The sequence below is a fragment of the Apodemus sylvaticus genome, chromosome X (assembly GCF_947179515.1).
Source record: "Apodemus sylvaticus chromosome X, mApoSyl1.1, whole genome shotgun sequence".
Taxonomy (NCBI): Eukaryota; Metazoa; Chordata; class Mammalia; order Rodentia; family Muridae; genus Apodemus; species Apodemus sylvaticus.
Window position 1 is genome coordinate 21,499,715 of NC_067495.1, and position 144,179 is coordinate 21,643,893.

Below are 144,179 nucleotides of genomic sequence, written 5' to 3' on the forward strand. Positions count from 1 at the left end.
ATGTCCAATTCGGCCCTTTCTTGTTTGATTTATTCTGTAAGGACCATTTTCAAGATAACATTTTCTAAAAGTTATAAACCACTGCATTTCAGCAACTTTGGAAAGGGAACTTCCCAAAGGGCTTTTGGGTAGGAGAACAAAAAGAATTTGCATGTCCTTTACCCAGAGCCAGAATGGATTTTTCTGGACTGTTTTTCCATGTGAAATCTTAGTGGGAGGATGGATCCTTACAATGCTCATACTTTTGTTGTTGGCATGGCCATTGGTTATAATGTGGAGGAAATAAAGAATGTATAATTGTGCATTCAGTTAAGTCTGAAGACTCCTTTACCCAGCAGTATTGTGTATGTTTGTGTGCATGTGTCTTTTAGTTCAACATGGAAAGTCCCACTTGACTGCAAGAAAGGCAGGCCTTAATTTCCCTATGCTTCCCTAGTTTTGTGGCAAAGCTGCAAAATTAAGAGCTTTTTTGTGCACATATGCTTGCACACAGACACACAGATACACACACACACACACACACACATACACCAGCTCTTATGACTCCATTCTTAGGATTTTAGGGAGAATCAGTGATCAGCAGATGGCTAGCACAAATGATGTGAAGCAAAAGGACTAATCGGGTAATAATGTAGGGTCTTGGGTATCCCAGTGCTGCTTCTTCCTCTATGACTCAGCTCCTTTTAAAGAGCTCCTTTTAAATGAGTCCCATTTCACTTGCTTACGGCAGTGTTCTATAGATGATAGTAGATGGGTTTGTGAATGAAACTTCATCAGAGAGAATTTCCAATTATTCTTCCATGCTACCTCACTCTCCTTTCTCCTCTGTTAATGTAGAGATGAAATGAAGAATACCTATAGATACTGTTAGGAGAACAATGGCTTACTTACTAAATAGTGCATATTTACTAAATGCTTAGAGAAGAACAACCTCTCTGGAACTGTCAGGCTCCCTTGATGAAGTGGCCAGGACAGGTTCTCATGTGAGTGATAGACTGAGGGCAGATTTACACACCATATGGTAAGCAAAATAGGGCCCAAAAGACCATGACAAAGCTATGGTTTTAGAAAAGTCTATCCCAATCCCCTGGGCAGCTTGTGAATGTGTACAGTACTGGAGTTGTTTCCACCAAGGCATGGTAGCTGGGCTGATATTCTACATAATCAGTTCTGGGGGTGTGTATAGCATAAAAGCTTCTCAAATTGTCTCTAGAGTTTGGCTATTTAAGTTTTATGTGATGCCATGAGAAAAGAAGTGGCATGTCTGAAAGGTTTATGAATGTGTAATGACCAGAAAGTAATTCAAAGTCAAAGCTGAATGTGGTGGCACATGCCTGTAATCTTAACACTTTAGAGGTTTAAGCAAGAGGATCAGGAGTTGAAGGCCAACCTCAGCTATATAGTGAGCTCCAGGCCAGCTTGGGCTACATAACACCCTCTCTCAAAACAACAACCTCATGTGACTTCACAGCAACCTTAGTTCTCAACTCAATATAGCCATGTCATTGTTTTATATATATATATATATATATATATATATATATATATATATATATATATACAGAGAGAGAGAGAGAGAGAGAGAGAGAGAGAGAGAGAGAGAGAGAAAGAGAGAGAGAGAGTCTCTGTGTAATAGCCCTGACTTGTCTTGGAACTTGCTCTGTACACCAGTCTGGCTTTGAACTCACAGAGATTCACCTGCCTCTGCCTCCTGAGTGCTAGGAATAAAGGCATGTACCACTACCACCCAGCAGTGCATGCATACTTTGTATTGCAGATTCTGTCACACCATGCAACACCAGCAGACACTGTCTGAATCATTGGACTCAGATTCAAGATTATTGAACGTTACAATCTTTTTACTGTACACAATTTTTCCTGTTATTGTCGAAACATCATAGTTTAATTAAGGAAAACAATGACAATATTTTCTTACCATTATTCCTCAGCATGAAAGTACACAACTAGTATCTTCTTGGTTATATTGTTCTGAGTTTCAAAAATTGCTATATTTGTGTTGGTGAATTGATACCATAGGGGAAACACAAGGAGAAGACCTAGAGAAGGAGGTAGTAGGACATAGGTGTTATAAAGAGGGAAAGGGGAAAATGGAAGAGAGATTTAACTGGGATGGTGAAAAGGTTGATACAGAGGGAGACGAAGGAGAGAGAGATGAAGAATACTAAGGATGTTTGGAAATGCCACAAAGAAACATAATTTTATTAGGTTACTTAAAAACATATATAACATGGGTGCATATGTGTTTATAGTGTGATATTATGCCACATAGGACAATCATGTTCTTCCCAGGAACCATAAGCTATCTAATAATTGCCTCAGTATGTGAGGCAAGGAAAATTTACTTTTGAGTTGTTGGCAAAGGAGGTCCAAGTGATTGCCCATAACATTATCGGTTATTGCCGTTGCCCTTGCTCGCCTCCCAGAACATGAAGGTAAGGACCTGTTTTTGAATATACTGTACACTTGAAACACAGGACTTGGGGAATCAAGCTAGATCTGATCTCAAGTCTCCTCAGTGAAGATTAGCTCTTATTGGAAGGAAGTTTCCAAGGGAGAAAGTAATCCATAGTCTCTCTAGATGTAGATGCAAGCCTTCAAACCACAAGGATCAGGCTGAAAAAAATATCTTCAATGGTGAAATAGTGGCACTTATATCTTAGGGATAAACAACCAGATATCTAATTAGACTTAAGAACCACTCAGTACCATGGACTCTTGCCTTGTTTTATAAACCTAGTCAAATGTCCATGGCTAGAGAGGTAATAGAACCTATTGGAGAAACTAAGGCTATAATTTTCTTAAATCAGTGTAGCTTCTAACTGTATTCTAAAACAATTTTTGTTATACCTACACATAAGTGTATCTCTCTCTCCTCATCAAAGATGCTTCTTTTTTTGTAGCAGAAAGAGACTACTGTAGAGATCCACAAGTCATCAAATGTAGGTCATAAGTAATCATAGAACACAACCTCCATCTTTAAGGCTCAGAGAACACTGTGGGAGAGGAGGCAGAAAGTTCGTAAAAAGTCAGAGGACCAGAACGTCTCATGAGAGATAATGTCTTCTAGATATGACAGGTATGCTGTACCTGTGAAATCTCAACAATATGGTTGTCTAAACAACACCTGCAAAATAACAACAGTTAACATACCAATGGCGATGGGGGAGATTTCACAAAATTCTACCCCTAGATGAAGAGCCTCACAGTCAGTGACTTCTAAGAAAAAATCAGTTTTTCCCAGGGACAAGACCCAGCATTATCCAATCCCAATTGGTCAGCCCTAAAACCTTGTACATCCAAAGAACACTACATGGACTCAGTAGTAGTAGTAGTAGTAGTAGTAGTAGTAGTAGTAGTAGTAGTATGTGTGTGTGTGTGTGTGTGTGTGTGTGTGTGTATCTGTGTCAGTTAAAATAATTAAGGAAAAAGAGGTCAGAAATCTGAGAGGGAAGAGTTAGGGGGGAGGATGTGGAAATGATATAAAAACAATATATTCATTTCAATTTCTAAAATGGGCATAAATATAGTTTCCAGTTACAATAGTTACAATTATGCCGGTCAGTGGTGGCGCATGCCTTTAATCCCAGCACTTGGGAGGCAGAGGCAGGCAGATTTCTGAGTGTGAGGCCAGCCTGGTCTACAGAGTGAGTTTCAGGACAGCCAGGGCTACACAGAGAAACCCTGTCTCAAAAACAAACAAACAAACAAAAAACAAAAAAACAAACAACCCCCCCCCAAACATTCACAATTATAAAATCAAAATACTGATCAATTCTAGAAAAAACTGAAGATGATCTGTGAACTACAGAATCAAATATCCAGCCAAGGCTTAATTATTTATGTAATTAAACAAAGGATATCCACCTCATTGGTGTGTAAATTTGCTTTCATCTTTATTAAGTTTGAAAAATTGTATGTTTATCAAAGTATTATCTTATGATTTATTAGCAGTAAATGTTTGATTTGTTTACCTATTACCCAGAGTTATATAACATTTTTCATGTGAAAAGGGGTCACAAGTAAAAAAAGTTTAAGGAGCTGTGCTCCAGAGAAGGAACTTGCCTCATCAAGGCATTCTGCATAGTACCTTGTAGCATGTGCTACACTATCAATAAGGATTTGGTGACAGCAGTTCATGGATCAAATGGCAAGGACTCAAAACTCAGGGATTAAGAAGACCGTGACTCAATTTCCCCATTTAGTATATCTTTACTCCCAGACCCACAACCCCCCACTCAAGGTTTCAAGTTGTGGCTGGCTTCCAGGATTCATTAGCAAGACAAATAACCACTCCAATTTTCTATTTCTTTGTTTGATCCCCAAGAGATAAGGATGGAGCACAGACCCTAGGTTGTACTGTGCAGGATTTCCCCCATTCCCCAGTGCAGTGTCTGGCCATGTGTCTTGTCTGGTCAGTAGAGAAGGTAGAGAGTCCCTCACCACAGTAAGGGCCAATCAGTCCTGGCTCCTTTTTCTAATTGGACGCAGTCTAATCTCCCACCTTATTCTTTATCTGGTTCTTTCTTGCTTGTATGACCTTCTCTGCCTTTTCCCATTTTCTACAGGTTGATTTCACCCCCTCTCTCTATATATATCTATACATTTCTATTCAGATTTGTATGGCTCTAAAATGACAATATGCCTGGGAGGGTGGAAATGAAGCTTGCCAGAACAGCTGGACTTGATGATAAACTGCCTTCAGGATCCGCAGAAAGGGAGAGGAAAAGAAGGCAATGGCAGTCTAGTGGTCATGAGTGGTAGCAATTGGAAACAAAAATGTCAGAGTGGGGGCACACAACATATAGGACATTCTGTAACACATGAGTCATCACAAAGGAGATGTCTCCATGTCTGCAACTGATCCTTCCCCACAACTTAAATCCTTGACTCGATGGTATTTTACATAAAGTTTAGTAATATTTGCCTAGAACCTGCATGCTCCTCACTTCTAAGATACTTACATTAAATTCTGTGTAAATAGTTGTTTTTAAAACTTGTTTAGGGAATAATGGCAAAAAAAAAAAATTCTGTATATACTCAGTACAAATGTAACCACACTGCATACCAGCAACAAAAGAACATTTTTCTTCTTTCTTTTGTTAGTCAAATCCACAATTTGAGGCCCTCAGGTATGGAGGGAAGCCTGAATTTGTTTTTACAGTCCTCCACTCCTTTCCTTGGACACCTAATAATAATTCACTAAGCACTAAAATGATGGAGCTAGTGAAATCTCCAACAGAATTGTCTGGTAGAGACTAATAAATACTTGAAGAGCAAAGAAAATTCTGTGTTTTAGGGGTAGACGGGAAAGAAAGACCTTTCTTGTACACCTTTGTTGGCACTCTCTGAATCTTCACATTCTTTTTAGATACAATTCTCCCCGTTGTACAATAGTCCGATTTTACGAGAAAATTGGAAGGTTATTAAAAAACAGAAAAAAAAAACCACCCAAGGAATGAAAACTACTGTGAACATTTTTGAGTTGCCGGACGCGGGGAGCACGTTTTCCCCAAGCGATTTCCCCTGCGCAGTGAATTTCAACAGCTGGTTAAGAGTTAGTCATAAATACTTTTACGTTATTGTGCTTAAAAACCATGGCATATACTCATGTTTTATGTTCCAGTGGGCCAGTGGGTTCTAGCCTTTGGGTCTATAGCTGGGAATTTAGAGCAAGACCCAGATTTAACTCTGGGGTCTTTGTTTCTCCGTTGAGCAGAACAAAAATTACCAGTTAGATTTCAATGTGACCTGGCTTCCTAGCCAGCACTAGCTTTCTAGGGTCTCCGCTCAAACTGTGGGGTCAAAGACACTGAATAAAGAGCACAGAGAGGGTTCTGGAATCCAATGTAAGGACTCTATAGAGATCTCTTGAAGATCTCCTGGCTAGGTTGTGAGTTTGCCTCCAGCCTAGATGTCCTCTCCTAGTTGTGTCCCCTGTTTCAATCCAGGAGACGGTGGGCGTTCCTCTGCAGGCTCCTGTGGCTTCGCCTACTTTGCAGTGGCTTGAGCTTTGAGTAGTCAACAGACCAAAGGCTCAGCCTCCACCCCCAGGTGCGCAGAGGGGAGGACCCCAGGCGTCTAGGGTCTGAGGGCGGGTGAAGAGCGGTGACTGCCCTCTCCAGGAGTCAGTCCTGAGCAGGCTGCGTCCGGGTGCAGCACCGTCCTCCAGGCTCTCCTTTCTCTCAGAGGTGGCCCGGGGGCGGACTGACGTGGCGGCGCCCGTCCAGGCCGCGCGGTGCGGATTCCCGAAGCTGGGGGAGGTGGCGTGAAGAGGGAGGGTAAGAAGGAGGAGCGAGAGGAGCCAAAGAAGGCAGGCAGAGGCGGAGCCGCCAGAGAGGACGGAGGGCGGGCAGAATTGCTGAACAGAGGTGGGGCTCCAGAGGGAAATGGAGGAGGAGCTGCGAGGGCAATGGAGAGAAGGGAGAGGCGGAGTAAGGGGCGGGAGAGGAGGAGGAAGCCTAGGCCCGGAGCAGAGGTGGAGCCTTGGAGGAAGATGGAATGAGGAGCAGCAAGAAGGGGCGTGGCGAGCCTGGAGGGGGCGGGGCCTCGGAACACCCCGCCCTCCCGACCGGGCTGTGTGGAGCGAAGATGGCCGGACCGGCCTCTGGAGCGGTGGAGCCGCCGATAGAGGTGGCTGTAGCTCTGGCTTGGAGACCGTGACTTCGCGCGTGGCAGCTTCCTGGGCCATCCCAGCGCAGCGGACAGCGCAGCTAGCGGCTCACGAAGCCTGTCGGGCGCCGGTGCGCGGGCGCCCAGCAGAGGATGCGCCGGGTGCGGCGGGCGGCTCCCCGCAGCCGCCCCCGCGCCCCGGGCGCCCGGCCTTAGTGCTGGCGGAGGAGGCGGCGCGCGCGGGGCGGCCGGGCGGCGGCGGGGCCCGAGCCGTCATGCCTTGGTTGAGCGGCGGCCGGCGGCGACGGCGGGGTCAGTCGCGGGAGGCCCAGCTGGAGCCACCGCCTCCTGCTCAGCCCCAGCGGGAGCCGCCAGCGCCCTCCATCGCCGTCCCGGCACCCTCGGTGCCCTCGGTGCTGCCTCAGCCACGGGCCCGTGAGAGCTCCGAGCTGCCGCTGCCCGCAGGCTGGGAAGAGGCGCGCGACTACGATGGCCGTGTCTTCTACATCGACCACAACACTCGTCAGACGTCGTGGATTGATCCCCGTGACCGGTAAGTGGGCCATCAGGGACAGCGTAACTGAACGAAAGTGCCACCACAGAGGATGGGAGGGCGATATGTCCAGCCCCAGCGTGGAAGAGCCAGGAGTGCTCTAGGTGTCCCTATCCCCGGGCCCCCGGATCAGGATAGGTGCTGAGATGGGGATCCGGGCGCTTTTATTCCCCGGAATGGAGCTTTTCTGTAGTTCCTCAGTACTGCTTGTGGTTTTTGTGGTGTTGTGATTCCAACCTTTGGGCCCAGGGAGAGGATGGAGCACAGGAGGGCCCTAGGTTTGGGAGAAGTTCCTGTATCCCTGGTGTGGAGATGAGGATTTATGCGTCTCCACCGCACATCCCCTATTCCCAGTACTTTGGCTGAGGACGGGAGGCGACCGCTTTAGAGTCTTTAGAAAGATAAACTCCTATCTTCTCCCGGCCCCGTGTCGCGGGGCGGACACCGAATTGATTCCCTCACGTCACCCGCTGTCCAGGGCCTGGGAGCTGGGCCCCTGGAATTTCCTTTCTGGAGTCTGACGGATGGCCCTCTTTTCCTTTTTCTGTGGTGGCCTCGCCCATCTATACCAGAGGCCTTTAAGCGGCCCACCACCCCAGCTTTGGCGGGACAGGGATTCCCAGCCCCTGGCAGATGTGAGATGCTCTGTCACCTTGGATCACAAATCTGTGCGCCAGTTTTGAGAATAAGAGGATGAGTCCCCAGCCTGGAGGGTTCTGTCTGGTTTTCATCCAAAACCTGGTGCCAGACGGGCATTAAAAGTACTCCCAACCCTTCTGGAGTTAGGAGAGGCTGTTCCTAAACTTTTTTGGTGCTCTAGTGCTTTTAAAATCAAGTGAGCTAAAATTCTTTTTGAAATAGCCTTGCGTATTGTGGCCAGAATGGGATATGATTAGTCCCATATGCTTTTGGAATAAGTGGAAAACAAGAGTTGAATTTAAGTTTCCTTTTTGTGCACGATAGGCACAGGGCACGAAGTTGTCCAGTTTATGTAAATAAATCTGATCAAGTAAAAACAGATTCTTCTAAAAGCACTACCAGATTTCATTTAATTAATGTCATGTAATAAAGATTCTCCTGCTCCACTGAGTCAGCTACTTTTGGAGAGGTGTGTGTGTGTGTGTGTGTGTGTGTGGGCGCGGGCGCGCGCTCTAGCGCACACACGTGTACACATGTGTATTAATGGGAATCCTGTTGAAACCCAGTGTTTCCACTGGTTATCTGATATCTTGTCCTCTCTGGAGCAAGTTCTCTCCACCCTGTCCTGAATGCCAAAAAGGAAATACTGTAGGCTTCCTAGTGATTTCAAGACTTGAAAAGGCCCGTGTGGTGACATTGTGCCTGCTTCCTCCCACCTACACAGGAAAGGCAGCTTGCATGGCACTGTTGTTTGAAAATAAACTTTTGAGGAGGGAAACTGCTAACTTTTTTGAAGATTTCTATGGGTTTGGATAGGGTAACACAAATCTAAACAATCATGGTTCCTGAACATTCTCTCTAACCTTTGCAGACCTCTGGATACAGACAAAAACCTTCGTAAATCCAATCTCAGCTTTATGGGTTCAAAAGTACTTATTTTGAAAATCAGGTGACGTATAACTGTAACCAAGTGTGAGAGGTCCATCTGTTTGATAAAACCTTGGATGGATGCTGAAATTGGTGGAACGGCTCAAAACGGTGATGCTGGAAACATGATGCTCTTATGTTGTTTTATGGCTATTAAAATCCTAAACAAATAGAAAAATGAACAAATTAAAACAGAGTTTAAAGCAGGGCATTGCAGCACATGTCTAAAATCCCTTGGGAGGCTGAGACAGGAAGATCAAGAGTTCCAGGCAAATCTGTGCTGCACTGCAAGACTTGGTCTAAAAAAAAGGTATTTTGCTTAGGAAAGGTAAAACTACTCTATACAGCTAATAAAACAGTTGTGGTTATCCTGCAAAAGAGATTTACAATAAAATGCATAAATGTAAATATTTTATTTTAATGGTATAGCCAGCAACATAAGTGCATAGATTCTACAGGAATCATCTTCTAGGATCTTCATTCACCTCTGTAGATTTTGTTTTCCACAAATCTGTTTTGCTCCTGAATAACATTTTTTACTTATTTTAGGTATAAGTTAGGTTGCAGGTTTTTAAAAACACCCGTTCTAAGTGCTAAGTGTTGATTGAATGAACAAAAGTGGATATTTTACATTTTTTGTTTGTAAAGTAAAAACACGTGTGTACTTTCTGAGACATTGTTTTTATAGTGAGTGAAAATTCAGCTGGGGACAGCTTGAACTTCAGCTCCCATAATACCTTGCACGAAATATGTATGGAATGTTCAGCAAGCCACAAACATTTCAGTGGAGCCTGCTGAAGGGTGTGCTAGTCATTCTTCCTCTTTGAAAACACAAGGTTGCCAATTTTTATAGGTGACTAGGAATTCTCTAAGGTTGTAATTAACTTTTATTATATGAACAAAACTGCATATCAGAGCATTATGTTTTATCCATGTATATCTGACAGGTTTTGAAGCTTGCTTCATTCAGAGGACTGGATAATGGTGTTCAAGAAATGTTTATGATATAGCTTCCAAACAGAGAAATGATAGGAGAGGCAAATAAAATAGAAGTATGAAAGAATAAATGAATGTGCTAGTTTAGATGGAAATTGTTGACTTTGGACATTATTTCATATGTAATTATTAAAATTGTTAATAGCATGAAGTCTACTGCTATAAAAAAATAACAGAGTTCCAGAGGATATAAGCAAAATCTCTTCTAGAATGTAAAAATAATTCTCTTCAGTATTATTTTAATAACATTAGATATTTCCAGTTCAGCATATTGGTGATTTATTAGACCTCTAAGTTTTAAAGTAGAAATGAAGAGCATGTGATTATAAGGAACCATCTTTACAGATAAGGCTACACATGTCCATGAAAAAACAGTCTGTATTTTATTGACAGAACTTTTTAGCTCGACTGTGAACCACCCTTTGGTTTAAATTTGTTATTTTTATAGATAGATAACTGTGCATTTCCATAGTTAGGTTAATGTATCTATAAATGCTGTTGGGAAAGAATTTTTCCATTTTCATGGCATGAAGTTAACTTGAGTATGTCATGTGGGATTTATGTTCTACATATATTATTTTAGTGTACAGTGACTACCTGATAGAAAGTTATTTGTTATAGAAAATGAATACAAATCTTTTAAAATTTATTTTTACCCATTTATTTATTTATTTATTCACTTATTTGATTTATATCCTGATCACAGCTGCCATGATTACACATCTTTTTTTTTTTAAAGATTTATTTATTTATATGTAAGTACACTGTAGCGGTCTTAAGAGGGCATCAGATCTTGTTATAGATGGTTGTGAGCCACCATGTGGTTGCTGGGAATTGAACTCAGGACCTTTGGAATAGCAGTCAGTGCTCTTAAACGCTGAGCCATCTCTCCAAATCCTCTTCCCCCCATTACAAATCTTACACTTGGAAAATATAGGACAAATTTTTTTGCTTGTTTTTTTAAAAATAATGTAGTGCCTTTAACAGTTTGTGTGTGTGTGCGTTTCCTGCATCATTCACTTGAATTACACTGTTCAAGGATCCACTCATTGAAACTGGACATTTTGTTTCTTGTAGCCTAGTGGCATTATACAGTACTGGGAATGAGGAACAAGCAGTGGGCAAAATCACATTTAAGAGCCACAAAATAGTGGTTAAAGGTGCCTGATGCCAAGCCTGATGACCTCAGCTCCCTGATTAGGACTCATGTAGAAGGAGAGGACAGACTCCCAAAAGTTGTCCTCTGACCTCCACATGCATCCTCTGGCACATTCCCTTCTCCAAATTAAAAATAAACCACTGTGAAATCATATTTGAGATCAGAGCTGAGTGTAAATAATTCTGGAGTGCTATGATTATGTCATGGCATCAGAGCTGAGGACCATTTCTTCACTAGATGGGATTTGACCTGGTACCACATGTAAGAATTCTATGATATATTAAAAGTTCTCTGAGCAGGCTTTTTCTTCACCACCTCCTCCTCTTCCTCCTCCTTCTCTTCTCTTCTTTGTACAGGAAAAGAACACATACATTTATTATATCCCCAAGACATGGAAGTATTTGACTCCAAGCTTTTGCCTTAAGGAGAAAACATTCCTTGGCTCTGGTATTTGCAAAGTTGGAGCCTTCTATAACAGAGCCAGATAACACTGCTACCTTCTTGGAACCACTATTCAGTATTAATTAATAGGAGCTTGACTATATTTACCTCACAGAGTCTATTTCTGGGTTATGTGAACTGTCTAAGTTGAGCTTTCTGATAAACAACTTAATGATTTTTCCATTTTTCATTCTTTAAGATTATAGATAGTGTTGTATGAACATGGGGGAGTTTTTGGCTTTAAAAGCCATCAGGGGTCAGGCCTTGGAAAGAATCTTCCTTTTGTATCCATTTCGATGTCAGCTACCACTGTTCAATCTAATATCTTTTCTTCTTCCCTTCTCTTTTTTTTCTCCAAGAAAAGTAAATGGAAAAGTCATTGATTTCCAAAAATAGCTCTCGGATGTTTAGAAATCTCCAAGTTTCCTTCTCTTTCCTTTCACTCTGATTTGGGAAGTGGAAATAATATGTATCACAATCTCTGGCAAGTTCACTTCAGGAAATTGTGGGTCAAGTGACATGACAGGGTCACCTGGTAAGCCTGAGGTACGCCTTTTGGCTTCTTGCCCAGGGCCTTCTGCTGTTGTCTGCCTTTCCAATAAGTTCAATAAAATTAATCTGATGGAATAAAAGTAAAGTTAAATCCTATAAAGCTCAATTGTCTCCATTTAAAGCTGATAAAACAAAGAAATATTTATGAAGAGTGTTGACCTTATGCTGGGATTGTACGTGGAGACCGGTTTTTGTTGTTGATGTTTTGTTTTTTAAATAGGAAATAGTAAACATACTGGGTTTTTTTGTTGTTGTTGTTTTGTTTTGTTTTTTGTTTTTTGTTTTTTGTTTTTTTTGGATTTAGTTTTATCGAGACAGGGTTTCTCTGTATAGCCCTGGCTATCCTGGAACTCACTCTGTAGACCAGGCTGGCCTCGAACTCAGAAATCCACCTGCCTCTGCCTCCCAGAGTGCTGGGATTACAGGCGTGCGCCACCACCGCCCGGCTTATACTGTTTTTCTTTTTTAAAGGTGATTAAGGTCATGGGGCATGCCATGATTAGGTGAAAATAACTTCCAAGGAAAGGAGGAAAAGTTCTCTTTTTGTTTAGCATACACTATTTATTTATTTAATATATTTTCTTAAGAATTCCATACATGTATATCCTGTATTTTAGTCTGCTCTGTCCCTCCCTGTTGCTTCCATTCTAATTCCTCCTCTATTTATTCTCATCACTTTTCCCTTCCAGTTTCATCTGTTCTCTTTTTAAAAACTTATTGAGTTCACTTAGTGCTGCCTCTATGTGCATGGGTATAGGATCACCATCTATTGGGGTGTGGGTAGTCTTTCAGGAATTTTTATCCCTGAAGAAAATCCCTCAACTGCCAACAGGAGTGAGATTTCATGAGGCCCTACTTTATCCATGCCACAATTTTATGTCTGCTTTTTCATGTTCAGCACTTAAGCATGCAGTCACAGCTGCTGTGAGTTCAGATGTGCAATGGCCCTTTGGCCCTAGCATGTCTAGAAGTTTCTTATTCTCTATACCTTAATCAGTTGTGAGTTTCTGTATTAATTGCTATCTGCTACAACAGCCACTGTCTCTGAGAAGGGATGAGAGATCTCATGATTTATAGATATATAGATTAGAGCTTAGGGGACAATTTAATGCTATGTCAATTTAGTATTAGGTTCCCCCGTAGGGGCTGTGATCTAGTAAATCATAGTATTTTTTGGCTTAGTTAACACTACTAGGTATTACTTCTAGCTTATAGAATTGGCTCTAAACCCAATCAGAATGTGGTTGGCTACTCCCATGGCATACCAGTGGGCATGCCTTGCAGGGTTTACAGTTGAAGCCAGGAAACTAATAAGGGGTCATAGGAGGGATTTCAAGGTAAGGGGATTGAACACAGATGGTATGACCATAGAAAGAAAAATATGAAACAAGAATGATTAAATGGTGTGGGGAATAGTAGAGCAGGATTAAAAAAAGGGAGTATGGGAAGGGATAATTTAACACTGAAGACCTTCGAAACCTACTATTGTAGAAACTTCTTGAAACATTTACATATACATATATAAAAAAGTTTCCTTATATTGGAGTTGGAGCTAGCAAGGCCTCTTTTGACACTATAAATCAGTAAACAAAAAAAATCTAGTGCCAGGTAGGGTCACTTTTTTTTTTTAGTTGTTGGCCAGTGGGTTTCCATCCATGCCCCACCCGAAAGTTGAAGACTGATGCCATTGTTCTTGGTTATTCTTAAGAACTTCATGATGAGACCATATTAATGATGTATTTGGGTCACATGACATAGAGAAATCAAACTGGTACTGACCTCTATTTCCACTACCAAAGGGAGAGAAGTATTCATCAGTTTTATTCTGCTAGGAGCGCTCTCTTGAACATGGAGTCGTTTTTTACCTTTCTCCATCAGTGTCTTGGGATAAGATACTCAAATGCTTATAGAACTGAGTAAGATAAAGGGGTGCATTAAAAAAATGATAGAGGTGAGGAAATGCTGAGTGTGTTCCAAACAAGTGAGAGAATCAATTGAATGGCTCCAAGGTTGTATGTAAAGGCCTTAAGGCTTGGACCAGACCATTCCTAGCTGAGATTGCCACAGTCTTGGGGCCAGAAAAGCTAGGAACATCTTGTTCAAACTCCTCTCTCACACTTTAGAGCCCAGCCAAGTGGTGTGTTCTATCCATAGTTAGAAGGGCATGGGCTCTCCTGACCCTTGATCCATTGCTTTTTCTAGCATGCAACTTAACCACCCAGTCCACACCCATTTTAAGTATCCTACCGCTGCTCATTCCGTTGTTCATTTGTTCCACGGGGCATATTGCACAGCTTCTTTTGTCTTTGGCAATTTTCCCCCAAGGTTCAGGACTCTAATTGCTGCACTCATGTCTTCTTTTTCAGTAAGACCTCATCATGTGGGAAGGTTTCTCTCCGCTGGGATTCCATGCCTTTTTTCCCCACTGCTGGAGACAGATCTCAGAGGCTTGTTAGTGTCAGGCAAGCACCTATGATTGAGTCAAACCCTACCCCCTGGCTCTGTGGATATGATAGACATATGTTAAGTATGTATCATGTGCTAAACATTTGCGTATATGCTTTCATCAGAAGCCCATAATAGCTGGAGGAGGTATATATGAACACATGATTAAACTGAGGCAAATGGGAGGCTGACTCAGAGACCTCTTTCCCACATCCAGTGAAGAACAGGATACTTGACCCTGTTGGCGACATTTTATGCCCTTTGTACTATGCTAGGCCCACTGGTTGTTTTATCTTGCATTCATTGTTGTTTGATGTTGATTCCCCTCTGAGGAACGATGACCCCTTAAAGGCAGATATATTAATGTCTTATTCTCTGTTAATAAGTTACCTTCCATTGCAAGATAAACTTTGCAGATACAATTATGTTAAGAATCCTGTGATAGGGAGATGATCCTGCCTTATCTGGGTGGGCCCAGTATCACTATGGGACTTACTGGAGGGAGCAGGAAGATGAGGATAAGAGAGAAGTAAAGATATGACAGTGAAAGCACATGGCCACTAACCAAGAAATGCAGACTGCCTTTAGAAACTGGAAAAGGCAAACAGAGGATGCTTTCCTGGAGCCTTCAGAAAGGACTTCAGCCCTATAGCTACCTTGACTTCTAGCACAGTGAAACTGGTACTACCAAATCTGTGAAATGTAATTTACTTGTTTTAGTTGAAGCCCCTTGATGTTTTGTTGATCATCACAACATCAGTAGATGTAACTACTGTATTCTCATGCTTTGTGTCTCCAGGAGAATGGTAGTACCTGATCAACTTGCTGTTTTTGAAAGCAGTCTCTCATTTGTCATGTGCCAGTGAAGAAGCATTTTCTACAAGGTCTGCTCTAGGATCTACCTTTCTTATAGCTTGAGTGTGGAGTCTTAGGTTGAGATTTACATATACTATACCCTGTCCTCTGTGCTGGGCTCTTCAAATATGGGTGGTGGGCAGGTTGGCTGACAATATTGGAAGATAAGAGAGTATTAGAGGTTTTCTCAGGTGATGATGGGCCTTTACTACAGAGATCTGGATTCTAGGTCTAGAAAAGGCAAAGTTCCTGTTGGAGAATTTGGGAAGAAAACAAAAAGTGCAAAGGGTTTTGATAATGCTTAAGATATGGCCAGTGACATGATCAGGGACCTCAAACTTCTTGCTACAATCTTCAGAGGAGCTGAGGTACTCTAGACTAACATGAAGGACTTCTTTTAGCTATTCTTGGAAGCCTTCAGTCTTACCATTTTGTGTATTCAATAATATAGTTACAAGAGAGAAACCTTTTGGGTCAGTTAAATGATTTTACAGCTGATGGTAGATTCCTCAAAGGTGTCCAGACCATAAAAGTGTTACTAGACAAAGGTTTATCTGCTATAGTAGTCTTGATATTTGGGGACAGAAAGTTGTTTGTTTGGAGTTTATAGTATAGGATAGGTAGCATTATCCCAGGCATCTATTTATTAGATCTAGATACTGGAAATGATTCCTTCTCAAAGTCAAGTTTTGGTGATTAGAACTTTTTTCAGACATTATCACATGCTTTTGGCAGAAAGGCAATATTTCTTGGTTACCATGCTTTGATGACAGACTGCATTTTTATTTCAGAAGATTGATAGCTCCTGTGATACTATATGTAAGCAGGTAAGACCATTGAGGATTGACTTGTTTCTATATTTCCATGAAGAACAGAAGTCATACATAAGCATCTGAAAATCCTTGAAATAGCACTCCAAACTTTGGGAATATATATTAGATGTATGTTGCTCTATTATGAGGGTAATGTCAACTTATAGGTATTTATGGTATATCTTTATATACAGTGGCACAGAGGAAAATGAATGTATTTATACTTTGTAGCAACCTAGAGCTGAGATGGCTCCCTATGTTGAATGTGACTGTCCATATATGTACACTTATGCATGGTATCGACTGCCTACAGTGCTACAAGCCATTGAGTCCCCACTTCAGTGCACAGAAAAGCAGCGAGAGGGTTGCTTTTGCCTTTGCTCAGGTATTGAAAAAATGCAGAACAAGCACACACATCTCAAAAGGCTGCCTATGGGCTATGGGATTCCCACTGTTTTTCATCTGGAAAATTCTCTTATTTTTTTAAATGGAAGGGGCTCAGGGCAAGAGTGGGAAGAGGATGAGAGGAATGTTGATGCAGAGAACGAAGAGTGCAGCCAGGTTGTCTGTGCCACCCCCAGATGGCTAGCAATGCAGTGTTGGTGGGTGGGCCGGACAGGACATCCTGAGCAGTTCCTAAGTATCAGCCTCATTCTTACCAGGTGAGAGAACTTCTACCTGGATCTTGCTTGACTGTGCATGTAACCTCATGGCTATTTCGACCTTCCAAAAATCTGTGTCTCAGGATGTGAAATTGGCACCATTTGTCTTTTTAAATAATTAGTCCGTCTATTGCTTAGGTTTGAACCTTTGAGATTTAATTCACATACTATAAAATAACTCATTTTAAAGGGGTATGACTTAATGGCTTTAGTCTATTGATGAAGTTGTCAGCCAGGAATTCTTTTTACCCTTCCGCAAAGAAACCATATGTTCATTAGCCGCCATTTCCTGTCTCCCCCAAAGCCAATCAAACACTAATCAGTTTTCCATGCGTATCATCTCATCTTAGGTTGTCCCTGGATAATTTATTATAATACTCCTATGGATATTTTTCAAAATGAAAAGTTAGGAATAGGAAATTGAAGATTGAAGTAACTAAGCAAAAAATATGTTATTGTTGTTTTTAATCTCCTTTTTTTTTTAACTCATTCGTATCTTATTCTGCTTTGTCTACCTAGTACCTGACATATAGTAGCATTCCTCCATAAATATCGAATGTAATCATGCTTATGGGGACAAGTTTTACTGATTTGTAATGGTCATTTTACATTTCTATATTTCATCTAGTTTTTCTTACGTGTTCTAGAGTACTTCAGAACAATACCTTCTTACAAAGATGTCAGTGCCTCGATTTTGTTAGACAGGCCTCTTTTTATCTTGACCCAGGATGAAATCCATCTTCAGCTCTTGATAAAATCCTAGTTGCTCTTAGATACTAGATCTCAAATGGGGAAGGCTCTTGTTTTCTACAGGACATCTAACAGTATTTGGAGACATTTTGCTACAACAGGGGAATGGCACATAGTAGGTGGAAGCAAAGAGAGTGCTAGATAGCCTACAATGTATATGATAGTCCTCATAACAAAAGTTGCCTAGCCCTAAATATTAATATTGCCTGAGAGTGAACTCTGCCAAACATTTAGCATAGAAGTTTATAATTGACTGACACATGATTTCATGATCCAGATTTTTCCAGTTGATCTGGGATATGAAATATGGAGGCAGGAATACTTGAAGAGAAGTCCTTCACCCCCATAAGGTGACATGGAGCTAAATAATGTCCTGTGGGGCTAAACAGCTCTTCTTCTGACATTGCATTAGGAAGTAGCTGGTTGTGAAGTTGAAGTTGGGAAAACCAAAAGAGTGTTTATTACCTTGCTAAGGTGTATCGATAAAAGAATTATGTCTCTGGGTTATCTACCCTCAGTACCTTTTCTCATGCAAAATTAGAAATGTCTCCTTAACTTTAAGTCAGTTAAAGTCTGTTTTTTTTTTTAAAGCCTACCAGCCCACAAAGGTATAGTCATTTATATTTTCTACAGAATGTATCCTGTAGTTTGACTTGTTTGTTTGTTTGTTTTTTTAAAGAGAGGGTTTCTTTGTGTAGTTTTGGCTGTCCTGGAACTATACCGTGACTGTAAACCAAGCTGGGCTTGAAACTCACAGAGATTCACCTGCCTCTGCCTCCCTAGTGCTGGGATTAAAGTTGTATATAACCACAGCCCTGAATCTTCAAGGAATTTTTATTGGGTCTATAGTCTGTCATGAAGTATATATACCGACACTTGTTTCCCTTATTTTTAAGCATTTTGATTGCTTGTGATATTTATGATGGAGTACTCTAATTGTAATGCTTATATGTACAACTCTTTTCTTCCCTTTTTCCTTTTATTTTTGTTCTGTTTTTGTTTCATGCTTGCCTTAGAAGGGTAATGTTGTTTCTAAATGTAGGGCCAACAGTGCTTTTTGGGTTATTTGTTTTGACACACTTTTGCTTTGGAATGCTTTAGAGTTATAGAAGAGTTATAAAATTTGGGTAGCTCCCCAATTTTTAATTTCTAATATCACAGTAGATGAAACTGTGATGAGATGACAATCTTGATCCAGATGATAGGCAAACTCTAGATATTTAGATTTCACACAGTGTTTCTACCAGTTTCCCTTTTCTGTACTAATGATCTGTCTGTATCTTTCCCTCTCCCTCCTTTCACTCCCTCCCTCTGTCTCTGCCTCTCTCTGTCTCTGTCTCTGTATCTGTCCCCCCACCTCTCTCACCAAACAGTCTTGCTTTGAGCCTTCATGGATTTTGGAATGGAGCTTGGGAAATCATATGTAAGGGAGTAACAATGTTCAGATAAGGGTGACAGCATGTGGAAAGCTTGTATATACTTTTAGGAAGATCACAGAATTCTACAAGCCCAAATCTACTCTGTTGCTGAATGAGTGTATGTTCCTGTACTTAACCATAATCAGCCTAGATATATCACAAAATATTAATTCTACAGTGATTCACTGAAAACTTTTTATGATTTTCTAACACAGCTTCAAACAGTGGGGCACAATCCCAACTACAGCATAGTTTTCACATCAACAGGGAAAATATTGGGCTAACTCAGAAATGTAAAGCTTAGTGAAAGAAAGTGAGGCAAAGACAACAGTTTGTATAATGTGATTACTATTGTATCGGAAAATAGACATTTGTAGAGGTGGAAAATGGATTAATGATATCTGCATCTAGAAGTGAGAAGATACGGTGTTGGCAAAAAAGACAAGAGGTATTTTATTGGATAATATTCTAAGACTGAAATGTATGTTGTACAACTCAGTAAATTTACTAAAATCATAGAATTGTACATATGAAATAGGAAGAGTTTAAGCCGGGTGGTGGTGGCACATGCCTTTTAATCCTAGCACTTGGGAGGCAGAGGCAGGCAGATTTCTAAGTTTGAGGCCAGCCTGGTCTACAGAGTAAGTTCCAGTATAGCCAGGGCTACACAGAGAAACCCCGTTTCAAAAACCAAACAAACAAACAAAAAAGAAATGGGAAGAGTTTATTGTATGATCTAGTTTTTGCAAGCAATGTTTTTTTTTGTTTTTTTTTTGTTTGTTTTTTGTTTTGCTTTGTTTTGTTTTTTGAGACATGGTTTCTCTGTAAAGCTCTGGCTGTCCTGGAACTCACTTGTAGACCAGGCTGGCCTTGAACTCAGAAATCTGCCTGCCCCAGAGTTCTAGGATTACAGGCATGTAATACCACCTCTCAGCAGCAATGGTTTTTTAAGAGTTATTTATTATGTGTTTGAGTACACTGTAGCTGTCCTCAGACACACCAGAAGAGGGCATCAGAGCCCATTACAGATGACTGAGTCACCATGTGGTTGCTGGGATTTGAACTCAGGACCTCTGGAAGAGCAGTCAATACTCTGAACCATCTCTCCAGCCCCTATAAGCAATTTTTAAGGGGAAATAATTTTAAAATTCAGATAGTCACCTTGACTTTGTAGTTGCAGAGATCAGACTATGTAGATTAGATTTTGCAACCTCTTACCATGCAAAAGGATTTTGGGGCTGCTTAAAATGTCCATATAATTGTCAGGGCAAGGTGCCAAGAAGCCACATGTTAATATTGCTTGGGAACTTTGCCAACTGTAAGAGGAGAACAATACTATGCAGCAGCCTGGTAATCATTACTGCCGCAGCTAACTTCATTCAGAGCCATTGATCTTGTAGGATGACTCACTCATATTTCTGTTTGTTTAAGGAAAATTGAAGTAGTATCTGGTTACATGACAGGATTGGGATTATTCAAAAGGATAATTGTGTGAATAGGGGACCAAGTTGGTATTTGGGCCATCTTTAAATACCAACATTCTCCTCACACCCCCTACATTTTGGTGATAAACCTTTGAAAATTGTATTAAACACTTTTTGTCTTTTTAAATTAGCATTTGAATGGATGGCCAGAAACAGGATAGACAGGAACCTTTACATTATAACACTAACCATGTGGGCTGATTGCAAACATGGGACAGCTTTTCCATGTTCCTGGCTCTATAATTTGCTGTGGGCTTTCTGATACCCTGTTTTCTCTTCTATAAAATGTAGTCGAAATATTTGCTTTCTAGGTACTTTAGAGGATTCAGCAAGTTGGTATAGACACTTAGGTCAGGTACTACATTTTACTGATCCTGTGGTTACTTGGTTACTTTTTATTTCTGACTGTGGGGGGTGTGTGTGTGTGTGTGTGTGTGCTCTTATGGATGTATAGGTGTAGATGTATTCTTGTGCAAGTCAGAGAACAAACTCAGGGTTCTATTCCTCAGATACCATCAGCACTGTTTGTGTGTATTTTAAGATAAATTCTCTCGCTGGCCAAATACTCACCAAGTAGACTAGGCTGGATGAAATCTAGATTTCAAATTTCTAGATTTCTAGACTAGGCTAGTCCCAGAAATCTGTCTTTCTGATTACATGTGCAAATCACCATATCCGGCTTTTTTGTAGATTCTAGGGATTAAAGTCAGCTTATCTTGTGTGCAAAGTAAGCATTTTAGTAGGTTATGATCCCAGACATTTTTTTTAAGAATTAGATTTTATGCAAGGTCAGGATCTTCAGCTACATCTTCTTGTAGCTCACAGAATATTTCATTAGGTTTGACCGGGTTAGAGAGAGGCAGTGGAAAACAATGAAGAGTTAACTTCACTGTGATCTTAGATATTTTTCTAGCAGCATGTGGCCCAAGTTGTAAAAAAAAAATATCTTTACCCTTAGGTTCACAGATTCCATTGAAAGTGGTGGTTCTCAGCCAGGGATAATTTTTGCCTTCCAGGGGACATTTGGCAATGGCTGAAAACATTTTTGGCTGTTGTAGCAGGGTGGTGGGTGGGAGTAGTGTGGGTTAAAGGTCATGTAGTGGGTTGGGAGCCAGTGACATTGCTCAGTATCCTACCAAGCCCAAGATGGCCTTTCATGACAAAGAATGAGCCATCTCTAGTGCCTACAAAGTGGAGACCAAGTGGTCCTACTTTATACATATGGAACTTATAACAGTGCTTGCAAAGAACAGCAGTGAATATATAATTATCTTCTAAGGTGAACATTCTGCCTGATGGGGTTTTGCAGGGATTGTAAAAGGTATAGGGAGCCATTTTATGGCAAATATCAGTAAACACCTCTCCAGATTCAGGCAGTGGCATTTGAGCTAATTCTTGCAGAAGGTCCGATGGAACCATGACATCTTGCTAAAGAGCCTTTTAGGGAGAAAGATCCACCACAGAGGCTGAAGTGAGGAACAAGAGGCTAGTTGGAAGGTGCTGTTTGTAAGTGAAGCATCTATTGACATGGACTGTGGATCTGGTTCTAAATAGGCTAGGAAGTCATTCTACTTGAAAGAGTAACCATTTTACTTGAGGTTTTCTAACTGCTTAGAAGACTAGGGTAATAGAAGCTCAGACAAGAGAACTAGTTCGGAGATGTTTTTTCTTAGAATCAGACGGTAATGGATGACGACAAAAAGGAAGTGGCAGTGCTCCCAGACATAGATATATGTAGTTTCTTAAGTCCCTGGATATTGTGCTTTGGTCATGTGTATAATTTACCCTTCTTGAGACCCTCTCTCAGATCCCATGTCAGCTTGGACAATATCAGATCCTGTCAAAATGAACGTCATTCATAGTGGTTTGATTGACCCAGAGGAACTAGCTTTTTCTCTATCCTATTCTCAGCTCTCCTGCTGGGCCTACAGGAAATTTTGTGTGACAGAAAATGTAGGGCCATGAACATGTTATGTTCTTACTATTTCACTACATGCATAGTTGTATATTTAAAGATGGTATCTACAGAAGGGACCCAAACACTTTATGAATGTCTGTATGTTGTAAGTAATGGTGCTTAGAAAGTTTTATTATTATTTAAAATTGGTGATTACTTGCTAATGGGTAGAATGATTAAGAATCTGAAACAATGGGGCTTTAGACTCTGGTGACCACTTCCACAGAATTTTCTACATTGTTTATCTCCACAAGTACACTGTCTTTTTTCAAGAGCACTATGGTCTTGTTTTACTTGCTATACATATACTTATTCAAAAGGCATTCGAGATAAATCATTCTGCGATTGACCTGATCCAGGTTAACCTAAGATTGTCATCCTGTTAATCTCAGTATTAAAAGCCAAGACACCAGAAACCAGCCATCCCTTCTCTCCAGCCCATATCATAAACCTCCAAAATGTCACCATGTACATGGCATATTGACAAAAATGTCAAGGATTACCAAGAATAGCTTCTTGCATTCATATGCAGTTACAAGAGAAGGACAGAGTAGCTTTTGAATTTCAAGTGCCCCTGCAGTGGCCTTAACCAACAATTCTTGTTTGAACAACTTTCAAAGCTCAGCTCTACCATGGGGCTTTAGAAATATGCCATACCTTGAATATTAAAATACGAACACACACACTTCTTATGCTTCCAGAGTTACTAATGGAATTATTTTTGTTGTTCCATTTATCATCCAGTTCCCCCTTTAAAATAAAGATGGCTATAATGTTTTACATAAACTGGTGATTGATTTTTTTTTCCTGATTCATTGTCAGAGTCTCAGCTCTCAAACTTGTGCCAGCTCAGTCAATATTTGATGGAACTCAAAGTCTGCATTTCGTTCAGATGTGGTCATTTTCTCTTGTCACTTAGAGACACATAGTGCTTCTTTCTCGTCTTTTTAGGAATGGTTACTGGCCACTCACTGTTTGCAGTAAACTACGTTTTATTTCAGGAACCAACATCCATATCTGTTTCATTTTAGAGTTCTAAAACCATGTAAATTAACCCAAACAGGTGGTAGGACGCAGGAGTTAAGCTGTTTTTTACTTCTACCTTCATGCCTCATGAGAACAGTGGGGGAAAATCCTTGGCAAGCCTATAGCTTGGATATTTAGGTCTTCTGTCAATGGTGAGATATTCACTGATCACTTTACAGAAGAAAGAAATGTGTCTCTGTGCCTTTTATGTCTTTTCTGTGGTTGTTTTAGGTCTTACTGGTGTTTGGTTGATTGTGCTTTCCACCCTGAGTTAATGAAGGGGCTCCAGCATAATCCAAACTACTAAAATAAGTGGAAATCGGGACATTTTCCATGAAGCAAACCTATGACATAATGGCACTTCAAGCATATGAGTTACTGACACTGGTTTTGCTGAAGTGGTTTGCCAGCAATATTTACAAAGGTGGGAGGTGTGTGTGTGTGTGTGTGTGTGTGTGTGTGTGTGTGTGTGTGTGTTTGAGAGAGAGAGCAGATCTACATGAAAATTAAATTATTCTATTAATGAATGTGTTTTAAGTGAAAATAATGTCCTTCAATTCTTTCTCTCACACTAGTTGCTTAAAAATACAGATGAAAATAATACAGAAGTGTAACATTTAGTTTTCTGACTTGCTGTCATTACCTGCAAAGTTTATACTTGTAAAGTCTACTGTTAAGTTATAATTTTTTATGGTATTTTAGTAAGTTTTCAGTTTTGTGTTAGGCCACATTTATAGCTGTCTTTAGCTGCATGTGGCCAGTGGGCTGTGGGTTGGACATACCTGGTATTAGACCATGATTCTTTTTTAAAAAATATTTATTTATTATTGATTATATGTAAGTACATTGTAACTGTCTTCACTCCAGAAGAGGGCATCAGATATTGTTACAGATGGTTGTGAGCCACCTTGGAGTTGCTGGGATTTGAACTCAGGACCTTCGGAAAAGCAGTCGGTACTCTTAACCACTGAACCAACTCTCCAGCCCCCTAGACCATGATTCTTTTAGTAATTAGGTCTTATATTTACTGCAGTGATAGACCAATTCTTCAGAAGCAAGGAAAAGAAGGTGCTTGAGAAAGGTGTTGTTTGTAGCTCAGTCAATAAAAAGACAAATGAATAAATTTAGTAAACCTTCATTGTAACTACTCCAGGGAAATTATTTAATTAAGCAGCATTACATTGATTTAACACCTGATTTCTGAAATAACAGCAACAATTACTCACAGTGATGTCAGTTACAATGTGATAGGGTTGAAGCCCATTTTTATGGTGGGTCTTGCACCCCATAATTCCTGTGAGAATCACAAACTCTGTCAATCCGCCAGCAGTCCTGTGGGCCTTCCTATCCAGTGATCTCTCTAACCACTGGTATTTGAGAAAGCTCCTAGTTGCATCCATCCATCCATCCATCCATCCATCCATCCATCCACCCAGCCACCCACCCACCCATCCATCCACCCACCCATCTATCTATCATTTTTCTCTATTGAGATGGTTATGGTTGCAACTGAAGCTTCACCTACCCATTTCATCCCGCATAGTTCTGCAGAGTCCATTACTGTTTGCCTTTCTTTAGAACTTGTAACATTCAAGCTGGTTGTTGACAAGGGTTCTCTAAGTCATCTGTAATTCACTTTGTTTTTCTGTAAGGTTATATGAACATCAGACATCCTCAACCTGCTACTTTCAAATACTAACTTGCTGCAAGTACAGTTAGCCTGGGGGCGGTTATAATAATTATATATTTGTACTTAAACACACATACGCATAACACACACAATAACACACACACACACACACACACACACACACACGGCTCCCTTTTCCAGATCAATAGGTTCTAGGATGCCCCGATACTCATTACTCCTCCTCCCAAATAAAAATTATTATTTTTATTAATAAATTATAAATAAAAATTATTCAGGCTAAAAATTAAAATAAAAATTAAATAAAACTCATCACTAACGTTTTAAACTGTATAATTCAGTAGCATCCAGTATATTCACAGTATTGTGCAACTATTACCTTTAACTTGTTCTAAGACATTTTCACCAGCCTCAAAGAAAACCCTGTACCTATAAAGTAGTTACTCTTTATTCCTCCTCTCCTTCACCCCTAGTCAACTAGTAATCTATTTCATGTCTTTATGAACTGGACTATTCTGCACTTCTCATGTGAATAGAACAGAGTATGCATCCTTTTACATCACTACTTTTACTTTAGCATAATGATTTCAGGATTCATCTGTATTGTAGCCTGTGTCAATACTTTTGCTTTTATAGCTGAATAATATTCCATTCTATGGATAGGTTATGTTTTATTTATCCTTTCTTCTATTGATGGCCACTGGAGTTGTTTCCACTTTCTAAAAAGTGCTGTCATGAACATGCATGTTTGTAAATGTTTGGGGCAGGGAACACTTGACCTTAGCAACTGTAAATGATGGCACTTGTAAAGGAAGAACAATTGCAGAGCAATTATAAATGCCATTGTATTATTTCTTTGGAGCAGAGGTGTGAAATGAAGATCAGGACATGAGTTTAATGTTCTGCTGACCACAAAAATATTTATATTAATGTTGAACAAGTTTCCTGCTCTCAGCTTCCTTTATTCTGTCTGAGCCCCACCCACAGGGTGAGTGTGTAGAGTGTTTTGGGTTGTAGGGATTTATTATTTGTTTGCTCCCAGGTAGAGCTGAATTCCTTGAGGTTAACTCCTGGCACTGAAGATGTCAAATAGCTTTTCTTCAGTGAATAGTTAAGCAAATGCATAGCACTTTGTAGTATTCATGGAGCTTTCCCTAGGGTGTGGTCCTCTAGTGCTCTCATCCTTAGCCAAGGTGACATGCCTGAGGCTTATGGGCATCATTTATCCCAAACTTCCTGCACGCCTCACCTGGCAAGTGCTCTTGGTACGTGCCATCTGGCTGCCCAGGTTGTTCCCTAGGAAGGATTTCCCATCTCTCTGCTCAGCTTGCAGGGGTCATTGCACACTAAGGTGCCCACCTGGGTTGGCTCACAGTTGGCCAGATGTAATATGTTACAGAATGGTGGGGGCTGTGCTGAGAGGGAAGGGATGGTTCCAGTCAGAATGAGGAACTTTTTGTCTTTGTGAACTGTTATCCATGTGTACCAGCTCTTATTTTTTGTTTGTTTTTAGGATTTTATTCCAGATTTCAAAATGCAATCTTCTGAGTTTAACTGCTGACAGCCCACTGTAGCAATGGCAGGCTATCCCCAGGGCATGCATACCCCACTTGCCCTCAGATATGAAAAAAGGGTGGCCATGTTGGATTCTAGGTGAACTTTTTAAACAAATGGTTTCTTTTGTTTTCCTCTGCACATTACCACCAATAGTTACACATGATTTTGGGGGGTCTTTTCTTGATCCCCATTCCTGAAACAATTAACCAAAAGGTGATCATATATAAAGCAATTTCTCCCTAACCATCTCATGAAAGTACTCTTACATTATTATGGTGTGTTGTTAAATGTCATTTAAAAGTTACTGAGCTGGGGCTATAGCTCAGTAGGCAGAATACTTGCTTAGCCTGGCAGCACAGCATAAAGCTAGATGTGTGTTAATCCCAATACTAGGGAAATGGAGGCAGGAAGATCAGAAGATCAAGGATATCTTCAACTTGATAGTGTGTTTGAGACCAGCCTGGACTACTTGAGACTCTGTCTCAACAACGGCAACAAAAACAACATCCCAGTTAAGTTTTACAGGATTTCTATTTTGATTATTCTCCATCCATAGCAAACCCCACATGGTGCAAGTATTGAATGAATAACTTTTTTTAAAGATGATATTTTTAAAGATCATCTAGCCTCAGCTTTTGGGGTGCTGGGATTACAGTTGTGTATCACCAAGCCCAGCCAATGAATGATATTTTCAGTATGCATAATTTGTTGAATGATAACCTTAGCATGGGACATTTGGCGTCATTATTTGTTCTTGTAGTTTTAAATAGAATTTTGGTGTACCCTTTCTAAAACACACATGTATACATTACAGTTTTTTTATTTTGTTTTGATTTGATTTGGGGTTTGTTTGAGACTAGGTCTCTCTGTGTAGCCCTGCTATGTTGGAACTTGCTCTGTAAACCAAGCTGGCCTTGAATTGACAGAGATTCTCCTGCCTCTGCCTTCCTAGTACTGAGATTAATGGTTTGCATCTTACCAGCTGGTACATAATTTTTCTTTCTTGTTTAAAAAAGATATATTTATTTTATGTATTACATACAGTCTTCAGACACACCAGAAAAGGTCATCAGATCCCATTACAGATGGTTGTGAGCCACCATGTGGTTGCTCGGAATTGAACTCAGGACCTCTGGAAGAGCAGCCAGTACTCTTAACTGCAGAGCCATCTCTCCAGCACCCAACATATTTTAAAACTTATACATATTTTATTTATTTTTATATATGGTACTATAGGCATCTGGGGCCATAATATTCTTTGAAATGGGAATACTGTATGTATTAGGGTATGTTTAGCATCCTTCCTGGTGGGTCTCCACTGTCAAAATACCAGGGACACTGCCCAATTTGTTTTGTTTGTTTGTTTGTTTCCAAGACAGGGTTTTTCTATGTAGCCTGACTGCCTCTATAAACCAGGATGACCTTGATTTCAGAGATTTGCTTGCCTCTGCCTTCTGAATGCTGGGATTAAAGGCATGTGCTACTACTTTTTGGCTCAATCTATTCTTATGATAACTGAAAATAAGTCTCCAGATTTTGTCAAGTGTCCTTTGAATAGAATTGTGGCCCCTGATTAATGATCACTGTAGTAGTGTAATTAGTGAACTAAAAGGTATCAAAAAATGTTTGTTAACATTTGAGACCTTGCCGGGCAGTGGTGGTACATGCCTTTAATCCCAGCACTTGGGAGGCATACACAGGTGGATTTCTGAGTTTGAGGCCAGCCTACTCTACAGAGTGAGTTCCAGGACAGGCTACACAGAGAAACCCTGTCTCGAAAAACTGGAAAAAAATTATTTGAGACCTTGACCTGTTGTTCACTGCTTATCTTTACCCCCTATTTTACCCATTCTTTTCTGAGGCCTTGGGTTCTTCCATGTCTTTTCCTTCTATCGCAGAATGCCTTTGATTTTGGGCCTTCAATAGCAGGTATTTCTTTTCTCATAATGTTGGAGGCCAGATGGCCCAGATCATGTTCTGACACATTTTGTTTCTAGTATGGACTCATTTTCTTTCTTTGCAGACAGTCATCTTCTTACTATGTCCTAACAAAAAGGGAATCAAGCTCTTATTCCTCTTCATCTTCTCCTTTTGAGACACTATCTTACTGTGTAGCCCAGGCTGGATTTGAACTCCAGATTCTATTGCCACTGCTTGTAGTCTTGTCATAATTCTTAGGGATATCTTCCCTACATGTTTAAGCCCTGTGCCCTTATGAAAATATTAAATTTTTATTACCTTTTCAGAGGCCCTATTTCTGAGCGTTTTGTGGTGCATTGTTTAGTTCATAGTATTCTACCCTTAGACACTCAAAATTCATGTCCTTCTTATAATTTTTTTCCATTTTAGTAGATGATTTAGTATATTCAGTAAAAAATAATTTTAGTAAAGTTTCCAATTTAGTAGAATGAATTCTGAATTAACTCCAGCATCAACTTGAACATCTGATGCCAAAGTTTCTTCTAAATAGTGTCTAAATCAGATTTGGCTGAGGTTTATGTGATTCATTCTTGAGGCAAAATTCCTTCCCATCTCTGAACTTGTAGAACCAGACAAGCTGTGTGCTTCCTAAATACACTGGTGTAACAGGCATGTGGTAGAGAAAGAAGCAGGAAAGGAAGGAGGTGGCAGGTCCTAGGCAAATCTCAAACCTGACAAGGTTAATTCCATAAAATCTTAAGGCCAGTGTTTAGTCTTTGGCTTGAGGCCCCACTTTGCATTACCCACATAGCTCTGCAAAAAGCTTTGATTCTGAAACCCAGAAGAAAATATCACTCCTGGGCCCATGGTAGGAAGATCTGGCAGTTTTGGTTGTTTCTGAGTTACCTTTGGGGTAATTCTCTGCTTATTTTGAAAGTTAGTTTATAGCTGGGCAGTGGTGGCACACGCCTTTAATCGCAGCACTTGGGAGGCAGAGGTAGATGTCTGAGTTTGAGGCCAGCCTGGTCTACAGAGTGAGTTCCAGGACAGCCAGGGCTATACAGAGAGACCCTGTCTCAAAAAACCAAGAAAAAAAAAGTTAGTTTATGTTCAGTTTTGAGCATCTCTATGGTTTCATCATTTAGGTTCCAAGAAGTCTTATATCCTTCATTCATTTTTGTCCTGATTTCTTCATCCACTTAAGTTCAGACTGGCAGTGTGATACAGTATTTATTCATGACTGCTGCTGAAATAGCTGATTAATATTGTGGGGAAATGTCTGTAGGCAATACTTGTCTGGCTCAATTTTTCAAAATCATTTCTATTTCCATACCCTTTCTTTGTTATTCTTCCATCTTTAGGTCCCTCCCTCCATCCATCTATCCATTTATTTTTGTTTTTTTTTTTTTACAGTCCCCCATTTGGCACGGAACACTCTGGGGTACACACTAGATCCTGGGGAACAAGACCTTCACAATGCACAGGCTATAGTAGGGACACCTGAAGGCACTAGTTTTTCAGTGAACTCCCAGAGGACAGAACTTTGGGATCTAGACTGTCTGGGCAACTGGTAAGGCAGCCTCTCCTTGGAAAGGGTAATATGAATGTACACAAGGATAGGATATTTGATATCAAGTCATTTTCAGAATTAAAGCTCTGGAATGCTTTGGAAGATACAAAAAGAAAATGTCTCGCTTTTTGTATCCTCATTCTCAGTGATAGAAATGCTGGGTCACCTCTTAAATCCAGAGAGGCATGGACCTTTGACCTTCTTTGCTTTCTGGATCTCAAGATAACTGCTTAGCTCTTTCATGTTCTAGCTCCCACCATGAGGTGGACCTTGAGCAAGCAAGGTTTGTGCCAACAAAGGAACTCAGCATGCAGTTCTGATAAGCATTGTTCCAGTGATACAGGTGGCCAACCAGTTGAGCTCATTAGCAGGTTCAGTTTACCTGACAATTCCCTTTGATGATAGTATTGAACTCTTTTTGGACAAACACCAAAGGGTGTTTCCCCCTGAGGGAAATAGCTTGAATCCTATGTGCATGGCCAGGCTTGGTTGGCCATGGTCTGAGGGCTTGCTAGGCTGCCTGGATTTCTACAGATACTTTATTTACTATAGCTTTTAGGGAGGTTCAGTATGGCTGCTAATCACCTTCTGGATCCCATAGGTCTGCCAGAGTGCCTGGGATATATGACTTGGTTCCATACTTCTGAGTCAGAAGTAGTTGTTATAATATAGAGAATTTACTTCATTCTTTCAAGTGTAGCATTCCAGCTTCCTTGCAATTCTAAAGGGGAATTTGCTATCAGGCAGCCTCATAGAGTTGATCGGAGGTCTGGCCTCCAGATGTTTTGAGTCAAATTTTGTTGCCCATTGCCCTGCTCTGGGTATTTAATATAAAACACCCCTCCTCCCAACAAAATACAACTCAAATGATTTGATTTTGAACCGAATGACAGACAGTCCCTCCATCAGTGCCTTTTATTGGGGGAATGGAGACCTTTATTCTAGAGGGAGTCTAAATCTAGCCCAGGAACACCATCATTGATTCAGCCACTGATTTGCACACTTGTGTGTTGGGCCTCTGCTGGAGACACTGTGAAACAGCTACCAACAACTTTGTTCCTGCCCTTTGGGAGACTAGAACAGGGGAAGCTCACCCTCTATGTCTTACAGAACACTTTAAAGAAAACAACTGGAGTAGATAGAATGCTGAGAAATGTTCACAGAGGAAACCTAATTGTCTCTGCAAGTAATTTTCCCACAGAATACAGTAGACGTGTTAATCACCAAATCCTGTGTCAGAGACTTAGTGATTGACTTCATAGTGGTATCAAAGACTGTGACCCCACCATACGTATTCCCATTACAGATCTACCTCAAGATTTCTGATTTTCTGTTCTGCTTGCCATATGGCTCTCTCCTGACCACATTTTCCCTCTCTTTGCTATTCACTTTCTCTGCAGCCCAGGATCTCTTTAGCAAAGCGAATGAATATGCTGATGACACATCCTACCTAGTTCCTGGTACCCAGTGACTCCAGGCCACCTGCAGAGCTCAACTTGGAATTTTTACCAGGACATCCCAGGCTTTCTTCAGCAGCTTCTCTTCTAGGGCAGTTCCCCAGTCCTCAATGGGACTGGCTTGTTAAGGCTCAAGAGTCCTGTCCTCTTCCTCCACACTTTAGAAGACCTTACTTTGGTACCTAGGTTAAAACCAGCCCTTCCAGCTAGAGCTGGGGCTTGTTTACCCCCATGGTGATGGCCTGGGTATAAAGTGTTGAGAATAGGCTTCCTGAAACTAGAGTTCCAAGACTAGCAGCATTGTGAGTATCCTGAGTTGGCACATTTTTTTCTAGGAAGATTAATTAATGCCTGTCTCTAATACTCAAAGAAATTTAGGTCCTAAAGAGAACCACCATCTCTGAGAGCTTATTGTGCTCTACATACATTTTTGATATGCAGTTTTTAATGTCATAAAAATTTGGCATTCTCGACCCTGTGCATCATAGATGCAGTTGGCAAAGATGCATTTATAAACAGTGACATTCTCATGCCTTAACAGACTAAATGACTACTGGCAGTTTGCTTTTGCAGGAAAAGGTGACTGATATAGAAAACAGTGAGTGATAAAATTCTGTAACTTTTACTCCTAGAAGTCTGGGGCAAGCTCCAACACAAATGGAAGAACTTCATCTTTATAGTATTTGAAAAGGTTACTATGAGATCGTAGTGCCCAAGGGACTGTGACACTGCTGCCTTGGGATGCCTGGAGATATCCAAGAACCATCCTGGGTCACCTCCCCTGTGATGCAATTTCTAAAGAATGTTATTGTTCAGCCTCTTCCCTCTCCTTTGGCCACTGTGGTTTTCCTTTCTCATTTCAGCTGAATTCACTTCTTCCGTTAATTGTTACTATTTGTTTCTTTTTCCCCTAAATCCTACCTTAAAACTTCCCCTTTTAATTTTTAAACACTTATTCTTCTTATCTTTAGAAATAAATTAAAGGACAAATTATTATAATGTTGTATTATATTTTTAAAAGACTGGGTCAAAACCCATTTTAGCAGTATGAAAAATAAAAGAACCTGGCCAGTAACTTGTCTTATGCTTTCATGAAAGTAATCATAATTAGAAATTCTCTCACATATTATGTAAGGGACTTCTCAAGAGAGTAAGAATGATTGAAAAGCAGAGTGTAGGGGCACATTCTGATTACTCTAAAGTGGTCGGTCGAGGAACCCTTTGATTTTAGTTTAGTGTACAGGCTTTGACTGTTCTAGTGTGTATTTCTCTACTCAGGTGAAATGGGTACGGAGTGCAGGGCTTTTTATGAGCTACCTCTGAAAATTTGTGTGATGATGGAAGAAAATTTCTTGTGTTTGATTGAGAACAGTGCTGACCTTAGATGCCTGACTTTTGAATGTGGTTGTAATCCTGGCAGGGTCATAGTATGCATTGAGTGTTTTATCTACACATATCTGAAGGTTCTGGATCTATTGATTCAATCAATTTGGGACTAAATTTTTAAAAATTGCATATCACCTGAGTGTGTACAGGTTTTCCCCCCTTTATGTCCAGTAAACCATGTAGGTTAACAAATACTTACATAGCATTTACATTGCATTAGATATTATAAGCCACCTAGAAGTGATTTAAAGTAGATAGGGGATATGGGAAGGTTGGATCCAAACACTGCATGTATCTTTATGTTGTGAGAGACTTAAGTACACAGGAAGTTTTGGTACGCACAAGGATCTTGAAACCAGTTCGCTATGGTTACCAAGAGTGACTGTATAAATACATCCTGAAGTATTGTTTTACAACTATTGTTATTTTAAGTTAAGAGGACTATTTTACATCAGTATACAAATGAAATAAATACAAGCTTAGAACATACTATGCATGGTACAACCCTTATGAAATGTGATATACTTCAATAGTTTAAGGATTTATTTTCATGTGTATTTGTATACGCATGTGTGGAATGCAGGTACCCCTGGAGGCTAGAAGATGGTATTAGATCTCCTGGAGATGGAATTATAAGCAGGTGTCAGCCACCCAACTTGGGATCTTTCCAAGGGCCAACTTCCTTTCTCTGAGGTTCAGAAAGGAGGACTCACATGTGCCCCCCAGAAGATACTGTGGTCTCCTCTGCACATGTACAGATAGGCCTGAGGTTTGACAGGAGCTTCAGGGTGGAAGGGCAGAGGTAACCTTTGGAACTTATATGAGCCCTCCAGCCTTCTCCTAACTCAGCCAGCCCACTTCTGAAAGTGCTGGTAAACAGTCCTGAACACCTGTTGTGCTCAGTCTCCAAAGAAGAAGCCATATATCTATCACGTTGGAGGCCATTCTTCTAGACCAGTATCTCAAGGCTCAAATCTGTATACCTACTCATGAGTTATATTCCCTCGAGACTAGCACCAACTTAAAAAAAAAAAATCAAACCTGCTGTATGTGACACATATTTGGGTTGGCAGGCTACATTCAGTGTTGATCAAGTCAAGTCTGACTCATTCTATATATGCAACAGAGCATCTGCTAAGCATGCCCTAGAGTTCCACTGGGGTTGAGTCAGAGTTAGAGGAGATGCCAGTCTAGCCCTTGAGGCACCAATACTAGGGGAGATGTGACATGTAAATAGGCATATCGTAGAATATAGTAAATACTGAGGCCAGTCATAGAAAGGCACCTTGCTCAGGTACTGAGTCTAGACAGGAGGAATATGGACCACAATTTGGAAGAATCAGGAGGTGGGTGGGTGGGAACTGTGGCAAAGAGAAAGAACAATTCAAATTTGGGTACAGGGTTACTGGAAAATCAGATGGACAAGGGGTCAAAAGATCTCTCCTTGTTGTCTTGATTTCTGAAACCTGGTTCTTTTATAGCTAGGGGATTGCAGAGGACAGCTTCTCTGGTCAGACAAATTTTTAGGGCTCTATCATCAGCCAGAGGGGTTTCTACTACCATCAGTCATAGAAAAAATTGTAGCAGATGGTTGACACTCTAGAGCTGAGGTTTCTAGGATAGTATGCATAAACCATCCAACCCTGACCAGTACTGCTTTTGGTGAGCTCAAAGTGTAAAGAGCTCAATGTGTAAAGCACATGCTTGATTTTAAAGACTTTATACAATTAAGAATATAAATATCACAGTTATACTTTTTATAGTCAGTACATTTTTAAATGATAGTGTTTTTCAGTATATAAAGAATAAAGTATTTCATTATAGTGGGTTAGATAAAATATGTCTTTACAATTAGTCATACCTGTATCTTTTCCTTTTAAATTAAGTGTTTGGCTTTCAGTGTCACAGTACTTCCCAAGGAAAATCATTTTACTAACTAGGCTAATTTTGTTTTTATTTCACCTCACTTTTTATATCATTACAGCTTATACATGGAGCAGAACAAAACGTTTTTATGTTATCTGCGGAATGTGAGCTTGATGGGCTTGCAGTGAAATTCTTTTTCTTGCTCCTGCTGGGTGACTGGGATTGGATTGGTCAGGCCTCCTCTGGGTGTGGTTTCCTTTGGGTGGTACACTAGCAGGTTAGTCTGAGGTCAGAGTGCTTTTAAACTATGTTCCACTCATACAATATTATGCTGCTAAATCAGAATAATAATGACATTCTTCTAGTTTTTACAGGAAAAAAATAGCACAGAAAGAAAATAAACCTTTATGGAGTATGAAGTAACTTCCAGAAGTTTCTACCTTTCTGCTCCATCACTCATCTAGAAAAGAGGAAGGAACTGAGATAGGAGATTGAGTCATTTGTCTGGGCTCAACAACATTACTATATAGTTGTTCACCTTTAAAGTTTTAGAGAATTGCCATTGTCTGTTCCTATGAGTCAATAAAATATATATTGAGGGACCTTCCATTCAGTCACTCATAAATTGATGGTATGTCCCAGATCTTCTCACTTCCGTCACACCAGTGCCTGAACATGTTTTAGAACTAGTTGAATAAGATGACTGTGAGAGCTGAGCCTGGGAAGTTTGGACCATTTCCTAAATGCCTCTTCTATTGATTTGTCAGCACAGTTTATTCTTTGCTGGACGATAAAACATCTTGCCAAGATCTTGCCTCTAGATTGTCTTCTCTTGCTACTTCCTTTTTTATGGATAAGCCTATATTTAGGAAGCCATATAATGTATATGAAGTTGGCTTAGTTAGAGAATCAGAACAAAAAGATACAGGAAGTTTTCACTGATATTTCACCTGGCTTTAGTAGCCTTTATTTTCACTACAAAGTACATCAGCTTTAAAACAGTGATGTCCAAGGAAAACCTGATCCTGGCCTCTGGAGTCCCATGTTTTTCATCACCTGGGTGTTGTGATATCAGTTGCTGATTTTTTTTTTTTTTTTTTTTTTTTTTTTTTTTTTTTTTAGTTTTCTAGTAGACTGTTTTCTGTCCAGCCACCTCCATACAGTGGTTTGGATTTCTGAAATCAACTGGTTTAATTGATTAAACACCTCATTGTTTTGCTGGGGCCTCCAGCTTAGAAAGGTGAATCTCAAAGAACAGAATTCCTTCATTCAAGAAGCTCATTGACTAATAGGGAAGGTAATGCCATTATTGACAAGTAAGAATTGACAATGGCTGTAATAGAAATGTAGACACTGATCTTTCTTAATCTTTCCTTGTAAAACTCCAGAGTATATATGTTGGGGTTGGGGAATGGAACAAAATTCTATAGTTGCTTACATATCTTGTGGATCACTAAAGAAGCATCATCAAATGAGATGAAATAGACTTTTCACAGATTCAGATCATCTTTCTTCCTTTGTCTGGTTCTTCAAGTATGTTATCCAGCAAACTGTTAAAAAGTCATTAGTGGATCTAGGCTTTCTTCCATGGTGTGGCTCACCCATCTTTTGGGCCTTTGCTTTCATCTACCTACTACTTTGCTTTTGGACAACAGAATAGGGAAGAGAGATGGCATGGGGATCCTGTCAGGAAGCCATATGTGTGTGTGTGTGTGTGTGTGTGTGTGTGTGTGTGTGTATGTGTGTGTGTGTGTGTGTATGTATATACATATATATATATATGTATATACATACATATATATATATATGTATATACATACATACATATATAAAATTAACCTCACATATACTCAATTAAAGCCCAGCCACAAAACCCTACCCAAGAAAGAGAGGCTGTGAAGTATGGCCTTTCTATAGATCCAAGAAACACATATCACAGTTTCTTTTCCATTATTTTGAGTAAGAAGTACTCAGATACATCCTTTTAATATTGGCTCAATTAATGGAACAGTCCCATTTTATTGGCTGTTGAAAAAAGCACTTGGCACACTTAATGGGATTTTGTGACATGAGTGATACTGCTTCTGGACTATTAGTAACACTGACCTTCAAACTTAGGCAAGTGGGCTGTGACCAAATTGCTGCACTGGGCAAAGCTGTGCCCCAAAGAACATGACAGTGTGTGGCTTTGCAGATAGGAGGTGCAGTAAAACATGCATACCTGATGGGAATTTGTGCTCCTGGGAGGGATATGGTCAATTAGAAGAATCTTGGTAAGACACACCTACTTGAAGGCTATAGGTAATTATTACAGCTTGTGGCCACCAAAGCAGCAATATAGATCTGGTGATGTGCCTTTTGTTTGTCAGAAACCATTTAGACTGGGGCGAGGGCTCTTGCAAATATACTAGTGAATTGTTTGGGGGTATATCCAATTATCTTATATAATTTTCTTTTACAGAACTATTTCCATCTATGAAAGTTGTGTACAGCTCTTTACCTTGAGGGAAGATCCAGGAGTAATTTGTACTTCAGAGTAGCCCATGAGTTTATACATGTCCCTTGACAGTTTTGTGTTAGTAACAATAAAAAGATTAGCCAAGGCTTACTTTAAAAATTGTTTATCCTCAAAAAGTCTTTATCTTCTTATTCTGGATACACAATTTTTATTTAGGAATGATGAATTCTAAGGATCTGTCACTGACTAGGACCTTCACATTTCATTAAGGCATCACATGTCAGTTGTAATGATTAGACTGTATTCTGAGTAATATTATTCTTCACACTAAATTCTAGAGTTGGGACTTGATAATTAGCACCAGTTCCATTTTTATACATATTCTAATTAATATTTGGGGCTAAAAAGGCATTTAAACAAGTAATCCTAATGGCTTTTCAAAACTAACATGGCAGGTTTGTTAAAACTTCTGCAGAAGGGATGGAAAAATGCCTTAGCAGGTAAGAGTATTTGCCACCAAGTCTGGTGAACTGAGTTTTATCCACCAGGTCCCACAAGGGGGAAGGGGAGAACTATAAGATATTCTTTGACCTCCATGCATTCACTGTGGGAGATGCATGCCCATGTATATTTGTGAACAAACACACGATAAATAAATGTAATAAAATTTTGGCAGACATCCAAAGAATCTTTTTTATAAAGAACCCTTGCAACTTCATTTTCAGGGAAAGCAATATCCCAAGGAATCTGTTGCTTGCTACTAAGTGAGAAGCTTGGCACTGGGGTATAAATGTTATGCAGCCAAGTTTGAAGAAACAACCAGAACAGCACACAGAGTTGAATTCACCACATAAGTAACCACAAACAAACTGTGTCCAAGTTCCGGTGGACTTCGAAATATACTAGGAGCCAGGCATCTTAGAAAAGGTGAAGGAAGTCATTATAATTTCTTGAGGATTGGTTGGCTCTGAAATTGAGATTAATGGTGTCCTCTCTGAATAGCATATTAAAAACAAGCATGCATTGGAAATATAAAGATCACTTTGTTCTAGGAGAGTGGAAAGTGTAGTTCAAGGGCAAAGGATTACTCTGGCCTCCTGATAACAGAAATATGTACAGAAATGTGTGCTTTGTACTCATAGTTCCTACTAGTGGCCTCTACTTTTCAATAATTTGATGATTAGTATGGATTGGGCTAGTCCCTTGAGTCCAGTCTGAGTGTAAGCTTCTAGGTTCATCCTCTCAAGGCCCTGCTGCCTTCTAGTTGCTGCCGTGCAGTGGGCGAAGACACCTGTGCCCTGATATCTGTAACCTGTGAGCAAATTTTTTATGTGGCCAAAAGGACTTTACAAATGTGACTCAGGGCTATTTTGATGGGAAGATTATTGTGGTGGGCCCCATGTCATAACAAAGGTTTACCTAAATGGAAAAGAAAAAGCAGAAAAGACAGCAGTGTTTCTTAGAAAATAGGAGAAGGGGGCCGTAAGCCATAGTCCCAGGAGTTAGAAAAGGCAAGACAACAGTTTACCTTCCTGGCTAGGTGTATCCATCCGGCCTGTGGCTTTGTAGACTACACATGACTGAAGGTAGCTATGAATATGATCCAGTGAAAAATCAAAACCTTCGGGCATTATGAGACTTTTATGTTTTAGTTATTCTGTTTTGTAATTTGATTTCACTGTTTATTATAAGCTTGAACTTTTTAAGATGACAATTGTAGTGTCAAAAGGCTGGACATGCTTAGAAAATGTAAAGCAGACATCTGTAACTGTTAGGTATCTTCAGACCTGAGATTGGTCAGAAAATAGTGGGTCAAACAGCCTTTATGAACTGTGAGAGAGGAAACTCAACTCTTTGAAACGACTGCTTTGGTTGTAGGAAAAAGCAGGCAACCCAGTCTGAAGCAAGTGCTGGTGCAGTGAGATGGCCTGAAGGGGACTAAGTGCCTGCTGGTCTCTACACTGCCAAGGAGGCCACAGGCAGCCAACGTGACCCCATGAGGTTCATCTGGTTATCCTTAGTGTAAATCGTTCTTAATAGAAACATGGGCTAGGGATATAGCTGAGTAGCAGTGCACTTGCCTTTGCCTGGCCAGTTTTAGGCTGTAGGTTCAGTGGCTCATATTGGGGAAGGGGAAGGTATTAGGAAACTGAGGCTCAGGGCAAAGTGGACTGACTCACTCAAGGTTTAATTCATGAGAGTACCCAGCATTTTTGAGTTGGCATTTAGACAACATAGCAGGATGTAACAGCTTCCACCACTCTCTCAGTTCATACTACCCTGCTCTGTGGAGGCCAAAACATAGATTTTCTCAGATGTGAGTCTGCCATGGCAATATCTGTGGGTTGTGGTTCAGGAGAAAAAGTGGTTTGTCTGATTTCAATTTGTACTGTATTCTTCTGCTTTTCCTACATTCTGAAAATGCTGTTCAGCTTATGCCACTGTTGGGCCTTCCTGCCTGTTCTCTCTGGGTAAATCACACTCAGGCCAGATGGACTTATTCTGAGCTCTGGAGTACATGTATTAAAAATATCTCCAGAGAGTGGTGACAGACCTTACTTCTTTAGCTGGCGGGAGCCTAAGGTGGTAGCTAAGCTCTTTGGCAGTATGTGAACAAGTGTTTAATATGAGTGCATGTTCATTATTTATCATAAAGAACAGACCATTGGGGCATGCTTGAACTATAGAAGCCTGGTGAATAAATAGGTCTGCTACACAGAATGAAAGATTTCAGATCTCAGAAAGTAATGTGAAGAGAGCTAAAAGACATAAATATCCAACTAGGAAAATCAGCTTATGAAATTATGTGTGTGTGTGTGTGTGTGTGTGTGTGTGTGTGTGTGTGTGTGTGATATCATTTGTGTGTGAAAAATCAGGGAGGGGAGAAAGCTAACATGTGAGTCTAGGGCTTCTGTATTATTATGAGTGTTTTCTTGCTAATCTTTAGATTTTACTATCTGGTTTTGTGTATTGAATTTAAATAAGGTAGAAAAACTTCCCAAAGCCCAGTATTACTCCACTATATAGATAGATCATGTTTTCTTCACTGATCAGTTGAGGTTTGTTACTTATTTCCATCTTTGTGCTATTAAAAATAAGATTTTGCTTTGAACATTAGAGTATAAAATCTGTATGTGTGTGTGCGCTCACACACACACAGAAATTTTCAGTTTTTTATGTGTATCTACTTAGAAGAGGGGCACTGAGTCAAATAATATTAAGTATACACTTAACTCTTTAATAAATTGCTAAATTGTTTTCTAAAGTAAATGGTTCTCATGGGTATTTATACTATTCAAAATTTGGACTTAATATAGATGTTACTAGTTGGACAGAGCTTGGGTAAATTACATTAATCCCTTGACTGAAAAACTGTACAAATACAAGTTATTTATTTAGCAAGCATTGTTGAACACCTATTTCATTTCATTTTTCTTCCTTTCTTTCTGTATGTCTCTGTGTGAATGTGTGAGTGCTCTGGTAAAGCACAGGTAAAGGTTAGAGAACAACTTATAAGAGTTGATTCTCTTCTTGTAACATAAGTTCTGTGGATTAAACTCAGGTCAGTGGCCTTGGCAAGAGCCTTTACATGTTGAGCCATCTAGCTAACTCTGAACAACTATTTTATACTGTGTCCTGGACAAGATCAAAGGCACTGTATATGAGATATTTGTTTTCAAGGAGCTTGAGCTATTCACCTGTTTCAAGTGATGTTTGCATATAATTTATTGACAATGGAGGCAAAATCTCTATGCTATAGTGCTAAGTTAGTATGTATAATTTCTAGAGAGACTTAAGAGTTAAATGTTACAAATTTAAGTAAAAAGGATAAAATAGAAATTTTTATGTACTGTGTAATCATGACTATGTCAGACATTTAAGTCTGTTTTTATAATTTTTTTTTATAATGAAACAAAACTAACCCTTCATCTGTGTATGAAAACTGTGGGGTGGAGTAGGTGGGTTGCTGGGCAGGAAAAATTGAAGAGGCTGGACAGGAGATGGAACCTTGGGAAATAGTATGCTGTCTGCTAGACTTGATCCCTTCCTCCTCTCCTCAGACAATGTGACTCCTATTTGATGTACTTTGCCTGTTCCTGGCCTTACCCAGACATCAGCAATTGCCCTGCTGGGTAGTTAAATAGGAGGCTTTTAACTTTTTTCAGTGGGAAAATAGCTCTTCAAAGTTAAAGCCTTAACCATGTTTTTGTAAGAAGACAAAATTGAATTGCTTATTTATTTGTTCAAAGAGCATTATCTAATCTTTTTCCATAGATTAGAAAGGATTCCAGGACAAGAGCTGAGAAACTGCCCAAACCAGCTAATCTACTAGTCTTGATGATTCCAGAATGTTCTACTTGGGGCCCGCCTAAGCGCCTCCCTTGCAAACAAGCCCACTTATCTCCATTTTAAACATTTGGATCTGTCTGACCTGGGGAGGTGGGTGGGAGTGGTGAAAAGCAATGAGCCAGCATGGTTTTACTCCTGAGCAAAGGGAAGCCAGAAGTGTCAGTGTGGGGGATTCCTACCAGGGTTGGGTGAAACACAGCATAGACACCAACCTTAGAACAAAAGTGCCTTGACTTTGTAGTTTTGCCTTTTTTGCTGTTTGTTTAATACTTTTTATTTTCTAAGATTATAATATAATTATATCATGGCCTCTTTTTCTTTAATTATTGTTATTGCTGCTGCTGCTATTGTTGTTGTTGTTATTGTTGTTGTTGTTGTTGTTGTTGTGGTGGTGGTGGTGGTGGTGGTGGTGGGGTGTGTGTGTGTCTATCTATGTGCACGTGTGCTTTCTTTCTTTTTATTTTGCTGGTGTGAGATTATTTCCTGTGTTTTATATTGGTGTAATTAACATCCTTTGGTTATTGTTTTCTTTCTAGTGTCTTATCTGATCTATTTATTCATTCCTAAAAATAAAAATGCTACCTGCTCAGTCCGTATAGTGTTACTTACATGTATATCTTTTCAGGGCTGACCATTTGGTATTGGATAAACAGTTGGTGTGCTCTCAGTTCATTTTTCCAGATGGGGACTTACTATGTAGCTCAGCCTGGCCTCCTTCTTACCTCAGTCCCTCCAGTGCTGGGATTATAGGCATTTGCCACCATGCCTTACTTTGTACTCCTCCCCTTCATTCATTCATTCATTTATCCATTCAGAATCAAGTCAATGACTTTTATTACTTAACATGTTTCATAGAAAAAAAAGTATGTAGGAAATGGGTAAGGGTTGTAAAAAAAAGAATAATGTGTGTTTCTATGCATCACTACTTAACATAGCTTACCTGTGTGTTCAACTCTGGGACTAGTAAATATAAATATATTAAAAATTGATAACATTTGCAACTTAGAAAATATTCCCCTTAGTGATGAGGTAATCACAGTGTTGGAAATCTTATCTGCTTGGTAGTATTAAAAGACAGCTTATATAGTAAAAAATAAGTATAAAGAAACAAAATAAAAGACAAAATTACGCTTCAATGAACTCATGATGGTAAGCCAGGCTGTGGTAGCACATGCCTTTCATCTCAGCACTCATTTGACAGAGGGAAGTGGATCTTTGTGAGTTTGAGGCCACTCTGATTTACAGAATGAGTTCAAGGACAGCCACACAACACAGGGAAACCTTGTCTCAAAAACCCAAAACCATCCAAACAACCAAACAGAAAAATTTCATGATGGTCTTCATATGTGTCAGTGAATAATACTGTAACATAGGAAGGTCTTGGAGATACTGAGACATTTGAGTCTTTGACATTTTATTGAATTTCTTCAGATTTCTGGGTTTGAATTTTGTCATTTTTAGTTTCAGTCCCCTTTCCCTTGTTAATGAGCTACACTGTTTTCTCTTGGTTTCTGCTTCATTGTGGTATATAAGGAAGTATGGGAAAGGGGAAAGACTTCAGGGCCTTGGGGAAGGTTGGAAGGAAGGGATGACAGTCCAGAAGTGAAAAGGATATAGAAATGTCAACCTGTGCCTTATTTTTTGAGTTGTGTTTGACATATTTCTTTTTGTTCAGTTCCAGTAAATATGTCCTTTTCTTTTATTTTTGCATTCAACTGAGTCTGGATGTTATTTAAAGGTTTAGCCTTTCTACATACTGAGCAATTTTTGTTGTAACTGCATTAAGTTCATATAAGCTATCTGCTAGCATTGCCAGTTTTGTTTTTTCCATCTTTTTGTTTTGATAAAATAACACAATCACAACACATTTTTTTTTAAAAAAATGTAAGCCAAGTTGCTGTGAGCCATTTTGGCTCTTCCTGGTTCTCACTGCCTTTGTGCTGAGAAGAATTCTATGCTTTTTTCTCCCCACAATGTCTTGAAAGCCATATGGTAAGATGTAAAACATTGTACTTATTGGTGTCAGACAGTCCTGAAGATGCCTGAATTCTCTAGAACTCTTCTCATGGGAAGGCATGCATCCTGTGTTCATTGGTAAATACAAGAAGGAATCTGACTATGAAAGGTAGTTTTAGGGTTTGGAGTAATTTAAATTAAAAGGATTGATTTTCTCAAATTGAAGACATGGATATTATTGTAGGGGTACTATAACTGAGACTCTCAGTGAGGATAGGAAGGACTTTCTCAGGAGGAAAGCAAGACTGTCTTCTTTTACAAGATTTCTGCTGGGCTCTGATTGAGTAAGGCTGCTAATAGTTATCCTGTGGAAGAGGTACAGAAATGTAGTAGATATGGCTCAGAGTACATATGGCAATTTTCAAGCCCACTTACCCAATGAATGAGTCAAAAAAAATGAAAGTTGCTTCCAAAAGGAGAAGGCGTTTGGGAATTGCACAAATCCTTGCTAATGATTTTTGAGCGGTGAAGTTGACCTTTTCAGGTCTTGAGAGGGTAGTGGCTTTAGTCACAGGCCTAAGAAAGACTGAAGGCACTGGTGGTAGACTGAAGTGGGCATGGATTGCACAGGGACATGGGGAGGGGTGCATCAGGGAGAGAGAATCTACCTGGAACAGAAGTGGTTTGGGTATAGGTGTTGAAGTAAAAAGTACTAGATCTTTATGGGCTTATTTTGAGGGACACCAGCCCAGGGGCCTGGAACTTGTACTTGTATGTGTGTGTTTTCTTGGAGATGGAATTAAGGGTCTTACACATGTTAGACAAGCATAATATTGCTAAGCTATACTCTGAGCCCAATGTTGTGCATTTTTGTACAGAGCCACTTCATTTGAGGAAGAGTCTTTTTCTCCCTGCCAAGTGAGGGTTGATAGCTGGCAAGACAAAAGTATCATGATATTTGTCCAGGATGAAACCTAATACCTTGCATTTGGTGTTGTGTATTTGCTTCCCAATGAAATCTAAGGTCTGTCATGAATGGTTCCCAAATCTCGCCCTGAAAAGTCAGGAACTATCACCCTAAGAATTCCACTTTTCAAATCTCAGACAGTGCCCAGAGGCAATATCCTCATCATTCATGTGATCAAACAGATTCTGGAGCTGCATAACTTATGAAACATTTATTCGTGAAGTAGTGTTTTCCTAAACACCTTTTTGACAGAATAACATTTTTTTTTTGATATTGGTACAGTAAAGACATGATGAGGTAGCTTAAGCATCTTTGGAATGTGGTTATGTTTTTTCTCAAAGCTAGTGGTCTGAGAGAATGTGGTGTGTGCTGTGGATTCTGAGACCACCTTCAAGGACTTCATAACTTTTCTGTGGTTGTAGAGGTCTTGCTGTTGACATTAACTGAACTCCAAGAGGTGTAGCTCCTCCTTGGCTTGCATTGAGGCACTCATTCTGTGCATGATTATAACAATTCATGTTTGACATAGAAAGGAAGTGGAATCAGGAGACATGCCAAAATAAAATTCATCAAAATGGCAGAAGTACTATTCAGTTTTCTTTCAGAGGAAAGAGTATGAAGTTGTTATTAGAATTATTTAATTTTCTTTATAAAAAATGGAAACATAGCATCTTATAATTTTCCAGCAGTTCTGAAGTCTAAAGTAAGTGGATTGAGCTCAGCAGTCCTGTAAAGATATGTTTCCCACTTGCAAATGTTAATTAAATTATATCATATATGTAAATAACCTTCAGATATACCTGTCTCTGGGCATGGTTCTCTAGGCTTATATACTTCTATGACTATCTACTGTGCTGGGGTGGCAATGATATATTTAGGGTACAGTTTGCATTAAAGCAGAATTAATTTTCCTATGATCTGTTCCCAACCTGCCACTGCTGGCTTAATATGGGAAACATACCATCACACTATTTTCCCTGGAAGTAAATCCTGTTCCAGATGTGGGCTGTGGGATGAAGCGGGGGAATGTGTAATAAGTTGGTCTCCTCTGCAGTTCTCTTCCTCCTGCTCCTGCTCCTCCTCCACCTCCTTTTTAATGTACCATTTTGGGGAGGATGTATATAGCCTAATTTTATCTTTTATATATTTTTGTTTTTGCAATGACCATAGCTTCTTGAAATCATAGGTTTAAAATGTAGATTAAATGCAGATAAGGGTCAGTGTTCTGATAGTGTTTATGATTTTTTTTCAACCATCTGAGGAGAGAGAGAGCATTGCTGTCTAACCAGTTTGGGGGAAATCTCATGGGGACTAGCTATGGTTTTGATGTCTTCAATTTTCTGCAGCCAGGGACTTGAACAGAAGAAGTGGGAGGACTGAGCTTGTGAAATTTAGATTGTCAGATTCCCATGCATGCCAGTCAGTGTGCATTTATAGAGACAACCAAAGAGATAGCTGCCCAGACCCAGACAATTATAGGTGTGTCCTGTTTTATACAACAGCTGCTGCCCTCAAACCGGCTTGTCAATCAACATGATCATGAGAATGGGGGAGGGAAGAGGCTCTGATTTAAAAAAAAAATCCATGTTACACCCTTTACTTTCCCTATCTCCTGCTAAGCCCAGGATCCCTTATTCAGCTTTCCTTCAAGAAGAGATATTTGTAGGAATTGTGCTTTGACTGTTTTTCTCTAGGAAAATAAAAAAAGGACTCTTTGAAATCTTTGAACCCTACTGTACAAGGAATGAAGGAAGTACTCACAAGGCATCCCACTATATTGCTAAGTTTCTTGGCTTTTTATTTTGTGCAGTGGTTGTATTTGATTTATTAGTGGAAAGAAGACTATATTGCAAGTACTTTGTACATAGACCTAAAGCAGTGTTCATGTGTATTATGTGGAACTGAAAGTTGTGAGGGAGGGCATTTCTCAGGGAGGGAGAACAGAGCCTAGTTCTCTCCTATTCTGGAAGAGTTACATTCCTTTGCCATGGCCTCATTAATCACACTGTGGAAGAAGACGCTTGCCTTACTTGTTTGGTTAGTCATTGTCAATATCTGTTTTCACTGGTCTTTAAAGTGTGCTTTGCAATAGAATGAGGCTTTTAATTGTGTTTGTACTTACATGATTATCAATCGTTACTTAACTAGACTTGGTAAAATAATTTTCAAGCCATTAGGTTGGGCAAAATCTATCAATTAGATAATATGAATTATTATTCTATACTAAGTAATAATTTAGATCAGCAAAGTTATTCAAATCTGGTCTGACTTTTGAAATTTGTTTTTATAACTTTCTTTTGCAGGATAACAAAGCCACTGACCTTTGCTGATTGTGTTGGGGATGAACTTCCTTTAGGATGGGAAACTGTATATGATAAACAAATTGGAATTTATTATATGGACCACATAAATAGTAAGTAGATTGCTACATTTGCATTGTTATATGTGAGAGTTTTTTCTTTTTTTCACATAGATTTTCAAAAATGCTAAACCCTTGTTCTGTAAAACAAAAAATGATCATGGTGCCCAATGAAATATTTAGGTTTTGTAATATGGTATACTCTGTTTTCCTTTGCTGAGTAATGAATACACAAAGATATTTTATATAAGGAATAAATTCCCCAGGCATCCAGGAACCAGAAAAAATCCCATGTTGATTGCAAAGTAGATTGATTTGTAGTAATTGATTGCAAAGGTACGCATTCTTAGAAGCTGCTGTGATTGTCCTCCCCCCAGAGGCAATGTCTGGAGACATTTCTGATAGCCAAGCCTGGGAGAGGTGTTTTTAGCATGTTGTGGGTAGAGACTGGAGGGGGGAGGTTTCCTCAACATCCTATAGTGCTTAAGATGGCTCCACCATAAAGAATGAGCATACTTCTAATGTGAGTAGAGGTGAGATGTAAAATTCCCCACTCAGAAGCTGCACCGCATTCAAGATCTGTTCTCTAGCACTTGCTCTTGGTATTCTGCCTGTTCATTAGCCTTCTTTGAGCAGATCTTAAGGTTCTATTTCTGACTCTTTGCATTATCATTCTAGTGCCTCTTAGTACTTTTGTCGTTGTCATATTGCCCCTGGGGCCATGTGAAGCATGACTTTCCCTTGGCTTGTTTTCTGTGCTTCAGTTTATTAGGTATGGCTGTATACCCATGTTGTTTTTTACCTCTGTTATTTTGACATTCTTTCCTACTCTGGGCTTGTGAGGCTGACTCCAAAGTTTATAGTTGCTTGGATCTGAATCTTTGTGCCATAGAACTTGGAACAATGGACTTTCTGATGTGGGACACTGAAACTAGAGCAGTTCCAGCTTTTCCAAAGCTTAGCCAATGATGATTGGTGAAGGGGAAGAAGTTACTTCCCTGGTTCTGCTGCTTTTTAGGCAGGTATCCAAGTGTCAGGAAGTTTTACTGCAAACTGGAAAGGACAGAAGAGAAGGTGAGAGACTAAAGCTAAAGGTAACCTTTTCACTGGTTCTTAGCATGCCCAGCATCTCATGACTGGATGTTCAGGGGAAGATGGTCGTCTAGACTTGTCTTCCTAGCTAAGTTTCCAAGGGGAAGTTTTGAATACATACTCTCTTCCTCTCTGGGTCCTCTGGATCATGGGCATTGGCACTGTGGCCATATCACTAGGTTTTGTCCTTCTTAGGAACTGGTGGCATGGATGTTTATGCTTACCAGATGACAAAGGCAATGGGTCTATAAAGATTTCCTGGGAAACCTGCCTGTTACTGTGGAGAGGGGACACTTTCCAGCTAGTCTTCCCTCGTAAACCAAGCTGTCTTCTCTGGTATCCCCTTGTTTGCCACTGCTGCTTTTCTCCTCACTATGTCACAACAAACATTTCTAGAATTCCTGTATATTTCCCATTGTGTTATAACCCTTGGGACACAGGAGAATGAAACAAGTTCTCACCTCTTAAGTGATTATTACTCTCAGAAGTGGGCATGAACCTTATGAGCCAATAGAGACAAAGGATTTTTTCCCAGCCACCATAAAAGCATGTCCCACCACATAGGAAACAGTAGGTGAGGATGACAGTTGTAGTGTCATACAAACTCCTTGCCTACAGATCTTCAGAAAATCTAACTTTGAAATTCTTTAAAGCACAAAATCTGAGGAATCAAGTATGAACATGGGAATTGTACAGGTTGATGATGAAGCAAAGAACTGATAGATCCTAGACCGGAAGCCTACAAGGTTCCCAAGACCCTCTGGGGCTCTGGAATAGTGGAAATAATGCTGTTCACCTAGCTGGTTATAGTGGGTCTCACAGATGAGTAAACATCAGGAATATCTGGACAGTTATTAAAAAGCCCTGCCTATGTCCCACATTAAGCCAACAGTTTCTGAACTCTGGTGCTGTGGTAGGGCTCTGACGTCTGGTATTTTGCATTTTTCTTTCCCTAATTGAATGCTTGGAGAGCTATCTAAGAGTCTGGGGTGATAGTGACAACTGAAAAGGGCAAAGTAGATGGGGAGAGTATTTCCAAGGAGGTCTTAGTTTGGAACATTTACTCTGTCTCTGCCTCAGTCTCTGTCTCTGCCTGTCTCTGTCACTCTCCTGTCTGTCTCTGTCTCTCTCCTTCCCTTCCTCCCTCCCACTGTGTGTATGTATGTATGCACATGTGCATGTGACAAACAACATATAATTTACCTTTCTAGCCCTTTGAAGTAAAATGCATATATCATAAAGGAAACCATTTTAAAGTATACAGTCAAATAGCACTTTGTACCTTTGCGCAGCTACGTCTAGTTGCAAAACACTCTCATTTGACCCAAAGGGGAAACCTACCTCTTTAAGCAGTCACCCTGCAATCATCTTTCCCCCAGTCTCTGGTAATTACCAATCTGCTTTTTATCCCTGCGGTTTTGCCTATTCTAGACATTTCATATCCATGGGGTCAAACACTATGTGCCCTATTGGGTCTGGCTTCCTTCAGTTAACATTGTGCTTTTAAGACTCCTCCGTGTTGGAGGCTCTCTGTGCTATTCCAGCAAGTCTTCATGACCCTTAGCATGTTATGGCAGGGGAAACTCAGACCTGGATTTCTTTGAGGATAGGAGTCAGGTTGATTCTCAATGTGGCTAAGCTCAGGTGAGCCTAGTTGGCGCTACTCACAGTAAAAGGGAAAGCTTAGGAGGAAGCAATGTGTGCTGTGTATTGCCTGGCATGGTCTTGCAGTAAAAGGCCATTGCATGAGAATGATTTGTGCTTTGACAGCTAGCTTACAATTATTTTGAATCTGTGTAGAAGGAGTTGAAGTCAGGAAGCAGGAATTCCACAGACTGGAATTAGAGAAAAGATTGGAGCTGGAGACATGTCTGTGCCCTCCCCAGGCCTGAAGAATGAGAAGGCAGAAGTGGGGAATGTTACAGTTGTGTCAAGAGATTAAAGAGGTCAAGAGAGAATACAAAGACAGTATTGGAGGACAATAGTGTGTAAATTATCCCACATTAAAGAGGTCTGTGAGAAGAATGTCATAAATACCCTTTAGGTTTACAGTTCTGAGCTCATTTAGGGTCATCGCCAATGCTTATTTTCTTGTATTTCCTTTATTTTTATCTCTGTAGCATTTTCTTGTCTGAGCTATGGGTACCTCAGTAGAAGGTGGGCCACTCTTCATTAAGGTTCATGATGTAGACTCTTCCATATTGTTCATTCTGGTAATTAGTTAATTAACTAATCATGTAAACACCTATCAGTCAACTTGCAGAGTTCACCCTCAGCTCATTTGTGATTTTCCCTTTTTCACTTCAGAGCTTACCCAGATTGAAGATCCAAGAGAGCAGTGGAGGAGAGAGCAAGAACGCATGCTGAAGGAGTATTTAATTGTAGCCCAGGAGGCTCTCAATGCCAAGAAAGAAATCTACCAGATCAAACAACAGAGATTTGAACTAGCTCAGGAAGAATATCAACAACTGCACAAGTTGTGTGAGGATGATGGCCGTTCATATACCAGCTGTGAGTTGACTTGTCTCCTTCAATGAACATCTGTTTCTTTAAAGCCACTATCTTGGCTGAGTTCTCTGAATATGGTCAGTTAGTTGTATTTGGGCAAGTCAACTTTGTAGAGTCTTAGTCACATACTATTAGGCAATCCATATTTATTACATTGTCTGTGTTGCATCCAGATTCTGGACTATTGTGGTGACTAACAAAGAAAAATCAGGTATGAATGGTAAAAAGTAAACATCCATACAATTTCATGCTATGATGTGAAACAAGTTCTCATTTCATGATTGCCAAGTTTCACATGGAGGGTTCTGCTTAGAGATGCTCTCTTGAGAAAACCACAGAGCAGCTTTCTGAGTGCTGAGTGGGGAGATCCAGGAGTCTATAGCTATGTTAGTCTCCTAGCTGTGTAAAGGCTGTTCCTGGGATTTAGGACTTCATTGATCAAACACTAGGAAGTCTAACCCAGGTATTTCTGATCCTTAAATAAGAGGCTGTTCTCTGCTGATCTCAAAAGGAACCTTGGAGGATTCCATTTAGAGGCTTCCAGAGGTGGGCTCTCATTTTACTAGTGTTTACCAGGCACCTAGGTGTAGAAGGATCCAGGTTCAGTTTCAGAATCCAGAACCTTTTGTGATGTGAACAGTCACTATTTAAACATTCATGACCCTTTCCAAAACAACGACCTTGGAGAGGCAGAGAGAGAGAGAGAGAGAGAGAGAGAGAGAGAGGGAGAGAGGGAGAGGGAGAGGGAGAGAGAGAGAGAGAGAGAGAGGAGAGAGGAGAGAGGAGAGAGGAGAGAGGAGAGAGGAGAGAGGAGAGAAGAGAAGAATATGTATGGACTTGGTATTATTAGGTTTTGCTTTTATCAATACCTATGTCTAGTTAAGACATGGTAGTGGGGAACCTACTACTGATACTGCTTTATTACCAGGTATTTACTCTGGTAACAGAGCTTTGACCACTTGAGATACAATCATAGCTTTTTTTGTACTGCAAGTCAGAATGGAATAGAGACTAGAGATCTGTATCAATTGCTCTCTACATTATTTTTTTGAGACACAGTTCCTCACTGAACCTAGACCTCCCTGATCAGGTTAGACTGGCTGGTTAGTCTACCATGTGGATTCCAGAATTCCAGTTCAAGTCCTTGGGCTTGGCATCGAGTGTTGTACCCATTAATCCATCTCGGTACCCCTTTCTTTTTCTAGTTTTATTAAAACAGAACTGTAGGTTAATGATTTAAAACATTTTTACTTTTTTCCATACCCTTTCAAATTATAAATTCTTTAAGTTCTGTTTGACTCCATCCCTCAAAATGTAGCACACTGGGCTTTTTTCTATTTCTTTACATTTTCTTTTGTGAATTAATTTTGACACATGGAGGTTTTTAGAAATAAGTTGCTGGGACTTCTAAAAGGAGTATAGTTGCTGCTGATTTATAATTCTATGGTTTTTTTATGGCCCATCATGTAGTCCTCTCATAGTATCAGAAGGTCATAGACTTAGAGACTCAAGATTGCACTGAGCTGAAGCATTGGCTTATACTTGGGTCTGAAGTCATATAGTTAGCAATTTTTAATTTTACAGAAAGTTCCTTAACAGAAACAAGTTTAATTAATATAAGATTAGCACTTTTTGTAGCTAAAGAAGAGGTGGATATTGGCAGTGTTTTGTTGCTCGATTGTTGTTTTATGTTAGACCTAACTAGTGTTGTATTTCTTTCCAGAAATGCTTATGTGTTTTATTTGTTACATGTTTTGGTTACGTCTCTAAGAATGGATCTCAGTTCAGACTTTAGAAGGCAATAAATGGTATGGAGAGATAGCTCAGCAGTTAAGAACACTTGTTCTTGCAAAGGACCTGGGTTTGGTTCCCAGCATCTGCCTGATGGCTCACAACTGTATAAATCCAGTTCCAGGGGATCCCAGGCCCTCTTTTAACCTCTGTCAATACAAGGCACATGTGACACACCAACATACAAATGAAAAAAGGAAAACATATTACACATAAAATAAAATCAATAAATCTAAAACCAAATTTTGTTTAAAAAGGAAGGAAAGAGAAGGAGTATATGTCAGGAAAACTTGAAAGAACTTTCTTGTCAGTGACTGGAGAAGGAAAACTTAGTCAAAAGAAAGTATGTTCTATGACCTGGCAACTACTAGGTTAACTTGGCCTGAGCATGGAGGAGACTCAGCAGTATATGACATTGAAAATACAGATATCCTTAAAGTACTTGATTTTAGGAAGATTAAGTGAGGCCAGTATGGTGCTGAGCCTATGGAGCAAGGTTTTTCAAAAGTCCAATGGAACTGAGGCACTGACAAGATCAATTTTTATATTTCTATGGGCTTTTCATTCCTTTGACATTTAGGCAAATTAATTATATTCAATTACATTCCTTCTTCCAGTTAGAAAGACTCAAGATACTGTTTGTGAAGGGACTTCTGTTTTACTTGGAGAAGTAACTTATGACTCTAAGTATAGTGATGTTAGGACATGTTAAACAGGTTCTATCACCTGACTTGCCAGAAGTAACCTTCTAAACCTAGTATATCCAGGAGTAACCTATCTTGAAGGCCAGAGTTGGGCCTGTCTGTTTTCAGGAAAGAGCTGGAGATGCCAATTGAGCTTCTTGGGGCCTATCAGCTCACCAGGGAAAAAGTCAGCTATGAATGGAATCTAGGAGTTAATCCAAGTGATTTATCAAGTGGCTGCTGTCCCTAGGGTTTCCACCAGGTCTTTTCAGTGTTCTGTTTAACCTGAGCTACTGATTACAATGAGGAAAACCCTGCTAGTCATGACTCAACTGAATTCTTTCTAGCCACAGGGTAAAGTTCAGTAGAGTTCTGTTGGCTTAAATATCTGTAATCTAACAGATGTCTTATATGCCACAACAGAGGACCTGGGACCATGTTAGGAGCTTCTTCTGGCTGGATCCGTGGTACACCTTGGCTCCAACCAGCTACTTTGGATCTCTCTGTATGCCAACTGGTCAAGCAAGGAGATAGCAAGCTCCTTGCTGTGGTACTGGGAACTGAGAGAGCACTGTCTACCTAGATTTGCTTCCTATTAATTAATTTTCTCTATTGAAATAACTTGAAGCAAAAGCAAAACAGTATTTAATAACCTAGTGTTTTGAATATGTTAGTATGATTGCCAATCATGATCACAAGATATGATCTTCATTGTTCTATAAAGAAATTGAATATGAGGCTGGGGAAATAGTTTAGTAAGTGCTTCCCTTGTAAACATGAGGACCTGAGTCCAATCTCCAGAAACCATGCAAACAGGGTGTGGTAGCACATGTTTCTGATCCTAGTACTAAGGGAGGTAGAGACAGGTGGATCCCCCAGGGAATCAGTCAGCCTAACCTACTTGGCAAGTTCCAAGCCAGTGAGAAATTCTGTCTCCAAAAGTTGCTGCTTAAGAAGCAAAATCTGTGTCTGTCTTTGATAGTCACTTGCATGCATACTAGCATATACATCTATTCTGGCACACAGATGAGCAAGCACGTGCGCACACAAGCACAAACCTCAATGTGGAGGGGGAGAGACAGAGAAAGGAGAGAGAGACAGAGGAAAGGAGATAGGAAGAAAAGAGAGTGAGAAACAATATCTGTAGGACTAAAGATTTCTTTAAGGTTATGTACCTAGGAGATGATAGAATTTAAATTGGAACCCATATGTGTTTGTGACCTTCAGTGCTCTGTACTCTTTCTTAAATAAGGAAGAGGCATCTCAGAAGTGCTGCTTGCAATTTTGAAATACATTTGGCACTCCTCCATTTTCAAGTTATCTGAAACTGACTGACTATAAATTAATAAGGTGTCTAGAAATTATGCAAAATACATGGGACAACTACAAGGGAGAGTACTTTCTGTTTCTTGACTTTCTTGTGTCCCACACTGGATCATTAAACTATCCATTCATTTTTTTGCACAGATATAATGCCTGCTGTTGGTATGAACTAAATGTAGGGGACAAAATTTATCCTTAATGGCTGATTGTCAGGAAAATGAGGCAACAGTGATAAACATAGAAACAAACTAGAACAGCCATGTCTAATGCTGGAACAGAGGGTGTGGAGAGAATTGGAGGAGCGGAAGTGCATTATGTCCACACCCTTCACACATTTACCCCTGAGCTATATAGAATCACCAGAATGAAGCTTTATTCACCAGAAAGAAAAGATTTTGTGTCAATATTGGGCCATCTGGTATCTAAGAATATCCACGCCTTGACCTTTTTTTGTTCCTGACTAAAACAGACTCAGATGTTCTGCTGAATTAGAGCAAACATGTCTCCAGGAACAGAGATCACAAACTGAGCACCTGAGCTCACTGCCTGGTATACAGTCCTATTTAATGCTTTGTATATCACGGGAGATGAAGCAGTTCTATGGTGGACATATCTCTATTTTTCCTACTGTTCCATTTTGCAGAACTCTCTCCTACGTGTTTCATTGCAACATATTCCCCTGTTTGCCTTCCTTTTACTGATTAATGCATTCTTTATCTCAGCAATTTTTTTCTGTAGTTACTCCCTCATTCTTGTGAAACTCTAGCCTCTGCTTGAATTCATATGAACTATGTGACAATTCACAGGAGCCTTCGGAAGAAATGTTTGCCTGGGGTAAAATTGTACTCTGAGCCACAGGTCTGCAAACTATGTTAGCCCTGCAGGCTAAACTCTATCAATGCAGGTGTTTGCAAAAACATTTTCTTGGAACTGAGCCATAACCATTCACTCACTTATTATCTATGGCAGTTAAACAGCAGAATCAGGTATTTGAGACAGACTATATTGCCCAGAGAGCCAAACAAACATAATTCATATTTCTCTCTTTATGGAAAAAAAAGTTCTATCCCTTAGTCTAAACCAGCAGTTGTCAACCATGGGAACAAGTCTCCTGGAGAGGGCCTTTATCAACTGCTAATGCCTGTTAATTATCTAAGGATGGAGTTAGACATTTTACTGTTTGTTCCTTTAAAGTTCCTCAGGTAATTCCTGGGTTGAGGTCTGGTGGTCTAGATTGACTGTGACTTGTCCCATCTGGCTGCAGGAATGTAACTTTATTATCATGGTTCCAAGAATGAGCTGAGCTGCCACAAAGTGTCTCTGGGTGCCTGGGAAAGAGGCAGTCTTATCTCCGGTGAGAACATGCTGACTCATCCTGGATTCCTTGGTCAGGTGGTGGCAAAGCTTGACCTTATCAGCCATCAGTGCTGCCAACATTCTTTCTGAGGCTCCAAGCCCATCCCACTCAGACTATCTTCCATCGGCACTCTGCTAAAGGTTTTCTCATCTGCTTGTCTGGTTTAGGATTGAGAGCTTTAGGCAATTCTGTCATCCTTTTGTTTCCCTTTCCACAGGCAGGTTGGAGCAGGCCAAAGAAAAATAGATCAGCATTTTTCTCACATGTTAAGTCAGCAAGCCTGAATTCTGAAGGCTACAGGAGGGCATGCCTATTTACTGAGAGCTAATCCCCAAGAGCTCAAAAAAAGAAAATCTGTGGTTCCTCCTGTGAATTATGGCATAGTTTAGGTCAAGTCACTACAAACTCAGATGTTTCCCTTATAGAGGGGAAACATCATTCTTTTCTCTACTTGATAAAGAGTTTTCTGACAATAGGTAAAATACAATTGAAAGGCAGTTTTGTGATAATATGTATAATATTTTGCATTTTGTGATCCAGCTAAAGCTATAACATTGTTATATCATCTAAAGCAATATTATATTCCTAAGCAAGTTCCTTAAGTTATTTAATGCCTTTCTACATTGAACTGTCAATAGAGAAGAAATTCTTGAGGTAGATGTCTGGTCTTTATTATAAACATTGGGTTGGAGATAGGCACCTTGTAATAAATGTGACATGTGTGCTGTGCAAAGGGAATCCAAGGTATTTTTTTGGACTCTCAGAGTGGTTCTGATAGATTTACTGGAAGTGAGGATTTTATTTATAAATTGAATTATACTATTAAAAGTTTTGCCAGTGTTCACAACTATTCTTAGCATCTAGAGATTAAATATATTTGCAGTCTTGGATACTTGGATTGCCTTGTCCCTCATCCCAGAGATAGACTTTCTTAATTTTAGGGAGTAAAAGAAATGATTTCAGTGCAGTAAAAGCTGACATTTCATATTGTTTTAGCTGTAGACATGGAAGACGTGCCTGAACCCATGTGCCTGGACACTATCTCCATGGATAATGGAGTCTCTCTGAGATTTGGTTTGGAGCTTCTGAAGTGATAGTCTTGTTACATTGAGACTACCATCTAGATCTTAAGTATGTTGAGGATGACTACTGGTCAGTGTTACAGTTTTGTTAGGGAGAGGTTGCTGTGTAGATGTCCAGTAATGTCCATCACAGCTTTCATGTGTTTCTCAAGTCCCCTTCTATTATTTTCTATGAAGTTTCAGAAGCAGGAACAGTTGAAAACTTTTGGTTGGTGATTCTCCATGTTACATAGTCTCTCTCTCTCTCTCTCTCTCTCTCTCTCTCTCTCTCTCTCTCTCTCTCTCTCTCTCTGTGTGTGTGTGTGTGTGTGTCCATGTCCAGGTGTACACATGTGTGTATGGGGGCACACATGAGCATCTGAGTGCAAATGTATGTGGAGACCAGACCTTGGGTATTGTTCTTCAGGGGTTTTACTTTGCTCTTACTATTATTTACTTCTTGGAGACAGTATATCTCACTGATTAGGCTAGTCTGTCTGGCCAGCAAGTCCCAGGGATTCAGCTATCTCAGCAGTGGAATTACAAACACCTCCCACAGTGCTTGGCTTTTTATGCAGCTTCTGTGGCAGGTACTTAATGGACAGAGCTTTCTCCCAAGCTCTGTTTTTACTAGTTCTTAACATGGAGTCTAATGTTGTTGAATTTTATTACTAGGGTTTTTGGTTAATTTAGAGCCTCAGTGGGAAGGATTGCAGATGTTGACTATTGGGGTGATCCTCCTGATTTAAGTTAACAAGTTTAACTTGAGTGTAAGGGAGGAGATTAACAACCCTTAGTCTCATTTGCTTATTAGCTATTTAACTGGGGGGGGGTGTGTCTTTAAGTTAGGTGTAGGGGTTGTGTGTGATGTGGAGATTTTGTGTTTATGGGGTATGGGTACAAATGTGGGCATACACAGCATGTGTGTTGGGGTGACGGGGCAACCTTAGATACTGGTCTTTATTTCCACCTTGAGACAAGCCATCTTGTCCTTTCACATCTGTGTATGCCAGGATACCCAAGAGCTTCTGGCTATTCTCCTATCTTTATCTTGTTGTAGGAACACTGGGATTACAGATTTATACTGGCTTTATGTGAGTTTGGGAGATTTAAACTTAGGTCTTGATATTTGCATAGCAAGTACTTTGCTCATTGAACATTTTCCCCAGCCCTGATGTCGAGATTTTATATAAATGATTTTTGTCTGCTAAGAACATTGTGTAAAATGCTAGAGATATGATATCCTCAGCTATTAAGAGCACGGACTTCAATTCTGGAGGACCCAGGCTTGATTCCTAGCACCTACATGGTGGCTCACAAATTCCAGTTCCAGGAGATCCAATGCCCTCTTCTGGCTCCATGGACACCAAGCACTCCATGGTACACAGATGTACATGCTAACAAAACACCCTTACATATAGAATTTTAAATCTTTGAAAATAATATTATTTGAGCCATTCATTGTTGATCTTAAATGAAATCCATGAATTGGGTAACACTGAAAGTTATAGAATTTGAAAAGACATTCTTATCTAAGATAGAATACTGGTGTTTGTGGAGGGCATGCAGGTCTGTTGCATGCTATGAAGATTTCTATGAATGATCTATATTCCTAGCCTAAGAATTGGAGATTTTATTCTTGTTTGTGGCAGGGTCTCACTCTATAGCCCATGCGAGCCCTCAGTTTAAAGCAGTCCCCTTGTCTCACTTTCCCAAATCCTGGATTACAGTCATGAGCTACCACACCCAGCTAGGAATTATGTTATGAAAATATTTTTCTCCGTGTCTTTGAGAGATCACAATTCTAAGTATAAGACAATTTGAGATAAAGTTGGCAGACAGTGCACTCTTCCAGATATTTATTTCCAGTATATTCAGTTGTTTGAAGTTCTGACTAAATGGGGTTTAAATAGTAGATTTTCCATAGAGCTGTTTTTAAAATAGTAGCTCTGAACTGCTCAAATTAACTTTGGATGTGGTTCTAATTGAAGTTTTAAATAATCCTGCTGTGTAAGCTACTTGATGGTTTTAAGATGTCCTTTCCAATATAAAGTGAGGGAAGGATCTTGAATTAAATTCTAGTTGTAAGCATCTAAGTTAACTATAAGAGGAACTGTTTGTCATAGGTACTGAAATCACAGGAGGCTGAGGATGATTGGGTAGCTTGACTCACAGATGAAAACCATGTAACTGAGGAAGAGAATAGACATCAAGTTACCATAGTACAAACCACCAAGAATCCAGCTATATAAACAAAGGTGATAGAAACAGAAGGGAAAAAATAACAGCTTAGATAGGCAAGAGCATGGAGAGAGAGGAGAAGCAGCTACTGTCTGTATCAGCCACTGGAATGCAGGAAAGGGTTTGCAGCTTTGTGAGGACAGAAATGGGCTTCTTCACCCCATATTAATATGATTTAAACCATTTAAAGATATGATGTCTTTAAAAAGCATTAAATCAGATGTATGACACTGTTTAAGAATCTGTGGATTTATTTAGCTAGACATTCAAACAGACCTAGAATCAAAGTGTGAACATCTTACTTCAGTTTCCAGGGAACAAGTAACTTGTGGGTAGACTGCCTCAATCTGGTTAGGCTGACATAGTAACTAGATTTTGACAGAACTAAAAAACTGTCATATAATTTTACATATTTTCAGTGTTCCTTTGTTTTCTTTCTCATGTCAGCAATTATCCATGTGGAGAGTATAGACAATAAAGATAAAACCTTTGACATGCAACCATGGAGAATAAAATAGTTAACATGAGTCTATTAGGCCCTTCTGTGTATTTATATGGGAAAGGGAGTAACAAAGAAAGAATAGTTTTCCATATCATAATCTTTTCTTCCCTTACGTCTGTGTGGGCTTTACCCATCATAGATTTGTAGTAGAAGTAAACAGCTTATTTACTTGGAGCTTATGTTTTCTTATGTGATCATTTAGTAAATCTTAATGCAAAAATTATTGAGGCTGTTAAATGTTAATTATTTAGGAGTCAGTGCTTACGTGTAAAGCCCAGACTGAGAATCGTTATTAACATGATGAATCAGAAGTTCCTTTTGTCTATTTGTTTTAAATACTCTAATATAAAGTAAAATATTTTCATTTTTTCTTAGCCTTCTCTGGATATTCAACTAATACAAAGTATGATCCACACCAGATTAAAGCAGAAATAGCAAGTCGTCGGGATAGGGTAAGTAAAAGAAGGGTTTCTACAACTAGAAGCACTGTATGTATTTTTTAAAAAGATTTATTTATTTTATGTATATGAGTACACTGTAGCTGTCCAGATGGCTGTGAGCTATCATGTGGTTGCTGGGAATTGAAATCAGGACCTCTGCTTGCTCTGGCCCCACTCGCTCTGGCCCAAAGATTTATTTATTATTATATGTAAGTACACTGTAGCTGTCTTCAGACACTCCAGAAGAGGGCATAGGATCCCATCATGGATGGTTGTGAGTCACCATGTGGTTGCTGAGATTTGAACTCAGGGCCTTTGGAAGAACAGTGAGTGCTCTTAACCACTGAGCCATCTCACCAGCCCCACTGTATGCATTTTTACATAACAATACATAACATGATTCATTGTGTGATCATCAGTATGGCTAACACTAAGACATTGGTAACATTTTTATTTCCTGAATTATTGTTGCATTTTGCTTTTTCACTTGTTTTGCCTTGGCAGAAAAAAAGTTGTGTTTTAAAAGCTATTTCTCATCAGACAAAAGGAGCCAGGATCCATTGCATATTTCATAAGGTAGACTATTCAGTCTTTTGGGAAGATGGCATGATGTCATGGCCTATTATCACAGGGCTGAATCTCTGTGCCATTAGGATATCACTTTTGACCCTTTATAGTTGTTCTTCTTGGGCTGCTAGTCCCAATGGGTCAGCCCCTATAGAGCACTCGAGACTGAAGGAAAGACCACTCAGAGACTGCCCCTCCTAGGGATCCATCCCATATACAGTTACAAAACCCAGAAACTATTGTGGATGCCCACAAGTGCTTGCTGACCGGAGCCTGATATAGCTGTCACCTGGGAGCTCTGCCAGTGTATGACAAATACAGAGGGGGACACTCTCAGCCAGTCATTGAACTGAGCACAGGGTCCCCAATGGAGGAGCTAGAGAAAGAACCCAAGGAGCTGAAGGTGTTTGCAGCACCATAGGAGGAACAACAGTATGAACCAGCCAGTACCCCCAGAGCTCCCAGGGACAAAACCACCAACCAGAGAGTGCACATGGAGTTACCCATGGCTCCAGATGCATATACAACAGAGGATGACCTTGTTGGACATCAAAGGGAGGAGAGGTCCTTGGTCCTGAGAAGGCTAGATGCCCCAGTATTGGGGAATGCCAGGACAGGGAAGCTGGAGTGGGTGGATTGGTGAGCAGGGAGAGAGGGGATGAGTTAGGGGATTTTTTTGGGAGAGGGGAACAGGAAAGGCAACAACATTTGAAATATAAAGAATGTATCTAATAAAAAAGGAAAAAAAAGAGAATGTGGAGTATACAGAGGGACATATATTACTTAGCCTAATACAGAATAAAATATCATTTGGATGAAAAAAAAGAAGCACTTTATCAACAGGATGCTGATCCTTCCTTGATGAGACCTAATTTTTTAATTTCTCAATTTTTTAATTGAGACCTTGTCTCATTTTTTAGACTCTTGTCCACCTGGTTGCCTGAGAGAGGACCCATATAATGTTTTGTGATGAAGCTTAGGAAATGTCTTAATAATGAGGCCTTCTTTTTTGGTGTGCAATTCCATAAAGTAGGCCTACTAAAGTAGGCTTTAGTTCTGAAGATTGGTCACAGCAAAGAAAACCACCTGGGCATCTTTGTGAACTTGCAAGTTTTGTAGGCCTATTTCATGGTGGTTTGATGGAGAAGTAGAGTAGGTTTAGAATCTGTGTAATGAACCTTATCAGGGGATTGAGATTCAGGTAGTCAGAAGCTACAAGTATCCTTGGTACTATCTATGAGGGGTAAGTACAAGGGAAAATGACAAAATGTTATTTGCTGTGTGATTTGTACATTGTTACTCTCAAAAAATAAATACTTACCATTCCCTACTTGCATATGACCTGCCAGATCAGGGAGTTAAAAATTATCCTTTGGAGAATTTCATTCCTGTATGTAATGATATGTGATCATATCCATCGCTGATTTCCTTCTTCCAGCACTCTCCCTGTGCCCCTAAACAGATCCCTTTCCCAACTTCATGTTCTTTTCCTTTTCCCTTTTTTGGGAGCCTGTGTCCAATTAGTGTTGCCTGTATGTATGTGGGTATGAGGATATTTACGGGAGTATGGGAAGTCTACCAGTGGCCATGTCCGAAGATTATTTTCTCTTCCATATAAGCTGCTACTGATAAGAACTCCTCAATAAGGGAGCATCTTCCCTATCTATGCTGGAGTTTTGGTTGATTTGTTTTTGTGCAGGTCTTGAGAGACAACCACAGTTGCTGTGAGTTCATGAGTGCAATAACATGTGATATCTGGAAGACAGTATTTCTACAACACTCCTTAGGATTGGGGATTTTTAAGTTTATGCAAGACAGTTTTCTAGAATCATGGAGAGTGAATGATCCTTGCAGTTGAATGCTAAGGAAGAACTTGGATGGCTATTGTATAAATAATTTATCATGGCTTATCATTTTGGAAAAAATAATTTATCATTTTGGAAAAAAATGTTTTTAGCTTTCCAGATTAAAACGGGAGCTGGCCCAAATGAAGCAAGAACTCCAATACAAAGAAAAGGGTGTGGAGACGCTACAAGAGTAAGTTACTTGCATGTGTACATGGGAGCATTTTCATGTGTTTTTTTTTTTTTTTTCATCTGGCACATTTGGTGTTTGGACATGTCATGTTCAAAAACTTTCAGACTTTCACTTTTATGCTTTTATTTATGCTCATTATTTTCTGATCTCAAATATCAGAATCTTTTTCTTGAAGATACCTTGTTCCTTTAAATGGAAATACGTGGGATATAAAACCATTTTTTGCATTTATACATTATTATAGCTGTACTGCTTAAGACACACATGACAGTTTACCTTAAAATTCAGGATTTTATTAGTTTCTTTTAAATATTATAATTCTAAAAGTAATTGAAATAAAATTACAATCTAGTTCATCAGTGTTAGTAGTCACACCTGAAGTTCTCAATAGTCACATTTGGGTAGGGCATATTTTTCTTTGTCATGACAATAGTGATATTTTGGGCTAGATGACATTGGTGTAGACTATCCTGAACACCAAGGAATTTGTGCAGCATTCCTGACTTCTACATACCAGCTATCAGTAGCATTGTGACCGACTTGAAATGTGTCCAAACCAGTGGTTCCCAACCTTTGTAATGCTGTGACACCTTAATACTGTTCCTCAGGTTGTGGTGACTCTCAGTCATAAAATTATTTCATTGCTACCTCACAACTGTAATTTTTGTTACTGTTATGAATTGTAATGTGGATATATTTGGAGACTGAGGTTTGCCAAAGACATTGTAACCAACACATAGAGAACCACTGATCCAGATGTTGGCAAATTCTGGCAATTGAGAAACGTGAGGCTAGCAGCTAGACATTGGGCAGCATAGGTTATAGATTTGCATCATTATAAAAAGTACTGTCAGATGGTTTCACCTACATCTTCCTCCTTTTCACACCCTTGAAGTTAGAACTGTTTTACTACAAACAGGTTGAGGAGGATATTTTATAATTAATAAGCTGTATTAAATCAGCACATTAAGTGAACAAGAGTCAGTATTTTACTGATGATAACAGTGTTGGTGATCAGCTGGGGCTTAACAAACATTCTTTAATTTCATAATTCTGTATGACGTTTGGAAGTCTGAGTGCATTCCTAGAAATGACCCAGTTCTGACTTATAGTCACCTTTACACTGTATCCTTACAGGGCTGAGAGAGAGGCTGTTTAAGTTTTGATATCTCTCCCTTTCTTTTGAGGACATTTGTGGTTACACTCATGCCTTTGTCTAACCCCTGGTCCTTTCCAAGTATCTTTTTAAAAAAAATATAGTTATTTATTTATTTTATATGAGCACACTGTATCTGTCTTCATATACTCCAGAAGAGGGCATCGGATCCCATTACAGATGGTTGTGAGCCACCATGTGGTTGCTGGGAATTGAACTCAGGACCTCTGGAAGAGCAGTCAGTGCTCTTAACCACTGAGCCATCTCTCCAGCACCTTTCCAAGTATCTTTACATTAGAAAATAGGACTTCAACAGAAGAATCAGGGGGAGATACAAATATGCAGTTGATTAGCAGTGCTGGTGAAGTTCAATTGCCCAGAGTGCAAAATTACCTGGTACCTAGTTAACCTTCAACAAGGGTATGGGTCTATCTGCATGGTTACTGTGGTTGGTAAAGATGACCAGCATAGAATGTTTTGTATCCTGAATCTACTCTCTGTAACACAATAACAAATATGAGGGCACTGTTGGTCTTTGTGAGGGCGTAATAGATTACTATATTTGACAAGTGTAGTTACCTCAGCCTTGTGTAAGGGGTGTATGATCTGAACACATCAGACTCTAGTTTTAAACATTAAATTGAGATTGACTAATTTTTCTTTTTCACATGTATTTGTGGTATATTTGTATATGCATATTTGAGTATGTGTGGGCTGTATGTCATGTATGTGGAGGCCTGATGCTGACATTTGGGAGTGTTCATCAGTTTCCTCCTTATTCATTAAGGTAGGGTTTCTCAGTGTAACCCAGAACTCCTCTCTCTACCTTCTGAGTGCTAGACTCATAGGCAGGCTGTCACACCCACTTGATAATTACATGGGTTCTGTAGATCCAAATGCGGGTCTTCATGTTTGCTGCTTATCCTGCTGTACTTTAACTTGTGAGCCACTTATCCGTCCCAAGACTGACTTTTGTAGTCAGCCAGGATTGGCTTGGTTCAGGGTTGTTTATTTGTCCCTTTTATTATTAAAGTCATCTGGGTGCCAGGGAAGACACAAAACAAAGGATTTGTTAGGTTTTGCCTGGGGAAGCCCACTTTCTTTGGCTCTAATTCCCAGGAATGTTAAAAGATGGCCATTTCTCAGAAACACAGGCATGCCCCCTGCAGGTGGGTTTTGATAGGCAGATCAGCATAATGCCATCTGAGCGCTTTTAAAGTCAACTCTCCCTCTTTGTTCTTCACTAGCATTGAGGAGTCTGTTTGTGTGGTCTGCCTGTTTCACTTCTGCAATCTGAGATTCTTTTAATTAGCACTTGTCAGTTAGCACAGCTGTTTTTGTTCTTCTTGTAAAAGTTTTGTCTTAAGCAAATCAAGTGCCTTCTCCAACACTGCTCTGTTGGAAGTTGCATTGTCACCTTATACTTCCTGGCTACTGGCTTTGTTGCTCATTTAGTCCTCTAAATGAGCAACAGTGCTCTCCAGTGTACTGATGCAGGCTCTTTATCTCCCTACCCCATCTGCCATCATCCAGTGAGCCTCTAGATCACCCAGCACTTTCTAGGATGCTTCCTTGTAAAAGGGATGAATAAAGAATAAAAGCAAACCAATAAATGGATCTGAGAGGTTATCAAAAGTTGCCTGGACTATGTAGTTGAATAGGAATTTGATTTCCTGCTTATGGTGCCCTTTGCTCCTAGTAGATTTACTCCATGATGCTGGATAATCTGACATTTTCATGGTGAGTTCTGTGTATGCAGGAAGCTGCAGTCCATTTCACTTTTTATTTGCAAATGTTCTGAGGAAATTGAGTGGGGTTCAGAAAGAATCTGAGGATGTACAGCAGCCCCAAGGCTCACAGGGGAGCCAAACTGTACCTTTCCCTGAAGGCTGTGGCTTTTGGTGGGAATTGCTTTGCTTGGTGCACAGTGCTTCTTATGGCCCATTGTGGATAGCCAGTTTGAATATAAAGTTTTTAATGTCCAGTTAAGACTGAATAATATGGAACCTGAAATATGCTTAGAACTAGGAAATGGACTTTCCTTTGGCCTTGCTTGGGAGTGATGCATCTAGTGTAGTTGTAAGTGGCTTAAGGATAGGAGATGGCCTCTATTTCTCTTGCTATAAATGAGCACGGGGAGAGAGAGGCTTAATTTCATGTCCGCATCTGACATGGAATATGAATTGGGATCCTAGAAGAGAGAGCTATGATACTGTTTTTAGTTAGTTTCTGCTTGTCTGCAAGACTCTATGATTGGGAGTAGTCATTGCAAACTTACCTCCTGCCATAGGCAGGCTCCTCATGTCTGCTAGAGCTCATGAAGATACCCACCCTACACTGGGGTGTCTAGAAGTAACAGAGGAAATTCGGGACCTAGCCTTGGTCCTGAGGGGCTTACTTCATTTCTGAGCCTTACCAGCAGCCCAGGCTTCGAATGCCTTCCAGGAAGAAGCTCCACAGAGAGAACTCTTCTTAATAGAGCATGTCACTGCTGTATTGAAATCGACCTTGTTTGTTTGTGTTTACTGTATTATGTGATATAGCCTGTCTGGGGAAAAAAGAGAAAACACAGACACTTAGAGTATGCTAAATATGCTTTGGAAGTGAAATACAAGCTGGTGCCTTGCCTTGAATTCCACAGGCTATGAGAATTTTACAGCCTAATTAATTTTCTGCCATTGAGGATTGGTCATTTATATTTGTATCAAATCATACGCATTAGTATTTTTCATTGAAAAGTTTTGAGAAGAAAAATCATCCTGCTGTCACCTTGAAATCCTGACTCTAAGACCATATAGCACATGGGCTATTATACATAAATGTGAAGCTTATTTTCTTGTTTTTTGTTTGTTTGTTTCAATTATCAACACAGTCTAAGGCATTAGTCTTTAAGTTTTTCTCTAGAAATTGCCTGCTCTTCTTGCTTCCCTGAAACTGTAGAGCGCCTCAATGGGAGTTTGGCCTCTTATAACATTTTAAACTTGACTTGTTTATCTTGGTGAATTTCCTGGCTCTGAGGAAATCCATCATTATGCTTGGATCCAAGGGAAGAAAAAAGAACCTTTTGTATTAAAAAGAAATCTATATATGCTGTAAATATTTGTGGAGGGGAGCTGGCCTCTTGGATATAGTCTCTGGATTAATGATAAAATTATACACACACACACACACACATACACACACACACACACACACACACACATGAAAGAGATGCAAGATTTCAGTGATAGAAGACAAATAAAACTAGAGAGAAATTCTACAGCCTTCTCCCTATTTTAACCCCACAGTGACTAGTCTTGGCAAATATGTAGCCCTGTCTCATTCCCTAAGTTCTTATTGCAGCAAATCCCCAAATCACATTTAATTGATAAGACTTTTTCCTAAAGCTGTAGGCTTTTTTGGAATGTAATTTGAGTGCTACTATCTCACTTACTAGTCACCCAATCAGCGGTATGCTTTCCTTTTTCCTCATTCTGTTTGCCTCCAGATTCCAATAAGGCCCTCAGTGCATTTTTTTTTGATGTATGTGTTAAATCTCTTCACATGTGCTTCTCCTCCTCTTATTTTCTGAAAACTGATTTTTCTCAGGAAAAGAATTTATGTGTACTGCACAGTTTCCCTGGTAGCTTGCTATAGCCATACATAGTATTTTCCATAAGCTTTCTGCCTCTTTTTGTGCATGTATAGTTTTCAAGATAAGTACCTGGTTGATTGTTTGGTCATAAGATGAATACATTTGTTATATATTGGACAATGTCAGTTTCTCTACAGCAGCTGCTTCATTTTGTCTCCCTGCCATTTGACATAAAAGTGTCTATTTTCCATGGCTTTGCTAACAGAATGTGTTGACAAGCTATGGTGTGGCATTTTTGTATATCTCATTGATGAACAAGAGACAGCATATAAGGGAATTATTTACTGCATTTCTTGCAGGACCCTTTGCAAAAGTCTTCCGAAAATAGAAATATCATTTATCCTGAAAAAAGTCTTATGTGACCTTTTCAGTGAAAGATCACTGGACTCTCAAGTCTACAAGTTTTTGAAACCTTACTTGAAAATTACCTTAATGTAATTCTTTTGAGCCTTGTGTTTTAAGAGGTCCTGTTACTTATGCCTGCTATTCACATTACTAGTGTCCAGAGGCAAATGGAAGGAGATAGAAACTGAAGAATGATTCTGGAATGAACAAAACAAAACAATGGGCTGGATATGCTCACCAGTATGGGCAAAGTCCCCTTGGTAGTGCCCTGTTAGGAGATCTGAAGTGAACCTTGTGCTAGTATCTGAGATGTCCTGGACAAGAAGCCCACTCACTTAGCACAGCACTTAGCACAGCTTTTCCATTAGTTTCTCCCATTGAAGCATTTGTCTGCCTAAAAAGTGTAATGTCCCTAACACTGGTATGATGGCTAGAATGCTGCCCTGACCCCCTTGTTACCACATCTGTTGTTTATGGTGTGATATTTCCACACCTGGCATGCCATCCTTCTCACAGACTCTACTCTGACCACTTGGAGTTGACCCACTATTTTGATTCATGATTCTTGAGTAACCACAGAGATTCTTTTTAAATATCTCCTCAGCTTATGACTCTCAGGTGGCCTTCTTTCTCCCCTAGAATATTAGCTAGACATGATGAGTTAGCTTCCTGGACTAACCTCATTTCTCTTTAGATTCTTTCTCCTACATGCCAGCCCTCTTTCCTACCACGCTGGCTCTTTGCATGCCTGGGGGCACTTGCTTTTAGTACAATCTAAAGGTTTTCCTGAGCTTCTAGAATCTCAGGAAGATCTGTGCATTGACCTGGTTATCTTCTTATTAACTGCTCAATTATTTCCTTCCCCTCTACATTTTGGATTTTATTTCTTTTGAGCCCCGTGTTTTAAGAGGTCCTGTTACTTAGGCCTGCTATTCACATTACTAAAAGGAGTGTCCATTAAGTAGACCAACAGCCAGTTTCTACTAGGGTCATTCCTGCCACTCAGTGATCCTCCCAGGCTTACGATTGATGTAAGAACTTCCCAGTTAAGGTAAGACGGATAGAGTTACACCCATTTTTTTCCATAAATAAGAGTGACTGCACACTTCTGAATATTTGATATCAAACTGAGGCATTACTAGATAAGAGAGTTAGCACTTTCTGGGGATTTAGAAGTTCAGGAAAAAATGGAATTGTGCACAACTAGAGTAGGGTTTCACTAACAGTATCCTACTAACATGAACATAAAGTACAGCCTGTGTAACCCTCATCAGGCAGTACTAAGATAGCAGAAAATTGCACAGAAATGGGGTGGAAACAAAAAGAGCATTGTTCCCAGGGAAAGGACAGACCTAGCATTCCACAGAGGACCTGCTGTTGCTAGCTAGTATTTCCTGATGTGCTTTCAAGGCCTTTTCTAGAACTACCAATGTAAAATATAGTAGTTGTAACAAAAATATTTATTCTTTTGTGTTTCGATCTTCATTATTAACATGGAGTAGCTCTAGAGAACTGACAGCTCTTTTCTTGAAGTTGAGGGTTTAAGGTGTTAGTCTTTATTATTCTGCTGCTAGTGAATTCTACTGGCATTTCAATTGATCACCAAAAATGGAAACCTTAAGGCAATATGATATAAAGTTGATGATAAACATCTCTTAAATGTCTCTGACTGGGGCTAGAGAGATGGCTCAGTGGTTAGGAGCACTGTCTGCTCTTCCAGAGGTCCTGAGTTCAATTCCCGGCAACCACATGGTGGCTCATAACCATCTGTAATGAGATCTGACACCCTCTTCTGGTGTTTGAAGACAGCTATAGTGTACTTATATACATACAATAAATAGATAAATCTTAAAAAAAAAAAAAAAAAAAAAGAATCTCACTTTAGCCGGGCAGTGGTGGCGCACACCTTTAATCCCAGCACTTGGGAGGCAGAGGCAGGCAGATTTCTGAGTTTGAGGCCAGCCTGGTCTACAGAGTGAGTTCCAGGACAGCCAGGGCTTTACAGAGAAACCCTGTTTTGAAAAAACAAAAACAAAAAAATATCTCTGACTGGTAGCTCTTCTTCCTTTTTCTTTCAACTTCTTGAAAAAAACTTTAAAGAGGATTTGGGGACCACATTTGGGTTTCACACAGGCCTTGGCTGTGAGTATATTGTTAATCTAGTGATTAAAAGGATGAGTACTGGTTGGAAGAGCCTTATTTGGCCTTTTCATTGTATTTCTTACAGGCTTTGTAGACTTCATCAAGTTATTCAACTATCCTAAAGCTATGTACAAAACATAGAATATGGAAAACAAAAGATTATTGAGTCTTTGTTTTTTCTATACTGCATAAGAGCTTTTGTATTTCTTAGTGCTACATTTTATTCTTCCTGAGAAGTGAGCATGTTTCTCTTAGTAGAAATGTAGCTCATAAACACTGATTTGCACTCCTAGTAATAAAACTAGAAAAAATAAGAGTTTTTGGCAGATATCTATGAATTTCTTTATGAAGTAGACCATACTAATGTTTTGTAAAAGACAAAATAATTGGATGATCACCTGAATTTGACCACAATTTCTATAAACATTTATTTTTGGAGGCCAGGGCTCACTCTATATCTCAGGATGACCCAAAATATACTATGTAGTCCATTCTTGAACTTAAGATCCTCCTGTCTTAGTTTTGTCAGTAGTGGGATTATAGATTAGAGTCACCATTCTTTGCCTGAATTTTTTTTTTTTATTTTAGCATGAAATGAGTTCTTTTTTTTTTAATATTTTTATTTTCTATATTCTTTGTTTACATTCCGCCTGAATTTTTTTTTGAAATTAGAGGGAAGACTTAGATAAGTAAATTAAGAAGGGAAGAAAAGGGATCCCATTCCCATTGATGTTTTTGTTAGATAATAACTGATTGTGAGTGCAAAATGGAAGCAATTTGAGTTTTGCCAAGTATTTTCTTCTTTTTTTTTAAAGATTTATTTATTGTATGTATGTAAGTATACTGTAGCTGTCTTCAGACACTCCAGAAGAGGACATCAGATCTTATTAAAGATGGTTGTGAGCCACCATGTGGTTGCTGGGATCTGAACTCAGGACCTTCGGAGAACAGTCAGTGCTCTTAACCGCTGAGCCATCTCTCCAGCCCAGTATTTTCTTACAAAAATCCATTTGGTCCCACCTTGGCCAGTCTGTGATAGTGTGATGCACTGGAGGAACATCACCTTACTCTGATTTTGTGTAGGTTTCAAAACTAGGGAGTATATGGGTGAATATTGAATCCTTGCCCTGACACATATTAACTTGTCATCTGGACACTTAGTTAATTGCTGCAAACTCCAACTTCTTCATTATAAAGTCCACAGGGATCATGCTTATCTTATAGATCTGTCCATGGCTTAAATGTATGCCCAGTGTAAAGCATGCAGCATGATTCTGTCATCTACTTGGTACTTGATGTATTGAATTACTTCTAGATACTATTTATATCATAGTACTTATGACATGATTGAATAACATAATTTATGTAACAGTGCATTTTGTAATAAAGTGCAACAATTTTGATAATGGTTTCTCAGAGGCTCTTAGTTTTTGAAATTATCATATAATTGCTTTCACTTTTTAATAATTATTTTTACTTTATAAATGTTTTACCTGCTTGTATGTATGTGTACCATGTGTGTGCTTAGTATCTAGGGAGTCCAGAAGAGACTGTTGGATCTCCTGGAACTAGAGTAAACTGCCATATAAGAGTAGTGGGAACTGAACCCAGGTTCTTTACAAGTTAAGTGCTCGTAACTGCTAACTGCTAAGCCTTCTCTTTAGATCCTTCTTTCACAATTCTTACAGCAAAATCTTTCCCCATTTTCTTCTAGGCAAACAACTTTATACAAAATAGGAAAACTATGGAGATTGTATGTGGCCCAGAGGCCTACTTGGGTTCTCTGCTCTGTTCTAGGGTATCCCTGAAACAGGGTCTAAATATCCCCCCCCTTCCTTCTGAGAGTTGGTTATTTCTTTCTATGTTGTTGAAGCAGGGTTGCTTATTTCTGAGGTGTTGCATATCAAGGTAATTTGACCCATATGCTTCCAGCCAGTTTTCCTATCTCCACCTTAGGCTACTACTATATTTGGCTTTTAATGTAGGTACTGTGAGCCAAACACAAGTTATCAGGCTTGAATAGTGACTGCAGTTACACTCTGAGACATCTTGCTAGCCCCTAATCTTATTCTTTTTCACAATCTCATGGTCATTTAGGTAGAGCTGTGGCCTATGGAATCAGACTGTGATAGGGTTTAGGAGTGTTGTTATGCAATATGTGTCATCCAAAGGTGCATTTGTATCTATCTTTTAATGGAAAGGACTTAGACTCTGTCTTCGTAAATGTTCATAATAGTTGATGGCTATCAGAGAAATGCTCTCTGGTTCTACCACCCTGTTCCATCCAGGACTCAGTTTCTTACTTCTGTATTTGCTTGTCTGTTCTAAGGATGCTAGTAGGTGAGGTCAACTCTGGTTCTTAGCTTTGCTTTGTGTTGTGTCATATATGTCTTGGAATTATTAATAATAATGAAATAGTAAAGTTGGCAACCTAATACCTTTTCTCCAATGAGCAAGTAGTTTTATTATCTTGATAATAATCATTACAAACATTACATTCTAGGCCTTCTGCCAGGTGAGTCCTTTCCTTACATATTCTCCTTAAATCTTGTGCCTGGCCTGTGGGAGTAGTTAGTATTCTTATTTGAGATACAAGGAAGTAGATCAAAAGACATGATTGATTTGCCTAGGGTCCCACAGCTAATGAGTGGCGGAGCTGGAATTCTACTCCTACTCACAGCATGCCAGATTTGTGTAGTAGAAAACCAGGCAATTTAGGTTCACAACCGATGATCCAGATCTTTAGGATAACTTGTGGGAAAACTTTTAGGCCCAGAACCTGTGTAATGGTGGACTTGGAAGCTGAAGAGTAAGGAAGCTGGTTTCCAGGAAAGGAATTCATTCTACATCCAGACTAGTTTCTCCATCTTTTTAGCCTCAAGGGCTTCCCATGCTTGAGACATAGCCATGGGAGACGTGACAGAGGACATGCTCTCAAAACAGCCTGCTCTTGAAAGGTGGGGCCAAGTCTGGTCTTGCTTTGTGTCCTGTATCTACTACTCCGAGCCAGGCCTTTCTGTGCATAGGTTGACTCAGTGGTGAATGAACAGATAGTACAAGAAGTGAGAGAGGGGTGAGAAGGAGGAAGCAGGAAGGAAGGAAGTATTGCTGGATGGCTATTTCGACTGAAGAAAAGTAACAAGGAGATAGAAAGGAGTGATAAGTGATAGCTAGAATGAAATGCATGGAGAAGGCATAAATTTCCAAGTGTTGAGGACTGAAGATATAATGTAGTAGTAGTACCTAGCCTGTTCAAGGTCCCGAATCTATCCCCAGCACCACAAGAGAAATTCCAATCTTTGTTTTCAAGTATTTTATTGAAATATACCATTTCTTGCTGTTTTCCGTATCCTCTCCTGGCATACAAATCTCACCCATAAGTTTGTTTGATAAACATATTTGACCACTGATGTGAGAATGCTGAGAATAAATGAATAAAATTTGGTTGTCCTCTCAGCTGAGACTATCCAATCTCATGTATTACTCAAGCCTGCTTAGTGGAGGCTTAGAAGCCTCCTTTCCTGCACAGCATCCTCCTGAAGCAAAGGCAGACATTCATTAACCAGGTCTCAGGTCTTTGTATTTGCTAAAATGAAGGAAGGTTTCATGGAGTCTTTGCTGTTCTATACCTAAACTCTGCTTTTAACTGTTTCTTACCTTTCTGTGATACCTTTGGGTAGTTGTTGTTTTTTTTAAGGATATTGTGATTTTATGTGGAATAACTCTAATTTTTAATTTTTAAACAAGGATTGACCGGAAGATGTCAAGTACTCATACCAACTACAAACTGGATGAAGCCCAGGCTATAATGAATGAACTCCGTACTATTAAGAAAGCCATTTGTACAGGAGAGAAGGAGCGACGGGATCTGATGCAGGTAAAGCTAAGGCCGCCTCCTGAAAACTCTGCCTGCCTATCTATCTCTAATTTTTATTACAGGTTATATATTTGCTATATAAATATTTCATGAGGAATATATATATGCATTTTGTGTACTTACAGCATATTTAAGTAAACATTAAATTTGCCTCATAAATATATGATGTAAGATATTATCTTATATAAACTCAAGATAACTGGCCCCTTCCAAAAATCCTTGTTTTAGTTCTAAGCCAACTACCTAAGCTCTGTTACACTTGTCCTTTCTGATTCTGATGTCTTCAACAATGCCAAAAGTGAATGGGTTCCACAGCCTAAAGAAAAAGAAAACAATCCTATTTCTCTCTACCTCCACACAAACAAAGTCCATGTGCCAGAACACACAATTTTCTGTAGTTTTTGGCATACTAACATTTATAGGAGATTACTTTTGACCATGTAGCACAATGGGTAGAAAATCAGGTTATAAAAGTCTGGTCTGGGAGATGGTTTTCATCTCTGGATTACCTATAAAAATGTAAGGGGGCATGCATATTTGCAACTTAGTAACCCAGTTACTAATTGGGCATTTGGAATAGAAATGCTTTTATATTTAAGAAACACAAACATTTAAAAAAACAATAAAATTGGCTTTATAACTATTACCTATTTTGTGATTGTGTTATCAGAAGGATTTACTTTCTCTTTTACTTAAATGACTAACAGATTTATTTAAAGTATGTGCACTGGTAAAGATGCTTTTGGGAAAAATCTAATGCTAATGGAGAATAAGGTAGGAGATCTCTCTAGTCACAGGCTGTAGACTTCCTTGAATCAGAAAGAAACAGCTACTTCTAAGGTAAAAAAACTGCCATCTCTACTCACAGAACTTGTCTTACTCTTTTCCAGAGTCTGGCCAAGCTTACTGACAGCTTCAAGAATAGCTGCTCCATTGTGGACACGCTGCCAGATTTCTCTCACAGCACAGGTGCACTTGGTAACTCTGGTGCCCCTCAGCAGTTTTGTGATGCTGGCTCTCAGACGGACGCTGTAGGGGAGGTATGCTTATCCAGGGCAGAGACATGAACATGCTCAGAGGGGAGTCACTGTCTTTGGTGGCGTTATCATACATTTAACTTTTAATTTCTGCTTTAGATATATTTTAGCTGATGTCAGTAAATTTGACTTAATTTAACTATAATGGTACAATGGTAGAGAATGCATATTGTCTTGTGAGGACTCTTAAAAATGGCAGCTGCCTTGAGAGCATTAAACCTAATTTTTTTTTTTAATATCTATGACATTTTAGAGCATGGCTTAGCAAATTATTTCTGTCAAAGATAAATGAGTGAATATTTCAGGCTTTGAAAACTAGGTGGTCACTTCCTTGATTGGTCAGCTGTCATTCATTACAATGCAAAAGTGTATTGGGTGATACTAAGAAAATGGGCTTTTTGGATGTCAATAAAACTTTATTTCGAAAACCAAGCAAACAAAAAACAGGCAGTAGACTGGACTTCGTTCCAGGATCAGATGGCTGATCTCTGTTTTGGACTGTGATTTCCAAAGCTTTAGGATTATACTTTGTTTCCTTATCCTGTTCTGCTAAAAGAATATTAAGAAATTGATTTTCTTTGATGTTTGGAACAATTTTAGCATGCTTTCCCTTGATAATCAGCAAAGCATTGAATTAGGCACAAAAACCAAATTGGGAAAATAATCATTTGAAACTGAGTAGTTAATAATCAAAGACTTACTGTTGTAATATCATTGAATGAAGTTAGAAATTAATTTCCTATCAAATCGAGACCAGTTTGGAGTTCTTTTCCTTTAGGGCCATTATGTAAACATAAAATATTAGTGGAAGGTGTGACACTGCTAACATTAAATAAAGGAAAGCTTAAGAGAGAAAAAAACAGTTTGTGGGGAAAAAATAACAGTTTTAGTTATTTGGTAGTTTGAATGTTTGAAAAATGGTACCTTTCTTGGGAAATATAAATTATGAAATGATTAGGTGTCCTGGAAATAACTTGTTTTCAATTTTTATTTTCATTATTGCTGAAATATACTTAGACATTTTTAAAAAGCATATTTTATTTAAATATCATTGTTACCACCTGCAATACACAGAAAAATCTGTGGGCTAAAGAACTTGCTGTTTTTGTCTAACGATTTCGGAATGGAGGAAGGAAGCAAGCACAAGACTTGTTGAGTTCTGGAAATGACTTTTTTCTTCTTATCCTAAAGTTGATTTAGAATTTATAGCTCTTAATTAGTTTGAGTAAAACAGATAAGATCAAAGCTCTCTAATGATTTCAGTAAGCCATTCTAAAAATGTCAGGTTAGGAGTAGTGGCTGGTTCTGCCATTCCAGCCATAAATCGTCATGGTTTATAAGCCCCTGCAGTATTCTGGGGTTGACCCTAGGTTGGCAGCTTTACAGCTGTTATCTTAGTTTAAATAGTTTTTTGTTTTGTGTGGATTTTGTTACCTTTAATATAATTGGCATGAAAACATTTAAGCCTTAACTACTAGTAGTATTCCAAGCATTTATTAGTGCAACTTGTAGGTGATACTCCCCAATCCAGACATGACCTTTTCCCTTTTTTTAATGCCTTGAGCCTTGGGAGGTATTGTCTAGCCCCTTCTTTAGGAAACTAGTCTGTCTAATGTAGACCTTGGGATTTATGAGTGGAACATCTAATTTTGTCATTGTGCATGGGATTGGTTCCTAAACCCCTTGAAATACCAGAATCCACTAATGATTATGCCCCATATATCAGATGTCATGCTATTTGCACAAATCCCCATATACTTCCTGCTGTTCATTGCAGATTGCCTCTAGATGATTTATAATACCTGATGTAATACAGGTAGTTATTATATTCTTATAGTTTATAGAATAATGACAGGAGAAAATGCTTCTTCATATACAATACAGATACAATCATTGTTGACTTAACTACATTTTTAAACCATGGTTGGCTGAATCTACAACATGGAACTCACAAATATGGAGGGTTTGCCATGTTTTGTATTAGCCAAAAAATTGGAGAACCTATAGTACAAATCAGGGATGAAGGTTTTGCCTTCTGTTCAGCTTACATAAATAGTCGGCTAGTTAATTGAAATGTAATTCATTTTTATTAATTGCAGTGAGTGATACAATAGATGAATATATTCATATATACACATTGACATATATAATTATATATATATGAGATAAATATCTCTTGTTTTGAAAACAAAACTAATACCAGTTTCAGGAGCCAGCTGTTGTTTTAGCCTTCAGTAGCCAGGGGTAGCAGCAGCACAGTATTACTTCTAGTATTCCTTCTAGACCTTTGAAAAATACATTGTAAATGATGCTCTGGTTTTTTTTTTTTTTTCCAAAAGTTTAAGTGAATTTTCTACTTTGAAAAACACATTTTTAATATTTGTTCTCTTTCCCTTTTTGTTCCTTGTGTTCTGGAAAGTTTCTCTTTGATGATAAAACAAGACTTGTAGACCGTGTCAGACTTAACTGGCAGTATGAAGAAGCCCGAAAAAGGTAAGACATACACGTTTACATGTTGGCCTTCTGCTTGCCTGCTTTCTTTCATAGAAACAGGCTGAACATGTCTCTAATGTCTGATTGCCCATAGTTTACCAGAAAGCAAATTCTGATAAAATAGAAATGTCCTTTATTCTTTGAATCTTCTTACTATACCTGGTAAAATTCCAAGTGCACTAAAAATGTGAAATTCTCAATACTGAGGATTAAAGTGGTGTGAAGTCTCTAATGACTTATTTAAGTTTTTCAGTCATACCAAATACTTGAGAATTCCTTCCCTGTCCTCCTATTCTCCCAACCTGTAAGTAGCATCCATCCACCAGGGCAGTGGAAGAAAACTGTCTTGTCTTTTCACATGCATTGGTGTGGATCCCTTAGGCTGATACAGTGAGGCATCCATCTTACCATGAAAAGCAGTTTGGTACTGATCAATCAGTAGGTGAAAACAGTATATGTTAAAGTTCATTTGTTGGACAAAATTGACATCATTTATGTTAACATATATTGTATTTTACTTGACTTACAGACTTGATATTTATTAGGGTTTATTCCTGGAGTTTGTCTTTTCTTTCTCCATCCTTCCCTCCAATCTTTACCACAGGACATTGGCCACATCCTTGCACAGCACACTTCTTTTGCTTCTGTGATTTAGTGTGTTGCCTTTCTCAAGTGTTCATGTTCTCAATTTTAATATTTGAATGGCTTGCATGGCCTCTGCTTAGAAACGTTTTTCTACTATGCCTTATGGAAAGAGTCTGAACACCAAATCATTTTAAAATTTGTTTCAGAAAACCATGAAACATAGATTTTCATTTTTATTTTACTTTTATGTGCAGTGCTGAGGATAGAACCCAGGCATCATACATGTTCAGTATGTGGCCTAGCACTGAGCTATATCCCAGCTGCCCTCTTACCTTTTATTTTCATTAGGTTCTCCCTTCATGGGCTAGTCTGGCCTTGAACTCATGCTAGCCCGGAGAGGTCTTGAACTTATGATCTTGTATCAGCCTCAGCTAGGGCCTATTACTACAAGACCCAGACTGACGAATAGATTTAAAAACACTCTTTTCAGTTATAGATTGCATATTGTCTTAATATCTTGGGCAGGGGGAGAACAGAGTGTCAGACAGAATGAAGGACTTCTGAGAAGCTTGGTATTTGGACCAGTGTTCATAGAGATCTATAAAATCCCCTATATGAAACTGTAACATTAATAGAAAAGCCAACCCTCTGTGGAGGCAGCCTAAATGAAAACCTACTTCTCTTTACCAGGATGCATCACAGCAGTTCCCCTAGGAGTTTTCAGGGTACACTGTGGTAGGCATTGAATCTCCCAAGTTCCATGGCCAGTGCTGGTCACCTCCCTGGTCATATGCTTCATTTTGCATGCATTCTTTCCTGCTAGCTTTGGATGCTTGTGGGGGCGATTGTTTCTTCTGAGCAGTCCTCTACTCTTTCGTTCCTGTTTTGAAGTAGGACTGCCGAGTGTGGGTGCTGGAATTTGCTGTGCTGTATTAAACACAGAAAATAGATTATTGCTACACTTACTACCATAATTGTTGTGTGTTGCTGTGACATTTACCAAACATAGCAAGTGACTTCTTTGTTCTAGAAATGGTGTTAGTACATACCAAGTTACGTTTTAAATGTTGAAGTAGTTTATTTGGGCAAGACGTTGCGGATTTAAGATTATTCGGTGGGCAGGCACTGCTTTTAATCATTACATTTGCTCCAAAGGATGATGTTATAGTTGTTATAACCCTGTTAAGCTACTTAGAAGAATCCAAGTCCAGCATTTGTGCATTAGCAGGAGAGTAGAGGCTTCTTACAAATGAAAGACAAATGGGACTCCACAGTATGATGAGGTTAGGTATCTCAAGATGGGGAGAGATGTTCTTAAATGATCTAAGGAGGCCTACTTACAACCCAGGTTCCTTATGAGATAGACTCCAGATGGTCAGAGTGAAAGAATGCATGATGATTAGAAATAGAGGCCAACTACAAACTGGAAGAAGCAACAAGATGTATTTGTTTCTAGAGGTTCTGGACAGAACATAGCTCTGTTGACCTGTAGAATTGTAGTTAAATAGTAATATTGTTGTAAGCAATCACAGTTGGGGATCAGTTTGTTTGTTTGTTTTCATACCAGGAAATCAAATATTTTAATTCAGTCCATTTGGATATTTCTTGTGAACACTGATAAAAAGTACATCTTTTTAACTTAGTCTTCTGATTAAAATGCTAATAATTTCCAGAAATTCTCTCATGAATACTGTCAGACATCATGTTTTATCAACTATCTGGGCATCCCTTAGCCTACTAGTCAAGTTCACGCATACAAGTTGACAATTATACCTATCCACTGCAGATATGTATATGTTTTATATCTTTCATATATGAGTGGTCAGAAGAAACAATTGCCCCCACAAGCATCCAAAGCTAGCAGGAAAGAATGCATGCAAAATGAAGCATATGACCAGGGAGGTGACCAGCACTGGCCATGGAACTTGGGAGATTCAATGCCTACCACAGTGTACCCTGAAAACTCCTAGGGGAGCTGCTGTGATGCATCCTAGTAAAGAGAAGTGGGTTTTCATTTAGGCTGCCTCCACAGAGGGTTGGCTTTTCTATTAATGTTACAGTTTCATAAAGCTGATTTTCTAGATGAATTTCTTTTGTCAGATCTAAAAGGAGGAGAAAGTGATCCTTTTATACATTTTGAGGAATTCCTTCCTTGACTGTCTAGAATTGAGGTTGTTTTAAAGAAATACAAGATTATCAAAAAATACAGATTTCTAGATGGTGAATGACTTTATGTATGCTAAGATTTACAAGGAGTGTCTAGGAGTAGAACTTGTAATTCCAAGTGATAATGTGAGAATTCTGGAGAATTATCTGGCCACACTACCACTGTCAGAGTAACCTGTTTTGTATTGCAATTCTGAGTTATGTGAAATATCTCACGAGGGCTGCTTTTACCTTTCCCTCCCTCCTGTAATGATTCCTTGCATCCCCAAGGCAGACCTTATTAGAGGGATATTTTCATATTACTGGTTTAAAATTTCTGGAATTTTTTTGAAATTGGAAGAACAAGTCTTCTTGAAGCAATGTGAATGACGCAGATGGCTCCGTACTTTTAACCTAAGAGCACTTGTTCCAGAACCATGCACAATTTGTAGCCGTTACCATGGAAACATTTGGCTTAGATAGGAACAAAACATGTGGTGAGTCCAGTTCCTGTGTCTTCAGTCTTGCTGTCAGGGTTGGTCCTGGTGTTCATCGGTTGTCAGGATTCACTGATTCCAGTTGAGTGTGATTAGTCATTTGGATTTGCCTCTTCTTTTCTCAAGTGACTTTGCACATGAGCTTTGACAGGTAAAGAAAAGCATATTTGCTATTGTAGCTCCATCTTTTTCATTTGTGTAAAGTTAAGGAGTTAAACACTTGCTGATTTTTATTTTAGAAAGGATATCTCTAAAAAGCTCTTATTCTCAAGGGGAGAAAATGTTAGAGCAGCTGAGGGACAGTAGTATATTGACAGATATTTCTTGTACCGTGTATTCTAGATGGAGAATTTTCCAGGTAGATGTTAGTGAAATACATACTAACCTGTCAATATTCATTCATTCTGCTGAAGAGATATTGTCATGTTTGCAACTTAGATCTCAGATGAGATTTTCTTTGACCTTTCTTTCATAAAAGTAAACATTCACAAGAAGAAAACTAAGTGAAATATATGAGATGCCAGGGCCTGGAATTGAAATATGAAGTCACAAGTTTCTAAGTTGCCATCATGACAGTAGGATATGCCATGACTTACTTGTTACCATCAAAATGGACAACAGATTTCCTGAAATAGTTTGCTATTCCAAAAAGCCACAGGATTTTAGGAATGTGGAAAATTATACAGCAGATTGAAGATTTTAGGTATAATTTGGGGTTACTCTTGATGCTCTTCCAATGTTTTTAACATTAAAAGTACATTGTTCTTAGAAATTTCAAACAATTGATTTTCCTATCAACTGGGAAGATCTGAATAGTTTCTTTAGCCTACACACAGGTTTCCACTCATGGTTTAATATGCCTTGGTTATGACAGAAAAAAAATACTTGATCAGATATGAGAAGTGAGCCATAGTTCTTATTTTATTTCTGCATTAGGCCTTCTTAGGAAACAGAATTTAGAAATCACATAATAAATGTGAAACCTAAAGTGAAATTTTGCTTTCATTTCTTCACTCTCAGGACATGGAGAAACACATTTTATACCTCTTAAAGGCATTAGTGTAAGATTATATGTATGTTTTTAATAGCTGAGTAGTATTCCATTGTGTAAATATACCACATTTTCTGTATCCATTCCTCCATTGAGGGACATCTGGGTTCTTTCCAGCTTCTGGCTATTATAAATAGGGCTGCTATGAACATAGTGGAGCATGTGTCCTTGTGAAATTTTTAGGCAAATGGTTAGATCTGGAAAATATCATCCTAAGTGAGGTAACCCAATCACAAAAGAGCACACATTCAGTCACTGATAAGTGGATATTAGCTCAGAAGCTCTGAGTACCCAAGACACAATTCACATATCAAATGACTCCCAATAAGAAGGAAGGAGAGGGCCCTGGTCCCGGAAAGGCTTGATTCAGCCATTGTAGGGGATTACCAGGACAGAGAATTAGGAGGGGGTATATCAGAAAATGGGTAGAGAGAAGAGGGCTTATGGGATTTTTGGGGAGGGGGGAACTGGGAAAGGGAAAATCATTTGTAAACAAAGAATATAGAAAATAAAAAAATAAAAAAGATTATATGTATGTCACTCAAAAAGAAGAATCAATAAACTATATAGTAGGTTTGTACAAAAAAAGAAAAAAAGATTCCTTCTAGATTTTAACATATTGTAATTGGCTCTTAGGACTGTTAAAAAATGAATTTGGAAAAGGTGTTTGTATGTGGGGTGGGAGTTCTATAAATATTCATCATAGTCTTGCTTTTCAAGCACTTAATTTCATTGAAACGACACTTGAAAGAAAAGCCTTTCTGGACATTGTTGTTTTTTTTTTTCTACAATGGAATGATGGCTCTCCTGGGCCTTCAAAAACATGGATCAACTAGTATAGATCTAGAAGGTGCACAGACTCTGGCCCATTGGTGTTTTGCCTCAGGCATGAAATCTTCCTCAAGGAAACCTCTAGTAGTAAAGATGCTCTCTGCCTGTAGCTCTATTCCAGGCCCTTAGCCCAACAGAGAAGGCATGCTACTGAAAGGTGAGGGAACTGTGCTAGGGGTCAGTTGTTGGGAGAATCCTTTCTTCTAGTGCTTTTTTGTTTCTAGAGGAGACAGACCACAGACAGATGTGCCCCTTTTGGTTTGGCGGAAGGGGGCTCAAAAGTCAACATCCAGAGTGTGATCACAAAGAAGGGGATTGCCTTTTCCAGTATGTCAGTATTCTAGATTCTGAGGTATCTTGAAAAGCAGCTTACAAGCATCTTCATTGTTGTGAAGTTGGAATTAACAAAGAAACATGCTTAAGCATGGAAATGCTTGCCTAGTTTTCAGCATGGCCCAAACAACTTTTCCAGATGGGTTGCAAGAAATCATCCTCATCCGGATCTTGTTTCTGCTGGAGAGGTTGGCCCTTCCAACCACATTTTTCCTGTAAGCTATGAAAAGTTATAGTACATGGTTTAACTTGGGCTATTCTACTGTTTTAGCATGCTTGAGGTGAGTGGGCTCTTTGAAAAAGTTCCCTGTGCTTCTTCTCCTTCCTATAAATTTTTCTGCTCATTGATTTTTCTAGATAGTACAAATTTCTTGAGATTTTTCTGGGAAGGATAGAGTTATCTGGAACTGAATCTTCTGGCACCCTCAGTCAGTTGAATTCTTGTAGATACTAGCTATCATAGAGCTGCCAGGCTCAATGGAGTCTTGATATCTTTGTATTGAAACTATACAAAATTCAGTTTGCTCAGGATTTTAGGAGCATGGTGTATAATTTAGTGATAGAGAGGTTACTTAGCTGTCAAGGCAATGACTCCCATAAAACACACATGGGGGGGGAGGGACAGGCGAGGGGGAAGGAGGGGGAGAAGAGTATGCAAGCACACATACAAATACACACATATACACAAAACAGAAAAAAAAAACCCTCTGAAAACTTAAAAGGAGTGCTTGTGAGAATATGTCTGTATTATAAGTGTGACAGATGTGGCTAGTTCTAGCATAGTTAAGATAGACTTTCCTAAGAAGCAGATACACTGAAATAAAAATCTGCTATGAGGTCATAACTGATTTTCTCACTACTCTCCAAGCCTTTTATATTTATTTTTTACATTTGTCTTAGCTTATAGTAGATTGTTCTAGAAATTTTACTGGATATAATATCTGATTTGGCTCTGAATTATTTATGGTCCTGCTCAGAGTGTGATTTCATTCGGCTTCAGTTATATGTTACTGCTATAAATTTTATTTCCACTAATTAGACATAGGTACCTTTTTAAGCCCTATTTAGTTGCCTCTGACATTACTTTTTTAGTAACATGATTTAGCATCATTTCCCAAATATTAGCTTTAAGTTAGAAAATAACTTATCTAATAAAACTACTGAATCACAAGTAGTGTTTCTTTACCTTCCTGGAGAACTGGGTGAGAGTAAAATACATATACTTAAGCTTTAGCCTGCAGACCCTTTTCCTTCTGAGACTATAGGTTTCAGCTTGATTCTGTATGCAGGGACTGAGTCTTGTCTAATTCTCCAGCCTTAGTGAATTCATGTGCATATTATCTAGATCAGACAGAGCCTTATTTGTCACAAGGCTAAGCTACAGTTTATTTAATGCATGTGGTAACTCCAATCAGTTGGTGGCATATAAGTGGATCTTAGGTTTGAGAAAGATTATGAGGCCTGGACCCAGCAGACAAGAAGCCAGACATGGTTAATGCCATGTGTCCTGGGCACAGGAGGTACACAGTCTCATGTGTGCTCCTGTCCTGCATCTGCCATTCCCATATTAGTGAAAAACAACATCCTGTCAGTCCCTGATGTAACTCCCTAAAGGTCATTTAGCACCTTCCAGACTGGGCAGAGTTGCAGAGGAGGAAGCTCTGAGAGTCCTGGCTGTTCAACTTGAGTGAGCAGCAGAAGTGCCTAGAGGACTTGCCAAGACCCCAACCTCATGGCGTAGGAGTCAGAAGATCTGAGCTTGGGCCTGATGCCTTTCTAACCGCTCCCAGGTGATCCTGAGGCGCCAGTCCTGAGGCTCTACTTTTATAATCGTTGCCTTAAGGCTGTGTGGTGCCTGACACTTACATATTCACACAAATTTCTGTCATCTCAAAGAAGTATTTGGATTTCATTTTTAGGTATGTGTGCCAAACTTCATCCTCCCCAGCACTGGGTTCACATTGCGTCTGGCATTCCTAGTTTTGTCTTAAAGAAACCTTATCTAAAACATACTGCTCACACTTTTTAAGTATGTTTTCAAAACATGAGCCATGTCTATTTCATTTAATCTGAATTCAACACCACTTCAGGGCACAAGTGATAACGTCTGTTTGCCAGGCAAGCACTTGGAAATTTAGGGTCATGGAAGTGTTCAAGCACTCAGCTTTTGTTGAGTATTTGCTCCTCCTTAAGGCACTTTTCAATGCCACCTGCCTAAGGCTTTGGGGCAGGAAGGAACAGATGTAGACCCTGGGTTCCCAGAGCTGTTCTTTTCAGAAACATTTTTGATGGATGCATTTTCCTCCTGTTATTTTCCCAGTGTGTCTGTTAGTGCTTAACCTTGGATGAGGGGGCAGAAACGCAGAGGTGTCTCTTGGATGAACAGTTTAAATACCATGATGGTGGAGAAGGGAGACATGAGCAGCTTCCTTTATCCCTGGGATGACATCATGAAGAAAACAGAGTGTGGACATGTTGAGGAGTGCTAGCCTTTTTGTCAATTCTTTGAAACAAGTACCAAGTAATTATTGTCACCTCATAGCTCAGATGAGAGATTACAAACCACTTCTGCAATGTTTTCATGACTCCTCATTTCCAAATACTATTAAGTTGAGACTCAGAACAATTATCTCACCATTTATTAACCAAGTGAGTTGATAGAGTTGACAATAGCAAAATGTGTCCACATCAGGTTTTCTGTTCGTTCTGATCTCTCCCTGCTCCCTCTTTCTTTCTCAGAGTCTCCAATATTCAGCAGCAGCTGGCTCAGCTGGCTAACGAGTCATGGCCAGGCATGGCGGAGGCCGACAGGGACCGGCTGCAGCTCATCAAAGAAAAGGAGGCCCTGCTGCAGGAGCTGCAGCTTATTATTCAGCAACGGAGGTCAGCAGAAGATGTGGTTCGTCTGGAAGAGGAAAGGCAGCGCCTGGAGGAAGAGATCCAGCGTGCTAGGGCCACATCTGCACAGGGTGCCACAGAAAGGTGTGTGGCTTTCCAGGACTTTGGGAGCAGAGGGTACCACTTCTAGAAATGAATCAACTAGAAATACTAAGTGAATGACTTGTATTTCGTGTGAGGGTGTTCCTAATTGGTACAAGTTGAACCGTCCTTGTGTAAAAGCGCTTGAGCCCAGATATGTCTTGAATTTTCATGTATTTTATCTAAAACCTTTTTATTACATTTAATTTGTTTGGTATATGTCTGTATATGAATGAATGTGAGTATGTGCCACAATACTAGTGTGAAGATCCCAGGAGAACTTGCAGCAGTCTGTTCTATCATAATGCGGGTCTGAGGGATCGACCCCATGTAACCAAGCTTAGCAGCAGATGCCCTTTTACCTGCTTGACCATCTCACTTGTCCTGGATAATTTTATTTTTATATTTGTTTTTTTTTACATGTTAGGTTAATCCTTAAATCATCAAGCTACAGCCCCTAGAATCCTTTCTCTTCCCTCTTTTTTCTTTTCTCCCCTCCTTCCTTTCTTTCCGTTGTTTCTTCATTGTTGTAACAGAGTCGTATGTACCCAGGCTGACCTCCAACTTGCCCTGTACCCATTGTTAGCCTTGTATCTACCCTCTCAGGTCCTGGAATCACAGTATGGGCCTTCTCTTGGGGCTAGAAGTTTGGTTTTGGTTTTTAAATTTTTGAGTATTTTTGTAGATGCACTTTTATGAATTTCTAATCTGAAAAATCTAAAATCTGAAATGCATACTTAAGTGACTAAAACAGCTTGAGACTCTATATCAATTTAGGTTTGGGACTCCCAAATGAAGCATGTTCCACTTCCCCTGAGAACAGTGACTGCCTGGCATGTTTCCTTACTATGTGGGAAGTGGAATCATGTGCCTTCTGTGCCATAAGAGAAGCCAGCTGCTTTCAAAGGCTCCTGATGCCTACTCAGAACTGGGACATGAAAGCCAGGTGCAGGGGCTCACAGCCGTAATCTTAGCACTTAGAGGTGGGAGGATTGCCTTGGGTTCGAGCCCAGCTTAGGATGCATTGTGAGTTTCAGAGTTTCATGCATTTTATCTGCAGGAAAATAGAAACAGACATAAATTGATGGAGGAAAGCAATAGAGAATGAAGAGGGACAAGCATCATTACACTGTTTCCTGTCTGGTGTGGGTGCTTGGTGCATCTGCCTATGTTTACAGAGCAGTGCCTGTGCGGGATTGGAGGCAATTTGGGGAGGGGGGGCAGGTGGGGCTCTAGCTCCAGAACAGGGAGCCTCTGTTGCCTAGGGGAATTGGTCCTTGTAGCATTGTGGGTGTCTCCCTACTGCTTTTATCTCTGACTTTGATTTCTAGCCAGGGAAGCCAGCTCTTTCTTTTGCAGTAGGAAGTCGGCAGTCTTTTGTGAGTCCCTTTCTGGATGTGCCTTTCCTCAGTTACTCTTGAGCAGCTTTCAAGCACAAGACACGTGAAGCCTCTGTCTTTTGTATTCTCTGATGCCAAGTTGTTCAGCCTTTCATCATGTGCCACGTCTCCTGGTTTCCATTTGCTGCCTGCAATTGCGGAGTGTGCCGAAGGCTGGGTCTGCTTTCCACATTTAACAGCTGTCAGTGCTTTATCTGTGGCTATCTGCCGAGCTTTGGGGACCCCCCCCCCCTTTGTTAATACACTGACTTACTCAAATTAACTATATTGGCATGACCTTAAATTTTATCTCTCTGAGCATTGTCTAAAAGTTAAGTAATTGGAATTACTTGACTTGTACATATACATATAGTGACAATATCACTGTGATTTCCTTTTTAATTTTATTTTTATTTATTTTTGTTTGTTTCTTTGTTTTGAGACAGGGTCTCACTATGTAGCTCTGACTATCCTGGAACTCCCTATACAGACCAGGCTGGTCTCAAACTCACTCGAGATCCACCTGCCTCTGAATGCTGAGATGTACCACTATAACCCATTTTCACTGTGACTTCTGACTGTTCTTTGTATTGCTAGCAATCCTGATGATTGAATCTTTAGGGTAGATGAATGGTGGCATGAAGGCATTTGGGGCTTAGAGTGCATAGGGGCATTGAAAGGAAGTGGTAGGATTTGGAGAGTTTAGCTTAACCTAGTAATGGACAGAATGCATTTTAATTTGCCTGAGATGATAGCATGCCCTACCGTTGCACTGTAAACCTAGAGCAGAGTCTTAATCTCAAATGGCAGAATACAACTGACATTTTCTTTTGTGCTCTTGGACTTCAGTGATTTCTGAGTTATACACTAGCTTTTCTTCTACCTTGGTATTCTCTTTTGTATGTTATGGATAGGAGGAAGGCCTACAGTTCCTGCTGGTCCCTGTTCAGCGGGGAAGATTTCATTTAGAAATGGTGCCTGCCTCCTCAGAACCTCCATCTATATGCCTTTGACTCTAGTTGCCCTCCTCATGTGAAGTTCAACATTGCCAGTGCTGTGGGCATAGGATTCACATCTACAGAACTCTCTGGAGACAGTGTCAGCTCCAATGCTTGAGTCTAAAGGATGGGACAACAAAGCTGGAATAGATAAGTCTCTTGTGGGACCAGGCTGAGAAGTCAGTTCTGGGACAAGAGACCTCAATCAGAGCTGAATAGATCCAAGTGAATTTCCTAAATCTGCTGCAAAATGACTTTGGTTACTGGAAAACATATATGTGTGATAACTATCGTTCTCCTTTATACTTTAAAGCTGCTGAGTATGAGATTAGACCAAACACTCCAAAAGGTTCCCACAACTGTTCACCCTCTCTGCAAAGTAGATGCTGCCCACATTTCTTAGTGTCACTTCCCACTAGTTTAAGTGTGGGGTCCCAGGATAAAGGTTTCTTGTAACTCAATCTGTATGGTTAGACCAAGAGTGGAAATGGAACAAAGGGACTGAGGTTGTCTCTTTTTTTGCTAAATTGTGGCAGCTAATTGACCATGTGACCTGTTTCAGTTTCAAGGTCATTCATAGAGAATTATGGTTAGAAAGCCTAGTGAGGGGACATACTTGAAACTTACTTTCTGTCTTAGTTAGGGTTTTCTTGCTGTGAAGAGACACCATGACCAAGGCAATTCTTATAAAGACAAACATTTCATTGTGGCTGGCTTACACTTTCAGTCAGTTCATTATCATCATGGCAGGAAGCATGGAAACTTACAGGTAGACATGGTGCTGGAAAAGGAGCTGAGAGTAGCTCTACATCTTGATCCAAAGGCATCCAGAAGGAGGCTCTGATTCTACACTGGGCAGAGCTTGAGCATAGGAGACCTCAAAGTCCACCTACACCTGTGATGCACTTCCTCTAACAAGGCCACACCTACTCCAATAGGGCTACTATTGGAGCCACTACTATAGTGCCACTCCCTATGGCTAAGTATTGACATGCATGAATCTATGAGGTCCAAACCTATTCAAAACATCACATTCCACTACTTGGCCACACCTACTCCAATAGGGCTACTATTGGAGCCAGCTACTATAGTGCCACTCCCTATGGCTAAGTATTGACATGCATGAATCTATGAGGTCCAAACCTATTCAAAACATCACATTCCACTACTTGGCCTCCATAGGCTTATAGTCATAACATAATGCAAAATGCATTTAGTCCAACATGTGTCCAACTATGTGTCAAAAGTACACATAGTCTATCTAGCATAGTCTCAAAAAATGTTTAAAAGTCCAAAGTCCAAAGTTCAAAGTCCCTTCTGACATTCATGCAATCTCTTAACTGTACTCTCTAAAATCAAAATTAAAAAGCATATCACATACTTCCAACATCAGAAGATATACATTACCATTCTAAAATATGACAGTGAGGAAATGCTGGACCAAAACAAGACTAAAAATCAGCTGGGAAATCTCCAAACTCTGTATTTCCATGTCTGATGTCCAGCTCCTTTCATCTTTATTGACTGCAACACAAATCTTTCTCTTGGGCTGGTTCTATTCCCTGTTAGCAGCTTTTTTCAGCAGACATACCACAGCTCTGGCATCTCTTAATATCTTGGGGTCTCAAAGGCAGTTTCAACTTCACAGCTTCTTGTTCCAGTGTCTGGGTTCCAAACATGATCTTACAAGCTCTTCCAAAGGGCTTGGATCACTTATCTAGCTATGCTCTCTGTAGCACTCTAGGCTCTGGATGACTCCACTCCACTGCTGCTGCTGGTTTTGGTGGTCATGCCATGGTATTGTCATTTCCAACACACTGGGGTTTTCTGATTGAACTGAGCTGCACTTTCACGAATAGCCCCTCAGTCTCACTTCATGGTGCCAAACCTCAACTTCTTAGCATCACCCCTTCAGTCCTGGGCCTTCAAATACCATTGAGGCTGTACCTTCATCAATGACTTTCCATGGCCTCTTACAGTGCCTACCTAGTCTCAGCTGCTCTCCATGACTCCTTCATACCCTTCAAAATCACTACCACCTTGGTGATTCCTACACATTACCAAGTCCAGCTGCAGCACAAGGTATAACCTTGTATATCTCTGGAACATACCTTTTATATGCTCTCAGAAAACATTTCCCAGATTTCACTTCAATAACACTAGTCTCTTCTTAGTCACCACTAATTTCTTAGATTCAGCTAATGAGCAGCAATTGTCCCAGTAATCACTTCTATTCTTGATTCAGAGCCAGAGCCACATGGCCAAAGCTGCTGAGTTCTGCTGCTTGCTGGGGCTAGAACAGGTCCCACTTGTTGTATTTTCACCAGCTTTCTGTTTTCAGTGATTTCCTTCACTGCCTGAGTTTGACTATCTTGAACTTGCTCTGTAGAATCAATGACCTTGAACTCAAATATCTGCATGGCTGTCTTCTGAGTGCTGAGATTAAACACATGTATGAATCCACCTGAACCTGAGCTTTTCTTTCCCTGGAAGTTGCTTTGTACCAGATTGGCCTTGAACTCAGAGATCTGCTTGCCTCTGTCTTATGGGTTTTAAAGTAATGTACCACTATTCCTAGACCTAAGCTTTTCTGTAATTCCTTTTCACAAGATCATTTTATGTTCTGAATTGTACTTCATTCCAGATATAGTCAAGCTGATAACTAAGAATATCTATCATAATCCATACCCTGTCAATTTGACACACAATCATATCTCCTTATCTAAATGAATAAATGAATCTCATATCTAAATAAAAACAGCAACTTGGTCATAATAATGCCTAACATGATATAACCATTCATCATTCAACTGTAAACACATAAACAATATGCTTAGCTGGGTGGGATCTTGCCACAAGGTCACCACTCCCTTAATCTGTGTATCTCCTTGAATATAGGATTTAGCTCCATTCTACTTTGTGGTGCCCATTTAATACTTGAACCATACATTTTGTATCTTTTTTTTTTCTAAGCTTGCTATGCTTGATCAAACTGCTCTTCGTAAGAGTAAACCACATGACAGAGTCTATGCTATGCTGTTGTGAAATGTTTTTCCTCAAGGCAATTACTGTAAATTTCTTCACTTTAGAGCCGCAGGCAGACTCTTTAGACAGACAGTCACATTCTTTACCCAGCTATCAGAAGAATGATCTCCAGGCAACGTTCTAAAATTCTGCTCCTCTAAAACCTCTTGAGCCAAGCCTCTGCAGTTCAAATCACTCTCAGTACAACTATCTTCTAGGTTCCTACTAGTATGGCCCATTAAGCCCCACTTACAGCATTCCACTACTTTCTTAACCCAAACTCTCAACATCCACATTCTTTCAAACAAAAGCATGGTCTGGCTTATCTCAGCAATACACCAGTCTCCGGTACTAACTTCTGTCTTAAGGTTTTCTTGCTGTAAAGAGATACCGTAACCAAGGTAATTCTTATAAAGGCAAACATTTCATCAGGGCTAGCTTACATTTTTAGAAGTTCAGTCCATTTTCATCATGGCAGGAAGCGTGGCAGCCTACAGACAGACAAGGTGCTAGAGAAGGAGCTGAGAGTTTTACATCTTGCTCCAAAAGCAGGCTGAAGGAGACTGTTCCACAGGCAGCCAGGTGGAGGCTATGATTTCACACTGGGTGGAGCTTGAGCATAGGAGACCTCAAAGCCAACCCCCACAGTGACATTCTTCTTCTAACAAGGCCACACCTGCTCCAATAGGGCCACACCTAACAGTGCTATTCCCTTTGACCAGGCATTAAACCACCACACTTTCTTTTACTCTTTCTCTGTTGTTGTTGGATTTTTTTTTTTTTTGAGAAGAAATTAAAGATGAATGTTTGGTGCCTTTTACATTGATAGGTAAGAATTTAAGCATGACTCCAAATTGGGAAATGTTTTGTGGTAAAAAGAAACTCTTTTTCTTGTCACATTTTAACAGCAGAATAAGAATGCCAGGAAGTAGAAGTGATAGAGCTTAGTAAATTCAAACTGGTGAGTGAGCCTTGAACTTTCATAGCCAAGGCAACTTTTTTCATGAGGGTTTATTTCTTCATCTGTTAAATGAAGGATAGAATCAAGTGAGTGACAAGGAATGAGGTGTGACATGATTCCAAGTGTTAAGGGCATTATCATTTTTATGCACTCATATGATTTCTAAATATGATGTTTAAAAGTCCACCTAAGAGAGCATTTTATTGCTTAAGTTTTCTATGAACAAATAATAAAATGTTTTCCTTCAAATTGTAGGTAAGTTGAATCTTAAATACATTACATTAAAAAGTAGTATATTGCAGCTCTTTTCAAGTTGTTGAATCCCAGAATCTTCTTCCACTGTTAAAATGATTAAGGACTCCCAAATAGCTTTTGCTCATATGAATTTTTATCTATCAATACACTAATGACTTAGAGATTACTTTGACATTGTTATTTGATTAGAGATTATAAAGCCTTATCAGAAACAACAATTTTATGTCTGATAATGTTTTTGAAGCCAAAAAAGAATTATCATATTACTTTAACATTTTATAATAAATTTTTTAAACATCTGGTTTTTTAGAAGGCAGCTGCTAAAGTATTTAGCTTGTTGTATGTTATTCTGGTGAACACATGATTATTTTGCTGCTCACAGACATGTAGTAAAGAAGACGGGACATTTTTGGACCCTTGAGGTCTGTAGGCCATATTTTGAAAGCCATTAATTTTAATTTGTGTTATTTAGCTTTACTTTAAAATATGTTGTGTAATGGCTCATGTTATAAAGATGTTTGATCCAATGAGAAATGCTATAGGGCTTGTTTTACTATAATGCCAATGAAATTTTGCATAGCTTTTTGCCTATAAGAGGGCCTAGGATGATGGAATTATGTTTCTAGTATTCTGTAAGGAATCTCAACAAATTAATGCATGTTGTGCATTTGAATTCAGTCCCATTGTTCTGTCTATTCTTTTACCTATTTCCCCTGACATCCTTCACTCACCTTAAACACCTATTCGTATGACCACCCATACTCATTGCCCTTCCACTTGTCTACTCCCCTGTTCTCACTTATCTCTTCAACCCTCCCTTTTATCCACTTGCTCTAACCACCAATAGAACAAGTATCTACAGTCTACAGCTTCAAGTGCCAGAGATGTATTTTCTAAATATGACAAAATGTTTTTATTATGTTGCCATTTATAATATATGCCTTTAGAATTCACTTATGAGGCATTTAAAGTTGATTTTCTCTTCTGTCCTTTCTCTCCTTTCTCTCTTAACCTTCTCTCTTTCCCTTCCTCCCTCCTTTCTTTTGTCTCTCCCTCTTCTGTGATTGGGTGATGGGGACTGAGTCCAGGTCTTTAGGCATGCTAGACAAATATATCATCAAACTACATCCCAAAACCCTATAGCAAATTTCTTATTATAAAAACAATTCCCCTGCCTTTTAGACCCACCAATTGTCTGTTTTTGTATTTACAGGATTCTACTGCAGGAAAAAAGAAATTGTCTGCTTATGCAGCTGGAAGAAGCTACACGTTTAACATCATATCTCCAGTCCCAGTTAAAGAGGTGGGCTACTTTTGAAGGAAAATGTATGCTTATTAATTTTATTATTTTTATTGCAGGGACATGGATTATATTACAGTAACATGTGAATGAACTTCAGAGTTTCTTTTAGCTTAGATTTTCTACTACTAGTGATTTAAACCCGAAGTGTGGTTAAACAGAGCAGAAAAGTAGATATGTTTTGTTTTGTACATAAAACTTGCTAACATATAACTCAGGTAAAATGAGGAGAACCAAATTTGACTTCAGAATAGTAAGTCTGACCCTAGGATGTTTGCACACACCTGAAATTCTATCACTTGAAAGCTGAGGCAGGAGGAAATGTAGTTCAATTATGAAATCAAGTTTATTAAAAGAATGTGTAATTTACTTACCAGCTTTAGAAACATTCATCTATGTACATTTTTATTATGGGGCTTTTGTTAAAAAAAAAAAAAAACATCTGGATGCATAATGGCAGCTCCCCTTGTCAAGCTCTTACTGTATTGTGAAGCAGGAAGTTAAGGGTTTCATATGAATGACACTATCAGTTACTCCTCCAACTCAGGAAGGAGTCTGCTGTTGTGCAAGGCCCCCCAAGTGTCATTCAAGAGAGATAAGAAGCAATTTCTGGCCAGATGCTCCCAAGCGTCCAACTACATTCCTGTTAGCTCTGTCCTTCCCTAGGGCTACAGCCCGGATACCAGGTGTGGTGGTGGGAACAGCGTATGTTTTTCTCATACCATGGCTCTTTTGTTTCAGCCTGTCTGCCAGCACCCTAACTGTGTCCTCTGGGAGCAGCCGTGGGTCCCTGGCCTCCAGCAGGGGTTCCCTGGCCTCCAGCCGGGGCTCCCTCAGCTCCATCAGCTTCACGGACATCTATGGCCTCCCACAGTATGAGAAGGCCGATGCTGAGTGTGGCCAGCTTCTGCGCTTCGATCTCATCCCCTTTGAATCTCTGGGCCGCGATGTCACCTTTACAGACCCACAGAGCCACTCTGGCTTCCACAAGCAGAGGAAGTCCCTGGATACACCCCAGTCTTTGGCTTCACTGTCTTCTCGCTCCTCCTTGTCCTCTCTGTCACCCCCTAGCTCTCCCTTAGACACACCCTTCCTCCCTGCTTCGAGGGACTCCCCTCTGGCACAGATGACTGACACCTTTGAGGTAGCAGGCCTGGGAACACTGGACAAACTGCGATCACAGGCCTCTACTCTAGGAGATGAAGATTTGCAGGGAACTGCGACACTTCAGCCACATGGAATCCCTGTGGATGGAGAAGGACCCCGTGAACGGGGACCTCAACCTGTGGCTCCTGCTAGTGCAAGTAAGTTGTGATAGGAAGAAAGGCTTGAGTTTCTGGGTATAGGGGGTATATGTGGGCTATGGCTTTGAGGTTAGTGATTTTCAAATTGCTGGTGAGCTGTTTAGAATAGTTTTACAATATTAATGGGGCTAGGAAGAATCTAGATCTTCATTAGTCTTTTCTTTCTGTATCAGGAATGATTGGCATTGATGAAGCTGTATTTGGCTTATTTATGGAATGTTCTTAGTTGTTGAAAAATAACATTAAGAACTACATAGTCTTCCATATTCAAAGGCAAATGAGGTGGTAGGACTTCACTATACTTTGCAGGACATATGCTAAGATGGAATTTTCTGTGTATATTCCCCTCAAACCAGAATGTAGACATGCATCTGATTATTTACACACACACACACACACACACACACACACTGGTATAAATGTCTACCTCCTCTGTCAGTTTGACCTCTCTTTCTATATGGCCTTGTTTCTGAGTATATTATTCAGTCAAAAGTGAAGCTAATTCTGATTGTGTCATTTCAGAAGACACTCGAGTTGATACCAAATCATTTCTCTAGATGGAGAATCACCAGACTCTACAGGAAGCTTCATCTATTCCGCTGTGTTATAGTTCAACTGTTATTGATACCACAGTGCCATTTAAGAAACAATAGACTACTTTAATGTGACACTGGAGAAAAAGTTTCCCATACTTGAAGTTCAGCCCGTGTAGTTAATTTACCCAGCAAAAAAAAATGTTGTAGACATTCCATTTAGGCTAGCACTAGATAATTTATATAGGCTAGAGGGTCCTTCCTCCATACCCTGAGGGAAATTTGACAGTGTCTGGAGAAACATTGAGCTCTCTCAGCCTGGCAGAGGGGATACTCTGGCACCTAATGGATTGAGGCCAGGGAAATTGCAAAACCTCCTATAATACACAGTGTAACCCCTACCACAACAAAAATGATTTAGCCCAAGATGTCAGTAGTATGGAGGTTAAGAATCCTGAGAAGCATTCTATTGGATGTGTGTCCAATAGAGTACAATGTGGTGTAGTGGAAATGGCTTCAAGTAAGTAGCCTGCAGGCCAAGATTCTGTTCCTTGTCACTTTGACCTCTAGTTCTATGACCTTCCTTGAATTGTCCCACTTGTCCTCAAACAAGGTCATCTTTATGGTTTCTTCCATTTGCCACTATTTTTTAACCTAAGAGATGAGTTGATAGATTGATAAAGTGATAAATTAATCTTTAAATTAGCTTGTCTATAATATAGCTGTCTGCTAGTATCTGTGTGTTTACCTGGAGATCATTATGTTACCTCTAGACTTTTGACATCTCTGTTATTCTGGTGTCTTACCCTTTGTTTGCAAACATACTTGTATGTCCCCTGAAAGATTGTTTCTGTAGCTCACACATCCAGGTAACCTTCGTTCACTTTATTCTTCTTTACAGGTTTATCACTCCATACTTATTCCTTTCAACATAAATGAAATAATGACATAAACCTATTGTTCTAGTTTCCCTACCCCTTTTAAAATTCTCTTTGAAATTCAATAATATTAGTTTGGTTATGGAAAAAGTCTGTTTTAGGGCCTTCTAGAGCAGGGCAAAGACAAGTTTGGAGGGAGAAGAACTGAATTAATTTCTGATCCTAATTTCTTTAGCTTTCTTTCTTGTTCTATGGCAAACATAAATTTCAACAATTTGGGAGCAATTTGTTTCATCTACATTTAGGGACTGCCACCTAGTGGTAGATTCACAGATGGCACTGTCAGTTGACTTGTGAGAAATTTTAAATAATTGACAGACTCAGTTCCTAGGTCCTGCTACGTGCTCCCAGAATACTAAGCAGGGTAACTGATTTCAGGCCTAAACACCTCGGGACTCCTTGCCTTTCTGTGTGCTTTGGCAGCTGCAGATCCTAGAGTTATCAGAGCATTCATGTATGCTTATCAGATTCCCCCTTATCCCATTATCTGGTAATGCTTGGTGTCACTCAGTTCCCTCAATTCTCAGCCCAGGTCTATAAATCTTTTTGGCTTCAAGCAAGTTTTAGTAAGATAAAATTTTACTAAGATAAAATCGAAATTCCCCAAGCTAGAAGGCAATGATTTTTCCCCCATATCATAAGGTAGACAAGATGGACAGATGGCAAGACCAAGAGTAGACTATACTTTGGGACATTTTTTACATTTTTACTACAGTTTTGTCTTGCCTGGATTTTTAAAGTTAAATATATCCTGATTTTGAAATCATTTCGATTTTTTTAACTTAATGGTTAGTCTATGCTAACAAAATCCATAAAATTCTTTGAGTTTACTATTTATTGATGATTGTATTATACATACCCTGTTTAAAATTATCAGATAAAAATCTTATAGTTTTCACTCTGTGATTTTTTTTTTTATCTCTTCTCATGCTGCTCCACAGAAACATTTACTGTAAGTGGCCTTGGTATTCTCCTTATCCTCCTTTGTTGCTCAGGCTGCGGGCAAAACTTTTACAGTGACTTCATACTTAGGATGGCTGGGGGGTGGTAGCTTATTGGTTGTCATTATCATTATTATTTCACTGCTGTTATTTTTAATAATCATGTAAAGAAACATGATTATTTTTTTCAAAAAGCTTTCAGTATTTATTTTCTATATGTATTTTTCTCCAAAATTTAACAGCATTCATTATCTTAATATACCAGTTGGCATCTTTAGCTATTGATTTTCAGTTTTTCCCCCTTCTTATCAACAGTATGTTCCTTGGTTTTAGTGTCTATTTTAATAAAGAAAGAGCAGTATGGTTTTTGTTTGCTTTGTTTTTGTTTTTCAATAAATGTGTAGTAGATTTTCTATTCCCTGTATCATTTAGTTTCGAGTATGTAGTACGGACATTGCTGTATCTCTTTTTACTCAGGGGACTTGATTCCCTGCTGCTCTGTGAATTTAGTGACTCCATCTGAGCTTTTAGTGTCCATCCTCTCTGAATGGACTTCCATTGTAATGATGAGAAAAAAAAAATGATTAGAGCTGAACTGTGTGTGAGGACTTTGGAAGTGGGATGATTGTCACCTAGTACTGTTTCTTCAGAGGGATTTTGAGCTGGTTGGAAGAACTGTCTCTGGTAGGTGTCTGGCTAAGGTGTGGAAACAGGCATTGGTTTCACTTGTAGAAACTTGTGATGTAGAGGTTCAGATACCAAAGAAGCAGTTGGGGTTGGGGTCATTTCATGGGACAGGGACAAAGACAAGAGTAGAACATTGGAGTTCTACTTACATTGTGAGACTTTTATACCTTTAGTTACTCCAGGATAAAGCCTGCTTCTGTCCTTGGCTGATGAGAGCAGACATAGCTTACCCACATAGTATACTACAGATGACTGGAAAGCCAGCTTTTGTTTCCAGTTGACATTGAGAGACCAAAGGTCTTACCTGTTTAATATGCTTGGGTTTAGTTGGTATGGGTAATGATTTGGTTAAAAAGAGGTGGCTAGGTTGTCATTGGAGTCATCCTTTCCCTTAGTTCATAATGTCAAGTTTTCAGTTTATAGAACTAGCATAGCCAGAGAAGCAGAGAGACCACAGAGATACCTCTATTATTAGAAAGCGGCAACATAAAGTCCAAAGTAGTGTTAGCTTGGACATCATATTTATTCTGTATTTTAACAAACCATGCCCCCTGTAAAACATAGGTTCCTACATATAGAACTACCTGTATCATAAAAAGGTTGAGTGTGTTTGTATTGATTTTATTTAAAGAAACTGATTTCAATGAAAGAAAGGGATAAACTAGGGTAGAAAATGTCAGTGATTATTTCACCCTCTTAAAGGTAGATAGAAAAGATAAAAATCAAATACTCAGTAATGGTAGCATTCTGACCCAGAAAAGCAATTCCAGAAAGCAGTCTGTCTGTCCAAGGCTATTTAAGGGGGCTTCTACGGTGAGATCAACAGAGTTGTCAATCCCTATGGAAGCCACAGGTCTCCAAGACTGTTTTCAAACGATGGATTCATGTTTTTGATTTGAAAAGCATTGTTAAGATATATTTGGGTATTTTTTAAAAATGATTATAAGTACAATATCAAATAGGTTCATTGTCTAAAATATGGAGAATACAAAACAACATAAAGAAGAAAAGTGAAAAATAACACCTCTTGGTGTAACTGCTGTTTTCCTGAGCTTTAGTGTCTTTTATTTTTAAATTATTTTTACATTTTAATCAATCAGCATTTAATGTATTACATAACTCTGTGATAGATTTGAACAAAGTGCGTTTGTGATTCTTTTTCCTTCCAGTCTCCTCTATTCCCTCCTTGTAGCTTTCCCCTCTCAGACTCTTTCAGGGGTTTCCTACCTCTGTCATCTTATTCAGTATGTGCTCACCATCAAAGGGGAAATACAAGATGTATGAGTCCAAATGTATGTTTAGATAGGTAAGAGATTTTTTTTTTAAAGAATATACCAGTGTCACCTCTGGCTTATGTGTGCCAGCCATAATGGTGAATATGGTAAGCCCAGCATGCAGTAAGGATAAGAAACATCTCAAGTTCAAAGAGCCAGGGTTATATAGTGAGCCTCCCACCCCCTAAAATAATCAAAGCAAGAAGTAGTACCCAGAAGTCTGTTGCTTTGGTTTTGCTTGTGGTTTTCAATATTAAAGACAATCACTTACAATGTCTCTCTGCATGCACATGCCGTGGCTTGTCTCTGGAGCACTTAGTGACTTTTCAGCACTCTACCATAGATGTCCTGGCCTCCTGTGCTATAACCTCCTGACCCAGGTATGTCCCTTGTTTGCAGCAGTGACCCTGCGGGAAGACAGCGCCAAGAGGTTGGAGAGAAGAGCACGCCGGGTTTCTGCATGCCTGTCTGATTACTCCCTTGCCAGTGACAGTGGGGTTTTTGAACCTCTAACCAAAAGGTTAGGAGCTGATCACCTTGTTTCCTTGTTCTTAAGAAGGAAGTTATACCAATGCCAGAGTGTTATTGATATGCACACCAAGAATCCATATGGAAATAATTAGATTCTAAACTTTGTTTATGGCTCCATACTACCACCTTTAATCTTTGGAAGGTTGGGCCTTAGAAGTCTGTGGAGAAAACACCTGTGGCATATGTGTGTATTTGGAGGCTGGCTCTTAATTTGTGTTGTTCTGGAATGGTTTTCCCAATCCTGGTTGTGACCAGCTTAGCTGAAAAAGTAACTGCACAATGTATACAAGGGACCTGCATTCCTAGCAATGAAGACCCACCCTCTCTTTCTTCTTTAGCTACAGGGAGCTCCTTGTGGTCAAAGCACAACAAAACCTTTGGGAATTAGGTAGTTCATTTTGATTAACTGACTTTGTTGTCATTGTGTATTTGTATAGTTGCAAACCTTAAGTATCTGTAAAGACATTTTAGTCAGTGCAAAGTTTTTTTAAAGTTCACTTTTTGAAAACTGCTTTTAGCGTGTCAAATGGATTTCAAAACGTATTATTTTCATAGACAAAGCAAAACCACAGAACAACACAAATAAACAAGACAGCTGTTGCTGTAGCTCTTACCTATAATTTTGACATTATGGAAGCTGAGACAGGAAAAATATGCCACAAATTTGAGCTGATCTTGGGCTATAAAGTGGGTTCTGGGCCAACCTGGGCTAAGATAGCAAAACCCTGTCTAAAAATAGAGAGGTAAGTTGGAGAGATGGCTCAGTAGTTAAGAGCACATGATGCTCATGCAGGGGACCTGATGTCAATTTCCAGTACCCATGTGGCATCTCACAATGGGTTCTCTTCCTCAATTTCCAGAGTTCCCGTGCCCTCCTGACCTCCATGGCCACTACATATGTGTAGCCCACGTACTTACACTCAGGAAAACACTTAAATACATAAAATCAAAATAAGTCTCTCTTTAAACCAAAAGAGTGATAAAAAGAGAAAGAAATTTGTGGGCAGGTACTAATGAGATAACCCTTGATGGATCCTGGGACTAGCTATGCCTTTTGAGCCCATGAATGAATGAATGAATGAATACACACACACACACACACACACACACACACATACACATATATTTGAATCAGAGTTTGATAAAACTCTTCTTAGTAAGAGATACCCTGAGCATGAGAGACCTTGTACATACCTATAATGCTGAGGTCTTTTTGGAATAAACCTAGTGAATTTGCCATTTTGTGTAGAAATGAAGATGCCGAAGAGTCTGCTTTTGGAGACACGTACGGAAACAATGAGCCCCAGATCTATGTGGGATATCTGTGAGTACAGAAGCCAACTTCCTGTTCTTCAGAATGCCCTATGTAATGAGGCCTGCTTGGGTGATATACTACCAGCTTTGATACTCTCAGTCATGTCTTTAGCCTTAAAGATGCCTTGTAGATGCGTTTCCATTGGCAGGTGAAGGGAGATCGAGGGACAGTATGACTCAGGTGTTGCTTCCCCATTCTTTTAGCTCCCATATTTCTCTCATCTCAGATGAGTTGACAGGGTTAGAAGGTAAAAGGGAAAGAGAAAAGTGACTGCACTGCTGTCTCTCATCACAGATACCACAGCTCAGGACTGTTAGCTTAAACTTGGGAGTAAGAAAGGTGGGTGGGATACTCAAAATTCTCATCAAACTCAAGATCTTAGGGTTATATTCCCCCATTTATGCTGGAAGTTGACAGTATTCCCCATAGTACAGATAGCAGGGTCCTTCCCTTAGCCCTAGAGAGAATCATCCAATGTTCTGTAACATAGCACTTATAGATATCTAGCTACAGTTTTAGTAAAAGTAGGTGCCATGATGTTTATACTGGCATCACAGGATTTTTTAAGTCTCTAGTTTTGGTCTACCCATTCTAGTCCAGTTCTCTTATTGTTGACTTTTAGAATCAGGCTATTTTTTGCTGTGGTGTACTCATCTTGTACACTGTAGGATATTCAGTTGTGTCCTTGAAACTTTTATTCCAGTTTTTGTAATAAAAATTCTTTGATATATTACCAATGTCCTTTAGGGGTAAGATAAGGTAAAATAGCCCTCAGACCGTGGCCACTATTGGAGTTGAATCACTGGGTCATTTCCTCCATGGGAAATTTACAGTTCATGAATTTGAGCTTTATTTTCTAGGCATGATAGTACCAATGAATATCTCCTTGTGCATGTGTTGCAACTGAGGAACCTTGCTGGGCTGGTGGTGAAGGAAGACTGTAAAATGTAAGTTCCTGATATTGGAGAGCTGGAGGCTATAAACAGCTAGTGATGTCCTTCCTCTGGCTTTCCTCTGCATGATACAGCTCATTGTCTATTCTGCTCAGCAGACTGGGGAACAGAAAAGCAGTTTGGGAGCTCACATTTGCAAAAAAAAAATAGGGGATATCTGTTTAAAGCACAAAGGATGTATATATCTTTTAGAAGAGCTTAATTATTTGAGGCATTTGATATACTATGTTAATGTCAAGGAAGGGCCTATCACTGACAGTATTGAGGATTACTCTGTGGTGCTAGTGCAAGCCCATTCCACTTTGTGATCCTATGATGTGTATTAAGAAGCCTGAGACTGGGTTCCAGGCGTCCTTGGCTAAGGAAAGGGGAGGGAAATATGAATTGGAGCTACTTGTCAATCAGCTAGTGCTCTTGGCCTCAGTAGCAGAATTACTGCCTCTCTGTGCTCTGTGACCCTAGGTGGGTGCTATTGGAGGGTCTCCCTAAGGTGAGCAACTGCCAATAATGGTCCATTCAAATCTAAGGTAGCCAACCCCATACATTCCTTGTGAACTAACTTTATAAACATGAGGATCCACATTGGGATTCAGCTCTCCTGGTGATACACACAGCAGTCATCACAAATATTTCAGGTCTCTTGACCATTTGCTGAGTTCCATGCTAGGGGGCAGAAAGCACAGAAAACAAACTATGCCTCTCTGTATGCTAGAACTGTGAGGAGAAGTCAGAACACTTGCTGAAACTGTCCAGCAGAACCTCAAAGCCCATGTCTTATCTTAGTCAGGCATGCTCCATCCAATCTATAGAGACACATTAGTCTATTGGACCTGGAGGGCAGGGACCATATTAGTTCATGCTGCCTACCAATATGTTTCCTTCCCTTTGTTCCTAGCCATATCCGAGTCTACTTGCCCCCATTGGACTCTGGCACTCCTAACACCTACTGCTCCAAGTCTCTGGAATTCCAAGCTCCATTAGTGTTTAATGAAGTGTTTAGAATCCCTGTGCATTCCAGCATGTTGACATTGAAATCACTGCAGTTATATGTGTGTTCAGTGAATCCTCAGCTACAGGAAGAACTGCTGGTATGTGTAGCAGTATGACCTCTGCTCATTCATATGGGGCTCTCTTTCCCCCATTTCCTTTTTCCCTTCTCCTTGTTTTATGACTCCATCTTCATCTTCTTTCTCTTCTTTCTCTCTTTCTCTATATTTCCTTTGTTCTTAATTTTATCTTTAATTTCTTGTTTATGCTTACTCATTTATGTATTGTATATATATATATATATATATATATATATATATATATATATATATATATATATATATATATATGATGGAGAGAGGGAAGAATGTAGGGGTGGGGGTGTACATACTATAGTGCATATGTGGGTTCTGGAAGTCAAATTTGATATCTTAAAGGACAATATTTATGGAAGAAAACCATTAAAACTAATTCTGGCTTTTACTTTTAACACCCATGTAGGGCATTGCTCAGATAAACTTGGCCGACTGTGACAGTTCAAGTGAAATGCAGCTGCGCTGGTATCCTGTGCAGGTCTTTGCCAGCCCTGAGCCACCTAAGGCAAAAGAGCCTGTACGAGTTACAGAGAGTGCCACACGGGAAACCACGAATGCCAGCTCTGGAAAGACGGTACATGGCCCTGGCTCAAGGAGCCAATCTTCTATGGCTATTTTCTTTACTTTGAGACTGGCTTTGCTCCAGGTACTCATTTTTAAGATTTCTTGTAGATTACAAGTCAGCATGAGTTATCAGGGGAAGGAGTTTCAGGGGAAGGAATCAGATGGGAACATAGCAATATAGCAGACCACTTCCTGAAAATGAATTTTAATGCAAGCATGTTCATGATCAGTACTTTTGTACAGATTTGTGGACACAGAGCTATAAACCCATGGTGAACAGTTTGTTACTGTGAATGGTAGAGTTTGTTCTCCTGTGTGGCCAAGAGGTTAAGCTGGTTTTCAGAAGCATCCTTTCCTCCTTCAGGATGCAGTGACAGTGCTTCTGGCCAGAACCACAGCACAGTTACGAGCTGTGGAGAGAGAGCTGGCTGAGGAGCGTGTGAAGCTGGAATATACTGAGGAGGAGATTCTGGAGATGGAACGTAAGGAAGAACAAGGCGAGGCTGTGTCTGAGAGGTGAGTGCTTAGTCCTCTGCCCTCTTAAGGCTGCATGAAGAGGCAGTACTCAGTACAATATCTTAGGGAGGTGAAGTGAAGTTACTAGCCTGTCCGGTGCCAGTCAGCATGGCTCTCGGGAAGGGAGTGTTTCTGGATGCAAATCAATTCCTCCTCTGTGCCTCTCTAGAACATGTCGTGTAGTGCTACCATGTTATTGCTCAGGAGCCATATTCTGGTGGGGAATATCATGGTAATATTTATAAGAGAAGTACCCCAACTTCTTGCCTAATCCTCTTCCTTTAATTCCAGAATTTCTTTTCAGGAATCCCCTGAACATTTTGGTATATGGAGTGCTTAGCCTAAGGTGGCTTTGGAGTTCTCTGGCCTTAGCGTTTTGAGTGCTAGCATAATAGGCATATGCCACCATACCTGACTCAAAGTTCCCTTCATGTTTTTTGTTCTGTTTTGTTTCTTTAATTTCTCTTAGGGTACTGGTAATTAAACCCGTGGCTTTGTGCATTCTGGGCAGGCATTCTGCCACTGAGCTATAGTCCTATTGTTGTTGTTGTTATTGTTGTTGTTGTTAAAACCCACCTTAAAGAAATTTAATCTATCTGCATCTATACTGTACAACTCACTAGTTTGGGGCATAGTTTCAATATGCCCCTTTTTTACCAATGTCAGCTGCGGAGAACTTTCAGTAAACAAAAAGGCACCCCCATGGATACAAGCAGCCACTCCTATTCCTCCTTCCCTCTGACCACATTCAACCACAAATCCATTTTATAGGCTTGCATCTTTTCGGACACAGTCCTCAATGGGAGCATATAATCACATAACCAAGCAGCATCTGTAGCCACTGCTACTTAAAGTGGTCCATCAGTGACTCCTTGCCAATAGAGGCCTATGGGAAATGGATGAATAGTTCGGGTGAATTGAGTACCTCTGGTGAAGTGGCTTGTCTGATCCTCTGGGGAGGGGATTTACATGGTGAATCTCTTCCACGGGTTTCTCAAATGAGTATTGTCTTTGTGATTCTTACTGTTTCTTCCCATGACTTTCCCTGAATTTAGTTTAGACAGAAATGTTCTTTTGGAGCACCTGGCAGAGGGATAAGGCATGCTATGCTTAAGACAGCAAGATGGGAGGGATTTTCTAATAGAGTTTTTGGTACCTTAAGTGGCTCAAATTGGGTGATAGGGAAAGATAAAACTATTAATGAAAGGCCTTGAAGTAATGTTTTCCTTAGAAAACAGAAATACTCCTACTTTATGAGAACAGCATCTGTTTCATTGAAATGAAACAGGTTTTGCTTGCTCTTTCTGCTATTCTGCTCTGAAAACAGCCATGAGAGGTATCATCTCTGATGATTTTTTTCATGTGCTATTTCAATATTTACCTTTAGGAGTTGGCAGGCTGACTCAGTTGATAGTGGCTGTAGCAACTGCACCCAGACCAGCCCCCAATACCCAAACTCCTGTTACATTGGTGTGGACTCTATCCATGGGCATGTGGTTACTGGCCAGGCAGATTCTTACAATCCTGAGAACCTTCAACCCCTGCCTCTTAAGGTAAGTAAAAATTGTCAATAGGGTCTTTGAATATCTAGTACCTGGCTGGTCCTAGAAGGAGAAAGGATGTGTCTCCATATCTATTATGGGAAGTGTGAGGTGCAGGGTAGATGAGTGGCCAGTGTATGTTAGGAAGCTAGACTGATGTGTTCACATGTAGGAATAGAACATACACTCACTAATGGCCATGGCTTGTGGGTTTTAGAGGGTATGGAGATGTGTGACATTTAAAGGTAATATGTAAGCAACATTCCTATATTATTAAATGCTGAGCTGTATAGCATTGCATAAGATTTAAAAGGGCTTAATGTGGCCTCAGCAGGTCCTACAGACATGTCTATCACTTGTAAAATGGAGCCTTTTACAACATTCTGTGGTGATCCTTTCCCATCTTCAGGAACAAATAAGTTTTGAGCAGTTGACACTGTATCTATATCTCACTGGAATGTTATTGTTCTAACTGTTCAATATACCAAAATATACTACCACCATGGTCCCTGAAGCGGCATGTATAAACTCTCCCCCTCGGCAGCTTCTTAGTCTTCAGCTTATATAGCAGATTAGAGTACTTGCTTCAGACAGTTTTTCCAAGAATTGCTGCTGTTCTACTGTTTACAAGCTTGAAAAGTAACAGCTACCCAATAGTGTCTGGGGAAGCTATATTGATGCCTCCCCCCACTTTTCACTTTATTTACATTTATATTTTTGGAAAGGACAAGGTTGCAAGATGGTATAATTGCTATGGAAAATGTCATGGCAGCTCTTCAAAACCTTCTGGTGGCTCATTCTTCTCATCCCACCTCTTGGGAAGAGAAGGGAGGAAGATTGCCTCAAGTTCAAGATAAACATGGACTATATAATGAGTTTTAGGTCAGCCTGGAATGCATAGCAAAACCCTATCTCCAAAAGGAGAAAAAGAGAGCTGGTAAGAGAGCTGGTAGGAGTATGGAGGGAGAAAATGAACTACTGTAGTTCCAGCAATGCTGCTTATGGGTGGTAGGTATAAAAAGGCAGATAGACCTGCAGGAAGAAACTCTGAAGAGGAAAAGAAAAGGTTGTTCACAGTAAATGTACCATTTGTGCTATGAAGAAGTCAGTAACAATAAGCCTACTACTTAGATTGACAAGGAAACCACCACAGAAGACCTTTACCTGGAGGAAACTGTGGGTGTTCGAAAGGAATGGCCTAGCCGCCGTGCCCGTGGCTCTCCTTTTGTCCGCAGTAGCACCATTGTGCGCTCACAGACCTTCTCACCAGGGGCAAGGAGCCAGTATGTTTGCAGGGTGAGTTGAAACTCCTTTACTATTGTGTGCAACATTGTCTTCTTCTTTCTCTTTGTTATATTCTTATTTTTACTATCTCTGACAAAAATATGTATGTCCTCACAAGCCATACCAATGAAAAATGACCACCATGTATGAGTGGAGATAAAATGAGTGCTAGGAACTCAGCTTGCCACTTGACTCTGAGCCTGTTGAGTTCCAGATTTCCTCTAAATTCTACCTCCTACAGATTTTCACTGTTCTGTGTACCCCATCTCATGATCAGGAGGCAGGGTGAATATTTTAAGAAACAGCAAGTCAAAATGGAGATTGTCTTGAGTTGGGTAGAAATCTATAGACTGCACTAGCATGTTCTCTTCATCCTCAGAAGTCCCAAAGGTACCACCCTATTTGAATCCTATAGGCTCTAAGGAATACATTCTAATTATCTACATGGAAATGTATACATTTTGGGGAATGATGGAGATGCATAGTCAGATCGCATTGAAAAGCTTCACTAAAAGAGGAACACTCCTCCACTGCTGGTGGGGTTGCAAATTGGTACAACCACTCTGGAAATCAGTCTGGCGGTTCCTCAGAAAACTGGGCAGGTCACTTCCAGAGGACCCTGCTATACCACTCCTGGGCATATACCCAGAGGATTCCCTAGCATGTAATAAGGACACATGCTGTACTATGTTCATAGCAGCCCTATTTATAATAGCCAGAAGCTGGAAAGAACCCAGATGTCCCTCAACGGAAGAATGGATACAAAAAAATGTGATATATATATACACAATGGAGTACTATTCAGCCATTAGAAACAATGAATTCATGAAATTCTTAGGTAAATGGATGGAGCTGGAGAATATCATACTAAGTGAGGTAATCCAGACTCAAACGATCACTCATGGTATGCACTCACTAATAAGTGGTTATTAGCCTAGAAACCTGGAATACCCAAAACATAATCCACACATCAAATGATGTCCAAGAAGGTGGCCCCTGGTTATGGAAAGGCTCAGTGCAGCTGTATAGGGCAATACCAGAACAGGGAAGTGGGAAGGGGGGATGGGGGAACAGGGGGAGGGAAGAGGGCTTATGGGACTTTTGGGGAGTGGGGAGCCAGAAAACAGGAAATCATTTGAAATGTAAATAAAAAATATATCGGGGGAAAAAAAAAGAAATGCTTCACTAAATACTGACATACAGGTCCCACTTGTCATTGGTCACAGGTGGGACCTAATAATTAGGATTTTTGGAAATTCTAATGTGCACATGAGAATGAGAACCCATAGGTAGGTGGCTTGGAAGTCCAACCCACTATAATCATTGAAAGGAGGGCAGTAAATTTGAGCTGATTAGGCAGTACCAGGGTGAGAATAACACCACTGACCTGGATAGTGAAATGGTTTTAAAGGGAAAATGGTCATGATGCCTATATGAGTGGTTGGACATACTCATCTGAATCCCATTCTCATGGTCTCTCTTTAACCTATGCTTTGGCAGAACCACTGTGGAGCAGATTCAGATGCTCTTTGACAATAGGGTGGTAGTAGGACAAAGTTTGCTGCTGTAGGACAAAGACTGGCAGCTGCTGGGTTGAGCTCTGTGCCCCGGCATAAAAGACTGCATTTATTAGTAATGGTGTTAGAAGCCTTGCTGCTTATGTGCATGTTGGTATGACCACAGAGCAAGTAAGCTTTCATGCCACTGTGTTCCTGAATATCTCCTGTAAACTGGTACAGAAAATGAGGCTGGGAAGTAAAGACATGGGCACTCACACAGAAAACCATTGATCCACAACCACATGAAATCCGTAGGGGCTCCCATAAAGAAGTGTTCTTTATTTTTCTCTTTAAAACCACACCTTTCCCTTGACTGGCACAGCAGAGCTTGGTGAATGTTGGCTTGTCCTTCTACCCGGAATGAGTCTTTTTTTCCAAAAAGCCATTTTACTAAAAGCAGAAATAAATAGCAAATGTGAATGATTGCTAAATAGTGAAACATGCTGAAGACAGTACTTGCTTTCATAAGCATCTCACTTAATATCAAATTGTAGTTGCTATTGATACCACACAATTATAATTGATTTGATCAGTGTAGAAAGTCCATGTGGTTAAGTTGATGAGCATGAAGAAAGACCAGATTGGCAGCTTTGTTTGTCTTGGTTTTGTCTTTTTTATCTTAAAACTCTTCTGTAGGTCCAAAGACCTGGTAAAAGCATCAACAAAAAGGTTTAATGTGTTTTAAATACCTGGGGAAAAATGATTCCATTTAGATTCACAGAGATTGAATAAATAGGAAATGTCTAACAAATTGTTTCTGGGTACTTTTTTTGTTTTGTTTTGGTGCAGCTTTATCGTAGTGACAGTGACAGTTCAACACTGCCCAGGAAGTCCCATTTTATACGAAATACTTTGGAAAGACGAACCCTTCGCTATAAACAGGTGTGTGCTACAGAAACTAATATGGAATCTATAACAGCTTGTGTTTTATTTGTATATTTTTATAAAGGTATTTTAGAGAATGCTTAAGGCCACATTAATTAAAAAGACTTTTTATTTCCTTGTAACTTCTTTAGAAAGTACAATAGTGCCATAATTCTATTAGCATTTCTTGAGATATTTTATATCATATATGATCATTCTTAAATATATTAAATGGATAATCATTTCTACATGATTTTATTCTTTTCCTTTTAGACAGAAGAGTATGTATAGCTTGTCAAATTTGGGCTTCTTTTCCATGCTTTATTTTTTATTTTAATTATGTATATATGTGTGGGAATATGTACACTGTGAATGCAGATGCTTGTGAATTCCTGACAAGGGTGCCTGATCCCATGGAGGAAGTTACAGCCAGTTGTAAGCCTCCTGCCATGGGTTCTGGACACCCAACTCAGGTTCTTTGCAAGAGCAGTACATAGTACTAACCACTTAATATCTCTGTAGCTTCTATATCTGAGTTTCTTGTCATATAGCATGCTTCTACAGTTTTTATTGCCTTTGCTGGCCAAGTGTGTGTGTGTGTGTGTGTGTGTGTGTGTGTGTGTGTGATGCCAGCTTTAGAAGTTATAGTTTTTGTAAGGTAGTAGGTAAATTCCTGTCTTCTGGGCAAGCATCTTCTGGAATAAATATTTTAAAAATTCAAGATTCCCATGTGATATTGGTACTCATATTAGTTACAGACTGGGGGATCTAAGAAAGCATGTACTTAGGCTGTAGAAGTTGTGTCTAAATAGCACCAGTTTGAACATTTTGAATTGAGTCATTGCTTGTTATTGTCCTGTGCTCTCTTTTTGAGCATCGTCCTTGACTTTGACCCATTAGATACCAGAAACACCAGTTTCCTGATGTTACATATTTAGCACCCCCCCTCCAATTTTAAACACTTTAGTGTGTTGCTAGTCATGCTTTTCAGATGCCAGTAAAAATGAAATATCAAAACAAAAGTAAAGCACATTTTGATATCTTAGACATATATTATCAAATGACATTTCTAAAAGAGTGTGTTTGTGTTTTTATCTGTCAGCCTCATATGAACTCTAAACTTTGACAAACTTAGTTGTAGGCCGTGATTAAAGAAGAAAGTTTGCTGTTCTTATTTTGATATTGAAGGAGAGATTTATCTTGCCAGAATCAGGTGTTTTTAAATATGGGTATGGGATAGGTTGGGCTTAGAGAAATACTTATACCACAGCCATCTCCTGTTAATAGTGGAAGAAACTTCCTTAAGATGGAGCCTGTGCCAGCACAAACTGGTTGCATACTCATTGATGCCCTCTGCCTGCTTTCTATAGTCTTGCAGGTCGTCCCTGGCTGAACTGATGGCCCGCACCTCTCTTGACCTGGAGCTGGACCTCCAGGCCTCGAGGACTAGGCAGAGGCAGCTGAATGAGGAGATTGGCACCCTCCGGGAGCTGAGGCAGCGTCTGGAAGATGCCCAGCTGAGGGGCCAGACTGACCTCCCACACTGGGTGCTCCGAGATGAGCGATTCCGCAGCCTACTGAAAGAAGCAGAGAGGCAGGTAAGAGAGTCAAGGGGCTGTCCTGAACTCCCGCTAGAATTCCCCAGCTATTACTTATCCATGGTTGCCACCCTAATCTCTAGTTATGAGTATTCCTATAGTGATATAGTAATAGAAAGGACCCTGGCACTTGTTTTCTGGAATTTTCCCCTACTATGCACATTTGTGGTGGCACCAGTAGACACCGAAAAGTTCTTCAGGAAGAGTGAGGGGCACCAAGGTCCTCCTTCCCTTGTGTGGAGAATGCCCTGAGGCCACATTCAGCCAGGTCTGGCTCCACCCACCCTAGACACCTCTGGAGAGATTTCCTCTGTGGACACAGATGGGGCAGGCCTGCCTTTTGGATCTCTGTGGCTGATATTAAATCTGCACTCCAGGGATGGGAACGAACTCATTCATTCTTTTAAGTAGCAGTAAAAAGTCTTGTTCATCAAATGTTTCTGTCACAGACAAGACAGACCAAACTTGACTACCATCAGGAACAAGTAGCTGAGAAGATGCTGAAGAAGGCCTCCAAAGAGATCTACCAGCTGCGAGGACAGAACCACAAGGAGCCAATCCAAGTACAGACCTTTAGGTAGGTATGGACAGGGGATGGAGCCTGTGCCCAACATTATTGCTCACTGCTTTCCTGTCACCATGGTACCTGAGTTAATATAAAAAGTACAGTCACCAGGAGTCTTTTGTAAACAGTATCTCCTGCCACTAATAACATTTTGATGTTTTTGTCTGATGTTTGCTACCTATAATCATAATACAGATGTTTGTTGTTTAAAAATTAAAATATTGCACAGTGCTACATGCTTTGTTAGTTTATTTGAGCATAATGTTTTAATCTATAATTCACCAGTTTGTTCTATTTTGTAACCTGATGCTGCTTTCTAAACATTTCCTACTATAGGTAACAAATTTACATACATATACACATCCTTGTCACATTTCCTTTTAAATTAACTTTCAATTGAAACCAGATCTACAAACTACAAAGCATGTGTATCATATAGTTTAGCTATCACGGTCTTGCTGTTTCAGGAAGCAAGCATTTATCATCATCATCTACTTTCCTACATTGGAATCATTATTGCATAGATTAGGTCTACCTGCACAAGCTGGCAAATCTTTTGGGGGAGAATTAATTACATAGTTATACCTATATTCTCTGTGGCTGTGAGCAATTACAGTAGAACTTAGAAAGCATAAAATTAGTGCATTTAAAACAAACATGTTGATAAAATTTGCTGCATCAATAATGTCATGCTGCTACTTCCTCCATTTGGTTTTCAAATACTGTCATCCCCAAAGAAAAGTATCTCATACCACTTGATGGTCAAGCCCACCGCTTCCCTAAGTTCTGCCAACCAGCAGTCTGTATACCTCCCTCTCTCTGTATTTGTGTCCCAGCTATTTCCTATTAATGGAATCATGTAACATGTAGTTTTCTGTGTCTTCCTCATTGCATTTAGCATCAGGTTTCTGAAGGTCATCCACATTGTAACATCAACCTATGTCAATTCTTTTTGTTACTAAATACCATATGTTTGACTGTCACCCTTAATTGTTTTGAAATCTTTAATATTCATATCCTTGCCATAATTACCATTAAGTATTATAATATTCTTTCAGTTATGATTTAGAATTCACACATTCTTACTAAAACAAGTATTTTCTGTGTATCTACCAAATACAAGGAGTATTTATCAACCATAGATAATAAGCACACCACAGGGCTTCATACAAACAGTTGTCACTGGTAATTTTAGTTCTGTTCCTCCAGCTTGGGATTGATTCTAAGGCCTTACCTAAACTAGCCATTTACTTTCCCACTGAGCTGCATCCATAGCCCTTTTAGATCTACTTCTAACATATAATTATTTCTAATTCTAGGGAGAAGATAGCATTTTTTACAAGACCAAGGATTAACATACCTCCTCTCCCAGCTGATGATGTTTGATGTAGTGCATTGTGCACATGAAGTATTTATCTGCCTGTTTTATTTTCATGAAGTTCTTAGATTAGCTAAATTTGTCTTAAAATATTTGTGCAAAGCTATTAATATACACATTTTGTAAAAAAAACATATATCTATACATATATATTTTATAATAGTGACGGCAACAGGGCTTGGTTTTTCCTTGTTGTGAAATCGACATCTCTGAAGACAGGTTATTTTATAAAAGATCAACTATCATGTTAAGAGTGTATAGTTTTTACACTGTTTTATTTGACTTAAAGGCTGGAAGACAGAAACGAAGTGAGTTCAGGCAAATTCACTGTATTGTAATTTATTTATAGTACTTTTTTCCTTGAAGGAAAATACTGACTTTAAGGTATATTTTAAGACTGAAATTTTGTTCTTCAGTATTTGTCATGCAGTAGAATGGAACTTGGGGCCGGTTGTATTTCTGACACCTGAAACGCAAACACTATGTGCTGAGTTTGTCACGTGTATCAGTTTCTCATAGGTGCATCTACCATGTATATTGTACACTTTCACTCTCTGTGTGTTATGTTAAAATATCAACTGCAGTGGTTCAGTCATAATCTGCAAGCTGTGTATGCATTGGAGGGCTCAGTGCCTTGGGCACTGACAGTTCCTCATTGCTGTGTTGTCATCTAATGCATCTCTCTGTGCTTACCATAAGTCTGAAGGTGGCAACAGGGCCTCCGGCATCCCAGGTTTCAGCCTGCCTGTCCACTGGTGACTGGTGGCTGTTCACATTGCTTACATTTTTCAAAGCATGTGCAGCTACCTTTGCCACCTCTGGCCAATCTGACAGACGTGGGGTGGGAGTGCTCTCCTGCTACCCTGCTGTTCTATGAACAGAAGTGAAAAGAGTGGATACAGCAGACACTAAAGGCAGAAACATAACCTTTGAAGGTGCTTTTTGTGTGTGGAGAGAAGGGCATGTGGGTAACATGGCTTACCCATCAAGTCATTGCAGGGGAATATTTGAGATAAATCAGAATGCGAACCAATATTCCCATAGAATCTTAAGACTAGCTCATGAGGGAGAAAATTAATGGAAATAAAAATATGCCATGATTCTTTTAAATGCCAAACAATTTAGTTTGCCTAGCATACATTTATTCTAAGTAAATGTGCTTTCCTTTCTGAGGCCTTGAATAAATAAATGAAGTAATCACAAGAAATGTGTAAAAAAAAAAAAAAAAAAAAAAAAAACAGTACTCTCTTTCTAGATCTTTCTTCTCCTTCTTGGAAATATCCCTTTTAATCAGGTCTCCTTTCTCATCAGTGTAACTTCTTCCCTTGTATAACCCACTTTCATTTTTGGATTTATTAAAAATGAATTTTGTTAAAAGCATTTCATTGACATGTGACCAATCACAGACAATGGAATTTGTCAGTGGTGGTAAGACTGAAAACCTTCTTTTTTACAGTTGTCATCTCTTGCTATGCATTCCTGCTTCTAGCCTTGCTTTTTTGCCCCCATCCCCAATTTCCTTTTTGTATGAACCTACAATAGAGGTAGAGACCCAAGGTACCAATCCTTAGAGCACTGCCAGTAGCAAGCAGTATTGCTGAGTAGGCCTTTCCCATATGCCTGCAGAAAATTGGGACCTTAGCCTCAAGCCAGAGCCAACTGTGACTAACTCTGCCTCACAGAGACAGCTCCTCCCAGGCCATTCTCTACCTGGAAAGAGGTAACCCAAATTAGGGAGCAGCTGAGGAAAACCAACTATGCCAATACAAAATAACTCCCAGACATATTTTTCAGAAACATCACTGCCTACCTTATACCAATTTATGTGGGGAGTGCTTTCTTCTTACTCTTGCCCCCACAAGAAACACATGCAGTCCCTGATTTAGGATGAGTCCAAGGAGAAGCACCTAGGTTTGATACCTTTCCATCCTAATCTCTCCCTGCCAGCTGGCTTTGTTACACGCAGAAGGTGAATTGTGTGCAGGTGTACTGCATTGCATGGACTGTTTGCTGCCATAGGAGACATGGTACCCAGCACCCTCACTTGCTTCCTTTTGGTAGCTGCCAACCTCTTAAAGTTACCATGCCGGGAATATATTGCCTACTTCAGACAAATAAAGGTGCATGGGCATTAGGGAGCTGGAGGGAGTTTCCATCTGCTATGTGAGTTTGTATATGTGCTTAGCCTGGTGAGAAAGAAACCACTGTCTCTGAGCAGCTCTGGTCATTCAACAACCTGAATTCTGCCACCAGGGTCTCTTAAACAGCACCATGTGTAAAAGGGAATTTGGTTTTTCGCTTTATCTAATCATTGCCTTGTCGGACTTTGGTGATTATTGCTGAAATAAGTAACCTTCTGTTGTGGGAATAAGTTATAATCAGTATTCATCTCTTTGTTTTGTCACTGTTCTTTCTGATTGTGTAATTGTATCGTTTGAAAGTATTTCTTCTATAAAATTAAACTAACCTGCCTTAAGAACAAATGGAAATGTGTGGTTTGTTTCTTTAAGTGATATGTAACTTAAGGGAAACTTTTAAATAAAAATGGTACAGGAAATGTAGCTCAGTGGCAGAGTACATATTTCACATGTACAGGGATGTGGGTTCAGTCTCAACAGCAACAAATAAATAAAATAGAGACATTGTATTAGTCAAGATTTTCTAGAGAAACAAAACATATACAATGAATACACTATTATATTGCCCAGCTATGAGATTCTCACAATTTTCAAATGATGCCCAAGAAGAAGGAAGGAGAGGCCCCTGGTCCTGGAAGGCTCAATGCAGCAGTGTAGGGGAATACCAGGACAGGGATGTGAGAAGGGGTGGATTAGGGAACAGGGAGAGGGGATCCAGGAAAGGGGAAATCATTTGAAATGTAAATAAAGAATATATCAAATAAAAAAAAGAAAAAAGAGAGATTCTCATAATTTGTGGTTTCTCCAGGCCACATGCTTCTGCTCCATTTTCCTTCCACCTCCTCCTCCTCCATCCTCTCTTTTTCCCTCTCCTTTTCCCTAAAACTTTTCAGCTCCACATTTCCTTCCACTGCCCAATCACTGGCTCAAGCCTTTATTTTACAAGTTAAAATGGGGAGAAGATCACAAGAAGTCATCAGAGTACATGATTTACTCCTTATCCTAGGCAGCCCCTCTTGGGAAAGTGGAATTAGCATCAAAATACAAACAGCACCAGGAAAATCCACAGCATTTCCCCCTTGTTGTCCAATTAAAAGGCTCTTTTCTCTCAGATATAAATTGAGTACAACTGTTACTATTCTACAATTTATAAAGTATAAGATACACTTAATACCCAGTCCATCAATTTTGTCAATTAAATAAAGTACTCTGCCATGTATCCTAACGTAAAAGACTTAAAAGTTCTACACCTGACTTATGTCCCTGGCTTTAGATTGTATGTCATCTGAAAACCATCCTCTCAATTCTAAATCATCTTTCTCAATAATAAACAGCCTGGGTTGGCTATGAGACTACCAGTCTTCAACCCTGTCAGAAATCCAAGAAAGTCTAATATTTACCTGAAAATATGAGAAACACAAAACATAGCTTCCAAAACTTAGCCAATTTATAGAAACCACTGATCACCTGGACAGTCCCTTATTCTTCAAGACATTGGAGCATCAGTCTTCAGCCTTCTGGCCCAGGAGCATCTGGCAGACCTTTGTAATGAAGAATTTGGAAGAGCTGATTACCCTATCTTGGCAGAGATTATCAGTCAACTATTCCACATAGTATGTCTTTTTTTCTGGACAGTATTTTGTCTGTATATGAATTGAGGCAATTCTTGCCTAGTGGCTGTCTCACCACAACAGGAGCAACTCCATAGATGCTCAATTTCTTCTTTGAATCCTAGAAAGGTTTTGGATTATGAGCAGACAGGTTTCTAGTTAAATGATCTTTAATAAAAGAAAACTGTCCATAAATGTCATATTCTGTGGACTTCTGATGGTTTTGAAAATGATCTATCTATACAAAGCATTTCTGAACTGTTAAGTCTTGATTACTCTTTGCCATTTATAATTGAAAGATCTCAAAAACACCCTTTTAATTAACTTAGAACCATGAGTTTGCTATCTGGCCCTTAATTTGTATTGCCCAATCATCTAAAAGCAGTTTATTATAATAGTTATAGAAGGACTGGGTCTAAGCCTTGTATTCTTAAATGTATTGTATAGGCACAATGCCTATATGGAAGTAACAATATTAATCCCAATTTTATATCAATAAGAAATTTATATCAATGAAAACTTTAAAGTTTTATCAAATAAATTATGTACCAATGTAAGAGATTATAACGTCAACTTTGAATCAATTATAAAGATTTCTGCCAAAGTCAGATATAGCTATGTAATGTTTTGATTAAGAGTAAATTTGCAGAGGGGGGAGATGGGATAGGGGGTTTTTTGGAGGGGAAACGAGGAAAGGGGATAGCATTTGAAATGTAAATAAAGAAAATATCTAATAAAAAGAGTAAATTTGCTGACCTATCCCTATTTGTATATTCCTCTAACTTCTATGATATTATTATATAACCCATTTCTTTTCCACCCCTTCCCTTTAACATAAGAAGGAAGGATAGAAAAAAGGAAAGGAACAGTAGAAATCCCTGAGTTTAAGCTCTCTAGTTCCCTCCCTGTCCAAAGCTACATGTATTCCTTAAATGACAACATTTCTATAATTCATAAAATAACCAGAATCATCCACCCCAACATAAGGAACTGGAAAATGATCTTTTGTCTACTTCCATCTGATTTGGGGCGAAGAATTCCCTTTTGGGGGCTCAAAGGGAAATAGGAAAATTGGCTTTGTCAAAGCAGAGCTAGTTGGTATCATTTGCTTTCCAGTCACTATGTGCTGAGAAAGTTCACTGCTTAGCTGACATCTTGACTATGACCGTCTGAAAGGCTGGATAGGTGAGCTAGCTGTTCTGGAAAAGTTCTGTAAGCAAGTCTTTAAGAGAAGAAGCTTCAATGTAGTTGAGGTAGAATCAAACGTGAAGCTGGAATGGAAGGTCCCAGAATCTCAGCATCCCGGAGTGTGAATCTTTTTAGGGTTGTCTTTATCTTCTTTGACCCTGCAGTATACAAAACCTACAAGCAACATATAGTTCTGTAAAGACATTCACATTGAGCATTCACGGTGCACAGATTGGTTTATGAAGATCAATAAAGAAATATGACTGCCTTTCATCAGGTTAGTTTGATCACATAATCAAATTGCAATATAACTTTTTGTACATGCCATTGGAAAGAATGGTATGTAATAACAAGTCATGAAAAATTTGTACCCAATAAGTGTTATTGACGGTGTATAGACATTTTAGTCTTAGCCAGTTCCAGAGCTGTCTCCATGTACAGAGACATAAACATTACCACATATACATCACCTATTTTGTTGATTGTGCTAGTCTCCCTTTTCTTCTCTGTCACCAAGGTCTTCAGGAGGTCTCCCTTTGTCGTGTCTGATTTTGATCAATTTGGAAGCTCTGTTTAGCTCAGAACAGAATCCAAATAAAATCAATCCAATCATTAATTTTTATACATATGACTTTTTTGTTAATGCCTTTCTTGAAATACAATTTAAACAACATAGAATGTACTCATTTAAAGCACATGACTCAAGAGATTTTTTTCATGTTTAGAGTTGTGCAAGTATTACTATAATTAATTTAGATATTTGATCACTCCCAAAGAAACCTACACATATATCAGCTGTCACCCTTCATTCTTCCCTCCTAGTCTACTTACTTTCCCTATGGATTTTCCACTAGGACATTTCATTTGGAGGGATTCATATAATGCATCTTTTTTATATGCCTCTTTTCATACTGCATGATATTTCCTAGATTCAGCCACACCATATCATCTATTAGTACTTTATTTTTTACAGCTGAGTAATCTTCCATTATGTAGGCAGACCATATCTTAGCCATCCATTTGTCACCTGGACATTTAGATCTGTTTCATTTGGAGATGATTATATGTAGTGTTGCTGTGAGCTTTCTTTCTTTCTTTCTTTCTTTCTTTCTTTTTTCTTTCTTTCTTTCTCTTTCTTTCTTTCTTTCTCTTTCTTTCTTTCTTTTTTTTTTTTTTTTTTTTTTTTTTGGTTTTTTGAGACAGGGTTTTTCTGTGTAGCGCTGGCTGTCCCTCTGCCTCCCGAGTACTGGGATTACAAGCGTGTGCCACCTCACCCAGCTGCTGTGAGCTTTCAAGTTCAAGTTTTTATGTAGACATGTTTTCATTTCTCAGTGGGTTGTACTGAGAGGGGTTTCTGGGTTATGTGACTCCTTGAATGTAGGAATATTTTCCAAAGCAGCTGCACCATTTTACATTTCCCAGCAGTTATGCATCAGGCCTCCAGTGTCTCCTCATTCTGGTCAATACTTGTTTTGCCATTTTAGAGATAGCAAATCTTGAGCATGCATTTTCAAACAAATCTTTGAGTCTTTTCTGCACAGACACAATTTGTCACAGGTACTACAACTCTTCCAATTTCTGGAGTTAGTGGATTAACCTCTGGTACAATTGAGCATTCTCTACAAAGTGGATTATTTATAAATCAGTAGTTGTATGGTGGTATTCCTGGGGAGATGTGGATTAGTGTTTACTCATCAACAACAGGCCAAAAGTAGAATACTACCAAAGATGGCTTGGTGGACCAATAAATTTATTGAGGTTACTTACAAAAGCAAGGGTGATTCAAAAAGCTAGCCACAGCACAGGAGTCATCTCATGAAAAATAGAACCCTATAACACTTTGCACAACTTGCAGGCTCCACAGGTTAGAGAGTACCTTTTTTTATACAGTTCAGTCTTTTTAAAAAAAAATATGCTTTCATTTTTTGTGTATGTTTGTTTTCATGCTGAAGGTATGCTCAGTTTGTGAGCCAACATATAGGTGCTGAGAGTGTTACCCAGGTAAGGTCCTCTACTCTTAACTACTAATCATTTCCACTCCTCTTTTTAATTAGATTTTAGATTTACTGTATTTTTAGGAGAGAAGGAAAGGGGTTAGGGAGAAAGAGAGGGAAGGATGGAGGTTGGGACAGATCAAAGGAAGGAGAGCGAGGAGGGACTCTTGCAGAAGATGGAAGAAGGTGTTAGATTCCCTGGGACTGGAGTTATAAAGAGTTGTAAGCCACCTAGGGTGGGGGCTTAGAAGTGCACTTGCATCCTGCAAGAGCAGTGGTTAAGGGAATAACCAGTATTAACTACACAGCCATTTCATTAGTTCCTCCATTTTTCACTGTTGTTTGTTTCTTCCTCCCTTTGGATTAAAACAGGGCCCTCTTTTAAAACTTTCTCAATCTTAAAGAGCTTTCCTCCCAGCTGTACTGTTTCAACTCAGAGGAAACTGCTCCTAGAAATTAGTCAAATCTGGAATTTCATTTCTTTCTTTCTTTTTTTAAAGAAGAAAGACTGGGTAAGATTTCCATATTGTCATCATCTGGTGACTTCCAAAATCCTGTGCCTTTTTATAATGTCAGTTACTACCGGCAGTGGTGGCACACACCTTTAATCCCAGCACTTGGGAGGCAGAGGCATGTGGATTTCTGAGTTCAAGGCCAGTCTGGTCTACAGAGTGAGTTCCAGGACAGCCAGGGCTGTCAGAGAAACCCTGTCTTAAAAACAAAAACAAACAAAAAACCCTGCTGTAATGTCAGCTACTATTGATAAGACCTAGAGCCAGTTATTCCCTAAGGATTAGTTAATGGTAATCAGTGTAGCATGTTTTCCTACTCATGAATTGAAATATATTTAAAAACATGCTCACCTATTTGGTTACTGTGTGATAACAGTTTCTGTGAGGAAGGCATGATAAATGCTTAATTTTTTCTCTTTTTTTTCTTACTTTTTTGGGAGGATGTTTTCTTTATTTACATTTCAAAAGTTATCCCCTTTCCCGGTTCCCCCCTTCCAGGTAGCCCCTATCCCATCCTCCCTTCCCCTGCTTCTATGAGGGTGTTCCCCCACCCACCCCACTCTCACCTCCCCGCCCTCAATTCCCCTACTCTGGGGCATATATCAAGCCTTTATAGGATCAAGGACATCTCCTCCTATTGATGCCTGACAAAGATGTCCTCTGCTACATATGCAACTGGAACCATGTGTACACCTTGGATGGTGGCTTAGTCCCTGGGAGCTCTGACAGGTCTGGTTTGTTGATGTTGTTCTCCCTGTGAGGTTGCAAATCCCTCCAGCTCCTTCAGACTTTCCCCTAACTTCTCCATTGGGGACCCCACACTCTGTGCAATGGTTGGCTTCGAGCAGCTGAGTCTGTATTTGCAAGACTCTGGTAGGGCCTCTCAGGAGACAGCTATATCAGGCTCCTTTCAGCAAGCATTTCTTGACATCTACAATAGTGTCAGAGTTTGGTGACTGTATATGGGATGAATCCCCAGGTGGTACACTCTCTGGATGACCTTTCCTTCAGCCTATGATCTACATTTTATCTACATATTTGGTCCTGTGAATATTTTGTTCCCCTTCTCAGAAGAACCGAAGCACCCACACTTTGGTCTTCCTTCTTCTTGAGCTTCATGTGGTCTGTGAATCATATCTTGGGTATTCTGAGATTCTGGGCTAATATCCACTCATCAGTGAGTGAGTGCATACCATGTGTGTTCTTTTGTGACTGGGTTACCTCACTCAGGATGGTACTTTCTAGTCCCATCCATTTACCTAAGAATTTCCTGAGTTCATTGTTTTTAATAGCTGCGTAGTACTTCATTGTGTAACTATACCACATTTTCTGTATCCATTCCTCTGTTGAAGGACATCTGGGTTCTTTCCAGCTCCTGGCTATTATAAATAAGGCTTCTATGAATATAGTGGAGCATGTGTTCTTATTATAGAATGGAGTATCTTCTGGGAATAAGCCCAGGAGTGGTATTGCTGGGTCCTCAGGTAAGACTATGTCCAATTTTCTGAGGAACCATGTCATTGATTTCCTGAGTAGTTGTACCAACTTGCAATACCACCAGCAAAGGAAGAATGTTCCTCCTTCTCCACATCCTCACTAGCACCTGAGTGTTTGGTTTTAGCCATTCTGACTGGTGTGAGGTAGAATCTCAGGGTAGTTTTGATTTGCATTTTTCTGATAACTAAGAATGTTACAACATTTCTATAGGTGCTTCTCAGCTATTCTATATTCCTCAGTTAAAAATTCTTTGTTAAGCTCTGTACCCCATTTTTTAATAAGGTTATTTGATTTTCTGGAGTCTAACTGCTTGAGTTTTTTTATATATTGGTAGGATCATTAAAGATCTTTTCCCAATCTGATGGTTGCCCTTTTGTTCTATTGACAGTGTCCTTTACCTTACAGAACCTTTGCATTTTTATGAGGTCCCATTAATCCTGCCAATCCATGAGCATGGGATATCTTTCCATCTTCTGAGATCTTCAATTTCTTTCTTCAGAGACTTAAAGTTCTTGTCATACAGATCTTTCAATGTCTTGGTTAGAGTCACACCAAGGTATGTAATATTATTTATGACTATTGTGAAGGGTATTGTTTCCCTAATTTCTTTCTCAGACTGTTTATCCTTTTAGTAGAAGAAGGCTACTGATTTGAATGAATTTTATATCTAGCCACTTTACTAAAGTTGTTTATCAGGTTTAGGAGTTCTCTGGTGGAATTTTGGGGTCACTTAAGTATATGGTTATATCATCTGTAAATAGTGATATTTTGACTTCTTACTTGCCAACGTGCATCCCTTTGACCTCCTTTTGTTGTCTAATTGCTCTGGCTAGGGCTTTGAGTATTATATTGGAGAGAGTGGGCAGCCTTGTCTAGTCCCTGATTTTAGTGGGATTGCTTCAAGTTTCTCTCCATTTAGTTTGATGTTGGCTCCTGGTTTGCTGTATATTGTTTTTTACTATGTTTAGGTATGGGCCTTGATTTACTGATCTTTTCAAGACTTTTAACATGAAGGGATGCTCAATTTTGTCAAATGCTTTTTCAGCTGAAATGATTTTGTGGTTTTTTTTTTTTTTTTTTTTTTTTTTACTTTGAGTTTGTATGTGTAGTTGATTACCTTGATGGATTTCTATATATTGAACCATTGCTGCATGCCTGGGATGAAGCCTTCTTGATTGTGGTGAATGTTTTGATGTGTTCTTAGATTTGGTTGGCAAGAATTTTATTGAACCTTTTGGATCAATGTTAATAAGGGAAATTGGTCTGAAGTTCTCTTTCTTTGCTTGGTCTTTATGTGGTTTAGGTATCAGCGTAATTGTGGCTTGATAGAATGAATTAGGTAGTGTTCTTTCTGTTTCTATTTTGTGGAATAGTTTGAAGAGTATTGATATTAGGTCTTCTTTGAAGGTCTGATAGAATTCTCCACTAAACCCATCTGGTCTGGGGCTTTTTGGGTTAGGAGATTATTTAATGACTGTTTCTATTTCTTTAAGGGTTATAGGACTGCTTAGATTGTTTATCTGATCCTGTTTTAACTTTGGCACCTGGTATGTGTCTAGAAAATTGGCCATTTCATCCAGATTTTCCAATTTTTTAAGTACAATCTTTTGTAGTAGGATCTGATGATTTTTTAATTTCCACAGTTTCCATTGTTATATCTTCCTTTTCATTTCTGATTTTAATAATTTGGATACTGTCTCTGTGCCCTCTGGTTAGTCTGGCTAAGGGTTTATTTATCTTATTGATTTTCTCAAATAACCACTCCTGGTTCTGTTGATTGTTTGTATAGTTCCTTTTTGTTTCTACTTGGTTGATTTCATCCCTGAGTTTGATTATTTCCTGCCATCTACTCCTCTTGGGTGTATTTGCTGCTTTTTGTTCCAGGGCTTTCAGGTGTGTTGTCAAGCTGCTAGTGTAAGTTCTCTCCATTTTCTTTTTGGAGGCACTTAGGCTATCAGCTTTTCTCTTAGCACTGCTTTCATTGTGTTCCGTAGGTTTTTTATGATGTGTCTTCATTTTCATTAAATTCTAAAACGTCTTTCTTTCTTTCTTTCTTTCTTTCCTTCTTTCTTTCTTTCTTTCTTTCTTTCTTTCTTTCTTTCTTTCTTTCTTTCTTTCTTTCTTTCTTTCTTTCTTTCTTTCTTTCTTTCTTTCTTCCTTGACCAAGTTATCATTGAGTAGAATGTTGATCAGCTTCCTTGTGTCTGTGTGTTTTCCATTGTTTTTGTTGGAATTTAAGACCAGCCTTAGTCCCTGATGATCTGACAGAGTGCCTTGGATTATTTCAATCTTCTTGTATCTGTTGAGGCCTGATTTGTGACCAATTATATGGTCATTTTTGGAAAGGGTACCATGAGGTTCTGAGAAGAAAATATATTCTTTTGATTTAGGGTGAAATGCTCTATAAATAACTGTTAGACCCATTTGTTTCATAACTTGTTAGTTTCACTATGTCCCTGCTTAGTTTCTCTTTCCATGATCTGTCTATCGCTGAGAGTGGGGTGTTGAAGTCTCCCACTATTATTGTGTGAGGCACAATGTGTGCTTTGAGCTTTAGTAAAGTTTCTTTTATGAATGTGGGTGCCCTTGCATTTGGAGCATAGATGTTCAGAATTGAGCGTTCATCTTGGTAGATTTTTCCTTTGATGAGTATGAAGTGTTCTTCCTTATCTTTTTTGATAACTTTAGGCAGAAAGTCGATTTTATTTCATATTAGAATGGCTATTCAAGCTTGTTTCTTGGGACCATTTGCTTGCAAAATTGTTTTCCAGCCCTTTACTCTGAGGTAGTGTCTGTCTTTGTCACTGAGGTGCTTTACCTGTATGCACCAAAATGCTGGGTCCTGTTTTACGTATCCAGACTGTTAGTCTATGTCTATTTACTGGGGAATTGAGTCCATTAATATTAAGAGATATTAAGGAAAGTGATTGTTACTTCTTGTTATTTTTGTTGTTAGAGGTGAAATTATGTTTCTGTGGCTATTTTCTTTTTGGTTTGTTGAAAGATTACCTTCTGGCTTTTTCTAGGGTGTAGTTTTTCTCCTTGTGTTGGAGTTTTCCAATTAATACCCTTTGTAGAACTGGATTTGTGGAAAGATATTGTGTAAATTTGGTTTTGTCATGGAATATCTTGTTTTCTCCATCTATGATAATTGAGAGTTTTGCTGGGTATAGTCTGGGCTGGCATTTAGGTTCTCTTAGTGTCTGTATGACATCTGCCCAGGATCTTCTAGGTTTAATTGTTTCTTGTGTGAAGTCTGGTGTAATTCTGATAGGTTGGCCTTTATATGTTACTTGACCTTTTCCCTTTATTGCTTTTAATATTCTTTCTTTGTTTAGTGCATTTGCTCTTTTGACTATTATGTGATGGGAGGAATTTCTGTTCTGGTCCAGTCTATTTGGAGTTCTGTTGGTTTCTTGTACTTTCATGGGCATCCTTTTCTTTAGGTTAGGGAAGGATAATTTTGTTGAAGATAGTTACTGGCCCTTTAAGTTGGAAGTCTTAGCTCTCTTCTATACATATTATCCTAGGGTTTGGTCTTCTCATTGTGTCCTGGATATCCTGGATGTTTTGGGTTAGGAGATCTTTGCATTTTGCATTTTCTTTGACTGTTATTTCAATGCTTTCTATGGTATCTTCTTCACCTGAGATTCTTTCTTCTTTTTTTTTTTTAATTTTTTTTTTTTTTTTTTTTTTGCTGGTGATGTGTTCCAGCTACACATCTTGTACTTGTTATCTTCTGATACAAGACATTGATGCATTGCTTTTGCAATGTTGTTTTTTTTTTATTTTTTTTATTATTCGATATAATTTATTTACATTTCAAATGATTTCCCCTTTTCTAGCCCCCCCACTCCCCGAAAGTCCCGTAAGCCCCATTCTCTTCCCCTGTCCTCCCACCCACCCCTTCCCACTTCCCCGTTCTGGTTTTGCTGAATACTGTTTCACTGAGTCTTTCCAGAACCAGGGGCCACTCCTCCTTTCTTCTTGTACCTCATTTGATGTGTGGATTATGTTTTGGGTATTCCAGTTTTCTAGGTTAATATCCACTTATTAATGAGTGCATACCATGATTCACCTTTTGAGTCTGGGTTACCTCACTGAGTATAATATTCTCTAGCTCCATCCATTTGCCTAAGAATTTCATGAATTCGTTGTTTCTAATGGCTGAATAGTACTCCATTGTGTAGATATACCACATTTTTTGCATCCACTCTTCTGTTGAGGGATACCTGGGTTCTTTCCAACATCTGGCAATTATAAATAGGGCTGCTATGAACATAGTAGAACATGTATCCTTATTACATGGTGGGGAGTCTTCTGGGTATATGCCCAGGAGTGGTATAGCAGGATCTTCTGGAAGTGAGGTGCCCAGTTTTCGGAGGAACCGCCAGACTGATTTCCAGAGTGGTTGTACCAATTTGCAACCCCACCAGCAGTGGAGGAGTGTTCCTCTTTCTCCACACCCTCTCCAACACCTGCTGTCTCCTGAATTTTTAATCTTAGCCATTCTGACTGGTGTAAGATGAAATCTTAGTGTTGTTTTGATTTGCATTTCCCTAATGACTAATGAAGTTGAGCATTTTTTAAGATGCTTCTCCGCCATCCGAAGTTCTTCAGGTGAGAATTCTTTGTTTAACTCTGTACCCCATTTTTTAATAGGGTTGTTTGGTTTTCTGGAGTCTAACTTCTTGAGTTCTTTATATATATTGGATATTAGCCCTCTAACTGATGTAGGATTGGTGAAGATCTTTTCCCAATTTGTTGGTTGCCGATCTGTCCTCTTGATGGTGTCCTTTGCCTTACAGAAACTCTGTAACCTTATGAGGTCCCATTTGTCAATTCTTGCTCTTAGAGCATACGCTATTGGTGTTCTGTTCAGAAACTTTCTCCCTGTACCGATGTCCTCAAGGGTCTTCCCCAGTTTCTTTTCTATTAGCTTCAGAGTGTCTGGCTTTATGTGGAGGTCCTTGATACAATCCACTACATAAACAAACTCAAAGAACAAAACCACATGGTCATTTCATTGGATGCTGAAAAAGCATTTGACAAAATTCAGCATCCCTTCATGCTTAAAGTCTTGGAGAGAACAGGAATTCAAGGCCCATACCTAAACATAGTAAAAGCAATATACAGCAAACCGGTAGCCAGCATCAAACTAAATGGAGAGAAACTTGAAGCAATCCCACTGAAATCAGGGACCAGACAAGGCTTTGCCCCCTTTCTCCTTATCTTTTCAATATTGTACTTGAGGTACTAGCTCGGGCAATTCGACAACATAAGGAGGTCAAAGGGATACAAATTGGAAAGGAAGAAGTCAAACTATCATTATTTGCAGACGACATGATCGTCTACCTAAGTGACCCAAAGAACTCCACTAGAGAGCTCCTACAGCTGATAAACAACTTCAGCAAAGTGGCAGGTTATAAAATCAACTCAAGCAAATCAGTGGCCTTCCTATACTCAAAGGATAAGCAGGCTGAGAAAGAAATTAGGGAAATGACCCCCTTCACAATAGCCTCAAACAGTATAAAGTATCTTGGGGTGACTCTTACCAAACATGTGAAAGATCTGTATGACAAGAACTTCAAGACTCTGAAGAAGGAAATGGAAGAAGACCTCAAAAAATGGGAAAACCTCCCATGCTCATGGATCGGTAGAATCAATATAGTTAAAATGGCCATTTTGCCTAAAGCACTATACAGATTCAATGCAATACCCATCAAAATCCCAACTCAATTCTTCACAGAGTTAGAAAGAGCAATTATCAAATTCATCTGGAACAACAAAAAACTCAGGATAGCTAAAACTATTCTCAGCAACAAAAGAAAATCTGGGGGAATCAGTATCCCTGACCTCAAGCAATACTACAGAGCAATAGTGTTAAAAACTGCATGGTATTGGTACAGTGACAGACAGGAGGATCAATGGAACAGGATTGAAGATCCAGAAATGAACCCACACACCTATGGCCACTTGATCCTCGACAAAGAGGCTGAAAACATCCAATGGAAAAAAGATAGCCTTTTCAACAAATGGTGCTGGTTCAACTGGAGGTCAGCATGCAGAAGAATGCGAATTGATCCATCCTTGTCTCCTTGTACTAAGCTCAAAGAGATTCTTTCTTCTAACTCTTATATTCTGTTGTTGATGCTTGCATCTATGACTCTTGATCTCTTTCCTAGGTTTTCTCCCTTTGTGATTTCTTTATTGTTTCTATTTCCATTTTTAGATCTTGGATGGTTTTGTTCATTTCCTTCACCTCTTTGATTGTAATTTCCTATAATTCATTAAGGGATATTTGTGTTTCCTCTTTAAGAGCGTCTAGCTGTTTACCTGTGTTCTCCTGTATTTCTTCAAGGGAGTTATTTATGTCCTTTTTAAACTATTCTATCATCATTATAAGAAGTGATTTTAGATCCAGATCTTGCTTTTCTGGTGTGATGGTGTATTCAGGACTTGCTATGATGGGAGAATTGGGTTCTGATGATGCCATGTTCTCTTGGTTTCTGTTGCTTATGTTCTTATGCTTGTCTCCCGCCATCTGGTTGTCTCTAGTGCTACCTACCCTCACTATATCTGACTGGAGCCTGTCCTTCATCTGATCTTGGTTGTGTCAGGACTCCTCAGGGTCCAACTCTTTCTGTGGTCCTGTTATTCTGGGATTCTGTGATCCTGAGGCCCTGGGTGTATCAGAACTCCTGGGCATCATGTTGCCTCTGGGGCCTTGAGATCCTGGTGTGAACAAGCTCCTGGGGTCCTGGGATTCTGGTTGTGTTAGATTGCCTAGGAGTGGAGTTTTCTCTGGGTGTTAAGGGCCTGGCTGCAGAATTTGAGCCCAAGGTAAACCAGCCCAAACTGGAAGGGACCCATGCCATTGGTTGGGTATAGTTCCTGTATCCCTGGATCCTGATGGTTCCAGTTAAGTCTGGTGGTGTTCAGACAAATGTTATTTCTACCTCACCTCAGATCCTATGATCCTGGGCATATTAGAGCAACTAGAAGTGTCACTTCCTCTGGAAGTTATGGGCTTCTTACTGGTTTTCTGTATAGCCCTGGCTGTCCTGGAACACACTCTGTAGATCAGGCTGGCCTCAAACTCAGAAATCTGCCTGCTTCTACCTTCCAGAGTGCTGGGATTACAGGTGTGCACCACCACCGTCTTAACTGGTTTTCAAAAAGCAAATCCTACTACCAATGTTCCACGGTGAGCAATTTGTTGTTGTTTTGCTTTTGAGAGCTTTATATTATTATTATTATTGTTGTTGTTGTTGTTGTTGTTGTTATTATTATTAAACCTATTTTTTAAAGATTTATTTATTTATTATATGTGAGTACACTGTAACTGTCTTCAAACACCAGAAGAAAGCATCAGATGTCTTTTCTCTTTTCAGATGGTTGCGAGCCACCATGTGGGTGCTAGGATTTGAACTCATGGCCTATTGGAAGAACAGTCGGTGCTCTTAGCCACTGAGCTATCTCTCCAGCCCCTGTTATTATTATTATTATTATTTATTCACATTATTATTAGTTTGTGAAACTGTTCCTAGTGTTTCCATGCACTAGAGCACTAGATTTGTCCTTGATGCTCAAATTTACTCACCTTTGGCTAGAGGAATCTGCCTGGCTCCTGTGCTCCTCTCCTCTGAACTTAGTATGACTCTATGCCCCAACAATGAAGTTGACCATTTTCTCAAGGGTGGTGGGACCATGAAATGCAGCCTGTTTTCTGGCTTAGCTAGGTTTAAAATCCTGGTGACCCAGCAGGAGATAATTCTACAAGGAACAGCAGGCAGTTACCGTGCTCCTAGACACCAGGCTCCGGATATGAGGCCTCAGCTCTTCACTCCATAGGTCTGTGGCCATCAGTCACGTAAGGGCAACGCCCCAAGCCCCTGCACAGGTAGAAGACAGGACCGCAGATCATGTAGCCTCAAGACAGATCTCCATTTTAATGAGATACCTAAAGGCCTGAAGGGCTTAGCCAATTAAACTCTCCTTCCCAGACTCTCCTCCCTGCAAAAGGTATTTAACCTCAGGCCTGCCCTGAGAAGGTGGGGTATGGTTTCACTCATCACAACTCTCCATCATGACAATGAATGCTTTAAAACCATGGACTGCTTCTTCTCATCTGGATCTGCCATGCTGGAGCAATGGAGCAGGTCTACCTCTAAAAAGACACGTCTAATCTCTCACAGGAAGCCTTTGTGCACTCCCAGCTATAGACTCCATCAAGCCAAGATGCCCACTCAACAAGCCAAAGACACTCTTGCCCTGGAGGGGCCCAGCCAGAGCTCTCCTCCCCCGACTTTCCCCTTCACTCTGGGCTAAAGCCAGCCTGCGAGCCTCCACTCTGATCTCAGCTCTTCCACAATATCCAGCAGAGACTGGGGTGTCCAAGAGCTTAAGAACCTGTTATCCTCAGCCTCAATGCTGACAGGGACCCCCACCTCCACCCGGAGGCAATTCTGGCAGTTCCCTGGGGACTTCAGATTATACTCCCACACCCACAGAGTGGGGTCCTGCAGCTTCTCACAGCCTGATGCCTGCCCAGTGTCCTGGCATGGGGTGCCTGCAGTACAAACTTCCCATGTCCCACCTGGAGGAGCCCAAGCCCTGAGCGGACTCAAGCCACCATTTTAACCCACAAAGGGCAACACGTTTTCCTGCTAGAGTGTAGGGTTAATGGGCCAGTTCCACTACAGGGCTTGGCTTCTCGGGGAGTTTTGACTGTGCTTACCCCACACCCTCACTGGGCAGGTATTGGGCTATGGGAAACAGAGGGACACTTTTCTAGGGGCAGGAGAGCACAGTCTGAGCAGAACTAATTAACTCAAATCAGTGGTGTTCTTTACCAGGGTAAACAGGCTGAGAAAGAAATTAGAGAAACAACACCCTTTACAATAATCACAAATAATACATATCTTGGTATGTAATAAGCAAGGGAAACTCCAACTAAGCAAGGGAAAAGATCTGTATGACAAGAACTTCAAGTCTCTGAAGAAAGAAACTGAAGACGACCTCAGAAGATGGAAAGATCTACCATGCTCATGGACTGGTAAGGTTAATATAGTAAAAATACCATCTTGCTGAAAGTAATCTACAGATTCAATGCAATCTCCATCAAAAACCCAACTCAATTCTTCATAGAGTTAGAAAGGGCAATTTTCAAATTCATCTGGAATAACAAAAAACCCAGGATAGCAAAAACTGATCTCAAAAATAAAAGAACTTCTGGGGGAATCAGCATCCCTGACCTCAAACTGTACTACAGAGCAATCATGATAAAAACTGCCTGGTATTGGGATAGTGACATGCAGGTAGATCAATGTAATAGAATTGATGACCCAGAAATGAACCCACACACTTATGGTCACTTGATCTTTGACAAGGACAAAATGATTCAGTGGAAAGAAAGATAGCATTTTCAACAAATGGTGCTGTTTCAACTAGCAGTTAGCATGTAGAATATAAATCAATACATTCTTATCTCCTTGTACAAAGCTCAAGTCCAAGTAGATTAAGGATCTCCACATAAAACAAGATACACTGAAACTAATAGAAAAGAAAGTGGGGAAGAGCCTGGAGCACATGGGCACAGGGGAAATTTTTCTGAATAGAACACCAATAGCTTATGCTCTAAGACCAAGAATTGACAAATGAGACCTCACAAAATTGCAAAGCTTCTCTAAGGCAAAGGACTCTGCCAATAGGACAAATGGCAACCAACAGATTGTGAAAAGATCTGTACCAATCCTACATCTGATAGAGGACTAATATCCAATATATTAATATATTACATCCAGTATCAAGAGGTTAGACTCCAGAGAATCAGATAACCCTATTAAAATGGGGTACAGAGCTAAACAAAGAATTCTCAACTGAGGAATACTGGATGGCTGAGAAACACCTAAAGAAATGTTCAACATCCTTAATCATCAGGGAAATGCAAATAAAAACAACCCTGAGATTCCACCTCACACCAGTCAGAATGACCAAGATCAAAAACTCCGGGGACAGCAGACACTAGAGAGGATGTGAAGAAAGAGGTACTCTCCTCTATTGCTGGTGGGATTGCAAGCTGGTACAACCACTCTGGAAATCAGTTTGGCGATTCCTCAGAAAATTGGACAGAGTATTACCTGAGGACACAGCTATACCACTCCTGGGCATATACCCAGAAGATGTTCCAACTTGTAATAAGGACACAAGCTCCACTATATTTATAGCAGCCTTATTTATAATAGCCAGAAGCTGGAAAGAACCCAGATGTCCCTCAACAGAGGAATTGATACAGAAAACGTGTGTACAGAAACACAATGGAGAACTATTCAGCTATTAAAAACAATAAATTTATGAAATTCTTAGGCAAATGGATGGAACTAGAAAATATCATCCTGAGTGAGGTGAGCTAAGCACAAAAGAGCATGCATGCATGGAATGCACTCACCGATCAGTGGATGGTAGCACAGAACCTCAGAATACCCAAGATATAATTCACAGACCACATGAAGCTCAAGATGAAGGAAGACCAAAGTGTAGATACTTCAGTCCTTCATAGAAGAGGGATCATAATATCCATGGGAAGAGATACAGAGACAAAGTGTGGAGGTAAGACTGAAGGAAAGGCCATTCAGAGACTGCCCCATTTGGGGATACATACTATATATGGTTAGTTATCAAACCCAGACACTATTGCGGATGCCAGCAAGTGCTTGATGACAGGAGCCTGATATAAACCTGCTGTCTTCTGAGAGGCTCTGCCAGTACCTGACAAATACAGTAGATGCTCACACCCAACCATGGGACTGAGCAAGGGTCCCCAGTGGAGGAGCTAGAGACAGGACCCAAGAAGTTGAAGGGGTTAGCAGCCCCATAGGAGGAACACCAATATGAATCAACCAGTACCCCCCAGAGCTCCCAGGGACTAAACCACCAACCAAAGAGTACACATGGAGGAACCCATGGCTCCAAATGCATATGTAGCAGAGGATGGCCTTGTTGGACATCAATGAGAAGAGAGGCCCTTGGTCTTGAGAAGGCTCGATGTCCTAGGGCAGGGGAATGCTAGGGCAGGGAAGCAGGAGTGGGTGTGTTGGGGAGCAGAAGAAAGGGGGATGGGATAGGGGTTTTTTTGGAGGGGAAATGAGGAAATGGGATAACATTTGAAATGTAAATAAAGAAAATATCTAAGAAAATGAATGTAAAGTCAATTTACTTTTAAAATTTTATAGCTAGCTAAACATTGACGTAGTGCTAAAGACAAATATTCAATATGAGGTCTATCCAAACAAATTGAAATTTTATTTTGGCCCTTCTTCATTATTTTTTTTCTTTCTGTACAGATTACTATTTTTAAAATATTGTTTTTATTTGAAACAAACATATATGTACATAAATATACATAAATGTACACGAGTATAAATGTGCAAATATATACACAATTATATTTGTGTTTCTCCTCTTTGATAATACTATTCTCCACTTGATTATTTTTCCTATCAATATATATCTGTAAGTGTTGCTCAGTGGCAAATCATCTGTGTCACATCCATAAGGCTGAGAGTTTGATTGCCAGCTCTGCAGATAGTGTGCAGTCATGCTCTCATGCATGCACATGCAGATGTCTCTGCATTGGTTGTTATAAAAGCTTCTGTCTAGTCACTATCCCCATTCTCTCATCACCTAGTCTGTATGTTTCTATCCCCAGTAAGAACATGTGACATTGGATTGTGACAGGTCACATTGCTAATCCATGATGATTCCAGCTTGGGGTTTTTATTTAATTACTTTTGCAAAGACTCGTTCTAAATAAGGCCACATTCTCTGCTTCATAAGTGACATATCTTTTGGGTCCTCAAAACCACTACCATTTATACCAGCATACAGTCAGGTATTGTGGTGTAGGCCTGTAATCCCAGCACGTGGGAGGCCAAGGCAGGAGGAACCTAAACATAAAGCTAACCTGGTCTGCACAGCAAATTTGAGGATGATCTGAGCTATACAAACTGTGTCTTTAAAAAGAAAACCAGCCAACCCACTACAGTGTACTTTCTGGCGATACTAAATATAAATCTGTCCAACATGCAAAATCCATTCTCCCAAGTCCCATTTTTGTCACATGGTTCATAGAGAATTATTTGTCCTTTTGTTTCACTTTTGTATACAGCATTGGTAGGTGTTAGTTTATCCAATTATCTTTAGATTGTGTTAAAATAAATTCATCAATTTATTTCTTTTAAAAACACATTTTCATATTTTTTGGGCCAGGATTTCTTGAGGGCTGGACCATAAAAGTGGAACTTCAGAGTCAAAGGACAATTGTATATGTAATTTTGTGAAGTATCACTGTGTTTCCCTACTCAAGGTGTCCCATTTTGCATTCCCATTATGATATATGTCAGTTTTAACATAGCCTCACTGGTGGGATGTCACATACACGAGTCCTGGCCATTCTGTGAGAAAACACTACAGACTATATCTATATCTGTCTCACTGGGAGGAACTGTTGACAGCTCTTAATTTTCAACCCTAATCCTCCCTCCTTTTTTCTTTTTAGTACTTTCCTAGCTATTCTTGCTTGAACTTTACAAGCAACTTCTCTGGCTCCAGAAAGCAAACAAAACAAACAAACAAGCAAACAAAAAACGAAAACAAAACTAAAAATCAAAAAATACAAATAATGTTTTTGGACATTTCTTCTCTTGCCTATTTTGTTTTTGGTTTTTGTTTATTTGTTTGCATTAAAGGAGAAAATAAGTTAAGGTAAGTACACATACACTAAAAGCAGTATTTTTCACTTGGACATTGTGGTATGTACCTGTAATCCCAGTATTTTAGAGACTAAGAGTAGACTGGAATTCATTATGTAGTTCAGACTTATCTTAAACTCCCAGCTATTTTCCTGACTCATTCTCCCAAGTGTTGAGATTAGAGACCTGAATCACTCCACACAGCTTGAAGCAAATGTTTTGAGTCTGCTTTCTAATGGTATAATATATGCCGTGATGCCTAGTGACTTATAAGAACATAGATTTATTTCATTAATTGCTCTGGAAGCCAATAATGCCTGCCATACAAATGGTGACAGTGCAAATGAATGCAGTGGCTTCACAAAGCCAAAGCAGCCCTAATGAGAAATAATCAAGACTGTTATACCTGCCAGTCTCTGGTGGCACCTTCAATTCCAGCACCTGGGAGGCAGAGACAGGTAGATCTAAGTGAGCTTAAGGCCAGCCTGGTTTACAGAGTTTATTCGAGGATACCCGGGGCGAAACAGAAATACCCTGTCTTAAAAAACAAACAAACAAACATACAAACAAAAACACTTATTACCTGCTACAAGTAAGGAGAATACAGACATCCCCCTCTCAAGCAATGCCCCCCTTGAACAAAAGAAACATGAAGCAAAGTACCTATTGTAGGAATTCACCCTGGAAGACACAGGTTTACTTAAAGGTTAATAACAGCATCAGTTCAATTTCTGGTAGGTACCTTGTGCTGCATCATGATAACATGGTGAAAATGAATATAGGCAAGCAGCAACATGTGGAATAGACTAAACATGGGGGGTGTAGTTAAACACTACAACTATTAATAATCTGCTCCCTTGAGAAAGGCACTAATGTATCTTAGCAACTAATCACTTTATAAGGATTCCACATCCCAATACATGCACAAATCAACCAAATTTCAAACATATTTTGAAAACTATAATTGCATCCAAACCAAAATAGCTAGGGTTTCCCCATTTAATTAAGATATTATTGTGGGGCTAAATATCACACACACACACACACACACACACACACACACACACACACACACATACACAAAACCAAAGAGCATGTTCACATATATGTATTAAAACCCAATTGATATTCTTTTGAGTGCTTTTACATTTCTTTTAATTTTTAAAAGTTAAGTTATGTTTACAAGAATTTTGTGAAAGTCTGTATACCACATTCATGTGATACCCACAAAGGCTAGAAGAGGTCCTCAGCACCCTGGGACTGGATTTTCAGGTGACTGTGAGACATGACATAGATGCTGGGAATCAAATCTCAGTCTCTTAGAAGAGCAGTTGATACTCATAACCTTTGAGCAATTTTTCTAGCCCTCTTGGGTGCTTTTAGGTAAGCATTTCTGGGGACCAAACCATGGGCCATCACAGGAGCTAGGTATGTAGGATACTGAGTTCAGTTCTTTCTTGAGTATTTTTAAAATGAATAGGTTGAATTTCCTTCACATTATTCTTCTCCATCTACTGAGATAGACATCCAATTTTTGTTTTTAGTCCTCTAAACATTCATTATGCTAGTGGATCCCCTAGTAGAGAATTACTCTTGCTTTTGTAAATAATAAACAACAGAAGAGAATGAGTGTATTTTGATGTACTTTGAAGCTGGTTTGTTATCAGTGATTATTTTTGTATTAAAACAGTAATTTTGTTTGAGACATAGTCTCTTTCAAGTAGTCCTGATTGGTCTGCAACTTGCCATGTAGAGCAGGCAAGCCTCAAATTTGCAGCAATCTTCCTGTTTCTTCTTTCCACATTCTGAGATGTCATGTATGCAATATTGCAAATAAAAAATTAATGAAATTTGCAAATAAAAAATTAATGAAATCTTTGCCAAGTGAAGTGTTAATGTCCTATTCTATAAAACAAATGATGGAGTATTCTCTATGAGTGTCTGTGTGTCTTTCTCTCTCTCTCTCTGTCTTTCTGATTACAATTATGAACATACCTATTTTATAGACTGCTTATAGTTTATATATGTTGGGAAAACACTCTACCACTCTAAGGTATATCTCTAGCCCCACATTTTTTTTGTTTTTATTTTTGTTTTTGTTGTCTTGGTTTGGGGAATAAGTTTGGAGGAATTCTTCTATGAAGCTATCTAAATCTGGTAAGTTGATACTAGCCAAAAAGTATAGAACACCCAGGATACAACTCACGGACCATAAGAAGTTTAAAAAGGCCCAAGTGAGGATGCTTCAATCCTACTTGGAAGGCAGAACAAAATAACCATGGGGTGCAGAGAAAGGGAGGGAACTGGGTGGGAGAGGGGGGCACAGTAAAGGGGGGCAGGATTAGGTATGACAAAGAGACAGGAGAGAAGCCCAGAGGGTAATGAGAATGAATGGAAATATGCAGCTGCTGGGAGTGGGGGTGAGGGGCCTTCCAGAATGTCCCAGAGATTGGGGTGTAAGAGGCTCCCAGGACTCAATGGGAATGATTTTAGCAAAAATGCCCAACAGTGGGGAGAAGGAACCTGAAGAGACTACCTCTAGTAGATAGACAGGGCCCCCAGTGAAGAGATGGGGTCACCAAACCACCTTCAAAAATTTTGACCCAGAATTGTTCCTGTCTAACGATAGTGCAGTGACAAAAGATGGAGCAAAGATAGAAGAAAAGGGCCATCCAGTGAAGCAACCAACTTGGGATCCAACCCATGGACAGACACTAATCCCTGAGACTATTACTGATGCCATGTTGTACTTGCAGACAGGAGCCTAGCGTGGCTGTCTTCTGAGAGGCTCTACTAGCAGCTGACTGAGACAGGCGGATAATTACAGCCAACCATTGGACTGCCGTCATGGATCCCTCATGGAAGCGTTAGGGGAAAGATTGAAGGAGTTGAAGGGGATGGCAACCCCATAAGAAAACCAACAGTCCAATTAACCCAGACCCCTGGGAGCTTCCAGAGACTAAGCTAAGAACTTAAGTGAGCTAGTCCTTGCCCCAATCCCCCCCCCCCTCTCTATACATATCAGAGAACTGCTTTGTCTGGCCTCAGTGGGAGAGAATATGCCTAATCCTTTAAAGACTTGATGCTCCAGGGAAGGGGGATGCCTAGGATGGGGTGGTGGGATGGAAAGCACCCTCTCAGAGGCAAAAGGAAGTGGGGATGGGGGCAAAATTTGGAATGTAAAAAATATAATAATTAATTAAAAAATAAATGAGACTAATAGGAAAATGCAAAAAAAAAAGGATTTGGCTTGTACATAAGTCTGTGATGAATTTTCTTGATAGATGATTAATATGGGCAGCTGAACCTACTTTGGGAGGTGACAACCTCCTTTTGAAGAGGCTGTCCTGGGGTTTATAAGAAAGCAGGCAGAGCAAGCCATAGGAAACAAGCAGGCCAGTAACCAATATTCCTCCATGGTCTCTGCTTCATTTGCTGCCTAAGGTTTTTACTTTGCATTCCTGGTATGATTTCCTTTGATAATAGATTATAATATGGAAGTGTAAGCCAAATAAACCCTTTCTCCACAAGTTATTTTCAGTCATGATGTTTATCACAGTAATAGAAACCTAGCCAAGACACAGGCAGGGCAAACTCTCCATAGCTCCAGAACCCTTAATTTAATCACATCTGTATACTTTCTTTCCAGTGTAAGCCTGCATCTTCAGAGGTCCTGCAGACACAGAATTGGACACCTAAGAGGCGGTGGGAATTTCCCAATATAGTGCAAAAGCACCCCATATGAAGGGGGTGTTTCTGAGATCTTATATGGATGTCCACTTGCAGACAGTTGTCCCTTTGCTTTGGAACCAATTGTCAGGTATTGTTATGTCTTCTTGAAGTGTAGTCTGGATGCCCCAAAGGTAGAAACTACCCATTTTGTGGCATTTGGAAGCACCATGCCTGAGTTCCACGCCTAGAGGAACATAGCTCTCTGGAATCAGTACCTTTCATCATTCACACCAACAGACTTTCTGGCTAGATTGCTTTTCCTGCCCTGAAATTACAGGCAGTATGCCAAGGGTAATAAACAAAAATTGTTTTACTTCGGTGGAATTCATTTACTAGAAATACTTGATTGCATGAATAGGATTATCTGTGATGATGAAACTGTTCTATATCCCTACTAAAATATCACAGTTACTGGATCACATGTGACCCTTAAGCACTTAACATGTAGCTACTATAAATAAGGGACTGAATCTTAACTTAAATTTTAAGATAATCCTTTTGTAAGTAGCCATTGTGGGTGGCCAGCATCCTTGGCCAGTATAATTCAGAAAAAAAAAAAATCCTATTTCTACTTTAAAATGCTGAGTCAAGAAACATTTTCTCTAAGGCCAGGTCCAAGGTAAAAATAGATACTCCTTACTTAAGGAAAATAAAACCTTAATTCTCTCATTTAGCTAAATTGACATAGTGTTGAAGCACCATATATATCCTTAATCTCAGAGAAGCTTCTCTTTCCAGTGAACTTTGTTGAATGGAGTGACATACGGTTGCACAGGGCACTAAATGACAGTGGGGTTCTCAGCCCTAAAGAAGACATTTCTAACATTTCTTCCAAACTCAGGGAACCCTGTGGGAAAGGGGAGTGGAAAACAGGTAAAAATCTGAAGATAGGAGAAGGAATGTAAAATGCTACTTTCTGGTGCAATACACGGTTGTTCTAAGCACAAACAGTCAACAACTGTGCAGTACTTACTCTCCTGGGTCTGCACAAAAATGGGTACATCAACAGTCTGGCACAGAGGGAGGGAGTGCTCAGAGGGCTCTGTCCCTCACTGCTGAAATACTTCTTATGGATAATATTAAGAACTAAAGAAAAGTATAAAGAACTAAATAAAAACCCAATTACTTCTATGACCCCTATGCAATGGGGGTGGTGTGTAACAATGGTCATTGTATCAATTCCGAATTCGTCATTCAGTAATCTGAAGTTGGCCATGGTCTGACTGGCCTCCAGTGAGTAGTCTCAATCCAATGGTCACAGATTGCCCTGGTTAAACTAAATGGGTCACAAAACCCATTTTTTGATCATTTTGAGCTGGGCTGTTTGCCACTGATAGACACACCATGATACATATGCCAATTAGAGAAGACCACCTTCTGATCCAGGTTTGGTGATACATACCTAACTTCCCAACTGAGACAAGTGTACTAACAGTTTAAGGCAAGTTTGGGCTACACAGTGACTTCAAGGCTAACCTGGGTAACTAAGGGAGATTGTTTAAAAGCAAAACATCATGAAGAGGGCTCAAGTTGAAGCTCAGTGTTAAAACATTGGTGTATCATGTGCATACCCCCAGGTTCAACCTGGGGGAGAAGGGAGGGAGGCAGAAGAGAGTGGGGAGTAGAGACTGACTAGAGAGTTGCCTTAGCACAATCTGAGTTTCCTGGCAGTTGAATAGTAAAAGGAGATACTATCATCCTTGGAGTTCTAAATGTAGAGTTTCGAGGGTGTGGTGGTGGGGTGGAGCAAGAATTCTCTTACTCTCACAATTTATGCAGGCTATTGTCTCTAGCAGCCTAGAAAGGACAATGACCTTGATAGTAATTCCATTGCAGAATTGAGTGTTGAAGGCTGTAGTTTACCACATCCATAAGGGCATTCCCACTACCTAGATAACTAAGTAACATGGTCCAAGTGTACAGTTTTCAGATGTCTGATGTGGCCTATGAACACAGTTCAGAATGCCTGAAAAGGACCGGATTGCATAGTCTTACATATAACACCATTATCTTATTCTCCAAAATCTTTTAAGATGCTGATTACACGCATAGTAACAAACTAGGTGGGAAAAATTCATTCATTCATTCATTCATTCATTCATTCAAGACAATGGACCCAGGTGTAAAATACTCAGGATACAAAGTCAAGTGGAATAGGCTTTTGAAAGACTCACCATTCTCTGAATAACTTACTAGATAGGTACTCAGTGCTAAAATTTGGAGGCAAGTGAGCCAGTTGCCTTGGGTGCAAGGTTTAAGAGCATCACAAAAGGTATTTACAAAGATTGATGTATTTAATAATATAAAAATTAATGCAAGGGGCTGGAGAGATGGCTCAGCAGCAGTTAAGAGTACAGATTACTCTTCCAAAAGTCCTGGTTTTGATTCCTAGCAACCACATGGTCAGTACACAACAATCTATAACTCCAGTTCTAAGGGATCCAATGCTGTCTTTTGGTCTCTGCAGGTACTAGGTATACAAGTCATATTCAAACATACTTGCAAGCACAATGCTCATACCCTTACATAATAAATAGAAGTTCCAAGTTCAGAAAACCTCAAATTTTAAAATGTGCTGTTTGAGACCAGAAAGGTGATTCTATATTTAAGTACACTTGTTCCCACAGAGGAGCTGGGTTTGATTCCCAGGACCCACATGGTGGCTCACAATTGTAGTGGTGCACAATTGTCTATAAACTCCAATCCCAGAAGATCCAACACCTTCTTCTGATCTCTGAGCGCAACATGTATGCATGTAGTGCTCACACATTAAAATACATAGGATGAACTAAAAAAAATCTAAAAAATGTATAGTTGTTTGAGGAGCCTGAATTATTGTTCAAGGGTAGCAGTGGTTTCCAGTTAGCTATGGGTACATGTCTGATGTCGCCCCCTAAAGATGGGTATATACTGTTCAACAATGGCATGCAAATAAATTAAGTATGCCCCCCCCTTTTCTCTCCCCATGTGTGTGTGTGTGTGTGTGTGTGTGTGTGTGTGTGCTCTCAACAACTTTAACTTAGTCGGAAATATGGGTGATTATTATACATAGGTGCATACATTTCCCCTCACTTTTCCCATACAAAAAGGGGGTGGGCACTGCTTTCTCTTTCTAAATGGCTCACTTAAGTCTTACCTCACCTCACCTCTAATGGTGGTGCCATAGTTAGGGTTACTATTGCTCTGATGAAACAGTACCATGACCAAAGCAACTTGGGGAGGAAAGTGTTTACACTTCAGCATCATTTTTCATTATTGAATAAAGTCAGGACAGGAACTCAAGCAAGACAGGAACCTGGAGGAAGGAGCATATGCAGAGGCCGTAGAGGGGTGGCTGCTTACTGGGCTTTCTCCTTATGGTTCGCCCAGCCTGATTTCTTATAGAATCCAGGACCACCAGCACTATCCACAACAGCCTGGGCCCTCCCCCAGTGATCACTAATTAAGAAAATACCTTGTAGCTGGACCTTAAGGAGGCATTTTTCTCTATTGATGTTCCTTCCTTTCAGATAACTCTACCTTGTGTCAAATTGGCAAAAAAGAGCCAGCACAGGTAGATTCTATAACATGGACCCTATTTGCAGAAGGGAAAAGCAAGGTTTATGCAGATTTGAAAAAAATAGCATAGATAGGACTGAAGCTGTAGCTCAATTAGTAAAGTGCTTTCTTAGCATACACAAAACCCTGGGTTTGATTCTTAACATTGCACAGACTGGGTATGGTGGTGCATATCTGCAATCCCAGCCTCTAGGAGAGGGCAGTAAAAGAATCAGAAGCTCAAGATACTCAGAATCAGAAGTTCTCAGTTACATAAGTTTGAGAACTGTCTGGAATACATGAGATTGTCTCAAGCATATCATAGATGTCATATTGTAATGTGTTTATAATAAATTAAGATATTATGTTAGGTGTATTAAGCTTTGGTTGAAAATATTTTATTTACTTTATATATTATTTTACTGATTTCCATCGAAATAATTGGTCCCTCCCAGGACCCTCTCCCATCCTTCTATTTTTAGCTTTTATTTTTAACATTTGTTTATATTTTTAATCATGCATATATGTGTGGGTATGGGTACATGTGAGTATAGATACTTGCAAAGTTCAAAAGAAGGTCTCTAATCATCTAGAGCTAGAGTTATAGTCAGTTTCAATGCACCAGATGTAGATGCTGGAAACCAAATTGGGGTCCTCTCCAAGGACGGCAAGCGCTCTTATCCACTGATGCATTTCACTAGACTTTTGGCTGAAGGTATTTGAGCAGAATTGGTATAACTTGGTATGGCCTAGAGATAATGGTGAATGTTGATCTTTTCCCTGAGAGAAAGATCCAGCTCTTCCTGTTCTCCAAGAGCTATAGAACTGATGGAACAAGTGATTTGAATCTAATGTGGTGCATGCCGTACTGGGATCTTGGGAGCTGTAGGTTTAATGAGGAAAAGAAGAGATAGTCCGGGATGTCATCTAGAGGAGAAGAAGAGACCATGACTCCATGTCTGACCACACAGTGCTCTAGATTGGAGAGCAAGAAGCAATGTTAAAGCTGTCTCCTGTCTATCCTGCAAGATAAGGACGTAGCATTTTCCCCAATGCTATTGCTGGTAATCCTTAGCCACAAGCATCAAAGGACACCCTGGAGATGAATGTGTTCAGTACATTGAATATTTGACACATGAAAGTGAGAGTGTTTAAGACATGTATGTTTAAATCATATTTAATGCATTCCAATACTCTTAAAACCAGTCTCTCTGGGCCAGGCATTAGGTTCTCCTCCCTAGAGATATAATTACCAATTTCTTGGGGTTCTTTCAGAGATGGTGTATGTGCCGATTTATAGTTATTCTTTCCTTATGCACAAGTAAGGTGCTTCATTGTATAGCAGAACCTCTAGCACATTTTCAAGTGGGGGGAATGCTTCAGAATGGTTGACGCATGAAATCATATTTTATAAGTCATTCTAAGCCAGAGGCCCACTGCTTCAGCATTATTAATATTTGAGGCTATATCATTCATGGATAAGCATTCACTGACAAGTCATGAGAGCATTTCTTCACATTGTATCCTGTCCTCCAGTGTCTCATAGCTCCGGGCACTGGATACTAGGAATATACTGCTTGTCCCTATAATGCCTAGGTAGGGCAGATGAAAATGTCCCCAGGGAAAAAGGAAAAACATCATTCCCATTAATATCCAGTGTTTTAGTTGTGCAAAATGGCTCACAATACTTGAGAGGCAACCTGAGCTATAGAGTGAGATTGCCTCAAAACAAGACAAAACAAAACAAAGCACCCCCAACTGAACAACAATCCTGTAGTAGTGTGAATCTTGGGCATGTTTCTGGAAAAAGAAAATATAATGAAGAGGGGAGAAAGTTTAAGAAGTACCATGTTATGGAATTGCAAAATATGTGAAGACAACAAAAGGAATTGGGATCTAGAAATTAGAGCTTAATGGTGCTTCCACATGTAATGAAGAAGGGTTACCAGAAAGAAAATTTGCCCTCAATTCCAGTGTCTTACAAGTAGGACTCCAGAGAAGGGCTGTGATTGTTCCCTTCAAGCTTAGTACTTAGGACTGGAGACTCTTCTAATAAGAACTGTGCATCAAAAGTAGCTACAAGTATGTATTCTACACATTTTTTTCATGTTATAAAACTGTGTCACTGTGGAGAAATTACTGTGTAGCAGGAGGAGGAGGAGGAGAGGAAGAAGAGGAAGAAGAAGAAGAAGAAGAAGAAGAAGAAGAAGAAGAAGAAGAAGAAGAAGAAGAAGAAGAAGAAGAAGAAGAAGAATTAAATACTCCTAATCTTATTCAACAGTTGCCACATTTTATAATTTGGTGAATTTGGTTTTTAATTATTTTTGATGTTCATATATAAAAGTTTGTGTAGCTAGACACAATTATC

The 144,179-nt window shown here is 39.6% G+C and overlaps 1 protein-coding gene across 1 annotated transcript; it reads left to right on the plus strand.

Moving 5' to 3' along the window:
* The first annotated feature begins 6,590 nt into the window (after positions 1–6,590).
* Positions 6,591–115,334, plus strand: Wwc3 (WWC family member 3). Its single transcript, XM_052171024.1, has 23 exons — positions 6,591–7,183; positions 46,745–46,854; positions 50,200–50,403; positions 59,734–59,810; positions 62,323–62,402; positions 73,427–73,556; positions 74,447–74,596; positions 77,013–77,086; positions 85,268–85,510; positions 93,338–93,427; positions 94,166–94,728; positions 99,501–99,621; positions 100,882–100,956; positions 101,808–101,894; positions 102,796–102,988; positions 103,389–103,556; positions 103,911–104,062; positions 105,450–105,615; positions 106,735–106,899; positions 109,236–109,328; positions 110,681–110,908; positions 111,358–111,485; positions 112,793–115,334. Exons 1-23 carry the CDS (start codon positions 6,906–6,908, stop codon positions 112,857–112,859), a joined length of 3,642 nt encoding a protein of 1,213 aa, XP_052026984.1. The 5' UTR covers positions 6,591–6,905; the 3' UTR covers positions 112,860–115,334.
* Positions 115,335–144,179: the final 28,845 nt, after the last annotated feature.

What these genes read in the sequence shown, in the direction of transcription:
- Wwc3 (XM_052171024.1), top strand. Translation starts at nt 6,906, where the DNA reads ATGCCTTGGTTGAGCGGCGGCCGGCGGCGACGGCGGGGTCAGTCGCGG. An exon ending in TGTGGCTCCTGCTAGTGCAA is followed by an intron (nt 94,729 to 99,500) that starts GTAAGTTGTGAT and finishes CCTTGTTTGCAG; the next exon opens with CAGTGACCCTGCGGGAAGAC. An exon ending in ATCCAAGTACAGACCTTTAG is followed by an intron (nt 111,486 to 112,792) that starts GTAGGTATGGAC and finishes TTCTAATTCTAG; the next exon opens with GGAGAAGATAGCATTTTTTA.